Source organism: Cnephaeus nilssonii (genome assembly GCF_951640355.1).
Source record: "Cnephaeus nilssonii genome assembly, chromosome: 5".
Lineage (NCBI taxonomy): Eukaryota > Metazoa > Chordata > Mammalia > Chiroptera > Vespertilionidae > Cnephaeus > Cnephaeus nilssonii.
Genome location: NC_137076.1, coordinates 18579642 through 18699226, shown reverse-complemented (window position 1 = coordinate 18699226; position 119585 = coordinate 18579642). Strand labels below are relative to the sequence as shown.

Here is a 119585-nt window from a genome sequence, read left to right as displayed (position 1 = left end):
TGGGAGAGAGGACTCTTCACTTACCGAAGACAAATAAGCCAGAGCCTCCGGTGTAGGAAACACACCAAGAACCTTGACAGGGATTTCTTACTTTTTTGTTTACCAGCTACCACTCAGAACGAGGCCTGGCATATAGCAGGTGATCATTAAATGAATAAATAACTCATTTCCTCTTCCCCTAGCTCTGGGGCCAGACCTGGCCCAGCTTAGCGCAGGTGCTGTCCTGCGCAGGTTTGAAACTCTAAACTCGAGAGGCCCAGCTAAAGCCTATACTGTCCAAGGTGCTGAACCCTCCGTCTCTCCGCTGCCCCTCAACCCCCGCGCCCCCCCCCAACCCGAACCCCCGCTGTTCACTGCGTTGAACTCGCCCGCCACGCACTGTCCATGGTGCTGAACTCACAGTCCAGGCCCGTGTACTTTCAAAGAACTCGGCACCTCTTTTGCCACCTGTGTACTCCTGAGCCCTCTTCAGGCCTGAGAACGCAGTGAGCGCTCAGGAAATGTCCTACACCTATGGATCCCCTTCAAGAAAGATTTTAAGCCCCATTAATAAAAACACCATCATTGATTTTTTTTTTTCTGTCTTTGGCTCACACTTATTAAAACTTTCCACAGGGTAAGCATTGTGTCAGTGGCTCTGTGTGCCTCATCTCATTGGAGAGTTCCAGCAAACCTAGGCAGTGGGCACTATTAGTGTGCCTATTCTACAGATGGGCACATTGAGGAATGAAGAGGGTATGGGACTTGCTAGGGATTCAAACCCAGACCTGCTGGACTCAGGATGTCCTGGTTGGCACCTTACAGAGCAAGCCCATTCTGTGTGGGTGGAGAATGAGGTCCAGGTATGGAATCAGCTAAGACTGAAGCCCTGAAGATGAATCAGAGCCAACCTTGAAGGGCATCCTTTGAGAATGGTGACAGCAAAGACCCAGATGCACACACCTCCTGGGTGGGTGGTATCAGAAACAGGGCAGCCAGGAGCAGAGGGATTTGGGAATGCTTCTTTGGAGAGGGGCAGGGGAACAGCCGTGATGAATGAGGAGATCATGACATCTCTGTTTACTGAGTGAATGAAGGAAGGCAATCCCAGCACAGATTCTCACCCCATGGAAAGGACTTGGGTGTCTCCAGGTCCTGGAGGCTGAGAGAAGGCTGATCTTTTAACCTCCTCCCACTTCCAGTAGGCTGTGGAGTCAGGCAGCTACACCTCTGACTAGGCAAGTTGTGGTACGAGGCAAGTTGTATGAGCCTCAGTTTTCCCCATCTGTAAAACGACTTACTATGAGGATTAAAGAGGCCAATGAGCATAAAAGTCCTCAACATTGCTTGTAGAACGCTGGATAAATGGTGCTTCTTGTTAATATTATTAGTTGTGAGGCAAACTCATCCTTATATGAGTTTGCTAATTTGTACACAAAATTCATTCATCAAATATTTATAGCGCATTTAAAACATTGAGTGGCCTGGCAAAACGCCATGAGGCACACAGGAAAATCTAGCACTGAATCTACACTACCATGCTTTTCCATGTGTTGTTCCCTCCACCTAGGGCAACACCTTCCTTCTTCTTAGCTTCCCCTCATCTTCGGAGACCAAACAATTGGTGGTGGGGATATCAGGGCAAGCTTTCCAGAGGAAAGGAACACTGGATGGCCCCTCCCAGACTCCCTCAGCCCTTCCATGCCTTCCCACTCCGACCCCACCAATATGAGGCCGGAAGTAGGGCTGGGTCTTTGGAGCCAGGAACAGTGTCTGTCACGTAGTAGGTGCTCAATGAATGCTTCCTGAGTAAATATATGAATGACTGCATGAAGGAACCAGGTGGTCCTTGGGATTTGCAGCCTCGGGACTCTGCAAAGACCTAGCAAGTGAATTGGTGGTGGTGGGAACAATGGGACTCCACATAAAGAAAGAAATGAGAGGAGGCAGAGGCAAGGCTTATACAGGGTGGTCTCCCATGCATTGGTGCGAGGTAAGCTTGCAGTTATGTAAGCTTGCATGTATATTTGCTTGTGTTACCAGGGAAGGCAAGGGTGTATGCATGCATGAAGGGACATGTGCTCATGTGCAGTATCTGAATGCAGGTGAGGGTCTGCATGTATGTGCTAGAGAGTAGGATGTGACTGCATGTGGAACATGCTAATATGTGTGAGCTTGGGTACATGTGGGCTTGTAGGTGAGGTGTCAGGTAGAAACACACGTTGGTGTGTATGTGTGATGCAGTTTTTTTCAGTGTGCAGATGATGTTTTATTGAGTCATATACTTGAAACCTGTATGTTTTTGTGAACCAATGTCACCCCAATAAGTTCAATAAAAATAAAAAGGGGAAAATCTGTTTCAATTTCTGGGTTCAAATGTTAACACATAGAAGCATTTTAGTATGATGAGAAGTCTGGGTTTTTAAACTATTACTTTTAAATTTATTGTTGGCAGTATTACAGATTGTGTGATGCAGTTTTGTGGCATGTGTATTTGTTTACTTGCATGCATGTACACACTCCTGTGAAGCTATATACATAAGCATGTTTCTGTATGCGTCATCATTCACCTGTTCAAAGGGGCTGCTTTGAGTGTCCAGGCAAGTGCTGTCATGTTTATACACATATAACTTGGCATGTACTTATGTGTATACATATGTGTTTCTTAGAGATTTGGGATCCTAGCATGTATGTATGAGTACATACCTGTATTTCAGGGCATAGCAGATTTTTATGAAACAGGGATACTGTGAACACACATCAAACACATGTAGATATGTGTGTGTACATACACAGACACACACTCATATTGCAGGGACCATGTCTGTGAAGTCAGACTGTGTCCTGTATACATACCTTTGGGCATGTTAACATGGGCATGTGAATGTGTACATTTGTCTATGTGTGCAGTCACAGGCACGTGGTTTTCATAGAGCTTTGCTGGATCCTGAGCCTTTCTGTCCACACAGGGCAAGTCTGGGTATGAGGGTGCCAGCTCATGTGTGTACAGGTATGGGTGCATGTGGGTGTGCCCCTGGGTGGGTGGTCAGGTATATCCTCAGCTCCAAGGATGAGCTCAGACCCATGGAAAGCCCTCCCAGCCCAGCCCCCCTGTGTCCTCTTTCTTCCCATTCTCCCCTTCCACTATGGGCCAGGTCAACCCCAGTGCTCCTGGCATGTCCGTCACTTCCCACTTCTCCCGGTTTCTCCCTCAGCTCCTCCCAGCACCATACTGCTCCCCTTACACCTCAGGACTGTACCCAGCCTTGCCCCTCCCAGCGACCCCCCTCCACTCTGCTAGGGACTCCCTCCCAGTAAGTTCCACAGTATCATCCAACACAATTCTTCCCCCAGACATCCATTTCAGGAAGCCTCGCCCTTCTTACTGCTTACTGCCCCCCTTCACACCACCCCCGCATCCCAGCCTCCTGTTTGCGTCAGAGTTAAGGATGAGATTCTCCCCCTCCCTAACTAGGCAAACCTTCCAGAAGAACCCAACTCGGAGGATGTGAGGCAGAGGTGGGAAGAGCAGAAAGTCAGCCAGGAACAACCACATAGGCTCCCTCCTCCAGTGCCAACCCACCCAACCGCCTCTCCCCACTCCACCTCCCCTAAGTGCAAGGCAACTTAGAAGAGGGAGGGGCCAGTAGGGGCCTCTTAGGCCTCGTCTGTGGAAGTTGCATGGAGGAGGGGTGGGGGTCCCCTCCACCTCTCCACTCCCCTAACTCCATAAGCCAAGAGCTGGATGAGTAGACTTTTGATCTTGTGGGCCGTTCTGCCACCAGCCCCGCCTTCGGGAACGAGCTCAGGGAAAGGAGGCCCGTGTCTCTTTAAGAACACCAGCGTCCATGCCAGCCCAGCCCCGCGCGATCTGCACTCGGAAAGCACCGCGGCGGGGAGCAGGAGGGCGGGGCTGGGTTTGTGAATGGAAAGGCCGAGGGGGAGGTGTAGGAGGGGGAGGGGCGGCGGGGACCATTCCGGGCTCCCGGGCCTGCCCACCGGGATCTGGGCTGAGGCCGCCACACACACACACACACACACACACACACTCCCCGCTGCCTAAGGTCTCCGGAAGCCTGGCATCTCAGACTTGGCTGACAAACCTCTTCCCCCACCCCAGCCTTCTTGAAGGGAGTAGGGGTTGGGGAGGGGGACCCCCGACCCTAATACCCCAGGTTGAGACCTCTAGAAGCCTGGAGGCCCCGTTCGCCACCACCCTGCCGCCCAAGGCCCTCCCAAAGACCGAGTTCTCAGCAGGAGTGCCCAGGACGCCTGGGTCCTGGAGGGCTGGCTTCTCCCCCACCCCAGCCTTCTGAGGTGGGGACCGCCTGGCCCCTCCCGCGTCTCTCTCCCTCCTCCAACCCAATGCAGAGCATAGCCTGGGCGTGGGCCTTGGTATACAGATGGCGTTCTGGCCCCAAAATAGCTTCACCCCACCTCTCTTTCCCTCCCTTATGCACAAAATGGATGAGGTGAGGATGGGCCGGGAGGGGTTCAGGGGGGCACTGTACCTCCAAGAGATCGGCTCCCTGCAGAGAAGGCCCTACACGCGTTTTGAAGTGCTAGAGGGGTCGGGGAGCCGGGAGGCCCTCAGCCACTTCCCCCAGCCCCCAGTTCGGGAAGCCAGAGTTAACTGAAAAAGCGCCCCAAGATCCCAATCACAGACCTCTCAGGACGTGGGGAGGGGTCTCCCCAACCCCTTCCCAGTCCTCTCCGCAGCCAGAGCTGGGGGATTACTAGAGCTCGCGGTTGTCCTAAGGACTGAACCCTCTTACCCAAATCTTACACGCCCAGGGGTTGGAGACCCTCCTCCTGCACTCCTCTTCCAGTTCGGAACTCAGTCCGCGTGGGTCTGGACCCGCCGCCCACAGCATAGGACTCCTTCCTAGTACCCCGCAGGGTTCATTCCAACTACCCAGGTCAGCCCCTTCCACAGGGCCCCCTAGTAACCCGTTCTGCACAGGTGCCCCGGTCTAGACTGTTCCAGATAGAGCCCCACATCCCTGCTGGCGTGCACACCGGCCTCCGCGTGCAGCCGCGACCACACGACCCCCAGCAGCTGGGTCTGCACGGATCAGGCGCCCCGACGCGCCTACGGGGGCTACCTCTGCAGAAGCCCAGCCCCGTGCATCCCGTTCAGCGCCCCTCCCCGCCGGCGTCCAGCCGCATCCACACGGACCCCGAAGCCAATGGGGTCCCCACTGGCCACCGCCCCGCAGCCTGGCCTCCTACCTCCAACGCAAAGTAGCGACATGTCTGCGGGGTCGCCGGCGGACCGGCTCCGTCAGGTCGGGCTCAGCGGCCGCTGGGCTGGTGCATGGCGGGGCTGCCGCCCGCGCTCGGCTCACGCCGGGGCCCGGCCTCCGCCGCCGGCCATCTTGCTTCAGCACCGGGGGCGCGGACAGCGCCTGACGTGCCGCTGACGCGAGGCGGTGGGCGGGGCCGGGGACGCCTGATCACCGCGGCGGGGGTGGGAGGAGGGGGGAGGGGGGCTTTAAAGGGCCCGAGCCGGGCAGGGGCTCCCCAAACGGAGTGATTGAGGGCAGCCGCCTCCACGCGGGTTCCCTTCTGGTTCTCGTGTCTCCCTGAGTCGTTCTGTGGGTTTGCTGTCTCTATTCTCCCTGAGAATCTCTATTCCTCCGTCCACGTCTCTGTCCCTGCCTCTGTTTTTCTATTTCTTGGTCTCTCTGGGTCTCTCTGTTGCTCTGAATCTTTGTCTCCATGTCTTTCTCCATCGTGTGTCTCCCTCTGAGCCTTTCTGTCTAGTCTCTGTGTCTCTGCCATGGCCTAAGTCTCTCTCTGTGCGTCTGTTTCACTCTCTTGAAGCCACTCACCCCGTGGATCTGCGCATACGCTCAGGCTGGATCCCATCTTCACTCCCTTGTATAACTGGAAAACTCCTATTCATCCATCAGTGGTGAGTTCGAACACACCCTCCACCAGGAAGCCTTCCCTGATTCGCCCAAACGGAGCCTTTACTTGCGGGATGACCCCAGCCCCCAGTTTCTTCTGGTTGGGCCCTGTCCCTGGCACAGCTCTGATCAGCACCCCTCCCTACACATCTAGCTGGGCAGTGCCATGTTGGTCAGTGTCCCTGAAAAACTGTTTACTGTGTATTTCCAGTGCCTAGAACAGTGCCACAGGTCGTGGGTGTAACATGCATTTTTCACTGCCACATAGTACTCATTCGAATAAGTACACCATTGATTACTCACCTATTCTTCAGTTGGTGGACATTAAAATTTCACTTTGGGTTTATTACAACCAAAGATTTTAGGACCATTCTCAGAAACATAGGCTGGTAAACATGGGTAAGGCTGGCTGATCATAGAACACCCACATGCTCAGCTTCACAAGATAACATCAAATTGCTTTTCCATGTTGCTCCAGCAGTTTACATTGAACCACCACCATGTAAGCATTCAGTTGCTACACATTCTTGCTAACACTTTGAATTGTCCAGGTTTTTTAATTGTGTCAAAGTGGAGGGGGTGAAGTGGTACTTCTTTTTGGTTTTGATTTGCTCTTTGATTGTTCATGAAGTGGAACTTTATACGTAACTAGAGGCCCGGTGCATGAAATTCATGCACTTGGGGGTGGTGTCCCTCAGCCCTCTCACAGTCTGGGAGCTCTCGGGGGATGTCCTTCTGCCAGCGGGGAGCAGACCTAAGCTGGCAGTTGGACATCCTAGCGCTGCCGCGGAAGTGGGAGAGGGTCCCGCCACTGCCGCTGCACTCGCCAGCCGTGAGCCTGGCTTCTGGCTGAGTGGCACTCCCCCTGTGGGAGTGCACTGACCACCAGGGGGCAGCTCCTGCATTGAGCGTCTGCCCCCTGGTGGTCAGTGCACATCATAGCGACCGGCTGTTCTGTTGATTTGCATATTAGCCTTTTATTATATAGGATTATTGGTTTCTTCTTAGGGTGAAATGTCTATTCAAGTATTTTATCCATTTTTAAACTTTGACCCCTTTTCTATTTTTTTTTTTTTTTGGTAATTCTTTATACAAATTAGATACAAATCCTTTGTTGGTTTCATGTGTTGTAAAAAATCTTCAACTTTGGGGCTTTTTTTTCATTCTATTAATGGTGTCATTTTCTGAACAGAAGCTCTTAATTTTTTTTAAATCCTCACCCAAGGATATGTTTTCTTTTTTGTTTTTAGAGAGTGAGGAAGGGAGAGAGAGAGAAACATCTATGTGAAAGAGAAACATTGATTGGTTGCCTCCCATTGGTGTTCCCACCAGGGGATCATACCTCCAACCTAGGTATGTGCCCTGACCAGGAGTTGAACCTGCAATTTTTTTGGTGTGTGGGACAATGCTCCAACCAACTGAGCCACCTGGCCAGGGCAGAAGCTCTTCATTTTTTAAAAAAAGTGATTTTATTGCCCAGCTGGTGTGGCTCAGTGGTTAAGGGTTGACCTATGAACCAGGTTCGATTCCCGGTCAGGGCACGTGCCCGGGTTGCAGACTCAATCCTCAGTGTGGGACATGCCGGAGGCAGCTTATCAATGATACTCTCTCATCATTGATGGTTCTACCTCTCTCTTCCCTCTCCCTTCCTCTCTGAAATCAATAAAAACATATTTTAAAATGTTTTTATTCATTTTTAGAGAGAGAGGAAGGGAGTGGGATAGAGAGATAGAAACATCAATGACAGAGAAACGTCATTGATTGGCTACCTCCTGCACACTCGCCACGAGGAATCGAGCCCGCAATCCAGGTATGTGCCCTGACTGGATTAAACCAGTGATCTCTTGGTTCCTGGGGTGAAGCTCAACCACTGTGCCACACCAGCTGGGCAGAAGCTCTTAATTTTTAAAATGACTTTTTTATTGTGGGAAAATTTTAGTTACACAGGGAAAGTACAGAGTTGCAGAACTGTAAAGGGATAGAACACTCCTATAAACCTGTCACCAGCTTCCCCTAATGTCAACATCTTACATGGGGGTTATATGTATCCATGTAAAAATGAAAACATTAGCATAGGCACTTGTTATTAACTAAATAGCAGCTTTTACATTTCACCAGTGTTTTATCTCTCTAGTCCAGGATCCAGTCCAGATCCTTCATTGCATTTAATCATTTTATCTCCTTGTCCCCACCTTGTGTGATTTTCTGTGTTTCCTTCTTTTTCATCCCCTTGACACTTTGAAGAGTACTGGTCAGGTATTTTGTGAGAAGTTCCTTAATTTGGGTTTATCTGTTATCTTTTCATTATTAGACTGAGGTTATGAGGTTTGAGGGAAAGATCACAGAGATGGGGGTCCCTCCTTGTCACATCAAACCAGAGGTCCCTGATGCCCACAGGTGATGTTAATTTTGATCACCTGGGTAAAGTGCTGCCTGTCAGGTTTATCTAATGTAAGTTACTATTTTTTCCCTTGCCTTACCCTGTTCCTTGTTAGCAAATTGCTACACTCAAGGAGAAGGAATTGTGCTCCACCTCCTAGAGTGGGAGTTTCTACAAAGCTCTTAATTTAATTTTTATTGCTGTAAAATGCACACAACAAAATTGACCATTTTAACGATTTTATTACTTTTTAAATCCTCACCTCTGAGGACATTTTTTCCATTGATTTTTAGAGAGAGCAGAAGGGAGAGAGGAGGTGAGAGAGAGAGAGAGAGAAACATTGTTGTATATCACACTTGCCCCAGCTGGGCCTGGGAATGAACTTGCAACCCACGTACATGTCCGGGAATAGAACCCGCGTCCTTTCAGTGCTCAGGCCAATGCTCGACCACTGAGCCACACTGACCAGGGCCATTTTAACCATTTTAAAGTATACAGTTCAGTGGCATTTTGTTCATTTACAATATTGTGCAACCACCACTTGTATGTAGTACTAAAACATTTCCATCACCCAGAAGGAAAACCTGTCCCCATCCCTTCTCCCCCAGTCCCTGGACATTGCTACTCTGCTTTCTGTCTCTGGATTTATGATAAATCTTTTCCTTTGCAGTACTCACACTGTGTCTTGTTTAATGAATTCTTGTTTGCCCCAATTTCATAAAGATATTCTCTTTTTAGAGTTTTGTTATTTACAGTCAAATCTTGGCCTCTTTGGGGGCTGATTAGGGAGTGTAAAGTGTGATAAAGTCAAATTGCATATTTTTTCCACGTGGACAACCCATCATCCCAATATCTTTAAAGGAAACTGTCACAAAGCAAGTTTTAGTACATGCATACTTAATAATGAACAGACCAACTGTTAAGTCCACAGGCCAATGCTCTATCCACTGAGCCAAACCAGCTAGGGCAAGATTGCATTTTTTAATTGGTAAATTGCAGAAGCATAGAATGCAATTGGCTTCAGCATCTAAGAAGCTTTCTCAATTTTTGTAAATCTAGTACATAATTATATTTGCAGATCCTTTGGGGTTTGCATTGTATCCAGTGATAGCATCTGTAAATAAAAAAACACTTCCTTCTTTTTTTCCCCCAGTCTTTGAACTACGCATTGTTTTTTTTTTCCTGTCTTCTTGCACCAGCCAGGGCCATCAATACAATCTCAGATACCATGACAACAGGCATCCTTGCTTTGTTCCCCATCTTAAAAAGAACATTTCAATATTCACCATTACATATGATATCTGGTGTAGGTTTTAATAGAAAATCAAGTTAAGGAGGTCCACTTCTATTTCCAGTTTGCTAAGATTTTTTTCTCTTTTTATCAAACATAAGTGGTGAATTTTAGCAAATGCATTTTCTGCATCATTGGGACACCTCGATAACATTTCATCTTTAATCTGTTAAGGTGAATTACATCTCTCACTATGCTTAATACACATTGGTCTCTGTTATTCTCTGTCTCTCTTATCCACACCTCATCTCCCTCCTGCCAAAGCCCTTGATAAATTGATCACTCGGATCCAATTAATTTTAAAGTGCCAGTGCCCCATTTTACTCCCATCAACAGCTCACCTTATTTCAAAACTATTTATTTGAGCTATCTTATCTCTCCACTTGATTATGCCATGCTGTCTCGATCGTTCCCTTCCAGTCCCTTCTCCGTGGATCTCTCTTTCCCTTGCTCTCCTCACTATGCATCTACATTCACAGCTTTAGCAAACTCTCTCAGACTCTCTGACTTTCCATCTCATTTCTCTCTTGGCTTCTGATGTCTTGCTCCCTCGACACCATCTTATAAAATCCACAGAGAAAACATCATTGAAAGATAAGTGATGGGAAATGGTGCACAGCTGACGCAAAGTACAACACACATGCAGAGAGATAGAAATACCACCCCCACCCCCCACCATCAGATGCACAAACTCTCCTCCCGGATGTCTGAGCTCCTGGCCATCCCCAGGGACCGCACTCTTATCAAAATTTGCCCATCCCTTGTTCGAGAGCAGCTATGGAGACATCTGGGCTTCAGACAAGAAGGTTCCTTCCCCCAGCATCTGCTGAGCTCAGCTTTGTAATGGAGAATGAGCAGCGCTTATTCTAGAAGCCTCAACCCAGGGCAATACTGCTTGGTCTTCAAATAAGTTCCTAATCTTTCCTGGGTATGTTTGATGTTTCTGGCACTGTGCAAGGCTCCACAGAAGGGACAGATACGAATCAGATGTCAATCAATTTGTTCAGCAAACGTTTGTTGGGGTCAGAGTGTAGACAGAGGTAAAGGGCCACCTGGCTTCCAGGGCCCAAACTAAGACATCAAACCCAGGGGTCCACCCTCCACATGTTTGTTCACCCCCCTACTCTAGTTGCTGTTATCCAGCAGCAAGTGATGGTGAGTACAGGGAACATAGAATTCAGAGCCCTTGGGAGTGCCGTATGCTCTCCTCTTCTTCTGGAAGTTCTATTGTCCATGGCCTTGCCCTGGCTGCTGGGTAGGGTGGGGGTGGGGGAGTACTGAGAGGAACTAGGACATGAGGATCTCTTGACTGGAGAGGGGATTGGGATAGGCCTACTGTGTGCTTGGCAATGTGTGGAGTGACTGACATATGCTATCTCCTTGAAACTCAAATCTCTAAGGTCAGGGCTGGGACAAAGAAAAGGAGAGGGACTGGGAGGTGGTGGAGGAGGCTCTGATTGGGATGTTGGGAAAGGATTCCAGGAAGAAGGAAGCTGGAGAGTGAGGAGGTTTGGTAAGCATGGCGGGGCTTGGAGGAAGGGCATTTCTGGCAGAAGGCATGGCAAGGGCAAATGCCATGCTGGACGTCCTGATCAACCTAATTGTTGCCCTCAGGCCCACCGTGACAAAGAGAAATCAATGAAGACGACCTTGGTTAGTCACCTATAAAATGGGGATACCAAAAAAATAATTGTTTCCTGGAGAACTACTGGTATGAGGGCAGTGCTGACCCCTTTCAAATTTTGGGACCTGACCTGCAAGGCTGGAGAAAGTAAAGAAGTTGGATTGGCCTGGGGAGGGCTGATAATCAAAGAGAGCAATTGGATTGGCCAGGAGGATGAGATGGGGCGAGATATGGAAGGGGGGGCAGGGGAGAGATGGGATAGGTCCAGAATGATTGGGATAGGAGCTCCAGGCTCGAAGGTGGAGTCTCAGCTCAAAGTTCCCAGAGTGACCAGCAGGGACAGCACTGGGCCAGTGGGTGATCCCATGGCTGGGGATGGCCTGGAGGCAGGGATCCTCTGGAAGCAAATTAACACATTTTAAAAATGTCTGTCATGTGCCAGACCCTGGGCAGAACTCTACAAATATTCACTTGTTTAATCCCCATAATCAATTTTACCCTGGGTGGGATTATTCTTGTATTTTTATTTATTAACTGTTGTATTCAAAAGTGGATACAACTATAAATCTACTTTTGCACCCACCCTATAGATAGGGAAATTGAGAATAAAAACATTAAGTCAGGCACCCTAGGTCACACAGTAGGCAAATGTCAGAGCTGAGATTCAAACCCAAGCAGCACAGCTGGGCCCCTTAACCCCTACATTCTACTGGTTCTCATTCTCCCAAATCTCCTAAAATGATAGTTTTAAAAAAACAAAAAAGCAAGGCCTCCCTCTCAGTTATTGAGATCTTGCTATGTACCTTTCGTGTGCCATCTCTCCAGGCATGTACAATCATTTCCATTTTACAAATGAAGGAACGAAGGCACAGAGAAGTGACACTGGGAGCCAAGGTGGTGCTCTATCCCACGTGAGAATCCCAGGAGCACGTGAGGCTCATCTACCATTGAGCCCGAGTTTGCCTCAGGAGAGTGGCCAGTGGGAACCCCAAGCCTCTGCTCTCTCCGACCTCCAGGCCCTTGATGCCACCACTGCCCCTAGCCACGCTCCTCAATGTGCCCCAACTCAGGGCTGCACCTTCATTCATGCCACCCCTCTGAGTCCTCCTTTATCACCCTAGCCCAGTGGTCGGCAAACTCATTAGTCAACAGAGCCAAATAGCAACAGTACAACGATTGAAATTTCTTTTGAGAGCCCAATTTTTTAAACTTAAACTTCTTCTAACGCCACTTCTTCAAAATAGACTCGCCCAGGCCGTGGTATGTTGTGGAAGAGCCACACTCAAGGGGCCAAAGAGCCGCATGTGGCTCGCGAGCCGCAGTTTGCCGACCACAGCCCTAGACTGACTGGAGATAACCGTGGACTCACACCCAGCCTGATGAGAGGGCTGAGAACCTTCACACAAGGCCCTCGATGATGTTATCTTTGACAGGAGGGAAACCGTCAGATCAGAGAAGCCAAGGCATTTGCCCAGACTGAGCAGGCAGTAAGAGGCACAGCTACACTTGAACTAGCCTCTCATGCCTCCAGGAATACCATTAAGTCACTGACAAGCAAGGCTGTGTGAGCCCATTGGTGTCTGGGGATCCCAAGCACCCCAGGGTCTTATAAAAAACGTTTGAATCCTGATTGGTGTGGTTCAGTTGGTTGAACATCATCCTGTGCTCCGAAAGGTCACTGGTTCAATTCCTGGTCAGGGCACATACCCAACTTTCAGGTTCAATCCCAGTCGTGTTTCTCTCCCCCCCCCCCCCTTCCTCTCTTTCTAAAATCAATAAAACGTTTTAAAAAAACACACAAACATTTGAGATCCCAAGATACATACACACGTTGGCTCCAGAATGCAAAAGGAGAACAACCATGTCCAGGTGAATCCATGTTTAATCACATTCAGGAACAGGATGTCAACTTTGGTGGGATTAACATCCCTGCATCTAGAAACGGGCCTGGAGGTGGATATGCTCTTCCAGCCAGACCGCAGCCAGCCATCACCCCGAGAGAGTTCCCTGTGGCCAGTTTATTTCTAAAACAAAATTATAAATTACAATAATACCTAACTGGTGAGCAGTTAGTGTTAGGGGCAGAAATAGAATTGTGGGGACTAGCCATAATTATAAGAAACTAGAGGCCCAGTGCACAAATTCGTGCATGGGTGGGGTCTAGCAGGCCCACCCTAATGGGGGCCTATGAGGGCAGGCCGGTGAGGGGGGCGGACACAGGAGGTTGGACAGCCAGCCCTGCCCCCAATGGGGGGGGGGCGAACGGGGGTGGGGGAGGGGCCGTGGGCAGTTGAGGGTGCCGACCCATCAATTGTGTCATAGCGACCGGTTGTTCAGGTCGCCTGGCTTTTATATATATATATATAGATATTAATCATGCTCTGTTAACCGTGATTTCTGTTCTGATTAGAGGAAGCACATTCTAACCTGCCTGAGAGTTGTATGCCCCAGGACATGGGAGTTAACGCCGGAATGCAGTCCATCCTCCTTTTCTGAGAACTGACTGTACAATCTGGTCCCAGAGGTACCCGCTCTTTGCAACACGCCTCCCCCCCCCCCAAGCTCCAATTGCCTGTAACCTATAACCGTTATACCTTGCCTACTTCCCCATGCCTGTAAGTCCTGCCTTCCCATGTAATCTTTGTCCTTCTACCCAATACAAGCAGCTGGTTTATGGGGAGGAGTTGAGCCGATTTTTGTGGATGGCCTGCTGGTCTCTCATACTGCTGGCACTATTGGAATAAATGCTCAAATATGAGTCAACCTGTCTCTGCTTAATTGGCTCAAGTTGTGACAGGCAGCCCGGACCCAGTGGTTGTCTGGTTTCATTAGCTTGTACAGGGACTGGTTCATGCTCAGCGTGCTTTTAATTCGGGTAAACCCCACAGCAACCCTAAGTGGAGGTTGTTCAAGCGATGGAGAAACTGAGGCACTGGGAGATTGCACAGCTGGAGAGAGATCCCTGCTGGTGTTTGAACCCCACCACTCTTGGCTTCTGCGTTCTTGACCCCTGTGTAGTCCTTAACCTTGTGTTTTAGGGCCGGGACATCAGTGCGACGGGATGTGCGGGTACAGTGGTGACTTCAGGCTTGCTTTTCCAGTTTGGATGTCGGGAAATGGCACTCCCTAAGGGTACAAGTCTGGACAAGGGTGAGAAGACGGGTCGGGATCCTTCTCTGTCTCCTCCAATCTCCACCATAGGCAGGTCGTCTAAAGCTCAGGACCTGGAAGCTCAGGGCGGGATGCAACTCCGCCTCTGACCACGCCCCCGTGTCCGCCTCTGATTGGACCAGCTGGCGGCCAATGAGAGGGCGCCTATCGAAAGCTCTGCCCCCAAGGCCCTTCTCGCGCTGTGATTGCGCCCTCCCGCTCCGCCCCCCTCCTGTCTCGCATCCCTCTCCAGACTAGGCCTCCCTGTCTTTAACTGCCCCATCCTCCTCTCCAGCTGGCCTTTGCACGCGCTATGCCCACTGCCAGAAACACTCCTTCCTCTCTCTTCTGGATAAAGCTGCTTTCTCTCCTGCTTTCAGCTGAAATGCCCCCTCCTCTGCCCTGGCCGGGTGGTCAGTTGGTTAGAGCGTGGTCCCACTATGCCGAGGCTGCGGGTTCATACCCTGTCGGGGACATACTAGTACAAGAACCAACAATGAATGCATGAATAATTGGAACAAATCAATGTTTCTTTCTCACTTCTTCTCTCAAAAAAATTTTTAAATTACATCTTTATTGTTTAAAGTATTCCATATGTCCCCTCCCCCCCCATTGACCCTTTCTAGCCTGCCCCCCCCCCCCCCAGGCCTTCACTACCTTAATGTATGTGACCATGGGTTATGCATATTTTCATACAAGTTCTTTGGTTGATCACTTCCCACCCACCCACTCTCCCTCTGAGATTCCGAAATCTATGTCTCTGGATCTATTTTTGCTCATCAGTTCATTTTGTTCATTAGATTCCACATATGAGTGAGATTATGTGATACTTGTCTTTCTCTAACTGGCTTATTTTGCTTAGCATAATACTCTCCAGGTCCCTCCATGCTGTCTCAAAGGGTAAGATATCCTTTTTTACAGCTGCATAGTATTCCATGGTGTAACTGTACCACAGCTTTTTTATCCACTCATCTACTGATGGGCACTTGGGCTGTTTCTAGATCTTAGCTATAGTAAATTGTGTTGCTAAGAACATAGGGGTGCATACATTCTTTCTGATTGGTGTTTCAGGTTTCTTAGGATATATTCCTAGAAGTGAGATCACTGGGTCAAATGGCAGTTCCATATTTAATTTTTTGAGGAAACTCCATACTGTTTTCCATAATGGCTGCACCAGTCTGCATTCCCACCAGCAGTGTACTAGGGTTACATTTTCTCCACATCCTCACCAGCACTTGTCATGTGTTGATGGTATCCATTCTGACAGGTGTGAGGTCGTTTTAATTTACATCTCTCTGATGATCAGTGACTTTGAGAATTTTTTCATATGTCTCTTGGCCACCTGCATGTCCTCTTTGGAAAACTGTCTATTTAGGTCCTTTGCCCATTTTTAAATTGGATTGTTTGTCTTCCTTTTGTTAAGTTGTATGAATTCCTTATATATTTTGGATATTAACCCTTTATCAGATGTATCATTGCCAAGTATGTTTTCCCATACAGTAGCTCCCTTTTCTTTTTGTTGATGGTTTCTTTTGCTGTGCAGAAGCTTTTTATTTTTATTTTGTTTATTTTCTCCTTAGTTTCCTTTGCCCTAGGTAGGAGATGTATCTGTAAACATATTGCTATGAGAGATGTCTGAGATTTTGCTGCCTATAGTTTCTTCTAGGATTTTTATGGTTCACAACTTACTAAAAAAAAAAAATAAATTTTTTAATGGTCCCTCCTCCTGCAAACCTTCCCTGACCTCCCAGGTTGGGTGGAGACCTCCCTCTGGGCCTCAGCACCCCATATCCACCTCCTCCTCCTCCTCCTCCTCCTCCTCCTCCTCCTCCTCCTCCTCCTCCTCCTCCTCCTCCTCCAAAGAGAAAGTTTATTTAGAAAGTCACAGAGGTAGAAGTGTGCTATATAAATAATGGGCAAATTTTCTGAGAAAACAAGAAAAGAAATGGGTTCAGGAAACAAGTTACAGAAGCAAAAGAAGGGCCGTTGGAGCTTAGGAGAGAGGAAGGTAAAGGACACACGCCTGGGGGAAGAAGAGGCGGAAGGGAAAGGCACGGGCTTGCTCCCGGGAGGGAGCAGCATCCGGTGTCCTTTTCATACCCGTTTTCTTGTCTGTCTCCCAATCGGGCAGCAAGCTCCTTAGAAGCCCTGACGGGGTCTCAGAAAACATTGTCTTCCCTATGCCTGACACATAGTAGGTGCTCAAGAAATATGTGTCGAGTGGAATAATTAATGACTTAACCTGGTGTCAAAGATTAGAGAACCCTCAGCCCTCTGGAGAGAACTGAGGGCGGGACCGACTCGCCTGCAGCCGGCCCAGCACAGGGTCTGCCACACAATGGCTGCTCCACACACGTACGTAGAAAGGAGGAGGGAAGGGACGCGCGTCATTTCTGGGAATGGGGCGCTCAATGGTGGCTCGTGGTACCACTTAATGGTCCTATGCAGCCCCCAAGGACAGAAACGGTCTAGCCGGCCACCTCCCTCCCGGCTCGCTGCCCAAAGGCGGGGTTGGGGCGTGGCCTAAAGAAGAAAAAGGGGCGGGACTTGTGTCCGGAGCCACTATTGGGTGTCCACGGTGCTCTTGTCCTATCCTCCCCAGTGGGTGGAGCTTGACGGGACTCTGAGCCAGCGGGGGAAGAGGGGCGGGAATCGCCGTTTCAGTGGATGTCTTTGCGCTATTTGGGGGAGTACGGGAGAGCTGAGGGCCTCCGAAGAGGACTGCATTTTTAACTAAACAAATATAGCCTCGCTCCACTCACCCCTCGCACCACATCCTGACGATTTTACAGAATGAACTGATTGCAAGCGGGTGCCCACCCGGGCCAGGCCTCTCCCTCCGCCCTTAGAGGGATGTCTAAGAGCCCAAACCCTAACACTGAGAGCATCTGGATTCAAACCCAGAGTCTGTCTTGTGCTGTCTGTGTGATCCTGGGCGCATGGCTTACCCTCTCTAGTCCTCAGTTAGCCCACCTGTGCAATAGGATGGGAACTTACAGGCGTTAATCTTGTAAAATGCTTGAAACCAGCTCATACTGGTTTTTACAGTTCAGTGTTCATGTCCTCGCTGCTCCCACCCCACCCCCCCATGGCTCCCCATGACCCTCAAAGCAAAATCCACACTTTCTCCTGTGACCCAGGTGGCCCTGCATGGTCCAGCTCCAACCTCCCTGCATTTTCCCGTCACAGGGTTTGTGAAAGAGGTGAGGGAAGGAGGAAAGACAGGTGAATATTTAAAAGGCTGAAACCTGCCCGGCTGGTGTGGCTCAGTGGTTGAGCATTGACCTATGAACCAAGAGGTCACAGTTTGATTCCTGGTTAGGGTAGGTGCTGAGGTTACTGGCTCCATCCCAAATAGGGGATGTACAGGACACAGCCAACCGATGATTCTCTCTCATCATTGATGTTTCTATCTCTCTCTACCTCTCTCTTCCTCTCTGAAATCAATAAAAATCCTATATAATAAAAGCTTAATATGCAAATTGTCCCCTCTGGTGGTTGTTTGACCGAGAGTTTGACCACTTGCTATGATGTGTGCTGACCACTAGGGGGTGGCGCGGACCATGGCGGGTGTTGGCGACACAGCGCTGGCAGCAGTGAAGGCGCTGCCGGCTCCGATGGGCCCCAGTGACAGCGGGACTATGGCAGGATGGTGGAGCAGGTAAGCGGGCAGCGCCAAGCCAAGGTGGGTGCGAGTGGGGGTCTGATCGCCCCACCAATCACCCCACAGACAGTGACTAGTAGTGGCGGCAGGGAGTGGGGCCACCTCCCAGTGCCCAGGTGCTGAGGGAGCCAGGCGGGGGGGCCGGCCCCGATCGATTGCCCTGTGGGTGGGATGGTAGAACAGGTGAGGGGGTGGCACCAGGCCTTGGCAGGGTGCCAGGTGAGGCTGCAAACCTGGGGGTGCAAACTGGGGCCCGATACCCCCAGGTCCCTGAGGGACCCCACCATGCACGAATTTGTGCACCGGGCATCTAGTAATAATAATAAAAGGCTGAAACCTTAGTACTGGTAATAGGCCACTTGGGGATAGCCTGGTCATTTCTCACCCCATAACCCAGCCATTCCACCCATGAGCATTTACTGGGTGGAAAGGGGATATACTCATTAAATGACATGGGCAGAAAGACTCAAAAAAGCTTTATCCATGATAGTAAAAAACTGGAAATAACCCAAATGTCCACCAACAGGTGAAATGGACAAATAGTGAATAATTGGTACCCAGGTGTTACAATAAGAAAAATCATACCCAAGTATTTACAAGGATGTGGAGAGATTGGAACCCTCATACACTGCTGATGGGAATGTAAAATGGTACAGCTGCTGTGGAGGCAGTCTAGCAGTTCTTCAAAAAGCTAAACATGAGCCCTGACAGATGTGACTCAGTTTGTTGAGCATCGTCCTATCCCATGCACCAAAACATTGCAGGTTTGATTCCCAGTCGGGGCACATGCCCAGGTTTCGGGCTCCATCCCCATAGGGCAGTGGTCGGCAAACTGCGGCTCTGTTGACTAATGAGTTTGCCAACCACTGCCATAGGGGGTGTGCAGGAGGCAGTCGATTGATGTTTCTCTCTCACATGTATGTTTCTCTAAAAAAAGAAAAATCAATGAAAACATTTTTTTAAAGCTAAACATGTAATTACCACAAGACCCAGCAATTCCAGTGCTAAGTGGAGAATGGAGAGCTGATACTCAACAAAAACTTGTTCAGAGCAGCTCTCTATTCACAATAGCCAAATGGTGGAAACAACCCAAATATTCACTAATGGATGAGTGGATAAACATAATGTGTGGATAACCATCCATACAAAGGAATGAAGTATGCTACAACATGGATGAACCTTGAAAATATTATGCTACCTGGAGAGCATGATGCTTAGCGAAATAAGCCAACTAGCATGACTAACTCACAGCCTTGAGCAAAAGGAAGAATAGAGATTTCAGTCAGAAAGTCCTGCATTTGTGTCCTGACCCAATCAATAAATACACATGAAGGAATAAATGAATGAATGATGAATGGTGGGCCAATGGGCTTTTCATCCCTGTTTCACAAGCCTTTCTCATACACTTCCTAGATGCCCAGCCTTGTCCTGCAAAAGACCAGGGCCCCAGAGAGGCCTCTGCCTACTCTGGCCTCCAACAAGCTCTCATCCTGGTGAAGAAGGCAGAGCCTGACACAGAAAATCCCACTTTCATCATGATTGCTCAGAGCAATAATGATAATAATAATAAGTCATAAGGGAGGTATCGGAATAGAGGAAGTATGCCAGGGCCAAAAAGAAAGAGAGGAAGTAGAGTGCCAGGACGTTATACGGTATGTGGCCAGTGACTGTTATCCGCTGACCAGGGAGGAAGTTGGGCTGAAAACTCAGATAATGAAGAGTAAAGGCTGGCTGATCCTGCTTCCCAGACCTTCTCACTTGTCTTGATTTCTTTTGTATTCCTCCAGAGATGGGAGCTCACTCCCAAGGTAGATAGCATGGGCATGGACAACTGTCAAATGTTTAGTGCAATGTGATTTTTCAAGTAGTGACTGCCATAGGTAAAAGGGCTGAATGAGATTGTTTGGGGTTGGGGGATGCCTTATGAGCTAGGCAGTCAGTCCCTGCCACAGGCTGTATCTGGAATCAGACCCACCTGAGTTCGAATCTCTGCCACTTATTGGCCTGATGACTTCATTTCTCCAAGTCTCAGTTTTCCTTTTCCTCTGAAATGACCCTAACAACAGCATCTACCTCATAGGTTCGTGCATGTATTCAATGACTAATGGGACAAAATGCAGGGCACACAGCAGGTGCACAAGTATTTTGCTCAGCTCCAGGCCCAGAATGCTCTGGGATGTGTCCCAAACACAATGTGCTTTGCTAACTCTAAAACGTTGCACGTTCTCACCTCTGCACGTGCTCTTGCCCCACCACCCACACCTGGCAAATTCTGATACATCCCTCAAAACCCTAGCTACAAGATACCTTTCTTTCTTTCTTTTTTTTTTTAAAAAATTGTTAACACTATTACCGATGTCCCCCGTTTTACAAAATACCTTTCTTTTCTCAGTTCAAGCCCTGACCTAGGGAGCTGGGAGCATCGGGGCCTGGTTCTGATTGGGCCTGCGGTGATGTGACTCCCCGAGGGCAGGGATTCTGATTGGCACGTGGTAGGCACGGGTGGATAGATTGATGGATCAATGCGGACCCAAAAGTCGGCACCACCTCCCATGACTTCCAAGGGCCAGTAGGGGGCAGACAATGGACCGGAGGGGGACTTCCGGGCGGGTGGTCAGCATTTCCGGGAAAGCCCCTTTAAGGGGCGGGGCCGGCGGGGCGGGCTCTCGGCGCCAGGGCGGTGCGAAGATGGCGGAGGCGGCAGCGGCTGCGGCCGGGCCCCGGGTGGCTGAGGCGCCGAGCTCGCTGCTGCTCGTGGTGGGCGGCGAGTGCAGCTGCCCGGGGCTGCTCAACTACGTGCTGGAGGAGCTCGAACGAGGTGGGGCCGGGGTGGCGTGGCGGGGTGGGAGCGGCCAGGCCGGGGGATGGAGGCCCGTGGGGTGGGGCGGCTGGGGGCGGAGAAGGGTTGCATCCAGGGATTGGGGGCCGAGAGCTCGGGGCGGGCGGCGGCAGAATCCAGGGGGCCGGGTGGATGGGCGGCCGGTGGCCTGTGCGGCGAGATCCTTGGGCCGGGGGCTCAGATCCCCTCGGGGTTAGGCGGACGGCACGGCTGCTCCGCCCAGACCCGGGTGCAGCCTGCGGAGGGGACGTGGCCTGGCTTTGGTAACCGCGCGATTGGGCAACCCCGGTGACGGCTCCGCTTCCCGCCCGCCGGGCCTGCCAAGGGGAGGGCGGTGTCGCCTCGAATCCCGGGTCTTAGCAGCCTGGATGAGGCCGAGCCGGGAGCCAGGGCCCACTTTCCGTAGCTCCAGGGGGAGCTAATTGGGGTGTGGGCGGTGGCGGCTGCCAATGGGATTTGGCACCAGGGGAGGTGAGTCATAGGTGCACCTGCAAGGTTCAGTTCACCTGCAGCTACTTGGCACCCTGGCTGGCGTGGTGCACCCCACCTGTCGTTGGAGGGCGTTCATCTCCAATCCTCAGGGCCTGGGCTCCATCGCCTGTAAAATGGGGCGGTTCTCATGCTTGGAGAATGTTCCCCTGCAGGGCACAAGGTGGGGAAGACTGGAGGCTCAGCTCTGCTGTCACAGGGTTAACGGTGTGTGTGTGGGGGGGGGGGGGGGGGGCGGGGAAGGGGCGTGGACCCAACGTGAGTGAGGAGATGGAACCAGTTTTAAGCTTGCATGGAGTCAGGACGGTGCAGAAGGATGCAGTGGGCATAGAGGACCTGAAAGGGGGTGGTGTCCAGACAATGGGAACAGCTGGTGCCAAGGCCCAGAGGTGAAAATGTGCCTGGTAGTGGGAAGGAGCAATGAGACAGGTGGTGGGGGTGGGGCAAATGCTGGAGGGGAGGAGATGACTGAGGTGAACAAGAAGCAGGGGCAGTTGAGGGGAGGGGGCTGACTTCCCACCTCCATTCCCCTCCCCTTCTCCCCTCTCTCCCCCCCACTAGGCCTCCAATCTTGGGACATTGACCCTGGCATCTGCAGCCTGGATGAGCAGCTCAAGATCTTTGTGTCCCGGCACTCGGCCACCTTCTCCAGCCTCGTGAAAGGTGAGGCTGGGGGCCCTGTGTGCCCCAGCTGCTCCCCTTTTCTGTTCATTGGGCAAGTGTTCTCTGAATGCCTCAACAGCAGTTACAATACACCTGACCTCTGCGGAGTGTGGAGCGGGGTGGGTCCTGAGCCAGAGGTTTCTATACCTTGGTCATCAACAGCCCACGAGGCAGGTCCTCGTGCCTTTGTCCCCATTTGACAGATGAGGCAGCTGAGGAGTGGGGGGCAGGGAGACCTCTGGCAAGGGGGCTTTAGCGGAGAAGCATCTGGGGCTGCTGTGGCAGGTGGAGGGAGGGGCCCAGGCAAAGGGACAAGACATTTGGAAAGTGAGGGGCTGCTGGGCAGGCCTGGAGGATGGTTTGTGGGCTTCATGTTGCAGAAAACGTGTCTGGTTCATGCCTGTGACCTCTGCACAGGGTCGGGTACATAGTAGGTACTCAGTAGATGCGGAGCTGATAACGGAGCAGGGTCTAGGAGGGAGCTGAGATGCCTGCGCAAGCCCCACATAGCCGGTGGCTCCTTGAAGAGCCTGTGGTGATTCCAGGTTAACGGAGCAGCTGCTGGTCGGGCATGGTGTTGCCTGTAGCTTCTCCACCTCAGCCTGCCCTGCAGCCAGCCCCTTGAGTCACCTCCAGGCTGCTATGGGAGGGGAAGGAAGTGACTCGTAGTCTCATTGTCCCGGCAGTTCTGGTGGCTTCCTGACCCCTCATGGGATGGGGGTACTGGAAATCCTGTTGGCCCTGTGTGACCTCAGGGGCCACTTCCCCTCTCTGTGCCTTGGTTTCCCCACCTGAATGAGGCAATATCCAAGTGTGTGACCTTGGAGGGTCCTTGCCTCTCTATCCTCCGGGCCTGATGCTCCATATTGGAAGCACATCCGGACTCCATGGGACAGTTTGGGGTTGGATCCCAGAATTAACCCCATTCCTCTCTCTTGGCTCAGGAGGCTTCCCTGTCCTCAGCTCCCTCCTGCTGCCCCTCATCCAGCCCCACATGCCACTTCCCCATCCTCCTATAGTCCTGCCTCAGGGTCCGTGTTGTTCCCTCATGGCCCTCCCTGGGCTCGGCTCCTTGTCTATAAAATGGGGTGACGATGGCATCCCCCACAGAGCTGCCGGCTGTGAATTGGGCCTCATAAGCAGCGGTGGCCTTGTTGTCCCTGCTGTTTCCAGTGGGAGGCCTGCTGAGTAGGCTTCCTGTTCTTGCCTCATCCTGACCTGCGGCACTACCATGTAGGCCAGCTCTGCTGGGCTGGGATTCCCCGGAAACAGATCCTGGAGGGACTTGTGGCTGCCTGGGGTCACACAGGGAGGCAGGGTTTGACCCCGGACAGCCCGACTCTGCGCACATGGCCCAGCTCCAAACTCACAGGGTCCCAATTCCCACACAGGCCAGCGCAGCCTGCACCTCCGAGGAGACGCTCTGGATATCCTGGTCCTCCTGAACCCATCAGACAAGTCCCTATGTGATGAGGTAGGACCAGCCAGCTCCTGGGGGGCGTGGGCTGCGGAGACGGACACCATCCCCCATCCTGACCCCCTGTGTCCTTGACTTAGTGCTGCCTGAAATCCTCTTCTCAGCACCCAGCAGCAGGGCCCTTGCCCCTCGGAAGCCTTCCCCACCCCCATGGCTCCAGCTATAATTTATTCTGTCTGCATGGGGGATGATGGGAGCAGGTGGGATCAGAAAGGCTAGAGTTTGGGAGGAAGGAATGGGATAGGGAAGGTCTGCAGGTGGGGAGTGGGAAGGCAGGCCTGATGGATGTTTGCATTTTGTGTTCCCTCTGGCTGGGTCCTAGTAGTTGTCTGAATTGATTTCTTAATACTTCTAGCTTGTGGATGTCTGTATCCTTCTCCCCAATATCTATGAGAAGATGTACAAGATAGAGCCCAGGGCACTCCTGTAGAGACCCTTGCACAGGTTGACTCCTCTCATCAAAATGCTCCCTCTAGGAACAGCTAGCCCCATGGCTCTGGGGCTGGACCGTAGGGAGAGGTGGGCTTGAGGGAGCCCTCAAAGGGTATGGAGGGCTTTTAGGAGGAGGTGGCACTGGAGCCAGGCTTTGTAGGATGAGCAGGAGTCTGGGGGGTAAGGAGGACATAGATTTAGGGTTGGGGGTCACCCAAGGGGAGTGCTGGTTATGTCACTGTGCAGAATAGGGTCTTAACAGTCTCCCCCTCCCTCAGCTCCGGAACCTTCTCCTAGACCCTGCCCCTCACAAGCTTCTGGTGCTGGCTGGGCCCTGCCTGGAGGAGACAGGAGAGCTGCTGCTCCAGACTGGGGGCTTCTCACCCCGCCACTTCCTCCAGGTTCTGAGGGACAAAGAGGTAAGCTGCCTCCTCCCCATCTTGCCTCCCCCAGCTCTGCATCCTGGCTTGTTCCCGTTGGGCTGTGTGGCCCCCGTGACTTGCTGTCTGGAGCCCCATCCCCTCCTCTGGAAGAATGATGGTGACAAGTATCCCTCCTGTTGTCAGGGTGTAGTCCCATCACCCACTACAGTGAATGGTTCAAGAGGGTACCTGTGGATTAACAGGCATCCCGGGGGCCTCAAGTGGCACCCCAGATTCCCTTCTGGAATCCTTAGTCTGGGTGGGGCATATGAGCAAAATAAAATAAAAAAACCTCTGAAAACTGTATGTTCACATTTGTAGTGAGAGATGTAACCATGATAAGAGAAGAACCAGTGAGAGGGCAGGGAAGGCCTCCCTGGAGGGAACAGCAAGTGCAAAGGCCCTGAGGCAAGGAGAGTGAGAGAGTGAGAGAGGCAGGAGGGAGGGAGGGAGGGGGCAAGGGGTGAGAAAGACTGGGGGAGGCCTGGACTTTGTCTTGAGGGTGACAGGTGACCCTCGCAGCCCCAGGGGGCAGGACAGTGGTGTCCTTGCTCAGTTTTCCCAAGGTACTGGGCGTTAACCATTTCCCCCTCTGCAGATCCGGGATCTCCTGGCTTCTGCACCCCCATCTGCAGACCCGCCCAAGCTCACCATCACCTGCCCAACCTTTGGCGACTGGGCCCAGCTGGCACCCGAAGTGCCTGGCCTCCAGGGCGGGCTCCGGCTGCGGCTGAACCCCCCGGTGCAGCGGCCGGCCTCCGAGGGCCTGCGTGAGTTCCTGGAGTATGTGGCCGAGTCACTGGAGTTGCCGTCCCCCTTTGAGCTGCTTGAGCCACCAGCATCCGTGGGCTTCCTCAGGCTCGCCCGGCCTTGCTGCTACATCTTCCCTGGTGGCCTCGGGGACGCTGCCTTCTTCGCCGTTAATGGCTTCACTATGTTGGTCAACGGCGGCTCGAACCCCAAGTCGAGCTTCTGGAAGCTGGTGCGGCACCTGGACCGGGTGGACGCTGTGCTGGTGACGCATGCGGGCGCCGACAGCCTTCCGGGCCTCAACAGCCTGCTGCGGCGCAAGCTGGCGGAGCAGGAGGAGGCGGCAACCGGTGGGGGCTCTGGGGAGGACAGGCTGCGCAGACTCGTCTCCCCCAGCCTGGGCGTTGTGTTCCTCAACGCCCGCGGGGCCACCTCCCGTCTAGTGCGTGGTGAGGATGAGGCGGAGTTGGCCCGAAGCCTTCTGGCTCGGCTGGGCATAGAGCCTCTGCCCCTGAGCCGTGGGCTGACGCCGACCGAGCCCACTGTACTCTTCCAGAAGATGGGTGTCGGCAGGCTGGACATGTACGTGCTGCACCCGCCCTCAGCTGGTGCTGAGCGCACACTGGCCTCCGTGTGTGCCCTGCTGGTGTGGCATCCCACGGGCCCCACTGAGAAGGTAGTGCGCGTGCTATTCCCTGGCTGCACGCCCCCTGCTCGCCTCCTAGACGGCCTAGTCCGCCTGCAACACTTGGGCTTTTTGCGGGAGCCCGTGGTGACCCCCCAAGACCTGACAGGGCCTAGGCGCACTGAGAGCAAGGAAAGTGTGGGCTCCCGGGACAGCTTGAGGAGAGAGGGCCGGACTTCGGTGCCTGCCAGGCCTGCCCAGGAGCGCTCTGGCGTGGCCCGGAAGGAGCCGCCACGATCTGAGGCCTCTCGCAGGGCTGAGAAGGAAGCTAGACACCCCGGGGAGGTGAAGAAGGACCCCAAACCAAGTGCCCCTCGGACCCAGCCCAGGGAGTTGTCCCGGGCATCCTCTACTGTGGTCGGTGGCAAGAAGGCAGGTGCCCAGGCAGCCGCCAAGCCCCGAAGAGCACCCAACAATCACCGCCCGGGTGCCCCATTGGTGGGGAATGGGCCCCACAGCCCCCCCAGCTTCCGGTGTGGAGAGGCCAGTCCCTCCATAGAGGCCTGCAGCTCTCCTGTCCCCCAGCTGGTGGCCACCCCCAGCCAAGGGAGCAGCCTGGAGCTGGGGCTGAGCCCCACAGGGGAGGACAGTAGCAGCCTAAAGACTCAGGAGCAGCTGGTAGCCAGTTGCACCCCCCCTCCCTGCACCCCCTCGCCAGCTGGAGCTCCCCAGGGCCCAGCTGAGGGTAGTAGGCAGCTGTCACTGAGCCCACTGCGGGGTGGGGAGGCTGGGCCAGACGGCTCCCCCACGGTGACCACACCTTCCCTGCCGGCTGAGGTGGGCTCTCCGCACTCCACAGAGGTGGACGAGTCCCTGTCCGTCTCCTTTGAGCAGGTGCTGCCACCGCCCCCCGTTCCCATGAGTGAGGCAGGGCTGAGCCTCCCGCTTCGAGGCCCCCGGGTGCGGCGCTCGGCCTCCCCACATGACGTGGACCTGTGCTTAGTGTCGCCCTGTGAGTTTGAGCACCGCAAGATGGTGCCCGTGGCACCGGCCCCCACGTCCCCTGGTAGCTCCAATGACAGCAGCGCCCGGTCCCAGGAGCGGGCAGGTGCTCTGGGGGCTGAGGAAACGCCGCCCACGTCTGTCAGCGAGTCCCTTCCCACGCTGTCTGACTCAGACCCCCTGCCTGCTGCCCCTGGCACTGCCGACTCAGATGAGGACATGGAGGGCTTTGGGGTCCCTCATCGGAACCAGCTGCCCAACCCCCTCAAGGTTCCCCCACCACTGCCAACCCCACCCAACATCTGCATGGTGGACCCAGAGCTGCTGCCTCCCGAACAGGCCCGGCTGACAGAGAGCCTCAGCCGTACCCGGAAGTCCCTGGCTCGCCCCACCTCCAGCACTGCCACCTCCAAATCCACTCCAGCGATCGCTGCCAAGACCAAGGGACTGGCTGTTAGGGACCGGGCCAGTCGGCCACTCAGCGCCCGGAGCGAGCCCAGTGACAAGGGAGGTCGAGCACCCCTGTCCAGAAAGCCCTCAGTCCCCAAGATGACCCTTCGGGGCCCATCTGGTAAGTACCTGGGAGCTGGAAACCTGCATTGTTCTGTTCCTAATGCTGTGTGGCCTTAGTCACACTGGCCACCCTCTCTGAGCCTGTTTCCTCTATAAAATGGGGGCTCACTAGTGATCCCAGTTGCTCAATGGAAACATACAGTGAGCACGTCTATCATGGATTTGCTAGTAGCCACAGTGCCACAGTGCGGGAAAAGAAACAGGTGAAGTTAATAGTGTATTTTACATAAACATTTGTGTTGAAGGTCTTAAGACCAGGCCCAGGTTGATTGGCTAGGAGGACACAACTCGGCTGGCTACAATATGTGAGAGTACACAGCACACAGAGCAGGAGCTGCAGAGGGCAAGGACGGGTTGGGGGCTGCTCCCCGCTCCCCACTCCATCCGCGACCCTGTCCACAGGCTTTCTAGAGTCCTCACCCAGTGGGGTCCTGTACCATATGCTTCACTCCTGAGAAGCAAGCTGTGATGACGGGGGAGATGTGGCCTCCACTGGGAAGGCCCATTAGAGACTCAGCTGTGAGGTTTCAGTGGGGGCTCATCACATCAGTATCTTTGCCTGGCTTGTACCGTAGTTCCAGACTCCTCAGCGAGGGGGAAGCCAGTGTTCATCTTCAGCCACGTTGCTATATGAACGGTGTTCGTTTACGGAATGTTAGAGCTCTTCGGAAATCTGTTCCCAGGTGCCAGCCCAGGCCTTCCTAAGGATAGCAGTCTCGAGCCTGCTGTGCTAACCTTTTCCAGTTTTCTTTCTTTGTGATGAGATACAGAACATGAAACTTACCATCTTAACCATTTTGAAGTGTCCAGTTCAGTGGCAGTAAGTACATTCACATTGCTGTGCAGCCAGCGCCATCGTACATTTCCAGAACTTCATCTTGCAAAACTGAGACTGTCCCCATTAAACACTAACTCCCCATTCCCCGCCCCCAGCCCCTGGCATCCACCATCCTTTCTGTCTCTGGATCTGGCTCCATTAGGGGTCTCATAGACGTGGAATCAGTGTTTATCCTGTTGGTGACTGGCTTATTTCACTTAGCATAATGCCCTCATGGCTCATCCATATTGTAGTATGTGTCAGGATTTCCTTTTTTGTGTTAATCTTCATCCAACAACATTTTTCCCATTGCCTTTTAAAAAAATATATTTTATCGATTTTTCACAGAGGAAGGGAGAAGGATAGAGAGTTAGAACATCGATGAGAGAGAAACATTGATCAGCTGCCTCCTGCACACCTCCTACTGGGGATGTGCCCACAACCCAGGTACATGCCCTTGACCGGAATCGAACTTGGGACCTTTCAGTCCACAGGCCAATGCTTTATCCACTGAGCCAAACCAGTTAGGGCTCCATTGCTTTTTTAGAGAGAGTGGAAGGGAAGGATGGAGGGGGAGGGGGAGAGAAAGAGAAACGGGATTGAACCTGCGACCTAGGTATGTGCCCTTAACCAGGAATCAAACCCACAACCCTGTGGTGTGCGGGCCAACGTTCTAACCACCGAGAGACATGGGCCAAGGCAGAATTTCCTTTTTAAGGCTGAATAATATTCCATTGTCCAGATGGACTGACCACATTTTGTTTATTCGTTCATGGACACTTGGGTTGCTTCCACCTTTTGGCTGCTATAAATAATGCCGCTATGAACATAGATAAACATCTCTTCGAAGACCCTGCTTTAAATTCTTTGAGATAAATACAGAAGTGGAATTGCTGGATCATGTGATGATTCTGTTTAATTTTTTGAGGAACCTCCATCTTGTTTTCCATAGAAGCGCCACCATTGTACATTTCCACTAACAGTATACAAGGTCTCCAACTTCTTTCTTTGTTTTTGAGCATATTTGTGAAGGGCCCAGCACAGTTCTGGGCAGCTAGCACTCCACGAAAATGCCCTCTTATTTTTTTAGACAGAGAAGCATTGATTTGTTGTTATACTTATTTATGCATTCATTGGTTGCTTCTTGTATGTGCCCTGACCAGTGGTCGAACCCCTAACCTTGGTTTATTGGGATGACACCCCAACCATGGACACAAGGGTTCCAGTTTTTCCACATCCTTATCAACACTTATTTTCTGCATTTAAGAAAAAAATTTTTTTTAACTTGGATTGGACACAGCTCCAAATTGCCCACTGGGCAGGCTCCCTCCCCACAGGCCACTCTTTATATATTTTTTATGACAATTTATTGTAGGAAGATTGGGTCAGAACGGAAATAACCCCAGTCTGCACAGATAATCGCTGCTAGACCATTGTTACAGTAAATGGTTTGTAGTATGGCTGAGCTAATGATGGACAAGACAAAAGGACCAGACCTTCCGGTGGTCTTATGATGGATACTTACAGTTAACACCAGTTTGATATTTACCTCAGTTGCTGTGCCATTCTGGCATTTTACTGCTAGGAATCTTTATGGTTACATTATATAAGCTTATCAAACACAGCTGGTCATTAATTATGAGGCTTTGGTGCTGGCTGAGACTAGTTTGGTCAGGTTCAAAACATGGAAATTTTAAAGAAATCAGGGGCGCACACAAAAATGAAGTCAGCTTTGTTTACATCTATAAAGAGAAAGCTTTGGAAGCTGCCTTAGTCACCAAATAGAGGATTTTAAACTCATGATGAAATTAATACAGAATCAGAACAGTTTACAGTCTGTACAATTAATACTTTATCACTTCAAGTAAAATGGAGAAGCTCTACAACTGTATAGGTCCTTTTATCCTCCTCCTTTTATACTATAGTTGTTATATGAACTATGTCTGTATGGTACATTGGAAACCTGACCAGGTACTGTTACAATTTTTGCTCTCAATAACATATATTTAAAAGAACTTAATGCTTCTCTTCATTCCTTAAGTTTTCCTCTGCTGTTACTTCCCTTCAGCCTGAAACACTTTCTGAGCATTTCTCATAGCACAGGTGTGCTCACAGTGCTCTTCGTTTTCCTTCATCTGAGAATAGACTTTACTTGGCCTTCATCCCTGTGTATATTTTCTCTAGATGTAGTTATTTTCTTTTGGCACTTTGCTGTTTTTTGTTTGTTTGTTTTTATAGTAGCCATCCTGATGGGTGTGAAGTGGCATCTCGTGGTTTTGATTTGCTCTTCCCTGATGATTAGCAGTGTTGAACATCTTTTCATCTCTTGTTGGCTGTTTATATATTTTTAGAGAAATGTCTACAAAGTCCTTTGCCCATTTTTTAATAGGGTTGTTTGTATTTTTTTTATTGGGCTCTGCAAATTCTTTCTGTATTCTTGATATGAATCCCTTATGAGATATTATTTGCAATATTTTCTCCCATTCTGTGGGTTACCTTTTGATATCAGAGAGGAAGGGAAAGGGAGAGAGAGACAGAAACATAAATGATGAGAGAGAATCATTGATTGGCTGCCTTCTGCATGTCCTCTACTGGGGTGCAAGCCCGCAACCTGGGCTCGTGCCCTGACCGGGATCTGAACTGTGACCTCCTGGTTCATAGATCGATGCTCAACCACTGAGCGACCATGGCCAGGCCTGTGGGTTGCCTTTTTACTCTGTTGATAGTGTCCTTTGATGCACAAAAGTTTTTACTTTTTTTTCCCTAACATAAAGTACAGTTTGTCTTTTTGTTTGTTGCCTATGTTTTTGGTGTCATATCTAAGAACTCATTGCCAAATCCAGTGTCGGGAAGCTTTTGCCTTACGTTTTCTTCTAAGAGTTTTATAGTCTTAGCTCTTAAATTATCTCTTTGATCAATTTTGAGTTAATTTATTAATTGGTTTGAGAGAGAGAGAGAGAAAGACATCGATTTTGTTCTTCCACTTATTTATGCATTCATTGGTTGATTCTTGTATGTTCCCTGACTGGACAATTATCCACCAGGAGGTATGGTCCTTTGTCTTATCCATCATTAGTAGTTCAGCTGTACTATAAAACCAGCTGAGCTACCTGGCCAGGACTGAGTTAATTTTTAAATACTAGAGGCCCGGCGCATGAAATTCGTGCACGGGTGTAGTCCCTAGGCCTGGCCTGCGATCAGGGCCATCTTCCCTGGCTGCCGGCAGCTGGCCTCACCCCCTACTGCCACCCACCCCTGGTTCCCGTTCGCCTTCAGGCAATTGGAGCCTGCTGGCTGGGGGTAGGGACCAAGAGGTTGGCCGTTCCTGCCCATTTGCCAGCCCTGCCCCCCACCGCCGGTCACCCTCTGTGTGTGGGGTGACCGGTGGGGCGGGGGCCTTGGCCTGGTGCAGCCCACATCTGCTGCCACCCACCCCCAGTTCCCTGTTCCCCATCTGGCGATTGGAGCCTGCCAGCCAGTAGCAGCTCATGCATCGAGTGTCTGCCCCCTGGTGGTCAGTGCATGTCATAGTGATTGGTTATTCCACTGTTCGGTCGATTTGCATATTGGCCTTTTATTATATAGGATGGTCTAAACAAGGGTTCAGCTTCATTCTTTTGCATGTGGCTATCCATGTTTTCCAACACCATTTGTTGAAAAGCCTATTCTGTCCGCCACTGAATAGTCTTGGCACCCTTATCAAAAATCATTTGATCATGCCCATCCCGTGTGACTCAGTAGTTGAATGTCAACCTGTGAACCAAGAGGTCGCTGTTTGGTTCCCAGTCAGGGCACATGCTCAGTTGCAGGCTTGATCCCCAGTGGGGGTCATGCAGGAGGCAGCAGATTAATGATTCTCTCTCATCATTGATGTTTCTATCTCTCCCTCTCCCTTCCTTTCTGAAATCAATAAAAAAAATATATATATATTTTTAAAATCATTTGGCCATATACATGAGGGTTCATTTTGGGCTCTTTATTCTAGTTCACTGATTTTTTAAAAAAATATGTTTTTATTGATTTGAGAAAGAGAGGGAGTGAGGGAGGAGGGGAGAGAGAGTGAAACAGTGTGAGAGAGAAACATCAATTGGTTGCTTTCTGTATGCACCCCAACCGGGAATTGAACCCACAGCCTGGGTATGTTCAAACCAGTGACTTTTTGGTGCATGGGACAACACCCAACCAACTGAGCCACACTGGCCAGGGCTCCATTGATTATTTCTTACCTTACTCACTCGAGTCTTCGCTCTTTTGTTCTAAGCCCATCTAAAGATTTGTCAATTTTGGTCCTGGCTGGTGTGCTCAGTGGTTAGAGTGCTGGCCCATAATCTTGGTTTCAGTTCCTTGCTTATTATTACCTTGAATATTTCATGCCATTCCTTCTGACTTGTAGAGTTTCTGATGAAAAAAATCAGCTGATAGCCTTATGGGAGTTCCTTTGTAGGTAACATTGCTTTTCTCTTGCTGCCTTTAAGATTCTTTTTTTGTTTTTAATTTTTGGCATTTTAATTATGATGTGTCTGGGTATGGGCCTGTTTGGGTTCTTCTTGCTTGGGACTCTCTGTGTCTCCTGGACTTGTGTGACTTTTTCCTTCATCAGGTTAGGCAAGTTTTTTGCCATTATTTCTTCAAACATATTTTCTATCCCTTGCTAACTTTCTTCACCTTCTGGTACTCCTATGATGTGAATATAGTTACATTTCATATTGTCCCACAGCTCCCTTAAGCCAGTGGTCGGCAAATTGCGGCTCGCGACCCACATGCGGCTCTTTGGCCCCTTGAGTGTGGCTCTTCCACAAAATATCACGTGCGGGCGCGCACGTACAGTGTGATCGAAACTTCGTGGCCCATGCGCAGAAGTCGGTTTTCAGCCTGGGCGAGTCTATTTTGAAGAAGTGGTTCTAACGCCGAGCCACACTCAAGGGGTCAAAGAGCTGCATGTGGCTCGCGAGCCGCGGTTTGCTACTACTGTCTTAAGCGGTCCTCCTGTTTTTTTAATTTTTTTTTTTTTTTGGTTCTCTGATTGATTTTTTTCTACCCTGTCTTCTTATTCACTGATCTGATCCTTAGCTTCTCCTAATCTGCTGTGTATTACTTCCAATGTGTTCTTTATTAGTGCTATGTCATACTTCATTTCCAACTGGTCCTTTTTCATAGTTACTATATCTTTTCTCATGCTGTTGAGCATCCTTGCCATCATTAGTCTGAACTCTATATCTGATAAATTTCTTATCTCCATTTCATTTAGTTCATCTTCTGGAGAATTCTGTTCTTTCACTTGGGGGTTGTTTTTTTGTCTTCCCATTTTGGCTGCCTGTTTGGATTTGTGTCTATGTAGTAGGTAGATCTGTGACAACTCCCAATCTCTAGTGCAGGACAATGTCAGATGCTCTTTGTGACTGGCCCCAAGTACCCTATTTGGAGCTATCAGCAATCCACAGTTTGTGGCTCTCTCTGCTGGAGCTGGGTGCCTTTGGAAAGGACCAAGATATGCACCAAGGTCTGCTTTTCCTAGCCCCAGGTCCAGAATTAGATTAGGCAAAGACTCAAAGACTCCAGAAACCCACCTCTGCCTGCATTCTGATTATTATCGGTCTTGATTAGCCTCAGGCTATCGACCACAGGGTAGGGCGAGAGGTTTTTCAACATTGTGGGGCAATTGCTCCCTCCCCACCGGGAAAAAGCTACCTGGATGATAAAGGTCTGCTGGAGAAAAGTGTCCTCTGCAGTCTGAGGGAATGACTCAGCACAGGAAACTGGGGCAGCTGCCTTCTGAGCTCAAATCCCAGAGCCCACAACCCTGGATTCTGCTCACACAGCTCTAGTCCACTCTGCCCGCCCTCTGTCGGAGCCCAGTGTGAGTGGCTGCACACAAAATTTTGTGTTGGCCCTTTAAGAAAGTACCTGCATTTCCAGCCATCTCTCCTAGGCAGACAACCATCCAGCTTTTCACAGCCAGATGTTGTGTAGGCACCTTTCTCCGTTCTCATGCTCTGGGCTAGTGGGCCCAGCTTGGGGTTTGGATGCCAGAGTTCTCAATGGGAATCACCCACGGCTGAGATTTACCTCTGGAACTTCAGGTGCTGTCTGTGGGAGCTCAGGCAGCCCTTTGCACCTCTGCACTTCCTACCCGTCTCTATGTGGTCACCACTTTCCATCCTTAGTTATCAGGGTTCTCTCCAGCAAGTCTTCAGTTGATTATTCAGGATGGTTTTCTGTATTTTAGTTGTTATTCCATTTTGGTCCTGGGAGCATGTCAGTATAGCTTCCACTTACTCTGCTGCCATTTTCGAAGCTCAGAAATATTACTTTTCAGTATAAGCTTTTGAAATTTAAGATTATAGCTATAAAATTCCCTTTTAACACCACTTTCTCTCAGATTCTCTCCTTGTCTTTGTTTTCAAGAGTTTATGTGTCTCAGTGTGGGTCTCTGAGTTCATTGTACTTGGAGTTCATTAAGCTTCTTGGATGTTTATGTTTGTGTCTTTCATCAAATATGGGAAATTTAGGGCTATTTCTCCTCCCCCCTCCCCCCCCAATATAATCTTTCTGCCCCTCTCTTCTCTCTCTTTCTGGGAATTCCATCATATATATGTTGTTCCTCTTTTTACTTTTTTTTTTTTAATGTTTTTATTTTTAGAGAGGAAGGAAGAGGGAGAAAGAGAGATAGAAACATCAATGATGAGAGAGAATCATTGATCGGCTGCCTCCTGCATACCCCACACTGGGAATCGAGCCCAAAACCTTGCATTTGCCCTGACTGTGAATCAAACGGTGACTTCCTGGTTCATAGGTCGATGCTCAACCACTGAACCATGCCGGCCAGACTATGTTGGCCCTCTTGATGGGGTTCCAGAGGTTTCTTACACTCTATTCACTTTCTTTAATCTTTTTTCTTTCTGTTCCTCAGATTCAGTAATTTCCATTATTCTATCATCAACATCACTGGTTTTTTGTTTTGGTTTGAGTTTTTTTGTTTGTTTGTTTGTTTTTTTGCCTGTTCAAATCTTGAACAGAATCCCTCTAATGAAATTTTCATTTAAGCTATTATACTTTTTTTTTCAGCTGCAAAATTTCTTTTTGGTTTATTTTTTGTTTTCTATCTCCTTATTGATTTTCTATTTTGTTCATACACTATGTTCTTGATTTTCTCCATGTCTTTAGTTCTTTGAGGATCTTTCACACAGTTGTTTTGAAGCCTTTGTCAGTGTTGATTTTTGTTGATTTATTGTTTTTCCTTTGAATGGTCCATACTTTCCTCTTTCTTTGTGTGCCCTTTGACTTTTTTTTTTTTTAACTGGACATTTGAACATAATAATGTGATAACTCTAGAAATCCAAATTTTCTCCTTTCCTGGGGTTTGCTGTGGCTTTTTGTGTGTTTCATTATTGTGGGCTCTCTGTGATGGGGACCAGTCTGAGGTGTAAACGTAGTGTTGTCAGGTCTTTTCTCAGCCTCTGCCTTTCTCTGGGCTTGTGTGGTGGCGTTCTGGGTTCTCCTGTGTATGTAGTTGCTTAAATATCTGGCTCCTAGAACTGGGGGTGGAGGGGATGTGCAGTCCTTTAAATCCCATGGAAGTCGCTTCAACTTGAGGCTACAATTCGGTTGTCCTCTGGGTGCGAAGAGGAATTCCTGGTGCTTCCTACTGCCCTATCTTCCTAGAATCCTCCAACTGTGTTAACACTCTTTCCTGCATAGCACTGTATAAAGGTGATGCTTCCACATGTAAACAATGAAGTAGGTTATTTGATAGTTCCTCTTCTCTGTTCTGCTCTGAAGTTTTGGGAGCCTGGCATACATTTGGCACTCCCAGCTCATGTTGGCTCACACCCACCGCTTTGCAGTTCTCGGTATCCACTGCATTGGTTAGCACGGGGCTAGATTACCTAGGGCGGGCTGGTGAGAAAGCAGTGATATGACAACAGTAATAACTGTAGCTTGTGTTTACTGAGCACTTGCTTGTGGGCTGGGCCCCATTTCAGGTACCTGGGGTCGTCCTTCCCTCCAGGAGCTGAGGGGTGTCCCTGGCTTCTCTCCCCTCATGGCCTGTCCTTGGCTGCTGGGCACCCTGGTCTCTTGAGTCCCTTCAAGCCTCAGCACCCACCTGAGCAATCATCTCTTGTCTTTGGGCAGAGTCCAAGGGAGGCACCTGATGGGCCCCTGTGACGTTTGGCAGGTCAGGGGTTCCCAGCACAGGGAGAGGATGGCCCCTTCGGGTCCGTGGGCGCCTAGAGGCTAGGGGTCATCTGAGGCACTGTCTGCCAAGGCATTTGGCCTCTTTGAGAGGCCACACAGTCTTGGCCACTCAGGGTTCTGCCCCTGCATGCTATATCAGCAAACGTGTCTTAAAGGGCCAGAGGGTAAACTTCAGCTTTGCAGACCAGACCATCTCTCTCTCAAACTCAGAGCATCTCAGTAAGTACCTGAACAGATATTCCAGTAAAACCATCTTTATAAAAGCAGATGGTTGCCATATTTAACCTATAGGTCATCGCTTGCCTGATCCCTCCTCTACCCCTATCCTCCTGCCTATGATCCTCCTCGTCTCCTCTGCCCTCCAGTTCTCCTGCTCCTCTCTCCCTTGCACTTGCCATAGCCACAGTAGCTTTCTCTTCCTAAGGCTCCATGCAGCATCCTCACCACCACAATCCCAGTTCCGAGTGACAGATGCCATTTGCCCAAAGCCAGGAGTTTCATTTATTTGCAACTGCCCTGCAGCCCTTTGGGCCCACACCCTGAGCGGCGCAACATTTATGTTCCTAAGACATCGAGCATCTGGTAGGCTTCCTGTGCCCAAGACCTCAACCAAGTGTTAGAATTCACTCATCCCAAAGTGGCAGCCCTGTCCCCCTTGCACAGGCTCTGGGTTCAGGGCTGTGGACGAGGCTCCAAGCACAGCTGCCCCAGTTCCATCCAGGCCTCCCTGTCCTGGGTCTCCTTCTTGCAACTCGATCCCTCCCACACCAGCTCTTGCTCTCTGTTGATCCTGTGGACAGGGATTTTTGTCTGTCTTGCTCACTACCATGTCTCCAGGACGTGGTGCCCAGGAGGGCTTGATAAATGTCCCTTGAGTAACTGAACAGATGGATGCTGCAGTAGCAGCGAACCTTCCAGGCATCAACTGCTTTTAGGGCTCAAGTGCCAAAAAACCCCTCTTCCAGGAAGCCCTCTATAGTTTCCCCCTCCTTCTGGCCTGAAGGATGTCTGTGTCTGGGGACTGGCAAGGGAGGGTCCAGGCCCTGAGGAGGCAGCCAGGGATGTTTACAGAGTTCATTGAGTAACCGTCCATGCCAGGGAGGGCTTGTCAACCAACCATAAAACAGTGAGATCAGGCCTATCGAGGAGAAGCACTCAGAGAGGTGCACATAGAGCTGGAAGCCTTGTCCCAAGCCCTGAGACTCGGCTCATGACTGACCCCATCCTTCCTGCCCACAGGGTCAGCCAGCAGCCGGCCAGGTGGGTTGGAGGCCTCACCTGGCTCCCCTGTCTACCTTGACCTGGCCTACTTGCCCAGCGGGGGCAGCGTCTGCCTGTTAAATGAGGAGTTCTTTCGGCGGGTGCGCTCACTCTGCTATGTCATCAGCGGCCAGGACCAGCACAAGGAAGAGGGCATGCGGGCCGTCCTGGACGCACTGCTGGCCGGCAAGCAGCAGTGGGACCGTGACCTACAGGTGAGTGACCACCCTACGGCCTTAGGCAGTCTTGACACAGGGCGGGGTCAATGCCTCCCAGTATGTTCCTGTTGAACCCACACAGAGGTGGCACTGGGGCTCGGAAATTCAACTGCATCCCCAAGGTCACGAGGAAAGGAGGGCAGGAGCCCTCCCCCTCTCTCAGGTTGCTGTTCCATTTTCTCATTCCTCTGCTGCAACCTGATTGGGGACGCAGGGCAGGGCTGGTTTGATCACCTCTCCTGACCCCCAGTTCTTAGCCACCCCACTGTCATGAGAATCGGCCGGGAGGAACAGGTGGGTGTGGCATCTACACAGTTGATAAAGAGGACTGGGGCCATTGAAAGGAAGCCTTGAAACAGAGCATTGAAGGGTGGGGCAAGTTTGTGGAGAGCTTAGGTACCTGGCTGCCCACTCAGTATGTGAGTGTGAGACCCTGACCCTGCACACAGCTTACAAAGCAGCCAGGAGGGAGAGTCTGGGTGAAGGGCACAACATGGGCAAAGGCCTGGAGGTGGGAGTGAGCCTGTTGTGTTCAAGGAGCTGCAGAGAGGCCCGGGTGAGCCTAGATTGGGAGGCACAGAGAGGGGTTCACAGAGCCATGGCCCGGTCTCCTGGGGTGTCAGAGGGTCCTTTGGGTGCTGTGGGATCAGAGGGACTTCAGGCTGGCCGCTAGGGAGGCGGGGCACATGTGGTCAGAGAAGGGTGCCTCGGCTGCCCAGGGGCTGGGTCACGAGAGCAGAGTGTTCTCCCCTTCACTGCTCATTCATTTTTATTGCCCACAGGTGACCCTGATCCCCACCTTCGACTCAATGGCCATGCATGAGTGGTATGAGGAGACGCATGCCCAGCACCAGGCACTAGGCATCACGGTGCTGGGCAGTAACAGCACAGTGTCCATGCAGGACGAGGCCTTCCCTGCTTGCAAGGTGGAGTTCTAGTCCTGCCTCACCCCTACACCTACCCCACCCCTCAGCCCAAATCTGCCACCATCCTGAGAATCACTGCATCAGAAATAAACCAAGTGCCCCACTCCACTGTGGCCTCAGTTCCTTCTGCCGACAGGAGACTTGGTGGCACCTGGGACAGTCATCGCTACCATGTGGGTCACCAGGTCAGGCATGGAAGAGGGCATGCCTCTCCAGTACTGATTGCTGGCAGCGGCACTCGCTGTTAACTGCAGCCTCCAGGCCTCCCTGACCCCTGGTGAGGGTCCCATTTTACAGACAAGGGAGGCAGCTGCTGGAGCCCTGCCATGTAGACCAATCAGTGGCTGAGGTGAGGTTTGTGCCCCAGTCTCTGCTCCAAAGTCTCTGCCCTCTGTTCCTGGAGAAAATCGGTGCTTAAAGGAGAATCTGAATCCAAAAGTGCAAATAGCAGCTTCTTGATGAGCCCCTGCCCTTGTCACTGCATGTACAGAAGCTCCTAGATAAAATTCTATATAATAAAAAGCTAATATGCAAATTGTCCCCTTGACCAGGAGTTCGACCAGGGGGCAGGGCCAGCCGGCCAACCTCCCACAGACCCTCCCCCTGGCTGACCCTGCCCCCGATCACCCCCCCGCATCAGGGTGGGGCCGGCTGGACCCAATCTGTGCATGAATTCGTGCACCGGCCTCTAGTTTTAGATGAGACATCATCTGTAATGGGTTGAATGGTGACAAAAAAACAAGTCAGAATCCTGGCTCCTGATATCTGAATGTGACTGGGTGTGGAAAACGGACTTTGCAGATGTAATTAAGTAAAGGGTCTTGAGATGAGATCATCCTAGATTAGGGTAGTTCTAAAGCCAATGACAAGTGTCCTCACAAAGGACAGAGGGGAGACCCAGACCCAGAGGAGAAACAGTGCAGATGGAAGCCGAGACTGGAGTGATGCAGCCATGAGCTGAGGAACACCAGAGCCCCCAGGAGCTGGAAGAGGTGAGGAAGACGCCTCCCCTAGAACCTCCTGAAGAAACCAGCCTACTCACATCGGTTTCTTTAAGCCCCCCAGTTGGTGATAGTTTGTAACAGCAGCCCACGCTAGTCTGCCTGAATCGCTGTGTGTGGTTGTATCTCATGTACAGATTCCTTCTTCGGGCTGTCTCAGTGTCTCAGTTTGTTCAGGCTTCTATAAGATACCATGGATTGAGCAGTTTAAACAACAGACACGTAATTCTCACGGTCTGGAGGCTGGAAGTCAGATCAGGGTGCCAGCATAATGGGGTCCTGGCTGGCAGACAGTTGCCTCCTTGCTGTGTCCTCATGTGGTAGGGGAGAGAGTAAGTGCTCCTGGGTCCCTTATAAAGGCACTAATCCCATTGCAAGGGCTCCATCCTCATGGCCTCATCGAACCCTAATGCCCTCTCAAAGGCCCTCCCTCTTAACCATGTCATTGGGGATTTGGGCTTCAACATAGGAATTTAGGGGGCACATCAGTCTACACTGAGTGGCAAGATTATTATGATCTCTGAACACATAACAATCTGGCCATTCAGTGTATCCTATATAATAAAGAGGTAATATGCAAATTGGCCATCATTCCAACTTACAAGATGGCTGCCCCCATGTGGTCAAAGATGGCCGCCACAAGATGGCCAGCAGGGGAGGACAGTTGGGGGTGACCAGGCATGCAGGGGAGGGCAGTTGGGGGCAACCAGGCCTGCAGGGGAGGGCAGTTGGGGGCGACCAGGCCTGCAGGGGAGGGCAGTTGAGGGCAACCAGGCCTGCAGGGGAGGACAGTTGGGGGCGACCAGGCCAGCAGGGGAAGGTAGTTGGGGGGGACCAGGCCTGCAGGGGAGGGCAGTTGGGGGGAACCAGGCCTGCAGGGGAGGGCAGTTAGGGGCAACCAGGCTGGCAAGGGAGGGCAGTTAGGGGTGATCTGGCTGGCAGGGGAGGGCAGTTGGGGCAACCAGGCCTGCAGGGGAGGACAGTTAGGGTTGACCAGGCTGGCAGGGGAGGGCAGTTAGGCGTCCATCAGGCTGGCAGGGAAATGGTTAGGGGCTATCAGGCAGGCAGGCAGGCAAGCTGTTGGGAGCCAGCAGTCCTGGATTGTGAGAGGGATGTCTCTCGAGGAGTCCCAGATTGGAGAGGGTACAGGCTGGACTGAGGGACACCCCCCCACACACACTAGAGGCATGGGTGGGGTCCAGCCAGCCTGGTCAGGGGGAGGGGACATGGGCAGTTGGCCAGCCTGCCTACTGGTCGAACTCCTGGTCGAGGGGACAATTTGCATATTAGCCTTTTATTATATAGGATATACACTGAGTGGCCAGATTGTTATGCATTCAGAGATCATAATAATCTGGCCACTTAGTGTATAGCAATTAGGTATCAGAGTCACAGGGCAAGTGGCAGGTGTTGAAATCTCTGCTTTGATTCTATTTTTATTTTAATAAGCTAGGGGCCAGGAGGCATTTCGGCTTTGGCCCTGGATACTTGGTGGGTCTTTCCCTCCTTCCACATTTCTGATGTTGCTGTGTTTCTCATCACCCTCACTCAGCATCCCAACTTGACAACTTCCACCACCTCCAACATCAGGTGGCGAGTCAGGAAGGGTCACATGGCGGTGAGTCGGGACCATCTCCTAAAGGCTTGCCCAAGAAGCATTTCACTGACTAAGGCAAGTCACATGACTGCCTAATTCTGGAGCTGAGCGACACTATGCTCCTCCCTTGTACCTGGAAGGAAGAGAATCAGAAATCTTGGTGAAAATCATCTAGTAACCACTACCAAGTCCCCCCTGCCCCCTCAAAGAGAGTTTTGCCCTGGCAAACTTTCTGTAAAAAGAAGCCAGGTAGATTTTTTGGCATCATGGGCCGTACAGTCTGTCCACACCACCCAACTCTGCTGTTGTGACTGAACAGATGGAAATGGCTGCATTCCAATAAAACTTTATTTACACAAGGCTGAGGCTGAGAGGTCGAGGGCATAACTGACCCTTTCCCATCTACATGCTAGAACAGCTTGCACCCTTCTGTCTCCTGTCTCCCAGTCTCCTGACAGCTGTCTGGCTCAGCCTCTGCAGGAGCAGCCACTAAAAATATCCCTGCAGCAGGGAAGCACCTGAGGGTGCTGGGCCTGCGCAGGAGCCAGAGGTGTGCTCTTGGCCCAGGCACCCACTGCGCCGCCTGCAAACCGGCAGCCCCTCCCTGATACCCTACCCCGGAGCTGCCTGAGCCAAAACCACCCTCCTGGGATTTCTCCTGTTGCTTCAACATCCAGATCCCGCCTCCAGGCCTGTGCACTTCCGCTGTCCTCTGCTTGGAATGCCACCATGCAGCCAGTCCTCATTCAGCAGATGCTGCCCTCACAAGCCAAACAGTATTGAGAGGGGGAGCCAGACACTGGAGATCACAACCCACAGGGCTCGGGTGGAGGGGCGGCATGCTGTGCCCAGAGGAGGCCCCCATGCCACCCCAGGATAAGGATGCAAAGGATCAAGCCACATTAGGGGAAGGACCCACAGAGGCAGAGGAACTGAGAGGAGACGTAACACTGAAGGCCCCAGAACCAGGGGCAGCTGCCTGCATGCCCCACTGAGCAGTTGCAAGTTCCCCTTCTTGGGGCTGAGGGCGGGCCAAGCTGGGGAGCAGTGAGGAGACCAGGTCTGGGGCTCACAGATTTGGAGGCACTGAGGAGGCGAGGGCGTGGGGCTGGAGACCCAGGTCCCTGGTGGGGTGGGATTGAAGCAGTTTTCTGGGAAGATGTGAGCTCTTGGGAGGCAGTGAGGGAGAAGGGAGGAGAGGATTCTCCTGGGAAAAGCAGCACAATAACCTCTCATCTTCCAAGCCCCACCTGCTAGGGCCCCTCTTCCAGGAAGCCCTCCCTGCGCTCTCATCCCACCTCCACCTCCACCTCCACCCCCAGCCCAGGCACTCCTTTGGCTCCACCTGACCTACTCCTGTTTAAACACCACCCTGTCCACCCTCTTGTGTTTCCTTCTAGTCCGTAGCCTGGATTGCTGCTGGGACAGGCACCTGCCTACACACAGTATGTAGCTTTACCGGCCTGGCACGTAGGTGCTCAGGAAGTGTTGGTTATATCCAGCTTGGCAACACGGCTGGGTGATCTTGTGAACGTTATTTAACCTCTCTGGGCACCCCGCCCCCATCTCAGAAATAAAAACCTCGGCCTGTGAGCCTCCGGCTGCGGTGGTCTTGGGCTGTGTGGGTGTTGACTGGACCTGAGTCTCTTTCTCTGGCCTGCTTAGCTCCAGGCCCCCCGATGGGCCTGTTCTGCATCCTGCCCTCCTCCTCACCACAGAACCTTCTGGGACCCAGGATCAGGGTGGGCGAGAGCTCTGCCTCTAGTGCACCTGGATCGAGTCAAGCTTCTGACGTGTCTTCACTCTGTGACTTCAGAGGGTATCCTCTTGCCCACGAGCCAAGGTCTTGCCTGTAAAACAAGAGTTCTCTCCCTCTTCCCTACCTTGCCCCTGGCCCAGGCTTCAGGGAGGCAAGTGTGGGGAGTAGAATGCGGTTCAGACCCCACCTGACTGGTGTGGATGGTGCCAGGGCCCCCAAGGAGCGCCCCAGCATGTCGGGGGAGAGGGCTGAGCCTGACACAGCACCCCAGTTGGTCCTGGAGTGGGAGGGGCCGTCAGCTCCCAGATAGGATTTAAGAGCTAAGGTACCAGTCAGATGTGGAGCTGGAGGAAGGCAGAGGGAGCAGCAGGAGCAAAGGTCCTGGGGTGGGGCTGCTTTTGTTCAGTCTGCAAAGAGGGGGCAGAGCTAGACTGCACAGGCACACAGGGCTATGGGGAGGGGCTGGAGTCTTGGCTGAGGGTCCTGGGCAGTCAGGGGAGGTTTTGGGGCTGGAGAAGCAGGTAAAGGATTTCTATTAAAAAAAACAAGTCCTAGCTGGTTTGGCTCAGTGGATAGAGCATTGGCCTGTGGACTGCAGGGTCCCGGGTTCGATTCCAGTCAAGGGCACACGCCTGGGTTGCGGGCTTGATCCCCAGCTGGGTGCATGCAGGAAGCAGCTGATCAATGATTCTCTCTCATCATTGATGTTTCTATCTCTCCCTCTCCTCTCCCTTCCTCTCTGAAATCAATAAAAATATATTTAAAACAACAACAACAACAAAACCCTGTGTCTTGGGGTTAACCTCCTAAAGCCACACACTGTGCACCTAGAATGGAACAATGAAGCAAATGGTGGGTGGGTGGGGGAGGCAGGTTTTTCATTGGAGACATCTACACGAACTCATGTTTAACTTTAAATAGATACAGGCAGTTACACATGGAAATATTTATAGATTTGTGTACATACACAGGCTGGTATACACACATATATGTCCTTGCTCTGTCAGCTGAGGGCCTAGAAGCAGTGCAATCTCAGGCGCAGTGAGCACCCTTACTGCCCCAGTCTCGGCTCTGACAGCATTCTCCCGGGAGAGACACCAAGGCTGGTCCCGGAGAAAAGGCTGACTCTGGGCCCGGGGCAGGAAATAGAGATGAGCTTGGAGCATCCTGTAGTGACAGGGTAAGGAAGGGCTAAGAGAACAATACCAAGGATACATGCGACAGGGACATGAGAGCCAACCGAACAAGCACCCGTGGCCAAAGCTGGGACAGTTTGAGCAAGAAAGTCAGTAAAGTAGTATTAGGTTATAACCCAAAGTGTAAACTAAATATCCACGAGTCCATGGATACGCTGCATGAATAATTGAAGAGATAAATAAAGGGGGGAGACGAGACATTTCCCAAGCAGAGGAATCCCAAATGATTTATGCAGATGCTCTGCCCTCCAGGGGGAGCAGGACTCCCCACCCTTAGGTGTGGGCTGGAAATAATCACTTCCTCCAGAGGATACAGCACGGTAAGTGGGGAGAGAGAAGCTTTGCAGAGGAGACACCTAACAGGCACCACCTCCACAAGGTGGTTAAGGTCAGCATCACAGTGATGCTGACCTTATTGATGGCATGCACCCTGGTCTCAGTGTGATGAGACAAGCACTTCATCTCTTCACACCCGTTCTCCTCCCCACACCCATCACCCCAGTCCAACCATGAGAAAAACCCACAAATCCCAATGGTGGCAATCATATAGTAATACATATAAATATCAAGTCAACATGTACACCTTAAATTTGCTCAATATTATATGTCAAGTATATTTCAACATACATTTAAATATGTTTTTATTTTAGAGAGCGAGGAAAGGGGGGTGGGAGAGAGAGAGAGAGAAACATCAATGTAAGAGCAACATCCATCAATTACCTCTTGTATGCACCCTGACCAGAGATCAAACCCACAACCTGGACATGTGCCCTAACTGGGAATTGAACCAGCAACTGGTACATGGGATGATGCTCTACCAACTGAGCCACACCAGCCAGGGCCAATCCTATATAATAAAATTCTAATATGCAAATCGACCGAACAGCAGAATGACCGGTCACTATGATGCGCACTGGCCTCCAGGGGACAGACGCTCAATCAGGAGCTGCCCCCTGGTAGTCAGTGCACTCCCACAGGGGGAGCGCCGCTCAGCCAGAAGCCAGGCTCACGGCTGGCGAGGGAAGTGGCAGTGGCGGGAGTCTCTCCCACCTCAGCAGCAGTGCTAAGGAGCAGCGAGCAGACGAGCGGTAAGGAGCAAGGGGTCCCAGACTGCGAGAGAGGGATCAGGCCTAAGCCAGCAGTCGGACTTCCCCCAGGGGGTCTCAGACTGTAAGAGGGTGCAGGCCGGGCTGAGGGGACCCCCCCCCCAGTGCACAAATTTCATGCACCGGGCCTCTAATATATATATATATATATATATATATATATATATATATATATATACACATATATATAAATTATTTTACATTAATTTTTAGAGAGAGTGGGAGGGAGGAAGGGAGATGGAGAGAAAGAAAGAGAAACATCCGTGTGAGAGACATTGATTTGGTTGCCTCGCACACACGCTCTCTTATGTTTCCCGGGATTAAACTTGCAATCCAGGTACTAAACATGAAACCCAGACACGTGCCCTTGACCAGGAATCAAACCTGTGACCCTTCAGTTTTTGGACCTATGCGCTAACCACGGAGAACACCGGCCAGGACCCAATATATACGTTTTTAAATCAAAACTCCTGGCCAGTTCTCAAAACTGTAAAGATCATCAAAGCCAAGAAAGTATGAGAAACTGTCTCAGCCCAGAGGAGCCTCAGGAGCCGCGGCAGCTAAATGTCACACAGGATCCTGGGACAGCAGAAGGACATTAGTGAGAACAGGAAATCGGAATAAACTATGGACTTTGGTTAACGTCTCAACATTGGGTCAGTGATCGTGACAAATGTACTATATTAATGTAAGATGTTAATAACAGGGAGACTGGGTGTGGGATACACAGGAACTTTCTATACCATCTTCACAATAATACTGTAAATTGAAAACTGCTCAAAACAAAACATGTAATTGTTTAAAAAGACAGTTGCTATGGGGAACAGAGGTTGTCTGAGGCAGGGGTGGAGGCAACAAGAGGCCCAAGTAGAAATGGAGGCAGCATCCAGCCTGGAGAATACGGGGTACAGGAAAAGGCGCAAATCCAGTGTTTCAGAGACACAGGCCGGCAGGACCAATATGGATGATGAAGGGAGAAGACTCTCAGGGACTCCCAGGCCTCTGGGGCTGGTGGAGGAGCAGGCTGGGATGGTACCAGGTGTGTGTGTGTGTGGGGGGGGGGGGGGGGCGATCAGCAGGGTATTGAAGTGGAGGGTTGAATGGGGTACAGGGAGGCACTCAGTCTCATTTTTGGAGGACCCAGATGAGAGGGGCAGGAGCTTTTCAGATCTGTGACATGACAGCATTCTTGGAGATAGTTTTCCCCACCCCTGGGGCCCGTTCAGGGCCAGCCCTCCTAATGAGGATCAATAATGTCCGCTCACAGCTCACAGGCTGGTGGGGGCATCACATGAGCCCTGCTCAGTGCCCGGTACACAGTGGGCGCTCAAATAAATTGGTCATCCTTTCCCCCTCCCACCGGGTCTCGGGTGCAGCGACGCCTGTGGCTTTAAATTATGCAGATGACCTGCAGGTGGTGGAAGGTGGGGGAGAGTAAAAGGAGCCTGACTCGTCCAATCAGTGCGCGGGCTGGCGGAGCTGGATGCCCACACGGCCCAATGGCTGGCTGCGTCGAGAGTCCGCCCTGCCTCCGGGTGCCGTCGCGGCCTTGGGGTACTCTCTTGGCCACGCCCCGGAGGCGGAGCCACCCGGCGGCCCCGCTGCAGCCGCGGAGGGAGGGGCGGGGCGGGCTCGGGTGTCAGAGACCGAGCCGCAGGTGGCGGCGGGCGCGAGGCTCGGCCCGAGCTCGGGAGGTGAGTGGATTCCCACCAGTCCCCCTGGCCCGCGCAGCCCCGCGAGCGCACGCACCGTGCCCCGCAATCCTGGAGGCCACAGGGGAGGAGGGCGGCAAAGGTGCAGCGGGACTTGGAGGGATGGCGAACAGGGATGCGGGGGGGGGGGGGGGGGGGGGGGCTGCAGGGTGGGCGCCCTGCCTCCCCCAGGTGATAATCAGGGGTCCGCGGAGGGAGACATAGACCCCTGTCCTAATGCCCCGTCTCCTGGCTTAGAACCGGGGCGTACAGGGGAACAGCTATGATGGGAGACCCCTCCTCAAATCCCTTTATTCTAAGCCTGTATCTGGGTCTAGGTCCTGGGGCTGCAAAGATGAGGGCGCCGCCCCCGCCCTCCAGCCTGGGACCCAGGATAGATGAAGTGGAAACCACCCCCAATTTCCCTCTTCCCAGCTGTCACCTGCAGACCCTCTGGGGACCGAGATAAAGAACCTCCTTCCCTTTTTCTCCACTGGGAATCCCGATCCAGTCCTAGTAGAGGAACTGGGGGTCCTCTGGGCCCCTCCTGTAGACTGTCCTATAGCAGCCCCCTATCACAAGGATGGGGTGGGGGACCTTTCATTGGCATCCTCTTCATGGACCCCAAGGTTGGAGTTCTGGGGAGTGGGTTAGTGTGGGGTCCCTTGCCTGGCGGTCAGGCCAGGCCGGGAAGGGCCTGGAGTAGACTTGGGAGTGGTCCCTGCCTTGGTGGGGGTTGGGCAGTGAGCATCTGTTCCTGGGTATTAAAATAAATCGAGGTAAATTAGGATCTTGCTAGAGGCTGGCTGTGCGTGGGGTGTGGAGGAGGGGTGGGTGGCCCCTCCATCTGCCTCGGATCTTAGGAGTCATCTGCCCGAGGCGCAGTGGGGACCAGGAGGCGGCTCTGGACGGACCTGTCTCTGGTGACCTTGGGCAAGTGGCAGCCCTTTCCTGAGCCCTAGTTTTCTCCTTCGGAGATGGGCTGGGGGCTTCAGAGCCTGCATTCTGTACATTCTGAAGCACCCCGCCCCCCATCTTTGGCCAGATCTTGATCCCACCCTTTTGCTTAAGATGTTGGTGGTTTGGGAGTGAGAGAGCAATGGGTTTGAAGACACACATACCCCCACCCCTGACATGCCTTGCTGGCCTCTGAACCTCAGTTTACTTCACTGCAAAATGGGTTGATGGTCACACTGTGGCCTTGCTGGAAGGGCTGCTCTGCCATACAGTAAATTATATCACCAGGCAGCAATCACTGGAACAGGCGTTCCACCACCCAGGTTTCACCAGCAGGACCGCCCAGGGCACACCCTGACCCACATACCATCACCCACACCAGGGGCAAGGCAGTGCCTGGGCAGGATCCTGGGCAGGAGGAGGTGCGGGCCTGCCTGTCCCCTTTCCCCGGAAGCTCTGTCTCTGTGGTGGACATAGGGGCGAGCACTGGGCTGGGAGTCTGATGCCCCCAGGGTCACATCTGGTTCTTGTGTGCATGGCTTTGGCCCTACTGCACGTTGGTGTGTTTTTCTGTGAAATGGGCTGAATCCCTCTCGGAAGATCAAAGGAGACTGTGGGAGGATGGGAGTGCTGTAAGTATAGACATGGTCATTATAATACTAATGGCAATATGACTGCTCGTAAATGGGGTCACAGCTGCCCAGGAGTGGAGAGAAGAGAAGGGAGTCTGCAAGGGTGTGGCCTGCTGTGTCTCCAGCCTGGAGTCGGGCAGAGCTGGGTGCTCAGTACGTGTTTGCCCAAAAAGGGGATGAAGGGGGGCCATCAATGGGGAGGATTGAAAAAGTCCTGTGTGAGCTCAGGTGCTCAATGGCCTCATCGCTGTGTAACCTGGGGCCCATGCCTCAGTTTCCCCATTTGGGGTGATGGCCCAGATGAGATACTGTCTCTGCGATTGTGGGAATCAAGCCGGAGCGTGTAAACGGCCACAACTCTGGTGGCTGAGCCTGCAGGGAGGAAGCCCGGGACAGCTGGCCATTGATACAGCGTGGCCGAGAGGCTGGACACCGAAAAGAAGAGAAAACCCCTCACCTGGCCCTACTGTGAGCAAACGAATTGAGGGGGAGCAAACTGTCACATCCTGTTTCACAAAACTCAGGAAACCCGGAGCGGTCAGGGGCATCCCAAGGTCACCCAGCAGGAGGCCAGGAGCCAACGTCCGACCTTCTTTGCTGACTGGGCTCCTCTCCTGGGCCTGGTCTCACACTAGACCGGGCAGAGAGCCCCGGGTTTGGGGGAGCTGGTGCTGGGGAGGCAGGATTCATCTCTGGGAGGTGCCAGGGCTCATGTCAGACTTCCCCAGGGAGGACTCTGCTCCCTGCTTCTAGCAGCCAGAAGATGGGGGGCATCCTGGTCAGCTGACAACCTGCTGTTTGACCTTGGGCGAGTCCCTGTCTGTCTCTGGGCTTTGCGCTGGCCTTACAGAGGCCAGGAGACCGGGGTTGCAGCAGGACTGGCTACGCCATCAGATGCAGTGACCACCGTGTCTCTGGTGTATTACTTTTAGGGGTCCCTGAAGATGTTTTAACTTCTCTTAAAATCAGAAGGGGAAAAAATGAGCTGTGGCATCAAAGGAAACATTTAAATATATGATATTAATATCTTTGTCTTTATGCCAACGTAGCTGTAAAGTATAGTATAAATTATTGTCTTGCTTTAAAAAAAATTTTTTTTTAATTTCAGAGAGGAAAGGAAAGGGAGAGAGAGATAGAAACATCAATGATGAGTGATAATCATTGATTGGCCGCCTCCTGCGTGACCCCTATGGGTTGAGCCCACAACCTGGGCATGTGCCCTGACCAGGAATCGAACCGTGATCACCTGGTTCATAGGTGGATGCTCAACCACCGAGCCACGCTGACTGGGCTAAATTATTTTCTGAAGGGGGCATGGGGCCCAGGAAGGCAAAATAGCCTCAAGCCTGTGAAAGTCCTAATGCGACCCTGGGTTGAGTGTCACTCAGCACTGCCATTCATTAGCTGTGCACCTTTGCACATGCGGCCTCCCCTCTCTGAGCCTCGGTTTCTCCATCTACGAGCAGGCATCATTGGCCCACCTCGGGATGGTGTGCTGTGGAATGCTGAGCCCAGGATTGGTACTCAATTTGCGGGTTCTATTATTTCACAGTTGTCATGGTTATGAGTTGTTGGGTAATAGCCCTCGGCTGAGGGCTGTAGACCCAGGGGCCTCAGTTTACCTGTCTATGGCCTGCTGCAGTCCAGAGGTCCCAAGGGTGCCGCTCCGGGAGGGGAAGGTGAGGTGGCAGTTGGGCGGTGGGCGGGGCGGGTGTGCTTCCTGTCCCCCACACCCACGGCCGCGGCTTGGCGGAAGTGGCAGGGGCTGCGTGTCTCTGGGGCCTGCCCTGTCGGACTGGAGCCAAGCCCCGCTTGCTGCGCTGTTGGTGAGTTTGAGTCCTGCCGGAGGCCCCCATTGCCCCTCTGTGCCCCCCTCGGGAACAGGAAGGGTACCCCTCTGCCCCCTGGGTTTCAGAAACAGCAGGTGTCACTTCCCGGGCCTGGCCACGCCTGCGGGGCTGCCTCCTATCACCGTTCTGAGTGGTGTGGTGGGTCGCCAGGCGGTAGAGTGGACGTGGAGGCCCAGAGCCACCCAGGACGGTTCTGAACTGGAGTCCTTTGGCAGACAGGCCACGGGCAAAATCACAGCGGCCTGGGGACAGTGAGTGACCTCTCTGTGCCTCACTGTCCTCACTGTCCTCACATGTCGTGTTGGGGTTGCTCCCCCTGGTGTGGTTGTGAAGGTTAAGCGAACTGGGACCTGTGAGGAGTTGAGCACAGCGCCACACGCATACTGGCACTCGCCACCTGGGGGGAGGAATCTAGTCGGAGTTGTGAAAACAGGATCGCGATTTTTGGTTTCGGTGGAACTTGGGCCTGGTGGCTCCTGGGATCCTCTAAAACAGCACTCACGGAAGTCTCTATCTGTGCCATCCTACGTGGCAGCTGCAAGGCTGGCACAAATGAGGAGATTAATTTAAATGTTGCTTAGTTTAAAGTTAACTGGCTAGCCCTGGCCGGTGTGCTCAGTGGTTAGAGCATTGGCCTGCCCACCAAAGGGCCTTGGGTTTGCTCCTGGTCAGGAGCATATACCTAGGTTGTAGGTTCTATCCCAGCCCCTGTTGGGGCAGGTGCTAGAGGCAACCAATTCCTCGGGTAAGGATTAACAACAACAACAAAAGTAAAAGTAAGTGGCTACAGCCCTGGCTGGTATGGCTCAGTTGGTTAGAGCATTGTCCTGTACACCAAAAGGTCGTAGGTTCGATTCCTGGTCAGGGCACACACCCAAGTTGGTCAGGGCACATCATGCACGGGAGGCAACTGATCAATGTTTCTCTCTCACATCGGTGTTTCGCTCTCTCTCCCTCTCCATTCCTCTCTCTCTAGAATCAATGAAAAGCATATCCTCTGGTAAGGATTAAAAAAAAAAAAAAAGAAAGAAAGCTGCTACATGAGGCTAGTGGTTCCTATGTCGGTCAGCCTAGCTCTAAGGGATTTAGAGATGCTCAGAGACTAGATCATGGCCAGAAACTAAGAAATGAGATAGAAATTTAAGGCTTTTCCTTTTTGGGATGTCAGCCTAGCCTGACAGGCTGGGTTCCTCCTGGGCTGCACTGGCCACTGAAGTTTCTCACAAGCCCCAGCATCACCAGGGTGGAGGTTGGGAATATTTGTTGAATCAATTGTGTGTGTGTGTGTGTGTGTGTGTGTGTGTGTGTGTGTGTGCCTGGACTACTATTCATACTTTAAAACCCCAGCACCTGCCTGGCTGATGTGACTCAGTGGTTGAGCATCCTACCTAATAAAAGAGTAATATGCAAATTGACCCTAACTCTGCTACACCCACAAGCCACGCCCACAAGCCACACCCACCAGCCAATCAGGAGCAGATATGCAAATAAACCCAACCAAGATGGCTACAGCCACAGAGAGCAAGGTTTCCCAGGCAACGGAGGAAGCCAAGCTTTCCGCCTGCCCTTGCAGGCCTAAGCCTCCACTCAAGCTACAAAGTTTCAATTATAGAAGGTAAACAAATCCAAACAGAAATGGAGGCAGCCACGGAGCTGGGGTGAGCAGGCCAGGGTTGCCCCCGGCAACAGAGGAAGCCAAGCTTTCCACCTGCCCTGGCTGGCCTAGGCCTCCACTCTAGGCTACAAAGTTTCAATTATAGAAGGTAAATAAATTCCAAATACCAGGGCCTCCGCTTGGGTCGCCAGGGGGCGTGGCTGGCCTGCAAACCACCACAGGCCCCTTGCTCAGGCCTCCCTATGCCCCAAGGGAACCCACATCCTGATCCAGGACACCGTTCAGGGCAAACCAGCTGGCCCCCACCCCTGCACCAGGCCTCTATCCTATCTAATAAAAGAGTAATATGCAGATTGACCATCACTCCAACACACAATATGCCTGCCCCCATGTGGACACAAGATGGCCAGCAGGGGAGGGCAGTTGGGAGGCACCAGGCCTGCAAGGGAGGGCAGTTGAGAGGGACCAGGCCTGCAAGGGAGGGCAGTTAAGGGTGACCAGGCTGGCAGAGGAGGGAAGTTGGGGGCAAACAGAGTGGCAGGGGAGCAGTTAGGCATCAATCAGGCTGGCAGCGGAGTGGTTAGGGGGTGATCAGGCTGGCAGGCAGAAGCGGTTAGGGGCAATCAGGAAGGCAGGCAGGCAAGCAGTTGGGAGCCAGCAGTCCTGGATTGTGAGAGGGATGTCCGACTGCCCGTTGGTGGGATCGGGCTTAAACAGGCAGTCGGACATCCCTCGAGGGGTCCCAGATTGGAGAGGGTACAGGCTGGGCTGAGGGACACCCCCCCTCCGTGCACGAATTTTGTGCACCGGGCCTCTAGTTGACCTATAAAACAGAAGGTCATAGTTGGATTCTGGTCAAGGGCCTATGCCCTGGTGGCGGGCTCGGTCCCCAGTAAGGGGTGCGCAAGAGGCAGCCAATTAATGATGCTTGCTCATCATTGTTGTTTCTATCTCTCTCTCCCTCTTCCTTCCTCTCTGAAATGAATAAAAATACGTATGTTTTAGAAAACCTAACACCCATGCCTCCCTTCTTCAGTCCAGGCTTCCCCAGTTCTGGTTCCTCCATTTGGCCCAGCCCTGGCCCTGCAGGACCAGGGTGTCTGTATCCAGTTCTGTTCCCCTAGACTTGGGGGCTCCTCAGGGAGCAGGCCCAGGGCTGAATCATCTCACAGATCCTGGTATTGTCCTGGCCATGTGGCCACATGGTGGGTGCTGGGTGAAGTCAAGGAACTGGGGCTAGATTATAATGGATCAAGTTAAACACACTTTCCAGATTAGGTAAACTGAGGTTCAGCAATGGGCAGCCTTGTCCAAGGTCCTTAGTCCTTTCCTGGTGAGGCCCAGGGGGCTTTCCAATCCTGCGGCCACCAGCTCGGTCCCTGCTGCCACAGTAGGTCCTGGGCTCCCAGCTGCTGCTGAGCTGCCTTCGGAGTCATGAATTATGAATGGGGCCACAGGCTCCAGTGACAGCCCGGCCTCGAGAACATGCCAAGGACACCAAGGTCCCTCCGTCGCCAGGTGGCTTGACCCACCCCCTCTTTGGGGAGTCCTGGGGTCCCCCGAGCAAGACCCCGTCTAGGCATTCTCTCTTGTTTTGCAGATGGGGAAACTGAGGCATAGAGCTGGACAGTGACTCAGATACCAGGTGAACACTGGCTTCCGGGGGTAGGGTTAGGACTCATGGAGGCACCGGTAGCACCTGGGTGAGGGGTGAGCACCACGTTCCAAGAGTATGCATGACGTGGGGACTGTCGTAGAGGGATTCAGGAGACCCCAAGGGACCCACACACCCAGGTTGCTAGTCACAGCCCCAGTGTCCCTTTCTCACCAAACCCTTTTCCCACAGGAGCTGCCCAGTGTGGAGCTGAGTGCTCAGAGTGCAAATCTACTGTCAATTCCTGAGTGTGCGACCTGGGCAAGTGGTTTCCCCTCAGGGATGGGGGCCTGTTTTCCCATCTATACAATGGCCAAAAGCCCAGCCAGTGTGGCTCAGTGGTTGAACAGCGACCCAGGAACCAAGAGGTCACTGGTTCAATTCCCGGTCAGGGCACATGTCCAGGTTGTAGACTCGATCCCCGGTAGGGATGCATGCAGGAGGCAGCTGATCAATATTTCTCTCTCTCTCTTTTCCCTTCCTCTTTCTCTAAAAATCTATTTAAAAACATATTTAAAAATAAAATGGCCAAGAACTTTTCTCCCCACTCTAGGGCTCATCCAATAACCTTCACAACAGTGAACTCCTATTTGTGCTCAAGAACCCCAATTCCCTTGCCCCTTCCTCTAGTCTAGGCTCCCCTAGCCCCTAGCCCTCTATCTAACCCCACAGAACTTGGGGCATCTGTATCCAGCTTTGTCCTCCTAGATTGGGGCTACTTGGCCTAGGACTGAATCATCTCAGGAGCCCTGGCATGCTCCCAGCTTTGGGTTCCTCCACTGTCCTCTCTCTCTCCTCCACAGGGAGGACAGTTGTAATGTCCCCTCCTTGGGCCCAAGACAGCCATGACTTTGCAGCTCAAACTTGCCTCTCTCTTCAGACAGGCACTAGACAGGAGTCTGCAGGGGTCTCCACAGAAGGCATCAGGATGTCGTATTTTGGGGAGCATTTTTGGGTAAGTAAGACCCACTCTTAGTTTGGTGAGTGCTCCTAAAAGGGCTTTTATGGAGGTGGGGGGACCTGGCAACTTGTGGGCAGAATTTGGGCAAGTGGAGAGTCTGTAAGGAATAGAAGTTAAAGGAACAGGCAGGCTGGGCTTGAATCTACACCCCCAGACCAAATGGGCCTTGTGACCTTGGGCAAGCACAGCTTGAAAAACAAACTGAGGCTCAGAGTCGGACTCTTTTACCTGAGGTTGCCCAGTGAGAAAGTGCAGGATCAGGGCTCAAACCCAGGGCCAGACAGAACTTCCAGGATCCAGCATTATTCCAGCCAGAGGATTTCCCTGTCTTTCCCATCCTGGAGAGTTGGGGGAGGCGGGGCGGGGGGCAGTTCATGGCTTGACCCCTAGGGGCCACCTCACCCATTTGCCCTCCAAGCTGGGGACTACATACTGTGACCCAAGGGGGCCACGTGAGATGGACTTGTTTTCATTTATTCATTCATTCACACTCTCCATCCCAGCCACCAACATTGCACACCCAGCCAATTCGGGGAATACTTCCCCCCAAGAGACTCCACCCCAGCTCTGACCCCAAGGAGCCCCCAGTCTGGAGGGCACAGAGCGAGCCTGACACTCCCAGCCCTATAGCACCTTGGAGGCACCCAGAGGAGGAGCCAGGACACACAGCCATGTGTGCTGTGGGCTTTGAAGGCTGAGATTTTCCAGGCATTCCAGGCACGGGAACAGCCTGGACAGAAGCCCAGAGGTGTGACACTGGCTGGCTAGGAGAGGGCACGGGGCTCCTCCTGCAGGGCCAGGCTAATGGGGAGCAACAGAGGACTCGTGAACAGGAGAGTCTAGCAAGGACCTGGGCCGAAAGCCCCTTCCCCAGTTGCTGGCCCTGAGCTAGCAGAGAGGAAGTCTGTTGCTAGGCAACTGGTTGCCCCTAGCAACTGGCCCTGCTCCCTTCCTTTCTCCCTCCCCAGTTGGGGCTCTTCTTACTGGCCTTGCTTTCTTAAAGGGGCCACACCCCCTTGCCACCTGTGGGGACCTGACCTATACCCCTTCCCAAAGGTCAGTCTCCAGATTTGCCTCTGAATAGCTGTGTGGCCCCATAGGGGCTGCCTCTCTCTCTGAGACCCTGTCGGTGACTCTGTGTAAGGGTATTGCCCGGTTGAGGCTCAGTCATGTTGCCCATGCATTGGAACCCTAACAGCGGCACCTACATTTATTTAAAATTTATTTTTAATTGTGTGAGGCATGCAGGCTCACTGGAGAGAACTCAGATCAGCAAAGAGAAAATAGAAGCCACCCCCGTCCCCTCCCCCACCACCAAAAGCTAGTCTAAAGCACAGTGAATAAGACTTGAATTGGGCTCGGCTGGGAGTTCTTGGAAAGGTGACTTGGCCTCTTGAAGACTCAGTTTCCCAAACTTGGAAAGGGGGATAAAATTTCCCCCTTCCCCGGGACCCAGGACGTGCTTCTGGGTTGTCTGTTTTGTTTAACCTGTCGTTTGTATTGGTGGCTCTTTGCTGGATGACACTGGGGCCCTGGCTGGCTTGAAGGAGGCTCCCGTCAAGGGGGAGATCAAGCCAGACAGGGGTGCTCTAGCCCCACTGGGCCAGAGCAGGGCTGGAGGCCTAGAGGGCACTAGGGAGCCATGGAGGGAGTGTGAGCAGGAAAGGGACACGAGTAAGCTGTGTTAGAAATACCCTCGGGGACAGCCCCTCCTCGGACCCTCAGCTGCCAGCCCCGCCTGAGGGAGGCAGACACTGCTGGGGGCTTTGCCAGGTCCGGGAAATGGGCCAGCAGTTGGCTCCGAGTCAGCCCCAGATGCTGGCCTGGTCAGCGGTGCCTGGTGCAGCCTCACCCGAGGATCCCCTGGCCGGTGCTGGTGGGGGCTGTTTGGGCTGTTTGCTGAGCACCCCCACCGTGCAGGGAGCCCTGTGTCCAGCTCGATACCAACCTCATGTCACCGAAACTCTTGGCAGGTAGGTGCTGTCATTGTCCCCATTTGTCAGATGAGGAAACTGAGGCCCAGGGAGGGGAAGTCACTGGCCCAAAGTGGATCAGTGCCTAGAAGGAGGATTTGACTCTTGAACCTCGAAAGTACAACCGTAGATGTGGAAGGAAAGGAAACAGATTCCTGGGGAGCTGGAGGGATCAACCGTGAGCCCCAGGGAAGTGAGAGTTTGAGGAGGGTCTGAGAAGGTTCTGGAAGGAGGGAGGTCTGGCAGTGATCCTGGAGAGGTGGAAGTATTGGATGGGTGGAAAGAAATGTAGGCTGGTAGCCGGGTGGTGGAGCTGTGCGATGGCGGGACGGTGTAGCCTGTCATCGCATTGTCTGCTGTTTTGAGGGCGAGGCCGGGAGGAAGCTGAGAGATGAGTTTGCAAAGGCAGGTCCAGGCCCAGGGCTTTGGACACAGCAGCTGGTGGGTCGCAGGGAGCCACCACTGAGTCTAGAATGAGCAGCGATTGAGAGTTGGGCTTGAGCCTGTCCTGGGTCTGCCCCAGTCTTGGCTTCAGCGTCTCCATTTGTGCAGCAAGAGGGATCATCGGATAGTGACTTCTGGCCTTCAAGCGTCCAGGTGACTAGGAAGGTGAACCCCACAAATTGGAGGAGGATGGAGGGAACCATTTACGAAGGGCCTGCAAAACGCTGCCAAAGGGGTTGCTTCGGGGATCGGTATTGGCTCCTCCTGCAGGGCCAGGCTAATGGGGAGCAACAGAGGACGCGTGAACAGGAGAGTCTAGGAAGGACCAGGGCCGAAAGCCCCTTCCCCAGTTGCTGGCCCTGAGCTAGCAGAGAGGAAGTGGGATCCCTCCACGAGCCTCTTCTTTCCGTCGGGATTATAAGGCCCCATTTGGTGCTAAAATGTCTCCAGTTCCCTCGGACCCCAGCTGGTCTCCCATTTTTACGGGCGGCTCGGTGTTCAGACACGATGCACTTCCATGTGCAGAAAAACATAGCTGTTGCCTTATTTCCTCCCCCGTTCCCTTCCTGATGGCATGGGGTCCTGGTTGTCCACTTAGAATAGTGGTAAAAGTTGCCCTTTTACATAAAAATGTGTTTGGAAAAGAAACATGAGCAAAATTAAAGCAAACATGAACGGATGCCTCGAGTTAGCAAAACCTAGGGTTGCCTTGGGGCGCTGGGGGACCCTGGTCGTCTTGGTGTTTATTCGTCCTCAAATGAGAGGTTGATGACTCCCTGCCCCCATCTTACTGAGGGTCCACTACAGAGGGACAGTGATTTTCCGGACCACACGGCACAGCCCTGGCCGTCCCCACCGGGTGACCCCAGGACTTGGGCGAAAGGGGTTTTGTTCAACGCACCAGCAGGCACCGGGTGGGAGCTCTGTTCCCACCAGCACCGGGTAACAGAAGAACAGCTCTAGGTTTTGCTAATTCGAGGCATTGGTCGATGTTTGCTTTAATTTTGCTCATTTGTTCATTTATTTAACAAACTCAAGTGCCCTTTCTGTGTCCCGTCCTTAACTGGACTCTGCTAGGTGCTGAGAGAGCTGTCAGACCCAGACCTCTCTGGGGGCTCAGACAAGGAGTTTCCATGATAAAGAGGAAGAAAGCTAACTACGGTGACTTACAGGACAGTGGTCACATTCAGCTTCACAAAATGAAATGCTGTGGGGCAGGGAGGCCTTCAGAACTGGTTTGATCCCGCAACTCGACTCAATACGCTTGTTATGGGATTCTCTCAGATTCAGCTTTTTCCCAAAGTTCGTGGCTTCCACTCGGCTTCCAATGTTTCCCGTGCCCACATAATTCCCCATTTACCAAAAAATACAGACAGAAAAGCAGGGGGAGAAGAGACTGGTGGAGGCAGAGAGACTCAGAGAGAAAAGGAGAGAGAGGGAGAAACAACCACAGAAAGGTCTTATATAATAAAAGCCTAATATGCAAATCGACCAAAGGGCAGAACGACCAGACGCTATGACATGCACGGACCACCAGGGGGCAGATGCTCAATGCAGGAGCTGCCCCTGGTGGTCAGTGCACTCCCTCAGGGGGAGCGCTGCTCAGCCAAAAGCCGAGCAGCAGTGCTAAGGAGCAGCAAGCCAAGCAGTAAGGAGCAGCGAGCAGGCGGGGGGTAAGGAGCAAGGGGTCCTGGACTACGAGAGGGATGTCTGCCTGCCGGGTTAGGCCTGCTCCCTGGGGGTGGGGGTGGGGGGGTGGGGAAGGCCTAACCCGGCAGGCGGACATTCCAGGAGGTCTCCTGGACTGCAAGAGGGTGCAGGCCGGACTGAGGGACGCCACCCTCCCCCCTGCTCCTGTGCACGAATTTTGTGCACCAGGCCTCTAGTAGAAATAGAGAGAGGCAACTAATGAATGAGAATGTATCTTTTTCAACTATGGGACACAACTCCCAGCTTCTCTCTGTTTAGGCAAATTTAAGGCCCATGCACCAATGCGTGTGTGTGTGTGTGTGTGTGTGTGTGTGTGTGTGTGTGTGTGGAGGGCGGGGGAGTGGAGAATGAACCAATCCCTGGAGCCAAGGGGATGGACTTCTGCTGGTTGGGTTCTCTGTTTAAGCCCCGGTTGCTGGACAGCACTGATTTTTTTCTGCATCCTTTTCTCAGTCTCCACTTCCATTGTTTTGCAGGGCGAGAAAAACCACGGCTTTGAGGTTCTGTACCACAACATGAAGCAGGGACCCGTCTCCACCAAGGAGCTGGCAGAATTCATCCGGGAGAGGTGAGGTTCCCACGCCCCACCACTACATGGCCGTGCCCCACAGTCCACCCAGCCGTGCCTACCTCGTGGCCCCGCCCATCTCGTCTCACAGCCACCCCATGCCTCGCCCCATCAGGTCCAGACCCCTGTGGGCTTCAGGGACCATACTTGCTTGAAGACCCTCGAAACTAGTCTTCTCAACACTCTCAGCCCCATGAGCTCCTATAAACAACCTTTCCCATGTTTCTCATGCCTCCTGAAAAGACATATGACCTACCTGAAGGGGAATTTGAAAACCCAATCTTGTGCCCTAAGCATGATAAAAGAAAACGCATGTGATAAAATAGTCCACATTTCAGCATGCAAGTGTTCTGCTGTTAATATCCCAGAAAACACAGTAAAATCAGATTGCAAAGCAGCTCCCTGGTCCCTCAGTAGTAAGTGCCTGTGACATCGGGCAGAGAGTCCAAAGGATTAGAACCACGTATTTCTGTTTATGGCGGGCAAGTGGCACTTGCCATACAGGACAGAGGCCACTGTTTCTTTTGTGGGTCTTCCACCCCTGTGGTACTCCACGGGTGCCTCCATCACAAGATGCCCCCATGGGCAATTGGTTTTAACTGGGCTCATTGCTGCCCCAAACAAAATGAAGGCTCTATTCGTCCAGATGAAAATGTGAGTGGATATGAGGTAGGCATTTAGCAGTGTCTGTCCAAAGGGAAGAAGGAGATATGAGTTTGCCTGCTGCAATTAAATGAGAAAAACCATCTAAACTTTATATGGTTTTTCTCATTTGTATTATAAAGCATTTACAGTATGTGCTCAAGAATTGTTTGACCTGCTGCTGCTACTGTTGCTACTACTACTACTATGGTTGTAAAATGTATTATTTAAGGATAAAAACCTCTCCCATGAATTTCCTGGTTCTGTCCTCACTAAGAGCCACTGCTCAGATGTTTGAGGTGGGGAAACTGAGGCCCAGGGGCGCAGGGTATCTCCCAGGGGTGCCCAGAACCTCCCCTAGCTTTTCCCTGTCCTCCTATCCAGGGCCACGATCGAGGAGACCTACTCGAAAGCGATGGCAAAACTTTCCAAGCTGGCCAGCAACGGGACCCCCGTGGGGTGAGTGGGCCATAGGTGGGGTAGGGGTCCCCGAGGTTGTGGGGCCCTGGGGTCATCCGGAGCCTTCCCTTGGGTGGACATCTTTTCGCAGGTGTGTTGTGTAGGGTAGGGAGTCATCCCCCCACTTACAGGGCTAATCAGACAGAGGAAGGTGTATCATTCATTCACTCACTATCTCATTCACTCATTTAACACATGTTTACTGTGTACCTACTGTGTGCCAGGTACTGTTGTAGGCACTAGTAACCCAGTGGCCACCAAGACGGATAAAATCCTCAATTACCTTCAGGCTGTGTTCATGCCATGTACATCCAGGATGTGTGACAAGACACATGTTAACCACAAACATGAACAGGTCCTCTCCCGGGGCCAAGAGCGCTAGGAAGGCAATGAAGTAAGAGTGTGAGAGGTTGGGCGCCTCCTCCGGGGTGGCCTCCGGTTCTATGAGCTGAGACCTTAATCATGGGAAGGAGTCAGCCCTGGGAGAGTCTGGGGGACAGAGACCCAGGCCGGCAGCTCGACCAGGGTAGAGGCCCTGACGCAGCCACGCACTGTATGTTCAAGGAGGAGCAGAGAGGCGGGCATGCTGCAGGGCCTGGGTGAGGGGGAGATGAGATGGGGGGTTGGACGCACAGGTGACTTTTAAACAAGGATGTGATGTGGTCCCACCGACATTTGCAAAGTTCCCTGTGGCTGCTGTGGGGCAAACGTTCTGTCAGGGGCAGACATGGAGGCAGAGGGAGGGAAGGCAGGGGGAGCTGGAGGGGGGTTCTGTTGAGGTAGGGAGGCCCCATGAACTTGGTTGGGGCTGGTTGGGTCTTAGCTGCCTTTGGCTATCAGGTGGGGCCTGGAGTGAGGACTCTGGGCCTCAGGACCTGAATGTCAATTCCAGCTCTGATGGTCGTTCGCTGTGGGGCCTTGGATGAGTTACGGAGCCTCCTATGCCTCAGTTTCCCCATCTGTCACAAGCCTGCCTTATAGGGTTGCAGTGGGGATTAAATGAGTTAATATGTGTTGATGCTTAGCAGGGCCTGGCACACAGCAGGTGCCTGAGCCAATGCCAGATATGCTGTCTGAGGGGACCCAGGGGTGTTGGGCCTGCGGGCCCTGCGTGTGACCCTGCCATCTCCAGGACATTTGCCCCGCTCTGGGAAGTCTTCCGCGTCTCCTCGGACAAGCTGGCCCTCTGCCACCTGGAGCTGACCCGGAAGCTGCAGGACCTCATCAAGGACGTGCTCCGTTACAGCGAGGAGCAGCTCAAGACGCACAAGAAGGTGTGTGCCGGGCGGGCACTGCCCGGAGGGCTGGGCGGGGGGCGCCGGCGGCTGGAAGGAGCCCAGGCCTCCTGAGGCCTACAAACCTCCAGCCTCCTCTTGTGCCTCTGAGGATTCTGGTCATTCTGAAATTTCGAACCCAGAACCCTGCAGACCAGGGAACGGTCAGACATTTCAGACTCAAAATCCTCGAGCAGAGGTCTGCGCGCTGCAGCCTGGGGGCCCGGTCCAGCCGCCACCTGGTTCTGTCCAGCCCACGAGCTCAGAATGGTTATTACATTTCTAAATGGTGGTGGCGGGATCCGGAGAGGAAGAATACTTTGTGAAACGTGAACATGAAATGGCACTCAGTTGCAGTGCCAGTAAGTCGGGTTTTATTGGCACACACCCAGGCCCACGTGTGTACAATAGTCTGTGACTTTTTTTGAGTTAAGAGTCCATGACAGGCAAACCCATTTACTGTCTGTCCCTTCACAGAGAGAGCTTGCTAACCTCTCATCTAGACGGCCAGAACCTACAGATGTTATTATCTGACATGTCTAGACGCTTTCAAACCTAGAATCTTGAAAGCGTCAAGCCTTAGACTCTCAGGATCCCAAAATAGTAGCATCTGATAATTCCTAGGTGCTCGGCATTGACAGGGCCCACATCTGCATTTTTAACTCTGTTAAAAAGGGGAGTTGGTAGTAGTACTCAATGCTGTATACTTATAAATGGTTAATATAGTAAATCTTATATTATGTGTATTTTACCACAATTTTAAAAAAAATGGGGACAAGGAAGTTCCCTATGGGCTGATGTGGAACAATCTTGGGAATGGACTATGATGTGGAACCATCAGTGGGATAAACAGCACAGACTGCTGCAATCTGTCATTAAAAAATGGGTGAAAGCAAGCATACTTACCTGTCCATGTGCTGATGAATTCTGGAGATCTATGATGGCGATAATGGGGACCCCTGGCAGAGGCCTGGGAGGCTGGCCATCAGGGAATGGAAGGTTTTTTGTTTTATTATTGATTTTTATTTTTTTTAAATATATATTTTATTTTTATTGATTTCAGAGAGGAAGAGAGAGGGAGTTAGAGACAAGAACATCAATGATGAGAGAGAATCATAGATCTCTCCCCGCTGCCTCCTGGAGGCCCCACACTGGGGATGGAGCCTATAATCCAGGCATGTGCCCTGACCAGGAATTGAACCCTGACCTCCTGGTTCATAGGTCAATGCTCAACCACTGAGCCACACGAGTCAGGCTATTATTGATTTTTTAGAGACAGAGTAGAAAGGAGAGAGAGAGAGAGAGAAAGAGAGAGAGAGAGAGGGAGAGAGAGAGGAGAAATATCGATTTGTTTTCCACTTATTTATATATTCATTAGTTCTTGTAGGTGCCCTGACCTGGGGTCAAACCCACAGCCTTGCTGAATCAGGACGATGCTCTCACCAACTGAGCTAATTAGCCAGGGCGGGGTATGGGAGGTTTTAGGGAGCTCACCTCTTAAAACTTTTTGAATGATGTGCAAATATTACCTATTTTAAACATTACAATTTTTATATTAAAATAAAACTCAGAGAACCCCACGATGTTTGGGAAGCCGGGAGCTTCATGGGCTGCACCTGAGGTCCGCTCGGGTCCTGCACCCATGGGTTTCGGGTGGCACCCATGCTCCCCCTTCCCCTCCCTCGCAGTTGAAAGAGGAAGCAGGGGGCACCCTGGACGCTGTGCAGGTCCTCGCAGGCGTCAGCCAGCTCCTGCCCAAGTCCCGAGAGAACTACCTGAGCCGGTGCATGGACCAGGAGCGGCTGCGGAGGGAGAGCACCAGCCAGAAGGAGATGGACAAGGTGAGCCCACGCCGGCCCATGGCCGCAGGTCCGAGGCGGTTGCTGAGGCGTGGGGGCTGCCTGACGGGAGAGGGAGAACATAGCACAGAACCTGAGTGTGGTCACCAGACCCTGGGCACCCCGAGAAGTCTACCTGCTGCAGGAGCGGTGGGGGGAGCTCCCTGCGTGACCTCGCCCAGCCCTGTCCCCTCTCTGTGCCTCCTAGGCAGAGACCAAGACCAAGAAGGCGGCAGAGAGCCTGCGGCGCTCCGTGGAGAAGTACAACTCGGCCCGCGCGGACTTCGAGCAGAAGATGCTGGACTCCGCTCTGGTAAGAACCGGAGGTCTGTACCTTAGAGACCTACACATCCCCGGCCCTGGGCCTCAGAAGTCCAGAACCTCCCACACCCTCAGCTCCCAGGAGCCTCGGTCACAGGGAGAAGCCATCAAATGCTACAGCCAGTTAGCTGTTATTATTGTTGCTGACATTATTATCATTTCAAAAGTCAAATACTTTTTATTTTATCTTATTTTATTGTAAATCCTCACCCGAGGATATTTTTCATTGATTTTTAAAGAGAGTGGAAGGGAGGGGTAGAGATAGAGAGAGAGAGAAACATAGATATGAAAGCTACACATCGATGGTTGCCCCCCATACGTGCCCTGACAAGGGCCGGGGATCGAGTCTGCAACCGAAGTACGTGCCCTTGACAAGAACCCAGGACCCTTCAGTCTAAGGGCTGTTGGTCTATCCACTGAGCCAAACCGGCTAGGGCTCAAATCATTTTTTTTAAAATATATTTTATTGGTTTTTCACAGAGAGGAAGGGAGAGGGATAGAGAGCTAGAAACATCGATGAGCGAGAAACATCGACCAGCTGCCTCCTGCACGCCCCCTACCGGGGATGTGCCCGCAACCAATGTACATGCCCTCAACCGGAATCGAACCTGGGACCTTCCAGTCCGCAGACCGACGCTCTATCCACTGAGCCAAACCGGTTTCGGCGAGGGCTCAAATCATTTTTGTGCCTTGGTTTTCCTACCTGTAAAATGGGAACAGTAATAGTACCTGCCTCATAGAGTTGTTGTGAAGATTAAATGAGTCACTATATGTGAAGTTTTCAGACTAGTACCAGGTGCATAGAAACCACTCTATGAGGTGTCATTTTTATTTGTATTATTATTGACTAGAGGCCCAGTGCACGAAAATTCACACACTGGAGGGGTCCCTCAACCTGGCCTGTGCCCTCTCGCAGTCCGGGACCCCTCGGGGGATGTCCACCTGATGGCTTAGGCCTAGCCCTGCGTCCCCACCACCCAGGTGGTCATGATGTGACCTGTCCCTGTCCAGCTCACTAGTCATGCTCCACCTGCCTAGAGGCCGCTTTTATAACCCTCAAACAAAGCAAAGTCGACCAGATGACCGGGTCAGTTCATTGTCATCACAGGATGGAGGCAAATGGTAATCTCAGGAATAGAGCACATGCACCCAGCAGAGGGGAGTGAATGGCGGCCTAAGCTGCAGTCGGACATCCTTAGCCCTGCCGAGGAGGCGGGAGGGGCTCCCTCCGCCGCTGCGCTCGGCCAGCCTGGCCTGTGGCTGAGTGGAGCTCCCCCTGTGGGAGTGCACTGACCACCAGGGGGCAGCTCCTGCGTTGAGGGTCTGCCCTCTGGTGGTCAGTGCACTTCATAGTACCCGGTCGTTCCTGATCATTCCTCAGTTAGGGTCAATTTGCATATTACCCTTTTATTATATAGGATAAGGTGTGTTTTTTTTTGTGTGTGTGTGTGTGTGTTTTGTTTGTTTGTTTTTAAACAAAATAGGGCAGGATTTAGATTCTCAGATTCTCCTGACATTTCATAGTGGCTGAAAGGCCCAGGCTCTAGTCCAGCCTCCATTCCTCACCAGCTAAGTCACTTTTTTTTATATATATATATTTTTTTATTGATTTCAGAGAGGAAGGGAGAGGGAGAGAGAGATAGAAACATCAGTGATGAGAGAGAATCATTGATCAGCTGCCTCCTGCACACCCTCTACTGAGGATCAAGCCTGCAACCTGGGCATATGCCCTGACCGGGAATCGAACCAGTGACCTCTTGGTTCCTGGGTCGACACTCAACCGCCAAGCTACACCCGGCTGAGCCTAAGTCACTTTTTACAAGCTACTGTACCTCTCTGGGTCTCTGTCCATCCATATGTAAGAGAAGCAGATTGGAATCTCAGGATTAGGAATCAGATTTTTTCCCACTGATTTTCCAAGTGATAGAGAGTTACAAAGGATAGAGACCTTCATTCAAACTGACAACGAAGGTTTATAGGCTCACGGGACAGAAAAGCTGGAGGGGCGGGCTCCAGGCATGGCTGGATCCAGGTGCTCGCAGGGTGTTGGCAGGAAGTTGTGCCTCTCTCCTTTTCAAGCCTGTTTTTCTCTCTGGGGCTTCATTCTCAAGCAAACACGCCCATGTGTGTGTGTGTGTGTGTGTGTGTGTGTGTATGTGTATGTGTGTGTGTGTGTGTGTGTGTGTTTATGTGTGTGTCCAATAAAGGGGCCACCAGCAGCTTCCACATGCATCCCACCAATTCATTGACTCAGGATGTGAAAATGTCCTTTTCCTAAAGTTCCAGCAAAAGACCTAGGGCAGGCTCTCCTTGGCTCCTCCCCAAACCAATCACTGAGCCCAGGGGGTTGAAATACCCTGACTGGTCAGGCTGAGTCACATGGCAATCCTGGTGGCCTCCACCTTTCTGTCCGCACCCCCTCCCCCCCCCCCCCCCCCCCGCTGCCTCAGCACTTCCAGACCATGGAGGAGACCCACCTGCGGCACATGAAGACACTGCTGGGCTCCTATGCCCACTCGGTGGAGGACACCCATGTGCAGATCGGGCAGGTGAGTGGGGCCACGGGTGGGGAAGGAGGGTGGAGGTGCCGAACAGGAGGTCCCGGGCCTTGCCCCGTTACACACCCCACCCGCTCTGCCCAGGTTCACGAGGAGTTTAAGCAAAATATAGAGAACATCAGCGTGGAAATGCTGCTGAGAAAGTTCGCAGAAAGCAAGGGCACGGGCCGGGAGAAGCCTGGTGAGTCGGGGCACCTGGGGGTCCGGCTGCATGGGAAGAACAGGGCTCAGGAGGCAGGAGACTTCCCTGGGCCTCAGTTTCCTCATCAGAAAAATGGGCTGATGACAGATCTAACTCTACAGCCCACAGAGGAAGAGGATTGGATGCCTGATCTTATGTGTCAATCTAATACAGCCAGGTACCGGAGGGGCCATGAGTGCCAGACTCCGTTGTTCAAACTTGACCCCAAGGGCCGAGGGAGCCTTTACGAGCTGTTGAGCAAAAGACGAATCTGAAACTGCCCGGAGGCAGGGTCGGGGAAATGTGGAGAGCAGGAGTTTGGGGTCAGACCTGGGTCTGAGTCTTTTCTTCCCTGCTTGCTGTGAGAACTTGGATGTGGGTCTTGACGTCTGTAAGCCTCAGTTTCTTCATCTGTGAAGTGAGAATGATACTGATCCCCGACCGATGGTGTGTGAATGCTCAGTGGTTTGATGCAGGGAACAGGCGAAGGGTAAGCCAGGCACCCAGGAGGCGTTCACTCAATGCTGGTGCACAGTCGGTCCCTAAGTCTGGTCAAGCACCAAGGCCGTCCTCTCTCCCTCTTAGCTTCACAGCTCAGCCCGCCCCCCCTTGTGGAGGCCTTCGCTCTAGCCCTTCCCTGGCCCCAGATCCATCACGCCCCGCTCCTGCTCACACCCTCTCCCTGGCTCCCCATCTCCCTGAGGAGCGTCCCAGCTCCTCTGCCTGGCACCTCCAGCCCAGCCCCTTGCATAGACTGGTGGTCCATCCCTGACCCACCCAAGTTCCGTCCAGAAAAGCTGGAAGCAGAAATAACTCAGGCGTCTCCCCTCCCCCAGCCCGTCCCAAGGTGGGAGCAGAGCCCTTGGCCCGTCCCACCCATGACCAGCACTGGGACTGGTTCACGTGTGGCCACGGGTGTCCTGCTACCCCCCTCGGGCCCGGGCTCCCTCTCTGCTGAGTGTCTCACTCCCTTCTGTCTCAGGGCCTTTGGACTTTGAGGCGTACAGCGCAGCCGCCCTGCAGGAAGGCAAGTACGTCTGGACCTGGACGCCCAGGCTGGACTGTGGGGAAAAGGGAGGCAGAGCTGAATGGGAAGGGGGCGCCCCCAGGGCTCAGCTGCACCCCTCATCCATCCTCAGCAATGAAACGTCTGCGGGGAGCCAAGGCCTTTCGCCTCCCGGGACTGAGCCGGCGGGAGCGGGAGCCACCTGCAGCTGTGTGAGCGAGCACCCCCCACCCTCACCCCCAGCCCTGGCCCGGGCTAGCCCGGGACACCTCCTCCTGCCAGGATGTCCCCTGTTTAGGGTAGCTCAGGAGCATTCTTACTCCAGGCTAGGCACGGAGTACCTGACCCAGGCCAGCTCAGTATTTCCTGCCCAACCTAGTGCAGAAGTCTTCCTTCTGCCAAGGCTAGGCCAGGGGCTGCCTGCCCAGGGTGGTCCAGGATTCCTCCCTCGATCAAGGTTAGTCCTGCTGTTTCCTCACTTAACCTGTCCCAGCAGCTCTTACTCTGCCAAGATGAGCCTGGGAGTCTCCCTGCCCACACCAGTACCCACTCCTTCCCTGGCCGTAGTTCCCCTGACTAGCCCGGTCTACCCCTGCCCAGGCTGGGCCAGGATCCTTTCTTTTCCAAGACTAGCCCCTACGTTCCATGTTTCCAGGCAAACCCTTCAAACTAGCCGAGATCGGTTTGGCTCAGTGGATAGAGCGTCGGCCTGTGGACTCAAGGGTCCCAGGTTCGATTCCGGTCAAGGGCATGTACCTTGGTTGCGGGCACATCCCCAGTAGGGGGTGTGCAAGAGGCAGCTGATCGATGTTTCTCTCTCATTGATGTTTCTAACTCTCTATCCCTCTCTCTTCCTCTCTGTAAAAAATCAATAAAATATATTTAAAAAAAAAACAAAAAACCTTCAAACTAGCTCCAGGGCTCCTCCCCTTCCACGCTGTTTGACACCCCTTGCTTTGCCAACCCCAGATTCACTGTCCCTCACCCCAGGCAAGCCCCGGGATTCCCCCACCTGCAGGGCCAGCTCAGGACATTATGGCAATCCTGGCCCACCCCCTCAGTTGCCATTTCCAGTGTTGGGGGCCAAGGGCAGGGCAGATGCGGGGAGGGGGGGGCGGGGGCTGATACCAATGTCTCTTTTTCTACCTGCAGAGATTCTCTGGAGCCTGATCCACGGGTGAGTGCCATCAGGGTTGTTTTAGGTCTGGGGGTGGGGGTGGGGGTAGTGAGGGGGAGCAGGGTGAAAGTCGAGGTTTAGAAGGGAAGAGCCTGACTCACCGCTTGTCCTCCAGGCATGTGCAGAAGTGGATGAAGAAGGTTTCACGGTCCGGCCTGATGTGACCCAGAACAATATCCTCCTGGCGCCCTCTGGGGGCAGTTGTTGGCACAGCAATGAGAAAGCTCTGCCCACAGTGATTTCGCCGCCATTAGCAACCTTCTTGGCGTACACCCTGTGGGGATCCTCTAGTGAGGACCAAGCAAAGACACCCGCCCTGTGGGGTCAGGGATGGTCAAGAGGGAGACAGGAGGGGCTGGGTTACAATAGAGGGGAATCCAAGAGGGCTTCCTGAAAGAGGGGGTACCAGTGTTGGGGCTTAACCGTTGAATAGGCGAGGCGTTCGTTAGTTAGGCCAGGACACGCTTGTGCACAGGCTGGGATCGGGGGAAGGGTAGGAGGTAAAACCTGGTGTCAGGGCCCAGGGCGGCAGGGGTGCGGAATGCTGCAGGGCCTCCGGGGGTGTGAGCAGGAAGGGGGTGTCAGTGGGAGGGCTGGCTGCTCTGGCGTCTACTTGGCCCCTTGACGGAGGCGCACGCACAGCCGAGCCCTCCCGCTTCTCATCCAGCGACTCTGACTTTGACGACGAAGAACCCCGCAAGTTCTACGTGCACATCAAGCCCGCCCCGGCCCGGGCCCCGGCCTGCAGCCCCGAGGCCGCGGCCGCGCAGCTCCGGGCCACGGCCGGCAGCCTCATCCTCCCTCCAGGCCCCGGGGTGAGGCTCGGAGCGGTGCTCCCGGTGGGGGGGGTGGTGGCCGTGTGGCTGGCTGAGGCACCGGCCTGACACCACCCCCTTTGTCCGCAGGGCACCATGAAACGCCACTCCTCACGTGAGTCGCCTGCTCGGGAGCCTCTTTTTTAAGTTTGTTTTTTAATTGATTGTTTAGAGACGGAGAGAGAGAGAGAAACATCAGCGATGACAGAGGATCATTGATCAGCTGCCTCCTGCGTGCCCCGTACTGGGGATGGAGCCCGTAAGCCGGGCAGGTGCCCTGACCAGGAGTCAAACCAGTGACCTCTGAGCCACGCGGGCCGGCATTCAGGGGTCTTTGGTTTGGGGTGGGCGGGGGGAGAACATGGAGCGAAGACTAGGCCTGAAGTGTTGGGTGGTTTGAATCCCAGCTCTGCCGTGTGGACTTGGGGCAGGCTGCTTACCCACTCTGACACTCAGTCTCTGCTTCTGTGAAATGAGGTCATTATGAGGATTAACTGAGACCCCAAAGGGGTTTCTGGGAAAGAAGCCAAAAGCTGAGACAGCATGGCTCAGGTCCAAATCCCTCTCTGCCCGATTTGGTCAGTCTGGCCAGCTGGCTGGGCAGCCCCGAGCCTTGGTCTCCTGGCCTGTGGAGGGGGGCACCCCGCAGGCAGGGTACAGGAAGGCTCAGAGAGAGAGGCCCATCTCTTGTAGGGGATGCTGCTGGGAAGCCACAGAGGCCTCGATCTGCCCCGAGGGCCAGCAGGTGAGTTCCACAGGGTGGGACATCGGGTCAACACAGTGGGCAGGTGGGGGCCACCCCCATCATGTCTCTCCACCACCCCACCCCACCCCCGCCTTCCTCCCTGTGTCTCTGTGTCCCCTTCTCTCATCCGGGCAGGGAGTTGAGGCTGTGCTGTATTTTGAGAGACCACTTAGTGATTCGTTTGGTAGACATGTATTGAGTGCCTACTGTGTACTCATGCCATTCTGGGTGCTGAGGATATATGAGCAAGATAGGTCCTCCTTCTCAGCGTTACATCCTAGCGGCTCAGGTCTTAGGAATAACAAGTAAGTTTTAGAGCATAGTCACTACTTCTAAGTGTTCTGACGAAACCAAAGCAGGTGACGCGATGGAAGAGAGAAGTGGCGACTTCCGCTGGGCTGGTAGTGGGGGGCCTCTGGGGTTGCGGGGAGGACGACCCTGAGCTGAGCCCTGAGGAGAAGCAGGAGTGGCCCCCGGGGGAACTGGGAGGACGGAGGCCAAACTAAGCAGCATGTGCAAAGGCCCTGGGGTGAAAGGAGGCACGGAAACAGCAGAACAGCCCCTCTTGTCCGCTTGGTCCCCAGCTGTACAGAGAAGCTGCAATCAGATGAGCAGGGCTCCAAGAACCTCTTCGGGCCGCCCCTAGAGTCAGCCTTTGACCACGAAGATTTTACAGGTAATGGGGGTGAGGGCTTCCTTCCCGGAGCGTGGGTGGGCCAGCGGGTGGATGGCTGGAGCCATTGCAAGCGTAGGTGGCTCGGTGGGCAGGAGGGCGGATGCCGGGGTCCTTTGTGGGCCCAGGGGAAGTGCAGTGGGGCCAGGTCAGTGTGAGGTGGGCGGGGCCCCAGCATGCGTAGGAAGAGCAGAGAGAAGGGGAAGCCTCTTGGTAGTGGGGGGGGGGGGGCAGTGGAGAGCGCAGTGACCCGCGGCATGGCCTGGGTGGGGTGTGAGCGCCGGCTGTGAATGGCCCAGCCCCCCGCGTGGGCCGGGCCTGGAGCTAGTCGCCCTGTTTCTCCCCAGGCTCCAGCAGTCTCGGCTTCACCTCCAGCCCCTCGCCTTTCTCCTCCTCGTCGCCGGAGAACGTGGAAGACTCCGGCCTGGACTCGCCATCCCACGCAGCACCTGGCCCCTTCCCAGATTCCTGGGTCCTCCGCCCAGGCACCCCGCAGAGCCCACCTACCTGCAGGCCGCAGCCACCCGAGTCCAGGGGGACACGGTCCCTGCTGTCCTCAGACTCGCCACAGCCCCTGGCGGCTTCCCCGGGCCCCTGGGGGCTGGAGGCTGGGGCTGGAGGCGGTAAGTCCCGCAGCAGGAGCTGTGAGGGGAGCTGTGGGGAGGGTGCTGGGGACAGAGCGGAGAGGAGGCTGGGAAACCTCACCCTTGCAAGGGCAACGATGAGATGGGTCATTAACCAGGCAGGAGGTGGCAGCTGAGGGCTCCCAAGGGGAGGGGCCTCTCTGAGGAGGGACACCTGACATGATGGAGGTGAGGTGAAGCCATATGGGTGTGGGGGAAGGGTTCCCAGCAGAGGGTTATAGGGGTGAGAGTGGGCTAGGCCCCTTGAGGAACAGTGGGGAGGCTGGTGTGGCCAGAACAGAGTGATGGCAGGGAGCGGGGAGGGAGGGAAGATGTCAGCAAGGAGATGGGCCCAGGCACGGGGGAGGCGCCCGGGGCAGGAGAGGAACGGAGAGGGTCCGAGGCTGAGCTGAGGCAGGGCTAGGGGAGGGAGGAGGAGAGCAGGCAGGAGTGGGTGCCTGCAGGTCGCACGAGGAGAGCGGAGTCCCCTTGGCATTTAGAGAAACGGCTGTGACCACGTGAGGTCCCCAGCGGGGTGCCAGGCAGAGGCCGTGGTTAGAGAAAGACCCTGATTGGAGCCGCTTCAAGGGAGGGCCTCGGGAGTGAGTGCAGATGGGGAGTGTAGACGAGCTGTTGTCAGAGCTTCACTGTAGAACAGGGATTCTCAGCCAGCCAGCTGTGCGGCCCGGGCACACTCAGCATCGTCACCACTGATGTGGGATTGTCACCGCTGGGGGCTGGGTACGACCAAGGCCAGGGGTGCTGTCCAACACCCTGCAGCACAGAGGATGGCACCACCTCAGGAAACCGCCCCCAGTGTCAGGAAACTGCTGAGGAGCCTGGAGGGAGAGGAGCAGGGCCTGGGCGGGTGGGAGGGGAGGTGCGTGGCCAAGCGTTTGCAGCTGGAGCCGAGCAGGGGCTGCTGGGAGGCAGGAGAGCGAGGGGACCCTGGGTGGGACACCACGACTAGTTAACTTAGAAGGTGAGACTCGGACGTGGGCCAGGGGAGGAGGCCACTGCTGTCTTCTCAGAGGATGACAGCCATGGAATTGCTGGAAGGTAGAGAAAAGCCCTCTTCCAAACCCCCCCGCACCGTGCCTGCCTCCGAGCATCCAGGGCCCGTGGCAGGGAGCTCCCCTCTGACAGGCCACGGTCTGGTGTCAGGGCTGTGGATGGCGGCTGCAGTCCTATCTGGCACCTTCTCCGAAGCCCCAGGGCTTCAGACCATCCGGGGGTCTCCCCACAATCAGTCTGACTCCCAGTTTTTGACTGAGTTCCTCCCCTGGGGAGGCCCGGGAGGCCCAGCGCAGCCTCTCAGCCATGTCTTTCTCACACTCGCTCCCCAGACCCAATGCCCGGACCTGCTGACCTCCCGGCCACGGAGGGCCTGGCCGCCCCACCCCGGAGGCCCCGCTCCCGGAAGGTGTCCTGCCCCCTCATGAGCAGCAACGGGGACCTGGTAGGCCGAGGGGGCTTGGCCGGCGCTGGGCTGGGGCGCCTCCCGGGTCAGCATCAGGACACTGCTCCTGGCGCGTCCACAGCCCAGCCTGTCTCCTTCCCTTCCAGGCTCACTCTCTGAGCTCCTCCCCGCTGGGCTCCTCCGTCCCCGCCGCCCCAGAGCGCTCCAGCGTCTCCTCCCAGACGGGACACGGTACCTGTGGGCTTGTGGGCCTCACCTTCTCGGGCCTGGGTGGGGGGCTGTGATACCATAGAGACCCTACTGACAGAGGGCAGGTTCTGGAGCCTGAACCTGTCCGTCCTCATGCTCTCTGTCTGCCCTTCATTCTCTCCCCACCACCCCCAGGAATCTCCCGGGGCCCAAGCCCTGTGGTCCTGGGCTCCCAGGATGCCCTGCCTGTGGCCACTGTCTTCACCGAGTATGTCCACGCCTCTTTCCGCAGCCACAGCCCCAGGTATGCAGTGCCGGGGGGAGTGGGGACAGTGAGGGGCAAACGGGGCCCCCGGGGGCTGTGTGTCCGGGTTCTAGCAGGGACAGCCTCCAGGTGTGTTTCGTGGCCCGCTTTACCACGGAGGGGCCTTAACCACGGAGCTGAGCCTCAGGCCCCTCCTTAAGGGCAGTGCGAGCGACAGGGGGCGTTGGATCAGGGCGAGGCATTATTGCCGCCACTGTGCAGGGGGCCTCCTCTGAGGCTGCTGAGGGAGGAACACTGAGGCCAGGCCCGTGGAGGAGGTGGGAAAAGGGTGAATTGAGGGACCAGGGATCCTCGGGGGGAGGGGGAGGGCGGTGCCCAGAAGAAAAGAACTTCAAGTCAAACCAAAGAGAGGAAGAGAGCATTAGACCCAAAACCCAGCATGCAGACAATTATAAAACGCAATTTTAGCTGTGAGCTTCCTGGTGGCCGAGGGGAAAAGAGAACGAGGGAAAGAGGTGTTCCTGCCTCCTCAGCCCAGTGTGGATTCTTCCTGGTGCCTGGGCTGCTGTGCAGGCAGCGACACCACGGGAGGAGGTTGGGGGGTAAGGATGCCGGGTGTGGTCAGGGCCTGGCTGCTTCTGCAGACCCAGGGAGCCAGCCCCAGGAGAGAGGGGAGGATGAGGGGCCGGCAGAGCCCTGAGCCGCCCAAGCTCAGTCCCTTCACCTCTCACCCAGCTGCCTGGCTCGAGTAACTGGGGAGCTGACCATGACCTTCCCAGCTGGCATTGTGCGTGTGTTCAGCGGGACCCCACCCCCACCGGTCCTCAGCTTCCGTCTTGTACACACAGCCCCCATCGAGCACTTCCAGCCCAATGCCGACCTGCTCTTCAGGTACTGTTGGGAGGAGGGAGGCAGGAACAGGGGGTCCCGGAGGCTAGTGGGGGCCAGGAGCTCCCAGCCGTAAATCCCTCCTCTGCCTCCCAGAATTTGCCGTGTGTCCCTGGGCAAGTCCCTCCCTCTCTCTGGACCTCACGTTCCTGTCCTCCTTTGATTCCCGCCCCCCCCCCCCGTCCTCCTCACCCCCTCACCCCCCACCCCCACTCCCACCCCCATAAATGCACTTTGCTGGGCCAAGGTGACCTGGGAAATCAGCATCTTTAGGAAGCCCTTGGGGTGGGTGGGGTGCTGGGAACCCTGAGAAGCCTTCTTCCGAGGGTGGGGGTGATTGTTCCGGGTCTCTGCAGTGACCCCTCCCAGAGCGACCCTGAGACCAAAGACTTCTGGCTCAACATGACAGCCCTGACCGAGGCCCTGCAGCGCCAGGCAGAGCAGAACCCAGCCGCCTCCTACTACAACGTGGTGCTGCTGCGGTACCAGGTGGACTAGGCGGATGGGATGGGCAGAGGGAGGGGATGGGGGATATGGAGGGGATGGGGGGTACAGAAGGGATGGGGAGGGCCGAGGGAGCAGGGAAGGGATGGTGGGAGTATAGAGAGGGCAGAGGGTAAATGGGGGCCAGATGGGCATTGTAGGGAGCCAGGCCTCAGCAGTGCAGACGCTATCATCATGCGAATTAGAAGTGCCCCTCCCAGGCCTCTGCTCTGGTGCCTGTCCACAGACTTTATTGGAATGAGGCCCTCTCGTGCCCTCTGCTGGACGTGTGGTGTAATGCAGACTCCTATCTGCAAAGTCTCCAGGAAAGGGTCTCTCTCCGGGCGGCCTGTGCAATGCAGACCGAAGCTGATTGTAGTGCCCAGTGTGGTGGGACAGGATGGCCCACGCTCGGTCCTCTCTCTTTCTAGTTCTCCCGCCCGGGTCCCCAGTCTGTGCCTCTGCAGCTGCGCGCCCACTGGCAGTGTGAGGCGACCCTCACTCAGGTCTCGGTGGAGTACAGCTACCGGCCCGGCGCCACGGCTGTGCCCACGCCGCTCACCAATGTCCAGATCCTGCTGCCTGTGGGGGAGCCGGTGACCAATGTCTGCCTGCAGCCAGCTGCCACCTGGTGAGGGCGTGTGGAAGGCCGAGAGAGGCTCAGCGGTGCCCCTGAACCCCCCAACCTTCCCCTTGATGAAGCAACTAAAGGGCCCACCCTGGCCCTGACTGGTCAGTGTGAGCTCGGACTGCTTACCGCGGAGGGTGCTGTTATCAAACAGGGATGATATCTGACACGGAGAGCTTCCTCCGTGTCAGGTGTGTTCCATGGGCTCAGCACGCACTGATTGGCTTAAGGCTCTTAGCAATCCCTCCGGGTGTAGACTGCCATCATCCCTATTTATGGATGGGGAAACTGAGGCAAAGGGAGGCTAAATTGCTTATCTAAGATCACATCAGGATTTGAATCCAGCTCCAATGCTGCCTTAGTTTTGTATAAAGGATAGAACCTGTCACGAAGAAGCCAGACTTACAGGACCAAATGCATCCTCTAAAAATGCTGCAAGGCTGTGGGGCCCTCGGGACCAGCTGCTCCACACCCCACCCCTGCTTCACAGATGGGGAAATGGAGGCAAGGGAGGGGACCTGGCTTGCTCCGGTCATATAGCTGAGAGGAAGCTGAGCTGGGACCCTGGGCTCTAAGTGTTCTCTCGGGGGCTGACCTGACCCAGCTTCTCCTGATGCCAGGAACTTGGAGGAGAAGCGGTTCCTATGGAAGCTTCCGGATGTGTCCGAGGCAGGGGGTGAGTAGTGGTTGTACATCAGGACTCAGGGGTCTCGGGTGGGAGGACTTATTTAAACTGGGGGAGAATTGGGGATGTGCTTGGGGTAGGCCAGGCTGGAAGGGCTTTGACAAAGCTGAAGGAGAGGCATCCTGGGAGTGGGCACAGCAGGTACAAAGGCCCTGAGGCAGGACCGCTTTACAAACCACACACAGTCTCGTGGAGCCAAAGAAAGTGGGTACAGCCTAACCGGTTTGGCTCAGTGGATAGAGCGTCGGCCTGTAGACTCAAGAGTCCCAGGTTCAATCCCGGTCAAGGGCATGTACCTTGGTTGCGGGCACATCCCCAGTAGGGAGTGTGCAGGAGGCAGCTGATGGATGTTTCTCTCTTCATCGATGTTTCTAACTCTCTATCCCTCTCCCTTCCTCTTTGTAAAAAAAATCAATAAAATATGTTTATTTTTTAAAAAGTGGGTGCAGGGGCACAAGAGGAGGTCAGAAGGGTAGAGAGGCCACAACTCAAAGCAGGGCGAAGGAAGAGTCTGAGTCACAGTGGGGCTGGGGCCAGGGATGGGGCACAGCTGACCTCAGGCCTCCCCAGGATCTGGCCGCCTGTCTGCCAGCTGGGAGCCCTGCTCAGGGCCCAGCACGCCCAGCCCCGTGGCCGCTCAGTTCACCAGCGAAGGGGCCACTCTGTCCGGCGTGGACCTGGAGCTGGTGGGCAGTGGCTACCGCATGTCGCTGGTAAAGAGAAGGTTCGCCACAGGTACGTACCGCCCCCACCTTCCTGGCAGCCAGGCCTCTGCTGTGGCCAGCCCCTCCCCCTGCTTCTACCAGGATGCAGGGGTGGGGGAGGCATTTTAGGTATTTGGGAAGGATAGGTGGGTGTCAGGTCTGGAAACCCAGTGTGGGGTGGCCACGGACAGGGAGGGGTGGCCAGGGTCCCAGTGGGAGGGGCCAAGAAGGAGGATGGATGTGTCTGGGCCATCCCCTGGAGGGTGGGTGTTCTTGCAAGGATCCACGGCTCGCAGCCAGAAACACCACGGCACCAGCACCCTCACCCTGTTCTCCTGCCCCCACAGGGGACTGCTGGGGTCCATGGGGCAGTGAGTTAAGGGGTATTTTGAGAAGGATTGGGGGATCCCAGGGTAGGGACAAGCGACCCTCCTCCCATTCACGGCCCCACCCCCACAGGGATGTACCTGGTGAACTGCTGAGTCCGGGAGGCTGACGGGCCCATTGGCCCCAGCTCTGCAGAGTCCTGGTGCTTGATGACTGCTCCCTGCCTGCCTGCCGGATCCTGGGGTCCCAACCTGGCCTCCTCCGAGGCCCTGACTCTGGGGAGAGGAGCCCCACGCCCAGCCTGGCTGAGCCTGAGATTCACTTCCGCTCATACCAGCTCCCACACAGGTCCTTGGACTTTTAATGTTCTTTGAATAAACACTTTATTTTCTAATTAAATAATTTTCCCGCTCCTGGAAGTTTCCTTTCCATCACCAGAGAGGAGAGGAAGAGGAGACGGATGCGTGGGGGAGATCTAACATCCCTAATGTTCCCCATCACCCACCCACCCGCTTGCTCCCACTTAGCCTGTGTTGAGTGATACTAGGGCAGAAAAAGCCAAACATGGACACCCCAGGCCCATGGTCACCGCCAGTTCCATTGGACTCGGGGCTGGGCTGGTGGAAGGAATGAGGACGAGAGGAACACAGACTAGAGCGGGGGTGTCAGGAAGACTTCCTTAGGAGGGGATATTCTAAATAGGGTTTTGAGGTATGAGTAGGAGTTTGCAAGATGGGGATGGACACCCCAGGCAGAGAGACACAGAGTTGTGAGTTCCATGAGAAAGCAATCAGTCAATCTATGGATATCACCTGAGTACCTACTGTATGTCAGGCCGTAAGGACCCAACCGTGTGCAGGAGAAAGCTCTCGGAAGCCGTGCAGCTATGAGCCTAGGTTTAGAGTGTGCAAGTGACTTGACCTCCCTGGGCCTCAGTTTCCCCATCTGGGTGGCTGAGGGGAGGTCGCACACTTTGACAAGACCCTGGCGCAGAGGAAGCACCCCAGCGGTGCCAGCAGGTGGGCAAGAAGCAGCCTGATGGGGGCCAGGCCAGGCATGGTAACCAGCACACTTTGGTGGGGGGCAGATCTGAGCTCAGCGGAAAGTCCTGGGTCCGGATGGACATGTGAGGACCCAGTGTACCTGACCTTGAGGCTGTGCAGGGACCAAGCCGGGCCAGGTGGAGCTCAGGGAGCAGGAAGTGGGGTTTGGCCTGTGGTCTCTGACCCTCGCACCCTGTCTTCCAAAGAGAGAAGGGTTTGGCTGTGCCTCAGCTTCCTCCTCTGGGAAGTGGGGGAAATCCTCTACTTGGGAGCGATGTGTGTACTCTCGGTTGCCTCCGTCCCTACAAAATGGTCTCTTTGCTGGTCTCCTGGCCACAGCCCCCTGCGTGAGGGGACACTGTTCATCATCGCCCCCTGGTGGCTGTAATTACTTTCTTTGGGTCACAAGTGAGGTTGAAACATAAGGCAGCCCTATGTTTTGGCGCAGTGGTTAGAGCGTTGGCCTGCAGTCTTTGCACACACACATGTGCACACACGTGTGTGCAAAGACTTGGGATGGAGGGGAAACACCCATAGGATCAGATGTTTGACTCTGGCTTCTTCTTTTTTTTTTTTAATAAAAAATATATTTTATTGATTTTAGAGAGGAAAGGAGAGGGCGAGAGAGAGAAACATCAATGATGAGAGAGAATCATTGATTGGCTGCCTCCTGCACACCCTCTACTGGGGATCAAGCCCGAAACCCGGGCACGTGCCCTTGGCCGGAATCGAACCTGGGACCCCTCAGTCCGCAGGCTGACGCTCTATCCATTGAGCCAAACCAGCTAGGGCATGACTCTGGCTCCTTAATGGGGCTCAGGCCTCAAAAGGGGGAGAGCCCACCTCAACTGGCTCCAAAGTCCTGTTCTAGGGTCACAGGTTCAATTCCGGTCAAGGGCACGTACCTTGGTTGCAGGCTCTATTGGGGCCCCGGTTGGGGCGTGTGAGGGAGGCAACCAGTCTGTGTGAGACATCAATGTTTCTCTCTCTGTGTCTCTCCCCCTCCTTTCCATTCTCTCTCTAAAAAAAAAATCAATGGAAGAAATGTCCTCTGGTGAGGATTAACAACAACAACAAAAAAAGAAATTTATCCCAGCCGGCATGGCTCAGTGGTTGAGCGTTGACCTATGAACCAGGAGGTCACGGTTCGATTCTGATCAGGGTACATGCCTGGGCTGCAGACTCGATCCCCTGTGTGAGGTGTGCAGGAGGCAGCTGACCAATGATTCTCTCATCATTGATGTTTCTACCTCTCTCCCTCCCTCTCCCTTCCTCTCTGAAATCAATAAAAATTAAATAAATAAATAAATAAAACAGAAGGCATTTCCCAAGTGTGGCCTTTCAACTGCCTGGCCATCAGAACTGGTGTGACATGTGCCAGGAAGGAGGGTGGGACGCCTGTTTAACTTGCCAACCCAGGGCGGGTAGGTTGGCACTGTATGATACCCCGGTGTCCCCTGCCTGGGAAGCACAAAACCTCTCACGGGGCGGGGGGGGGGGGGGGGGGGGACAAAGTGGCTAGGTCACTTGCCAGAGGCCACCCCAGTTGGTGAGTGTGGCCTAGTTGGGGCTTTTTTTTTTTTTTTAATTAAGGTGAAATTCACATAATAAAATTAATCATTTACAGTGAACAATTCAGTAGCATTTAGCACATTCACAATGTTTGGCAACCACCACCTTGATAAAGACTAACTAGAACTTTTTTTTTAATTGATTTCAGAGAGGAAGGGCGAGGAAGAGAGAGATGATAAACTTTACGGCTCTAACTCCCTTCCCTTACATACGCACTCCTCCACCTTGGCGCACAGGCCAGAGCGTGCACTTGGCTGGCCGTCCCTGCATGCACTTTGTAGCCCTTTCTTTTTCCCGAACGAATCCTTTGGTGACAAAACAACTATTCGATATTATTTTTTCAGTAGACAACCTCTAGTTCCAGAACATTCCATCGCCCTCAAAGAAGACTCCAAGCCCAGGAGCAGACACTCCCTATTGACCGCCCCCCCCCCCCCCATCCCTGGCACCCACTCATCTGGCTTTCTATCTCCATGGAGTTGCCCGTCCTGGGCATTTCATAGGAACGGAGTCATACATGTGGCCTCACTCAGCATGTTTCTGAGGTTCATCCACCTTGTAGCCTGTGTCCCTGCTTCAGTCCTCCTGACGACTGAGCAGTAGCCACTGTGTGTGTGAGCTGCGTTTTGTCCATCCTTCACCAGCTGATGGACATGGGGGTTGTTTTCACCTTTTGGTGATCATGACTAGTGCTGCTATGAACATGCATGTGCTAGGGTTGGTGTGAATACCTGTGTTGGGTGGCTACCTAGGAGTGTAATTGCTGATATGATAACACTATCACTATGATAACAACAGCCCAGATTTGAACCGGCGCCCTTCAGTGTCAGAAACTGCTTTGGGATCTTTGGAGCCACTCTAGATGGGGGGGGGGGGGGGGGGGGGGGAGGGCGTGGGGGGGACAGGGAGGCGTCTCCTTTCCTCAATCCCTGACAAGGCAAGCCTCCGTTTCCTGGGGCGGGCAGGGCTGGCTGTGCACAGAACCCACTTCCTGCACCCTGAAGGCAGCCTTAGATCTGTGGACCCAGATCTCCCGACCTCAACGCGTCAAGATTAGAAACGTGTAGAGACTCGGACAGACACAGCACCGGGTTGGGGTGAGGGGGTTTCGAATCTTCACTAGCCCCAACCCCAAGAAGCTTCCAATCCGGCTTGCAACTTCCAGAATCTGTCCGAATGCTGTCTGGGGGGTCTCAGTTTTTAGGGGTCACAACTTTCCAACCTCTTACAAAGACCTGAAGAACCACGGGGTTCCAACCGCCTCCTGGCCCCTTTTCAATCCTTGCTTCACTGAACACACGCTGGACCAGCGCTGGGCGGCCCGGGGCCAAGACCTGGGAAGGCGCGGCTTGCACACCGCCAGCGGCGGGGAGCTCACTACCCGGTGTGGGTCGGACTCAAGCAGGACTGGGGGGGGGGGGGGGGCAGAGAAGGTCCGCGGGAAACAGCGGCCGCAGGAGGGAAGGGAAGGGGCGGGGCCGGGGAGGGAAGAAGGAGGGGCGGCAGGGCAACCTCGACGGGGGGGGGGGCCACCAGGAAACTCGGCCCAGCTGGGGGCGAGGGGTGGGGGCGAGGGGTGGGGCAGGGGTGGGAGGGGTGCGGGGAGGGATGAGCTGGCGGGAGGCGAGGCCCGGAGGGAGGCGGGAAGCAGCGAGGCCCCGGAGCGCACGCCCAGGTGAAACTCTACCTCCCGGACGCCAGCGAAGAGGAGCGGGGATCGGAGGCTGGTCCGGGTCTGGGGGTGAGTGCTGGGGTTTCCCGGGGAGCTGGGGGTCCCCGTGGTGGAAGGGAGGACGTGGGACACCAGAGGAACTCGGGCAGGTGCGTGGGTCAGATCTCCGCGCGCGTTGACCGGGAACCTGCGAGGAGATCCGGGAGCCCACCCCCTGACCCCGTCTCAACCCCCCGCCCCCCTCGTCCTCACTCATCCCCAATATAACCCGCTTTTCCAAGGCTTACTCAGGCCGGCCGGGCAGGGAGTCTCCCCCACGCCAGGGGGAGCGGGGAGACCGAGGCCACCTGGGACTCTGGCATCCCTGAGCCCTGCACGGCCCCATGGACAAGTGGGGTGGCCCCGGACCCCTGCCCCACGCTGCCCTCCTCCCCGGATAGGGCGGGATCTGGAGGGGGAGTGGAGGGCTCTGTGTGCTCTGGCCGTTACTATTACTGTTGTCTCGTTGTTGAGATTGTTAGGGGCCCTGATTGGGAGGGTTTGGGCAGGAAGAGCACCTGGGCCCCAGGTGGGGTTTATTACTGTTACTGGAAGGAATTGCTGCCCACCCCCAGCCTCTCCCATTGCCCCCAGCCATGCCAGGCTCTGGGCCACATTTAGACCTGAGGACCCCAGCGCCCGACTTCCCCTGGGGTTCAGATCTCTGCTCAGCCAGTGCCTCGCTGTGTGGTTTGAGCAGGTTGCTCCTGGCGTCTAGATGTGACTCAGTTTCTCCTCCTGCGGCCCAGCTCCCAGGAGGATGTACAGGTGTTCAGCAGGCAGAGGCTTTAGGATTAGGGTACTTCTGACCACGGGGACTTCCTGCCGCCGCATCTAAGGTCCCGATTGGAGCAGCGAGCAACATGCACCCACTCCCCCCCGCCCCCCCCCCCCCCCCCTGAACCAGGAAGGATGCCCATTGTCACCCCTCCGGGTGGGAGTCCGGCTGGGCTTGATTGCTCCCCGTGATGAGGAGCTCACCACCAACACAACAAACTAAAGGAGGTCCCATCAGGGGGTGGTTAAGGCAGGATTGACCTTTCCTGAATGAGTTCTTCGACCTCTCTGGCCTCCGTTTCCCTATCCCCATGGTCGGCAAACTGCGGCTCGCGAGCCACACGCAGCTCTTTGGCCCCTTGAGTGTGGCTCTTCCACAAAATACCACGGCCTGGGCGAGTCTGTTTTGAAGAAGTGGCGTTAGAAGAAGTTGAAGTTTAAAAAATTTGGCTCTCAAAAGAAACTTCAGTCGTTGTCCTGTTGATATTTGGCTCTGTTGACTGATGAGTTTGCCGACCACTGCTCTATCCTTGCCTTCCCGTGTAGGTGTGAGGCTGTGTGAGCACATGGCGGAGAGGCCGCACGCAGGACCCGGCGTGTTACCTCTAATCCTGATTAGGCCGCTCACTGTGCTCTCGCTCGTGACACGGATCTCTGGGTGACAACAGACAATGTGAAGACTGCAGGGCTCTAAGCACCAGGCCGAGCGGAGGGTCCTGACCCACACGGAGGTGTGGGGGCCCTTCCGGAGCCTCCCACAGGAAGGCACCGTGAGATCGCAGTTTCCCCAACTGGGAAAGAAGCCCCGAGAAGCCCTTTGAGGCTCAGCTGGGGCAGGGCTGGCATTTAATCACACGCCTCAGTCCCGCCTCTGATTCCTTCCCGGCCTCCTCCCCGGAAGGTTAGTTTGCGGTAGGGGAGGACCAGCTCGCGCAGTGAGTCACTCGTGTTCAGCCTTGGGACTAGAAACAGAGAATACGAAGGTCTAAAGGGCACGTGTCACCTTCTTCCTCACCCAGGTGTTCATCCGTGCGGAAGGGTGTGTTTGCACAAATCCACCTGCACACGTGGTTTCACTAAATCAGAGTCTGCGTAACACACCTTTCTAAAGAATCATCTTTACTGGGTTTTTTTCTCCTTTTCTTTTTTCTTTTTTTTTTTCCTTTTCTGTTTACAAAAGCCACTCATGCTCCTTGTAAATAGGGACCAGCCCATCGCTGCTAGAGGCCAAGCCGATAAAAAAAACGGTGAGGGGTCACCCTCAGGTTCACAGGCCAGAGTCCAAATCCCACCCACCCCACTCAGCCTCGGTTGGCTGTGTGACCTCTGGTAGGTGGGCGCCCACTCTGTGCCCAGTTCACTCACCTGGGAACTGGAACCCAGGGGCCCCGTAGATGGCTCAGGGAGAGTCACAGGGACTCATCCACAGGCACACAAGTAGGGTTCTTCCAGATGCTTCTGTCACCCCCACCCTTCACCTCTCCTCTCAGCAGCCCAGAAATGTCCCATGCCCCCCATCCAAACCCCAAGGGGCTGTTGGTGAAAGTGCAGGAGCGATGACCCCCACAGCGAGGCTGATACTGAGCACCTGTTGGGGGCTAATCAGGAGTTGGCAGCTGACACCATCCAACTTTGCAGGCAAGGATTCCAAAGCCCAGGGGTCCCAGGATGTCCTTCCCCAGGGGGCCCCGGGGCTGCTTCAGGGGCATCAGCCCTCTCCGTCTTCCCAGCGGCTGGACAAGGAGGGCGGGAGCTGTTGTTTTCCTGGTTTGGAAGCTGGAGGCACTCAGGCCTGTGGGTCCCTGGAGCTGGAGCCAGGGTGGGGAGGGGGACGCGCACGTGTCTGATGGGCCTGGAGAGGGACCCCAGACGCACCTCCGAGCCTTGGTTTCCTCATTTGGAAAGTGGGAGCATCTTGTGGGGGTCACCTTGAGGCCTCCAAGTCAGTGTCAGGCCGGTCCCCATGGTCTTGAGTAGCACAGGGTCAGGAGGGAGCAGGTCCAGGCCCCGAGGTGTGAGCACTGGGGTCCTTGCCACCTGGTGTCTTTCGCACACACCCCATGTATCCTCGCCACCCTGCCTTTCTGGCCTCCCCCAGGACAGTGACAGCGACAAGGTGAGGAGCCCTAGCTGGTTTGTCTCAGTGGATGGAGCGTGGGCCTTTGGACTGAAGGGTCCCGGGTTCGATTCCAGTCAAGGGCACGTACCTCAGTTGCAGGCTCCATCCCGGGCCCTGGTCGGGGCGTGTGCAGGAGGCAACCAATTGATGTGTCTCGCTCACCTTGGTGTTTCTCTCTGGCTCTCCCTCTCCCTTCTATACTCTCTAAGAATCAATGGAAAAATATCCTCGGGTGAGGATTGACCAAAGAAAGAAATAACAAGGTGAGGATAGAGTTGCCTGGAGCCTCACGTGCCGGAAGCCTTACCAGGCCGTGGCTGTTTTCTGAGGGTGTACACAGAAGATGTGTGGCCACAGCACTGTCACCAATAGGGACCCTCATGTCAGTCCTTTCTCTATACCTAGTGCATGATTAATATTCAACAACTCATTAATACTTAGTACGGTGTATATGCAAAGAGTCATGAATATTTAGTGACTGTCTGTATTGGTGCCTCAGGACTGTTCAGTGGCTTGTCCCGATGCACTGTGACAGTATGAATATTTATTGGTGCATCATGAATGTGCCTTGCAACTATTAATCGTTGCTTTAATACTGTGTCGTGTATTGTACATCCTGGGTGCCTCCTGCATACTTAGCGAGGCATTCATACTCAGCACTTCCCTAACAATCAGCACTTCTTGCTCCTTAAAAACATCCTGAACATTTCCATGTGGTGAATATGGGGCTCATCAGCACATCAGGGATATTTAGAGTGGGGAAGACTCAGTGCCTCTTGGTCCTGCCCCCTGAATCCAACGCATTCTTCAAGGCCACCCCCCTCCCACCCCCCATGGCAGCTGTCCCCTTCGGTGGAATTAGGCGGAAGTGAAGCCCATGGGAATGGCTAACCTGTGGGTCATTCGTATCTTTACCTCTGGCAACAAACACCAGTGAGGAGAGATCAACCAAAGGACTTGTATGCATGCATATAAGCCTAATCAGTGGTCACGGACAACAGGGGGGAGGGGACATACGTGGGGAGGGGTTTGGGATGGGAATGGGGGGATGAGGACAAATATGTGATACCTTAATCAATAAAGAAATTAAAAAAAAAAAAAACACCAGTGAGCATCAGGTGGGGGCACAGCTGTTGGGATAAGACCCCAGGCCCACCTCTGGGGTCCAGACTGGTTGGGGAGATGGACAGGAGAGAAGTGAGTAGATTTCAGAGCGCGGTGTTTTAGCTGGGTCAGCCTCCCGGGAGGTGACGTTGGGCTGAGTCCGAAGATCATGGGGAAGAGCAGGAGGGCAGGGCCTCCCAGGAATGACAGTGCAGAGGGCTGAGCCTGGGTGGTTAGGGAACGGTGAAGAGGTTAGTGTGGCTGGACCAAGTGAGAGGCAGCAGAGTTCCTGGTGGTGGGGGGTTCAGGAGAGGCGGGTGCCTGAGGGGACCCACCCCTGGCAGATGCGGCCCAAGAGGTTCTTGGCCAATGAAAACATGGCTGTTTTGTGGGAGGAAGTGGGTTCTGGGTGATGGTAAAATCCTACCAGTGCATTGAGGGCAAACAGCCCAGAACAGGATGGCCTGTTCCAGCCACGCCCTTTGATACACAATGGCAAGTGACTGGTGTCCCGAACTCCCAAGTCCTCGTGGGGAAACAGACTCCCAAGGCGAAGCAACTTGCCAAGGTCAACTCAGAGCAAAGAGGCGCCACACAATGAATCTAAATCTGACTTTCCTGCTCGCACACCCTCCATGGGTTCCCCTCACCCCCCAGGAGACAGTCCCGCTTCTCAGCATGGCATTCAAGGTCTAATAGGGTCTGGCCACACATCCCCTGGCCTCAGAAATCACCCCCTCTCCAAATCCTACTTTTCAGCAAAATATACTGTTTGCAACTCCTTGAATATGCCTTATTTTCTATGCCCTTAGTGAACTCCTATTCACCCTTCAAAGCCTCAGCTTCAATATCCTGGTACCTTCTTCTGGCCCAGCCCTGATCCCACGGGTGTCTGGATTTATCTCCCCTAAATTAGGGGTTTCCAAGGGGCCAGGCTCAGGGTTGAGGCTGCTTGGGTTCCTCGCATCCTATTTGTTAAGCAAATGAACAAATGAACGATTTTCGTATGTGTTGATTGGGGATAAGAGCTGCTGAGACTCTTAGGGCTGAAGTACCCGGAGACAAAATGGGTTGCTTCTGTGGTCATGTGAAGCATGCACGTGGGACAACCCCCAGAGTCCATTTCCCCATTTATAAAGTGGGGGCGAAGGCTCCCCCAGAGTTGTTCAGACCCTGTGAAGCTCAGACTAAACAGCTATTTGGGCTTCAACAATGCTAGTCGTTTTGTTTTACAATGAGACCTGGAGAGGATGGACAGCGGGATCTTGGGTGGGGGTCAGGGACTCGAACCCAAGCCTGAGAGGAGCTTCTTGTGGCCCCAGAGTTGCTGCCCAGCCACCAAGAGTCATCCCTTCCTTGGAGAAGCCAAGCCTCGAACCCCAAGGTCTCCCACGGCAGGTGTGGGGTCCCAGCCCCTTCAGACAGTGAGACCCTCAAGGACAGGTTAGTGACTACCTGGGGCACAGCCCACAGAGGCACCCAGCAAGGTTCACTGGGCCAGCGGATCCTCAGCGCTCTCAGGCCTCCTGAGGGGGAGTCCCCGGGGTTCTTTCTCAAGCCAACCTAGGTGTGCGATAGTGTGAGGTTGGCAACATTTCTTGATTGATGATTTAAGAGACCATGAGTTAGCAGAGGCCCTTGGTGGGTGGAAGAGGAAAGCAGATCTTGGATGCATTAATGGAGGTCTAGTGCAGGGTGAGGAGAAGCAAGCCTCTGACAAGTTCTTAACTCCATCATGAACCTCCTGGGGGCCTGCAGGGTGGAATAGCCCTGGGATCCCTCCATTTAGAGAAGGGATAGGTAGACAAGGTGAGAAAAAGTTGAGAATGCAGATAGCCAACAAAGGGTGTTCCATATGCAAAGAGTTCTGACAGAGAAAGAAAAAAAGAATGCAAGGAAAGGAACAGGCATTAATGGAATTAATGAACTCAATGGCCACCCCAAGAGGTTCTATTTTGCCCTAACCCTCTGATCCCAGTCATATGAGCCATTACATAATTGTTCTGCCTCCCCTCAGGCCTTTCCCCTCCCTAGCCCTCAGGTTTGGCTGAGTTGTAACTATTTGTGTTTGCAGAGGTGTCTTCCTTTGTGTAAGGAGCCTTTGTTTAGAACTTACAGAATGCATTCCCAGTGAACTGATCCTTGATTTTTTTATTTAATAAATATATAAGGAATATATAAATAAGCAGTAGTAAATCTCATAAATATTCCCTATGGTGAATTTACATAAAACCTATATTTAGATTCTTTGCTCACTCCCTAATTCTCCTTTTCTGACCATCCTTCATCTGGAGTTCTCTATTCTGGTTTCTGTTGGTTTAGACCAGGGCTTCTCAATGCTGCCAGTGTTGACAGTTGGGGCTTTTATGTAGTGGGGCCACATAAAGTTAAGCAGCATCCCTGGCCTCCCACACCTCCACCCCACCCACGCCATGATAACCAAAAATGTCTCCAGACATTGCCAAGCGTCCCTGAGGGCAAACTCTCCTCCAGTGGCTTGGGAGGTGGGTTTGTAGGCGCATCCTTGTCTCCCAGCATTTGGGGTCTCCAGCCACCCATGTGGCCAGGAGAATGCTGTGGCATCTCTAGCCTGATGTACCATGTGGCGGCTCCATCTCTCTGCTATAGCTCACGAGGGCTTTCCCATCCTTGGCGCTCAGGGATCCGCCACGTCTGCCCTCTGAGAGGGCTCCTTTGTCATTGCCTACCTGGCTCAGGCCACTCTTCGGCAGGAAGATGTCCTTCTAGGGATTCCGTTCATTCTTGTGTCACATTCACCCGTTCTCAGTCTCATCCCGAGAGGGTTTGCCTTTTTGGATCTCCCACGTCTGCCCGCCAGAAGCTGAACCCCGGGGACTGGCAGCCGCTCCAGGGATGCCACGGCAACAAGACCGGCTCTGCGCCACCTGCAGGCAGGCTCGCCCAGCTTGTTCCCACCTCAGGGCCTTTGCACCTGCTGTTCCCTCCCCTGGGACACCTTCCCCCAAACCTCAGTCATGCTGGCTCCTCCACACCCTCACCTCCCAGCTTCGGTGTCATCCCGACCTCAAAATCCAGCCCTGCCACCAGACCCCATTTCCTCCCTTGCCTTTGTCACCTTGTATCATTTCTTTTCTTTTTTTTTTAAATACTTTTTTATATAATTTCTTTTTTAAATATATTTTTATTGATTTCAGAGGGGAAGGGAGAGGGAGAGAGAGATAGAAACATCAATGAGAGAATCATTGATTGGGTGCCTCCTGCACGCCCCCCTACTAGGGATCAAGCCCACAACCTGGGCATGTGCCCTTGACGGGGATTGAACCCGTGGCCTTTTAGTCCACAGGCTGATGCTCTATCCACTGAGCCAAACCACCTAGGGCTTTGCTTTTTTAAAAAATATTTTTTTTATTGATTTCAGAGAGAAAGGGATAGGGAGAGAGAGATAGAAATGTCAATGATGAGAGAGAATCATTGATTGGCTGCCTCCTGCACCCCCCACACTGGGGATCGAGCCCGCAACCCAGGCATGTGCCCTGACCAGAAATCAAACCCTGACCTCCTGGATCATAGGTCAATGCTCAACCATTGAGCCACACCAGCAGGACAGTTCATTGTTATTTTTAACACATTTAGCAAATAGGCCATATGTTGGGAAAAAAACACTATAGTAGTTTCTCCAACATAAATAACTATTACATATCTACAACTATAATTATACACACACACACACACACACACACACACACACACACACACACACACACTAGAGGCCTGATGCACGAAATTCATGCAAGAGTAGGCCTTCCTTCCCCCAGCTGCCAGCACCAGCTTCCCTCTGGCACCCGGGACCCGGGCTTCCCTTGCAGCCCCGGCTTTGTCCAGAAGGTCATCTGGAAGGATGTCCAGAAGGATGTCTGGTCTAATTAGAATATTATGCTTTTGTTATTATAGATATACATATATATATTCTTTTAATCCTCACTCGAGGATATTTTTTCCACTGATTTCTAGAGAGAGTGGAAGGGAGGGAAGAGGAGGGGAGAGAGAGACAGAGAGAAACATCAGTGTGAGAGACACATGGATTGGTTGCCTTCTGCATGTGCTCCTACCAGGGCTGGGGAACCTGTAACCAAGGTACATACTCCTCACCAGGAATCGAACCCAAGACCCTTCGGTCTGCAGTTGGATGCTCCAACCACAGAGCAAACCGGCCAGGGCAGTCTACATATTTAAATCCAAGAGTCACCGCTCGTAAACAATGTCCCAGGCATGATTAGCATCACACCACATTGCGCGGTAATTGGTTCTTTTGTCCACGAATGACTTTCTGCAGCAGTTTTAATGCCAACTGGCTCAGCTTCCACGTGCGCTTCTGTTTACTTGCAGTGACCGGTGTGTGCACGCATTTGCTAGACCTATTTAGTATACATTTAAAATTACAGCCGTAACCGGTTTGGCTCAGTGGACAGAGCGTCGGCCTGCGGACTGAAGGGTCCCGGGTTCGATTCCGGTCAAGGGCATGTACGTTGGTTGCGGGCACATCCCCAATAGGGGGTGTGCAGGAGGCAGCTGATCAATGTTTCTCTCTCATCAATGTTTCTAACTCTCTATCCCTCTCCCTTCCTCTCTGTAAAAAATCAATTTAAAAAAATTAAAATTACAGCAGTACATATAAAAACCTTCCTGTGAAATTAAACTTTCATACATAATTTTTTTTTAAATCCTCACCCGAGAACATTTTTTCCATTGGTTTCTAGAGAGAGTGGAAGGGAGGGAGGCAGAAGAGAGAGAGGGAAACATCGACATGCATCAATTGGCTGCCTCCAGATGAGCCCCTACCCGGGCTGGGGAACCGGCAACCGAGGCACATGCCCTTGACCAGGAATCCAACCTGCAACCCTTAGGTCCACAGGTCAATGCTCTAACCACTGAGCAACCGGCCAGGGCCATACATACTTAATTACACAAACGTGTCTACATAAGTAAAAACAGGTAAACTAACTAATCTATTAATTTTTTAACATATGCATTTGGAAAACCTACTTTATTAATATAATAGGCTTTCAGCTTTAACAGACACTGCTGGCCCGAATTGGTCCGTTATACAGAGGTCTTCTAGTCAAGAAGAATGGGATGGTTGTATCAGAATCCCAGAGCTCAGAGCTTCCTAGAGGGGCAGGTGAAAGGGAAGCAAGAAGGACCCCAGCAGCTCTCAACGGATAGAAAGGGAGTTCTCTGCCCCCCCAGCCCCCCATCTGGGAGGCTCCTGGGCCATCCCTGAGGCAGGGACATGAGGAGGACCAGGTTGGCTATGGAGGGCGGATCCTGGGCAGGCTGAGTCTGGTGGTCTCTCCTTGCATCCCTGTGCCTCGGTTTTCTGTGTAAATATAGAATCCCCCGGCGACTGTCAGAGTCCACCTGGGTTGGGGTGCTAGGGGAGATGAGTTGTGGGGGACTAGATGGGGGTGGATTTCAATATTTTACTAACCTGAGCAACTGTACACTGCAACCAGGTGTTGGGGCCCGCAGGTGTCTCAGGAAAAGCGCTTGGCCCATCCGGGATCTTCAGTGAATGGTATTCTCCCCCGGAGCCACCCCGTGGGTCCCCTTGGACCAATCCCAAACCTGGAGACCATGAGGAGGTGTTTCCGGCCCCTGCGGACGGAGATGGTCCTGGCTGTGGTCCTCGGCACCTTCTCGCTCCTCTTCCTCCTCCTCAGTCTGCACACGGCGCCGGCGCCGTGCCCCTGCAGGGGCCTGGCAGAGCCGCTGGGCACCCCTGGGGCCGTGACCTGGCCCCCTCCGCCCGCCCGGCCCCCGCCCGCGCCCTGCCGGGCCAACACTTCGGTGGCCAAGCTGCCGGACTTCCCGGGGCAGCCACCGCACGTGCGTGACTTCCTGCTGCACAGACACTGCCGCGCCTTCCCGCTGCTGCAGGACGCCCCGCCGAGCAAGTGCGCGCCGCCCGTCTTCCTGCTGCTGGTCGTCAAGTCCTCGCCCAGCAACTACGAGCGCCGCGAGCTGGTGCGCCGCACGTGGGGCCGCGAGCGGGAGGTGCAGGGCGCCCTGCTGCGCCGTCTCTTCCTGGTGGGCACAGCCCCGGACCCGAAGGAAGCCCGCAAGGTCAACCAGCTGCTGGCGATGGAGGCCAGGGTGCATGGGGACATCCTGCAGTGGGACTTCCACGACTCCTTCTTCAACCTCACGCTCAAGCAGGTAGGCTGGCGGGGAGTCACCTGTCCTTCCTGCCCAGATCACCAGCATCTCCTCCGAGGGCGCCAAGGGGACCCGCAGACCCATCCCTGACCCGACGCCCTCTACTGTTTACGTGGCGCCTGAAGTCCATTTCCTCTCCGGGAGGCAGGGAGGAAGCGCAGGCTGGCCAGAGGTTGCAAGCCTGGCTATAGGGGCCTGATGACCCAGGCTTAAACTCAGGCTCTGTGTTGCCCTTAGTGATGGTTCGCCTCTCCGTGCCTCAGTTTCCTCATCAGGGAAATTGGGATATTAATTGGACTCATCCACCTCTGAGGACTGCTGTAAGGATTACATGAGATGAGATTAGGCACCTGGACCAATGCCAGGCTCTCAAATAATATTGGCAGGGGTGTGGGGGGAGGCGGGTACTGGACAAAACGCGTCTTGTTTATTCCGTCTGGTTCAGTCTCCCCATGAGGTCTAGTCTGTGCAGTGAGTACTCAATAAAGACTTTTTCTTTAAATTAATTTATTTTTTTTACAGAGAGGAAGGGAGAGGGATAGAGAGTTAGAAACATCGATGAGAGAGAAACATCGATCAGCTGCCTCCAGCACACCCCCTACTGGGGATGTGCCCGCAACCAAGGTACATGCCCTTGACCGGAATCGAACCTGGGACCTTTCAGTCCGCAGGCCAACACTCTATCCACTGAGCCAAACCGGTCAGGGCAATAAAGACTTTTTTTAAAAATCCTCATCCAAGGACATGCTTAGAGAGAAGAAGGGAGGGAGAGAGAGAGAGAGAAACATTAATTGGTTGCCTTTTGTATACTCCCCAACTGGGGATAAACCCACAACCCAAGTATGTGCCCTGACCAGGAATTGAACAGTCAACCTTTGGGTGCATGGGACAATGCTCAACCAACTGAGCCACTCTGGCCGGGCAATAAAGACATTTTTGATGGACAAGAACCCATGGCAGGCCCTAGCTGGTTTGGCTCACTTGACAGAGCGTTGGCCTGGGGACTGGAGGGTCCCAGGTTCGATTCCAGTCAAGGGCATGTACCTTTGTTGCGGGCACATCCCCGATAGGGGGTGTGCAGGAGGCAGCTGATCGATGTTTCTCTCTCATCGATGTTTCTAGCTCTCTGTCCCTCTCCCTTCCTCTCTGTAAAAAATCAATAAAAATATATTTAAAAAAAAAAACAAACCCCATGGCAGGGAGAGAGAATCCGTGTACAAAGGAGAAGTTGGAGGCTCCAAGGATGGAGCCAGGTTGGGGGTGGGGTGGAGCAAGCTGAGTGGAGATCCAGCTCAGGTTCCTGCTCCTCGTAGGTACAGACAGGTCTGGATTCAAGATCTGGAGGAGCTACTTCTGTGTTATGTGACCTTGCTCCAGGCCCCGTCTCTGGACAGCTTCTATTTCCTCCTTTGTAAATGGGATTGAAGACCACATTTACGCTTGTGGCTGCATTAGGGATTCAAAGCAGGGCAGGCCCTGAGGACATCAGTTGGCAGGCAGCAAAGGTTACGATGGAGGAAACGGAAGCCAAAGTAAGCAGAAGGCCAGAACCCCTCGACACCCCGCGTTCTTAACACAAAACGCCGAAGGGCATGGTAAACATGAACTTAAACATGTATTTAGCCCCTATGGGACATTGAGCCCACAATGGGTGCTGGGAACATGGCCCAGATAGGAGACACAGCCCCCACCCAGGGGGAACCCAGAGTCCGGTAGGGGAGGTAGATGCTCCATGACAACCACACAAGTAATTATATAACAGCGGCACTCAACCAGGCAGAGTGGGAAGGAATAGCAATAAACATAAATGTGACAGTTTTCTTGGCGCTTTCACAAACATCATCTCCCTGGATCCCCAACCATCCTGCAGGCAGGTCCTGAGATGAGGCCTGAATGGAAAGTTGGAAACTGAGGCACAGAGTAGAGCCGTTGGTTGTTGAGGTCACCCCACAGGGTGGGGGGGGGGCCTTGAACCCACGCTGGGTTGACTGGGGACACATCCTCACCTGGTCTCAATGGGCTGGGGGGGCCAACCGGGACCTGAGGCCGGTTGTCCCAGCCCTTAAGCCCACACGCCCTGTCCACCCACCGGCAGGTGCTCTTCCTACAGTGGCAGGAGACTCGGTGCACCAACGCCAGCTTCATCCTCAACGGGGACGATGATGTCTTTGCACACACAGACAACATGGTCTCCTACCTGCAGGGCCACGACCCTGACCGCCACCTCTTTGTGGGGCAACTGATCCAATTCGTGGGCCCCATCCGGGTCTCCTGGAGCAAGTATTATGTGCCGAAGATAGTGACACGGGAGGAGCGTTACCCCCCCTACTGTGGAGGTGGTGGCTTCCTGCTGTCCCGCTTTACAGCCGCTGCCCTGCGCCGGGCCGCCCCCGCCCTGGACCTCTTCCCCATCGATGACGTCTTCCTGGGCATGTGCCTGAAGCACGCGGGCCTGAGGCCCGCCTCACACAGCGGCATCCGCACGGCCGGCATCTGGGCCCCCTCTGCACGTCTGTCCTCCTTTGACCCCTGCTTCTACCGGGAGCTGCTGCTGGTGCACCGCTTCTTGCCGTACGAGATGCGGCTCATGTGGGATGCGCTGAGCCAGCCCAACCTCACCTGTGGCAGGCGCACGCAGATCTACTGAGGGGGTGTCAGGGCCCTGGCCCCTGGGCTCCCGTCTCCACCCCCCAAGAGGGGGTAACATTTTCTTCCCAGGAAGAGACCTTTGTCCTCCTAGGCCATAGAGAAGTGCCAGTGAGGGTTTGATGAGTGAATAGTTTTGTTTGTTTGCTTTTTTTTATATATATATACATTTTTATTTATTTTAGGGAGAGAGAGAAAAAGGGAGAGGGAGAGAGAGAGAAACATTGATTAGCTGGCTCCTGCGTGCCCCCACTGGGGATTGAGCCCGAAACCCAGCATGTGCCCTGACCAGGAATCAAACCGGCGACCTCTTGGTGCATGGGACAGTGCTCAACTCACTGAGCCACACTGGCCAGGGCTGATTAGTGAGGAGGTTAGTGGCAAATTCCTACACATCCTTCAAAACTCACCCACGACTGCTTAGACCAGCTTCATCATCCTTCCTAGACTCTCAGCTGGAGGGACCGTCTCTTTCTTTTTTTTTCTTTTTCTTTTTTTTAAAATATGTTTTATTGATTTTTTACAGAGAGGAAGGGAGAGGGATAGAGAGTTAGAAACATCGATGAGAGAGAAACATCGATCAGCTGCCTTCTGCGCACCGCCTACTGGGGATGTGCCCACAACCAAGGCACATGCCCCTGACCGGAATCGAACCTGGGACCTCTCAGTCCGCAGGCCGACGCTCTATCCACTGAGCCAAACCGGTTTCGGCGGGACCGTCTCTTTCCATGGCAGCTACTGGCAGAAGCACTTGGGCCAGGGTTCCAGCTGCTGCTGCTGCTTCCAGCCCATTTGAGTCCAAGTCCCACATCCCAGCCCCAAGCTTGATCATGGACTGGCCCCTAAATAGTGTCCAGCCTCTCCTTGGTAGTGAATCTGCAGTGGTTAATCGTGGGTGAGTTCTGGCCATGGATCACGGCCAATTGGGAATTCCCAAGGTCACATGCAGCTGAAGGGAGAAGCATTTTCCAGCTAGGGGGAGGGCCTTGGACCCTCAGATGGTAGGAGGGGTCAGAGAGGCCACGAATGGGACCGCCCCCTCCCTGCCTGTGGTATTAAGTGCTCTGGTGGCGGAAATATTGGCCAGAGGAGGGAGGCAGCCGTCTGTCTCAGGCTATGACGACTCGGTCTGGAGTACCTGGCAGGACCCAGGCCCCACACCTGGGATCCCCAAGAACTCAGGAAACAGTACTGGGACCAGAGGGGTCTTCACTGGGCCCAAGGCCACACAGACACTCACCCCAGTGCCCTGAGAAGGAGGAGGTTCAGATCCTTGAGTGGCCCTGAGCTCTTGGGACCCAGGACTGGCCCCCCAACCCAGAGTGTCCTTCTGATTAGGGAGATCTAAGCGAACTGGTGAACCCCAATCCTGCTGGCCTTGACAAGTGTCTGGGACTTGGGCCTCACAGGCATTGGGGTGGTGGCGGGGCACCTCAGGCAGCAGAGTACAGACTGGGGAGTGGGTCCTCAGGGAATAAAATGTTTGGTGAAGACCTGGGGTCTTTTTTTTTTTTTTTTTAGTTATTTATAAGTTTTAGCTCAGGTCAATCTACATTTATTTATAAAAATCTCATTTCCAGTAGAAAATATACACCTGCAGGAGTCTCAATCATGCTGATCTGACCTTACCTCATCCCTGATCACATACCCACCATGGCTCCCAATAGTCCTAAGCTTATATGGCCCAAGTCTGACTCTCACTACCAGCTTGGTGACAGTCTCAGGAGAGAAAGGCACGGCTTGAGTCTGCTCCTGTCTGCAAGGGACACTGGGCCCACCTCCGGCTCCTGCTTCTGGCAAGGCCCCTTCCCAATCCCACCCGACCTCCTCTTTCCTCCCGTGAGGACTGTGCCTCTGCTGTCCTCCATCCTGCCTCCTTCTCTCCCTTCTTTAAGTATTTATCGTGCACCTATTGTGTGTTGCACACCTTGCCCTGTACTCTCTCCCAGACCCACCTTATAGCAAGGAGGTCATATCATAGGATCCCCACCTCAGAATGAAGGGAGGATGCAAGTGAGAAGAATGGTTAGAGTTCGATCAATAAATATCCACTGTGACTAACTTAGATGTGTGTGTGTGTGTGTGTGTGTGTGTGTGTGTGTGTGTGTGCGCGCGTGCGCGCATACCATTAAGCGGGCATTAAATGACATTAAGGCCCTCCCAGGATTTGAATCCTGCACCTGGCCATTCCCACCTTGTCTGATCTTGGCAAGCAATCATCTCCCAGGGCCTTAATTTCCCCATTTTTTACTGTGATGACTCAAGTTGTTGTCAAACTCCTAGAAGTGTTGCTGGGCCTATGGCTGCCAGGGGCCAAGCCCATGTGAGGGCCGACCTAGGCTGATCCCTTTTTCTTGAGAAAATGCAAAAAAGCCACTTTGAATTCTGCAGTTTTATTATTGGGGAGACAGCAAGATGGGGTGTCACAAGTGCAGAGAGGGTGGTGCCTGGGGCTCCTCGGAGGTGAGGACATTTGGCCCTCGGTGTCTGACATCACTGTAAAATCAAGGATTCTCCAAGCCAGGGTGGTGGGGTGCCCCCCCCCCCCGAGTTGACCCCATAGAAGATGGGTGACCTAGGGTAGGTGGTGAGTTCCTTGTCCCAGGATGTAATCAACAATGCCCCCCCCCCCCCCCCCCAGATATGGGGCTGTATGGTGTTGTATGGCTTCAGGAAGTCACCAAACCAGAACTTCTGGGTCTCCGACTCCCCCGAGGCCATGCCCTAGGAGGGCTCAGTGGGGACAGAGGGTCAGTAGGTCTTGCCAGGTGCAGCCGCTAAGGCAGCAGTGGCGGGCAGGGTTGGTGGCAGTTGCCCGGCGATGGTGGTGGTGGTGGTGGTGGTGGTGGTGGTGGTGGTGATGGTGAGAGGCCTGGGGCAGTACCAGCATTTGGTCCTCGGCCACCAGGCCATGGAGGAGGTGTCGTCCTTCCAGCCATTGCAGCAGCTCACCTGGGGACAGGGTAGAGTTCAGCATAGATAGGGGGCCCCAGAAGACACCCCATTCTCTGTGCACACCCCTGTGTGCTCACATCCTGCTAAGTGCCCCACCAAACACTCATCATGCACACGAATAGTGAGCACTTATTAAATAACTACTGTATACCCGGCACAGATGTAATCAACCATCCAGGTGTGTGCACGCTTGACCCACACTCAAGCCCCTTGCAGTGCACACACACATGCGCCACCTATCACATGGGCGCACAGACACTTCCCAGAGTAGAAGACAGCAGAGGTGGCATGTGACACACTTATGTGCATGGGTGTGCCGTCAGTGGGTACAGATGGACACAAGCACACCCCTGGATGAGCACACACAGTAACATGCCCTCAAACCCCCTCCCACTGCCCCCACCTGCCCTGTGTAATTCTACACACCTATCTGCACCCATATCACACACACACACACACAGAACACACGTGTGTGACACACGTGCACACAAACCTGTGTTATGCCCCCTGCACCAGGGCTAGGGGAGGAGAGTGAGCACTGGTAGTGCCAAAACAATCAAAATAAATCATATTTTAATGCAGTATTTTTTAAAAATCAAAATTAATACAAAAATGCATGAAGATCAAAACACTGAAATCGTAGAGGATCTGACTGCACTTGCAAGACTCTCCCGCTAGGCCTCGCGCCGGTTCCCGCCCAGCGGGGAGAGCATCCTCTGCGGACTTGCACTCGCCAGCAGCCGGCAGGTGGATCCCGGTCCGCCGCGCGCGCGTACAAACCCGCCCGCGCCCCGAAGCCCACAGGCGCCCCGTGCCCACTTAGAAACCCAGGAACACAGCCCCTGCCGGCCCCACTTACGGTCTCCGCCAGCCACTGGCCGCCCGGTCTCGGGGGACCAGCGCGGGCCCCCACACACTCGCACCAGCGCGCGAACGAAATGGTGGCCACACAGCTTCTCTGGCCCCTCCGGGGTGGGCGCGCGGCCCAGCGTCCCGACCAGGGCCGAGCTCAGCAGCACCAGCGCCCAGGGCAGCGGGCGGGGGTCCATCGCGGCGGAAAGCGCCTGAGCCCAGCGGGCACCCCCCTTATAGGCTCCCCGCCGGCCCCAGCTGGGGGCCTTGGAGGAAGGAGGAGGCGTGTGAGAGGGCCATGGGAGAGGGTCAGGGTCAGGGTCAGGGTGAATTCAACGGGAGCCCTGACGCTGCGTTCTTTGTGGTAATGCTAGTGCCTGACTTCATGGAGCTTTGATTATGGAGGTAACCGCCCCCGATGATGGCCATCTCCAAGAAACGCGTGCCTGCCCAGCAGCTAGATGAAGCGCCAGGCGCCCTTCCGCGCCCAGGCTCCTGTTTGGTTCTGATAACTGACCATTGGGGCCACTTGCCTGTTCTCTTTCACGCTTTAAATGACCACTCTCATGTTTTAAAGTCGCCAATAAAGGCCCTAACCGGTTTGGCTCAGTGGATAGAGCGTCGGCCTGCGGACTGAAGGGTCCCAGGTTCAATTCCGGTCAAGGGCATGTACCTTGGTTGCAGGCACATCCCCAGTGGGAGGTGTGCAGGAGGCAGCTGACCGATGTTTCTCTCTCATCGATGTTTCTAACTCTATCCCTCTCCCTTCCTCTCTGTAAAAAAAATCAATAAAAAATATATATTTTTTTAAAGTCACCAATAAAGGATGAGAGTGCAAAACCCTAGGCCCCCAATCCTCAATGCCAGTAAAAGCAGAACCCCGACCTGGCCATGCTCTCTCTCTACCTGCCACTTGGCTGTGTGGCCCCAAGTGTGTTGTGTCATTTCCAGGTTCTAAATAAATAATAACCCTTTATTTTTTCAGAGTTCCCGGATGGTTACTGATGGCATCTTGTACTCGCAATAAGCTCAGGGGCTGGTCCAGCCACAGAGCTGGATATTGATAGGCTGAGGGGGACACAAAACGGCAAGGGTCTCTCCCCCTGGGCAGGGCCTTGGGTGTTCCCACCTCTAGTGGACTGCTGGCTGAGGAGTCTTTATTATTATCTTTAACTATTTGAAAGAAGTGAAATAGATAAACTGAGAAATAATGTCATGGGGTGGGGGGTGGCGCTCAGCCAGCTGAGACCAGGGCTATCTAGAATCTTATTAGGGTACACATAAGGAAACTGGCCCAGAGAGCAGACCACACTTGCCCAAGGTCGCAGCAGGCGGGCCCTGGAATGGGGGTGCTGGCTGGCTCTGCCTCTCTCACATTAGGGTCCCCTTGGGCTGGGCAGAGACGGAAGGGCCCAGAACAAATGTGGCTGCATTTGCTCAGCACCTACTGGGTGGCACCCTGGTGCCCAGGAGGCCTTGGGACCCCGTTTCACCAAGAACGGAAGCTAAGGCACAGAGAGCTTAGAGCAGCCCAGCAGCCCCCTGACTCACTCCGCACCTTTCACCAAAGCAGGTGGCTTTTCCTGGGCTGAGAGGTCTCTGTCTTTGTCTCTCTCCCCTGCTCTCTCTGTGTCATTCTCCATGTCTTCCCAGCAGTCCTGAGGAGCACACAGGGGACTAGCTTGGCCCTCCTGATGACGAACCCCTCCCCACAGCCTAGCTCTTCCAGCCGGGCCTTACCCTCTGACCCACGCAGAACAGCCTGTTCCCTCCACCCTCCAAAAGCCTGTAATCAGCTCCCCGGGACAGAGCCGAGGCCAGCAGCTGGGGCTGGGGGAGGGCTTCTGTCCTCCAGGGCCCCAGCCAATGCCCTACCCTGCTGTCCTCCTCCCGCAGCCTCTCCCACTGTGCCTCCACTGTGCCCTTCAGGGGTCTCTATCCCCCCAGCCCTAACCACACTTCTCCCCTGACAGTACCCTCCTCAAGGTTCCCCATCACCCAAGTCCAGCAACAAACCATCCCTTCCACTGGACTCCTTTATTCATTCAACAAACACCCCAGAGTCCCCTCTGTGCCCACCCTACCCAGCCCCCATGGAGCCTCCAGGTCAGAAGAGACAGCTGGACAGTCAGCACCCCAGCCCTATGGTCAGTAGGAAGCACAGGCCTTGCGGGGTGTGGTGGGAGCACACCAAGGAAGGCTACAGGGAGGTGATTGATAGCTGGGGTTTGAGAGATGAATGCAAGTTTTCCAGGGAGGCTAAGTGGCAGGAAAGCCTTGCAGGCAGGTGAGAAGGTTTGGTGGGGCTTAACCTGCACACGCCTCCACAAGTTGACTCTGCACAGCTGAGGAGCCAGCATATGGAACTGGGGCCCAGAGAGGGGAAGCAACTTGCCCACTGTCACACAGCAAACAAGTGGCTCCAACAAACTCTGTACTCTGAGCTTCCTCACTGTCACCATGATGTTCCCTCTGCCAAGAATGCCTTTCCCTCCCTCAGCTGCTGAAAAGCTCCCGTCAGGCTTCAGAGTCGTCAATGTGTAACCCTCTGATCAAGAGAGAAAGGCCCCAGTGTACAGGCGGGGAAACAAGCCCTGGGGTACAGTTAGGGTAGACTGGGACCCCAGCGTCTCCTGGCCCTTCACATAGTCCCAGTCACACTTGCTCTTCCAAAAAGTGAATTTCCAACCAGAGCAGCTGCTCTTGTCCTTGGCTCCCTCCAGTGAGAGCAGGATGGGCGAACAGAAGCCTGCGCTCGTATATTTAAAGCTACACAAGGTCCCTGCTGGAAACTAGTCTGGGAAGACATTCTCTGAGAGGATGGGAAAGTGGGAGGAGCTTAAATGTGGCCCCGCCCCTCTGGGAGCAGGGCTCAAAGGGGCCCATAGAGCCGTCTGTCTTGAATTTTTACAAGTTCCAAAGGCCACGAAGCTGCTGTTGCTTCACAAGCCAGGGACGCCCCCAAACGCAATGTCATTTGACTCCTGGGGGTCTCCGTGAAGCAGGTGGCAGCACCCTGCCCAAACTCGCGAGGCCCGTCCATTGCGACAAGAACCCAGAGGTGCGGGAGGTATAAAAACGACAGTGAGTGAGGTTCTCCCTCCAGACAAGCAGGGAAGGTGTGCATCTCAGGCTCCTGGACGCTACCCCCGACTTCCACTCCACAGCGCCTCCAGCTGGGGGCCCAGGGTGCTGAAGGATGGTCGGTCTTGTGGGCTAGGAGCCCAGCACAGCTTCATGAGCTCATGAACCTGGAAGGCAGGGGGGGGGGGGGGGGGGGGGGAAGGAGACAACAGGGTCACATGGGAGTGGTAGGAAGGACATGACTCTTGTTTTAAAATATACTTAGACTCCATCCCTCCCCTGCTCCAAAGCCTCCCATGGCTCCCTAAGGGTCTTAGAACAAAATCTCACCCCTCTCTGCCTCCTTCCCTCCATTCCCTCCTTCCTGCTTCCATGCAGCCACATCGTTATTTAAACGCACCAAGCTCCTTCCTACCTCAGGGCCTTCACAGCGGCTGTGTCTTCCACGGAGAAGGCCCTCGGCCAGCTCTCCCCACGGAGGGCTCCTCCTCTAGGTATCCCCTCCTCTAAGAGGCCCTCCCTGGCCGTCCCTCCCTGATCACTTCCCCGTTCATCTCTTTCCCGCCAGCATGGTTTTCTTTTTTTCTTCTTTTTTTAAATATTTGTATTGATTTTTAGATTGAGAGGAAGGGAGAGGAAGAAACATCAATTGGCTACCTCCTGCACACTCCCTGCTAGGGATCAAGCCTGCAACCTGGGCATGTGCCCTGACCCCAAAATGGAAGCAGCAACCTTTCTATGCGCAGGATCATGCCCAACCAACTGAGCCACACAGGCCAGGGACCCACCAGAATGTTTTTGCTGGTTTCTGCTGGTTACTGGGAGGGCCCTGCTGAGTCCCCAGCATCAGAACACAGTCGGAGCTCCATATTTGTGGCCCAAACGAATTAATTTGTGAATGACCAACTGCCTGGCAGAAACTCTCACAAAAGTTGTGATGATAGCCCTGGCTGGTGTGCTCAATAGTTAGAGCGTTGAGCCATGCACCACAGGGGCGTGGGTTCAATTCCTGGTCAAGGGAGTGTACCAGGTTTGATTCCTGCCCCATTGGGGTGCAAGCATGGGAGGCAACCAATTGATGTGACTCTTTCACCTCTCTCTCTCTCTCTCTCTCTCTCTCTCTCTCTCTCTCCCCCTCCCTCCCTTCCACTCTCTCTAGAAATCAATGGAAAAAAATTCCTCTGGTGAGGACTAACAAACGTGAGTCCCCACGATTTTATTGAGTGCCAGCTGTGTGCTGGGCGTCCCCGTCCTGTAAGGCAGCGTTATTTCCGTTTTGGATATGGGTCAGCTGTGGCTCTGAAAACGCTCAGCCTCACGCCCCGGCGGGAGCTCTCCACCAAGAGACAAGGTGGTGGAGACTCAGAGGGGCCGGCTGGCTTGCCCAAGACCCTAGTGTGGGAAACTGAGTCAGTTCCTCCAGCACTCACCTCACCAGGGCAGGCTGGAGGCGCAGGCAGCCTCTGGCCCTCGGCCAGCAGGTCCAGGAGGCGGCAGAGAGCCGGGACATCTCGCTCACATCCCATCATCCGCAGGAACTCCTGGGGCCAGAGGGAACCCAGGTGGTGAGGGGAAGAGGGGAGCAGGTGAGCAGGGGGTAAGCCATCCTGAAGGGAGGAAGGGCTCACTCCGGGTGGGGGTAGGGGCGGGGTCCTCTGATGGAGGGGCTGCCTGAGGGGAGGCGGTCAGCCATAGCGAGGGGGTGCGAGAAGGAGGGTGTAGGGGCTCAGGACGCTGACTCACAGCGGAGGGGCTGCAGCTCTTGTCGCTGTAGGTGAACAGCTCGTACAGAACAACCCCAAAGCTCCAGACATCTGACTGGCGCGAGAAGATGTTGTCGGAGAGGGACTCCGGGGCGTACCTGGAGGGGACAGGGCGGCCTTGGGGTGCGAGTGCGGGGCAGAGGACAGGAAAGGAGCAGCACTGGGCTGGAGCAGCTGGCCAGGGCAGGTGGGCGACAGGAAGGTCAGACTCCAGCTCCAGGGCTCAGTTCCCCTGACTGTGGGATGGAGCTGAATCTGTGGCCAGCCAGGGCGGGACCTGGGGGCGGGGGTGGGGGGGTGGGGGGTGGGGACGGGTGTCAACTCTGTGGCCTGCAGTTGTGGGGACGGGAGGGGCCAGTGCTGAGGGGGAGGGGCGCAGCCAGTACACTGGGAAGGGCTAGCCGGAAGGGGCCAGGGCTGTGGGCGGGCGGGGCTAGGGTGGGCCCAGGACAGTAAGGAGAAGGGGCCGGATCCGAACAGGGGGAGCAAGGGAGGGGCCCGGATAGTGGAGCGGAGAAGCAGGGGACCAGGGCGGGGCTCAGGGTGCAGCTGCAGCTGTGGGCGGGGCCAGCACACTGGGAGGAGGGGCGTGGCCAGGGAGGGAAAGCCTGTGGGGAAGAGGGGCGGGTTGAAGCGGGTTTCCCACCAGAAGATGGGGCTTTGGCCCGGTTCCCGGACAACGTAATAGTCTTTGTCCAGGGGTAGCAGCTTGGCAAGGCCGAAGTCAGCGATCTTGACGTGCGTCTCACTCTCCACCAGGATGTTCCGCGCTGCCAGGTCGCGGTGCACACAGCGGCGGGAGCCCAGGTACTCCATGCCCTGCAGCCGGACATGGGGTACAGAGAATGACTCATCAGGGGCCCCGAGCCTGACCTGGATCCAGCCCCAATCCCAACCCAGATCCAAGCCTAACCCCACTTCTGCCTCATCCTGACGTTAGCCCGAACTCAACCTCACCTCCAACCAGACCTGGACCCCAAGTCAGCTTTCGCCAGGCTCCTCCCAGACTCCCACCCAAGGCTGGCCAGCGCAGCCCGCCCGCAGGTCCCGGGGCTTCCCCGCACCTTGCAGATCTGTGAGGCGTAGAGGAGCAGGCGGCCAGCGTCAAGGCGGGCACGGTGCCGCTGCAGGAAGTCTCGCAGACAGCCACTGGGCAGGTATTCCATGACCAGCCGCAGGCTCTGGCGGCCTAGGAGGCAGGGAGGCGGGAGGGGTCACCATGGGCCCAACTCTTGTCTCCTCCCTTCCCCATTCTTCCTCCTGTTCAGAGTGGGACCTTGGGTTCTTCCTGGACTCAGTATTGCTTTCTATAAAGCTAGAGGCCCGAAATGCGGCGGCTGCCTCGGCCCTCGCAGCTCGAGCTTAGTCAGGAAGGACATCCGGTCTAATTAGCATATTATAGACTAGAGGCCTGGTGCACAAAATTCATGCGGGGTGGGGGGGTGTCCCTCTGCCTGGCTTGCACTCTCTCCAATCTGGGACCCCTTGGGGGATGTCTGACTTCCAGTTTAGGCCAGACCAGCAGTCAGACATCCCTCTTGCAATCTGGGACCACTGACTCCTAACCGCTCACCTGCCTGCCTGCCTGATTGCCCCTAACCACTCTGCATGCTGGCCTGCTCGCCCCCAACTGCCCTCCCCCACTGGCCTTCTCACCCCCAACTGCCCCCCCTTGCCAGCCTGCTCACCCACAACTGCCCCCCACCCACCGACCTGATCGCCCCCAACTGCCCTCCCCTCCTGGCCTGATCACCCCTAACCACCACTGCCTTGGCCCCAGCACCATGGCTTTGTCTGGAAGGACGTCTGGAAGGTCTCCCGGAAGATCTCCTGGTCTAATTAGCATATTACCCTTTTATTAGTATAGATAGATGGGAAGGCAACAACACTTATTGCTGATGTCTCTTGAGTACTTTCTACCACATATACTGATTCATTGACACCTCATAATGACCCATTTTTCAGGTGGGAATATTGAAACTCAGAAAAGGTCAGCCCTGGGGACAGGGTTGGAAGTGATAGCGCGGAATAAATAACAGTGTCCACGGCACCTGCTGGGGTTCGCAGACTACCCCAAAGTGGAACTGTAGGGTGATGAGGAAGTGGGATTTAGAGTGCCCATTGGGGCGGGGGTGCACCTGGGCCGTAGCTGACCCCGCGGTACTTGACAATGAAGTCGCTGTGCAGGGCTTTGAGGATCTGGATCTCCCGCTGGAAGTCCTTCTGCTGGTCCGGCCCGCTGTGCTGCAGCTGCTTCACAGCCACCAGGGCCCCTGTGTTGTCTCCCAGCGGGTCATAGCGGCACAGCTCCACGCTGCCAAAGTTGCCCTGAGGGAGAGCAGGGCTGGTGTCCACGTGCCGGGGTGCCACCCTGCCCACCCCAGCCCAGCCCACCTCACCTTGCCTAGCTGTGAAATGTACTTGAGGTGTCTCTCCTCAAAGATGGTAGGGTCCTGGCAGGCATAGAGCTGGGCGCCATTCCACAGACCATCATGGGGCGCCAGGGCACCAGGTGTGGGGTCCGAAAGGAGCTCATAATCTGGGGGTCACAGACAGTGATTTGCTATGTGACCTCAATCTGCATGCATCCCCTTTCTGTGCACTTGGCCACCGCGAGCCCAAGGGTACTTTGTGGGGCTGAGGTAGTGCCCTCTGGGCCCAGGCAGGTCCCTCAGGCAGTGCACACCCTGTGCAACGACACGTGGCCGTGGGTATTGAAGGGCCTTTCCAGACTCCACTGCCGTGAGCTGTGGTCACATGACTGAGCTCAGACTGATGGGGAGATGCACTCTGTACCCCTTCAGGCCTGGCACATGGAAACCTAGAATGGGACCCTCCACACTCTTAACTACAGAGGATCCAACAGAGACCTGAGGCCCGGGGATGGGTGGAGCCACAAAGAGGTGCCTGTTGACCTGGACACCCACCCTCACTGAATGAGAGCTAAACACCCGTCATGTTCAGCCTTGAGCTCAGGTGCCTGTTTGTTACAGCTGCTATCAAACGGACCATTACAGCTGACTGTTACAGGACCGACACTCCAATCTTTCTAGGCATACAGATTGGGCCCTGCTCCCACTGGGCCCTGCTCCCCCTGGGCCCAATCCCACATGCAGGTCCTGCCCACCCCGCGGCCCAGGCAGCACCTGACGTAATGAGGTTGTTCAGGTCACGGATGACAGCGCGAAAGGAGGGCCTGTGGCCTGGCTCATAGGCCATGCACTGCTGGATCAGCAGGGCCAGCTCCATCCACTTAGGGGCAGGCAGCTGCTGCCGCTCCTCGTAAAACTGGAGCTTCTGAGGACGGGAGGAGGAGCCGGTCACCCTGGTGCCCCCTCAGGAGGCCTTCCCAGACCCACTCCTCCTCCCCAAGCTGTCAAAGGGGAAGGCTGACCTTGGCGGGCTCCAGGGTACTGATGGGCACTGTGACACCGCTGAACACCTCCCAGACTGTGGCCCCGAAGCCCCACTTGTCAGCTTCCAAGCTAAGAGTCCGGGCCTCCTGGAGACACTCAGGGGCCACCCAGGGGATCCGGTCAGTGAGCACTGTGGGGGCGGAGATGGCAGCAAGGATCACTTCCTTGCCCCACGAGGCCCCTCCCTCCTCCAGCCCTCTGCACTTACTCTCCAGGCTGAGCACAGTGGGACTGACTCCGGGATCACTCAGCTTGATGAAGGGCGGGCTCCCATCAGTGCCCTCCCGAGCCAGAAGCACCTTCCGGGCTGAGACATTGCCATGCGGGAGGCCTTTGTCCTCCTGAGGGGGCCGGGCATAACGAAAAGCCAGGGAGAGTTTGATGAGTGAATATGCTGGCTGCTGACTGCTACACACCCTGCAAAGCCCACCTGGGGCTGCTCAGACCATACTCTGGAATCTTCCCTAGAATACTGGCAGCCTGACTGGCCTCCTCTAGCCCACCCCCTATTCCCTGACTACGGCACTCCCCTTCTCAAATACTGCTCTCCCACCCTGTGGCTCCCCAGTGGCTTCAGGATAAAGTCAAAGGCCCTCAGCCTGGCATTCAAGGCCTTTGAAGCCCAGCCCTTGTGCATTCTTCCCACAAGCTCTGACACCCCCACCCTGGTCTCCTGCCAAGTGAACGAAATGATGCACCCAGACATGGAACATACCCTCTTCGCTGTAAGGCCTTTGCCCAGGCTGTTCTCTCAGCCGGACACGCCCTCCTTGCTTTCTCCTCATGATGAACGCCAACTCAACCTTCCAGGCCCCGGCCCTTTGGGAAGGCTTCCCCCGACCCAGCCTCATTGCTCACTGCTCCCCGATATCCGCAGATGACCAGCTGTTCCCTCCCTCTGCTCTCACATCGCTAAGCCTGTGCATATGCTTTGTCCTCCGTCTAAAATGCCTCCCCTTGCACCCTCGCCAAACTGCTATCCATACAACAGAGCCCACCCTCCACTCCCCCTCCTCTCTGAGAACGGAGGATGGAGCAGGCAGAGGAGCGCTCACCAGATAGTTGAGAGCGTAGGCCAGCTGTTTGATCACCTGCAGCTTCCAGCTGGCTGGCACCAAATGGCCACACTTGCGAAGGTATGTGTCCAGTGCTCCCAGGTGGACAAATTCCTGCACCATGATGCCTGGTGGCCGCACAGGGAAGGGCAGGACTGCATCGTGGGCGACAGGCTCCGCCTCCGCTCCGCCTCAGGAGTCACTGCACTCTGCTCTGACTGTTCCCTCCCCTGCTCCTCCATCCTTACCCTACTCCCCTCTCCACCTCCCCTCCTCCCTTCTCAGAGCTCTCTGCCTGAAATGCCTGGCAGGCTCTGAGCTCTCTCTGTATCTCACATCCAGCCCTTTGCGTATTTGGTGTCTTCTGCCTAGATCACCCCTCTTCTCTCCCTTCCCTAATTCCTACTTATCCTCACCGCCCACAACCATTGCCTGATCTCCAAGCCATGTCGGTGGTCTCTGGCCACCCCGGGTGCCCTGCGCTGTCCCCATCGCACACGATCATATGTCACCTTGCCGGCCTGTCACCCAGCTCCTGGGATGAGCTAAATGGGTGGGATGGAGGCTTGGAGAGGCAATGTGGCCCTGACCAAGTCGCAGAAGGGCAGACAGTGAAGTGACATTGGAACCCAGGTCTGGCTTGAGATGGTTCTGGGGCTGGGTATCGGTGGGAGCCTGGAGTGGCGATTGAGGGGCCTATGTGCAGCGAGGGGCCCTGGATGTGTATTTCTAATGCTGCCATGGAGAGGCTCAGTGAGGCGGTGGGGATGAGGTGGGGTGGGGGTGGGGCACAGCGTGTCTCTTACTGTCTCCGGCCATGCACACGCCATGAAGCAACACGAGATGCTGATACGACACTTGGCTCATCAAACTCGCTGCTTCCAGGAATGACTGGGGAGATCAGGAGGGAGAGAAGATGCATGGGTTCCTCTCACTCCAGGATCCAACCAGCGACCCCAAACTTACAGCTCACACACCTGCCTTAGGAGGAGGCCTGGCCCCAACTTTTTCTGGGCCTGGGTCCCACTGTGAGTGGACACCGCACTCTACATCATAATTTTCTGATGGCAGCTACAAGTGGGCACTGTAGCCTACCTCAAATCTCTCACAGATAAGTGGGAGATTTGGGGTTAAGCAAGGCCTAGCCTCTCTGATGCCTTCATTGACACCACTCCCTGTCCTTTGCACACTCCTCTCTAGCCCACTGGCCTCCTCACTGGTCCTCAAATGTGCCCTGCTCAGTCCTGCCTCAGGACCCTTGCACTGGCTAGTGCACTCTTTCCATTTGCATCGGCGTTCCCCGACTCTTCTGTACTTCATCATGTGGAGATGCTGTGGCTACATTTCTATGTTAAAATGCCTCTGATTCCATGACCCTCTCTGCAGCCAGCCCTGACCCCAAAGGCCTGGTCCCTACCGCTCACCTCCATGCAGTGCTTATGTTTAGCATCCAGCACTTTGAGCAGCACCTCCGTCTTCCGAGGATCCCCATCCACGGTCTCGTGGCGACAGCCCCGGTAGATCTTGGTGAAGGATCCATGGCCCAGGTTCTCACACTGGAGGGTGAGGGAACCACAGGAGAGGCTAGTAAGGGCATTCCTGTGGGGTCCCGACCCCCCTCTCTGGCCTGAGCAAGGCACAGGCCCTGGTCCCATTTTACAGATGATGAAGCAGAAGCACAGAGAGGTTACATCACATGCCTGAGGCCACACAGCAGAGAAGGATGCAGACCAGGTCTCTGGACTCCAGCGGAGGGGTCCCCATCCACCCCTGTTTCCTGAGGCTCCTTACCCACTCCAGGCTGTCAGCGGCGATCTTGTGAAAGGTCATCTGACTCAGCTGGCATCCCGAGTGGGGCTGAACAGGGGATGATGTGGGTGGACTGCAACCTCTCCGGACCACGATCAGGTTGGACTTTTCTACGAGGCGGGGGTGGAGGGAGAAAACCAGAGGGCAGAGGTAAAAGGCCCTCAAAGGTTTGCTCACTTCCTGTCTTAGTTTGGAGTCACCCCAGGAAGCCGGCCCTGCGATGAGGACACAGGGACACACTCCAGGGCACATGGTTCACTGGAAAGGGGACTCCTGGTCGCCCCTAGGTGAGGGGTTGGGGAGTGAAACAGAGAGGGAAAGAACCCTGCCGGGGGGGCGGGGAGGAGTGGGGGGAGGAGTGGGGGGTGCCAATGAGCAACCAGCACTAAGGTCAACTTGGTCTCCGTATTGCCCAGGGCTCTGGGAGAGGCAGCGCTCACACCACAGAGCTGCCCCAACCCAGGGGTTTGTCTGAGAGTGAATTCAACCAGAGGGAAGGGCAAAGGATGGAGAGAGATTAAGTGCTAGTGACCTCCCTCCCTCAGATTCTGGATTCAGCTGTGCCTGAGACAGTAATCCATCCCACAAGCCAATACATCAACCTTTCTTCCCTAAACCACTTTGCATTTTCTGCCACTTGCCACACAAGAGCCGTGACAAGCGGAAGAGCAGGGCCCCACATAGACTCCTCAGCTCAAGGGAGAGTGCGGGCTCACCTTTGGGTCTAGGGGTGCAGCAGAAGGTGAGGTTCAGAGCAACCCCGTCTACGTGCAGACCACCATCCCAGCAGGCCGCCAGGAGCTCTCGGAGACTGCTATGGGGCCGGCCAAGGCCAGCCAGGGAGAAGGTTCCGGTGGGGTCACACCGGATGAGGCAGCCCTTGTAATTGGGGCCCAGCGGGGTCTGCAAGGAGGAGTGGTCCCTGAGTGGGAGTAGGCAGCACGCTCCTCGCTCTCTCCCTCTTTCTTGAGCACTACGGGCTCATCTTGATCTCCAAGCCTTTGCACATGCTGTTTCCCTCCACTGGGAATGTCTTTTCCCTTCCCTTCTTCAGGAAGCAAATGCTCACACATCTTTCAGGACGCAACTCAAATCTCTCCTCCTCCAGGAAGCCCTCCCTGACCTCCTGGCTCCTAGTGGTGGACTAACCTGGACGCACACAGTGAGGAGGAAGCTGTCGAAATCCTGGGGGCTGCGGCGGAGAACGTAGGAGCCAGGGAGGGAGCCTCCAGTCTTGAGCTTGTTGATGGCAAAATCCAGGCTTGGGGGAAGGTGGAAGGGAGCCAAGATTGCAAGACAAAGAGATGGAGGCAGAGGAACCAAGCACTATGGTCAACCTGGGCTCTAATTCTGGTCTCTCTGAGGCCCTGGGATCCTCACCAGGTAATATTCCCTCCCTCCCCCCTATGTAAAATGGGCCAAATGATGGGTTTCTGCCTAGGAGATTAAGCAAGAGGAAATGGCCTGGGACCCCAGGCGTCAGAGGGAGGGACATGGTTGGTTGCCTGGGCAGCAGAAAGGAGACCCAGCCTCTTTGAGTGCTGACTATACACCAGTGGCGATCCAGCACTTGACCCCTTGTCCAGGGCTCCTGGAAGGCGAGGACATTGAGGCACCAAGAAGGGGAGTGACCAGGGTTTGGACTCGGGTGGAACAGGCTGCCGAGGGCGGGTATGGAAGGCCGGTCCTTACGTGATGGGGCCGTGGCACTGCTGAGCCAGCTCCTCCAGCAGCCGCGGCGGCGCCACCTCCTTGCAGAAGTAGTGCTGGGAGTCCGTGGTCAGCCGGAAGTAGCCGTCCACGAGCGCCACGAAGGACAAGGAGGCTGGCAGCCCCGGGAACTCGGCCTCCTGCGCGGGGCCGAGCGGGGGCCGCGTTAGCGCCTGCTGTGGTCCCCGCTCTCGGGTAAGTCGGAAGAGGAGGGGCGCCCAGCACCCACCAGGATCTGGTTGTCTGTCCTGGTGATGGTGACCAGGCGATGCTCCCCAGCTGGGCCAACGCGCGGGGCCTGCTTGATGCTGATGTCCACGATTTCCGGAAAGTCGCAGAAGGGCTGGAAGACCTGGGAGGGAGGGAGGCGGAGGCCTGGAGTCCGCTTTGTCGGAGCCCCCAAACGCTCTTGGAAGCCTGAACCCCACCAACCCACACAATGAACCCCGCAGCTCTCGGCCTGGCCCAGTCCATTCCTTTCCCACCTCGCCCCTGCCAAGCCCTCCTCTTCTATTAATCACACCCCTCTCGACCCTTCCCCTGCCCATCCCCAAATTTCCCCCACCCTACCCCCGCCAAAACCCTCCTCCATCTCTCAGTGGGAACCTTCCCTGAGCCCCTCCCTTGCTTAGCTCCACTTTATTTTCCCGCCTCTCTTAGTCCAGTCGGAAGCCCCACCCTTAGCCCCGCCTCCTCCCTGTACCATCGGTTAGCTCCGCCCAACCAGCTCCCTCCCTCTCAGCCCCGCCCATTTTTCGTTCCCGCCTCCTCACTCAGCCCCACCCCTCACTCTGCTAGCCACTACCTGAGGCCGCCCAGTCTCTCCCCCAGCTTGGGCCCCGCCCCCAAGAGCCCTGCCCATTTCCTGCCCCTCCCTCCTAGGCCCCGCCCCCAAGAGCCCGGCCCATTTTCTGCCCCTCCCTCCTAGGCCCCGCCCCCGCCGTCGGCCCCGCCCAGATTCTGCGGGCACCTCCTGTGTTCCTGGACTCCAGGCAATGCCGCTACCACCAGCTACGCGGAGCAGCCCCTTCGCATCTTGACCACCAGCAGACCCGGGGAGGCCCACGAGGAAGGTCTCCGAGGCCCTAGCCAGGTCCAGTCTCTCCAGGTCCATGATGTACTTGGCCATGAGTGAGTGTCTGTCAGCCTGGCAGGTGGCCACGCGGAGCAGGGCCTGGCGCACCCTCCTCCGGATGCGCCTCCGGGTAACGAAGCTCAGGCCCTGGATCAGGTCTCGCAGGCCAGGGGGCAGGCAGGTCTTGTAGCTGTGAGTGGGGGGCGTGGACTCTCAGTGTGGAAACGAGTCCCGGCAGGGACTGTCAGGGACACACCCCAACCCAGGCTTTAGTTGAGGGGCTGTAGTGTGGCCTGTCCGTAGGCATGGGGACACACTCAGGGGCATGCACGGGAGCAGGGCCTCAGTGTGGTGAAGGCCATTGGGGCCCACAGGACAGACAGGGACACAGGCAGGCCTTTGCGGGCAGGAGGCAGGGCCCTGGAGCCTCAGTGGGGCCTGGGCCTGGGCTGAGGCCTGGGTCATCACATGGACACGCCGCAGGCTTGTAGGTAGGGAGCCTTATGGGGTTTCTGAGCTCTGGGATGCCCTGGTGGAGCCATGTTTGCGCACTCCCAGCTGGCAGCTGGGCACCACAGCCCGGAGGCCCTCACCTGACGGTCTTCAGCAGCTCCTCCGGCCGCTGGGCCTGCTCACAGGCCATCCGAGCCAAGTCCAGCACAGCCAGGCTGAGACATTCGCCCTGCTCCTTGAGGCTGAGGCCCACCGGAAGGCGGCCACTCACCAGGTCATTGCGGTGCTGGGAGCCGGTCACAGCCCAACTGTGAGCCCTGAGGTTGCCCTGTGGACCCCCACCCCTGGGCTGACCCCCACCCCTGGGTTGCCACAGGGAGGATCAGCCAAGGCCACCCCTGAGGTTGCTCTGCCGGCCCCCAACCCTGGGCCAGGCCCCACACAGACCCCTACCTGAGCAAACAGGTATTCCAGGACTGGCAGGTCAAGGATGGCGCTGGCCAAGTCCTTTCGAAGCCCGAAGCGGTGACACGTCTCTAGCCCAAACCAGTTGGGGAAGTAAAAGCTGTGTAGGGGAGGGGAGAACCCTAGAGTGTGGGGTATGGGGGGCGGGGGGAAGGGAGTAGAGGACTGTGCCAAGACCTCACAGAGCCCAGGGTGTGCCAGTGAATTGCTGTGTGACCTTGGGCAAGCCATCTACCCTCTCTGGCCTCAGTTTCCCTGTCTGTGAAACCTACAGTGATCACACCCTCCCTGGAGCACTCATTGTGAGGTACAGGGAAATGATACATTGTAGGATCACTGTTTAAACTCCCATTTCCTAAGCCCTCAGCAAAAGGCATCCTGCAGGGAGGGCAGGGAGGGGGGGGGGGGTGCTTCCTACCGGAGCCTGTAGACAAGGACCTGGGTGCCCTCGTCCTCCACGGAGAAGATGTGGCTCGGGGGGAACCAGCAGGACAGGTCCTCCAGAGCCAGAGCAAACAGGGAGTGGTACACGGGCAGGATGCCTGAGGGGATGCCCCCGTCAGCTCCCTCCTGGTCTCCATCTGTCCCCTGCAGCCCCCAAACAGTGCCACAGGGCTCTCTGGCACCTTTAGCTGTGACACTGTTCCACCCCTGCTCACACACACTCCAGGGCTCCCACTGCCCTCTCACCATCTTCTCAGGGCTCTCTCCCCCTCCCCCCAGAGTCTCTCTCCCCGCTGTACTCTTTACCTGGAGGATGATCAGCCGTTTTCCCTCCTGTGCTATCACATGCCATTCCCTCCTCCCCCCTTACCAAACTCCTACGCATCCCTCAAAGCCCCAGTTCCAATGCTGACTCAGGCTGGCAGCTATTCTAGCTCCCAATCCGGGCCCCTCACTCCTACCCATCCCTCTGGCCCCGCATTTTTAAGGGCCCACTCACCACTGGCCTTAGCAGCCCGAACACACAGCTCTTCAGCCGAGTGGTCCCCAAAGGAAAAGGATAGGCGCTGAGGGGGCCCAGGACCCCGAGAGGGCAGCAGCACGTGCAAGGCTCCAGCCTCGGAAGACGAGAGGCTGTAAGAGCGCGCAGGGATCAGGGGTGTCTCCTCACCGGGAGGCGCCATGAGTGCAGCTGCCTGGACAGAGAGAGGCAGGCCCTGAGTTCTGGGCAGAGGGGCAAGACTGCATAGAGTAAAACTTGAGAGAACGGACTAATTTGGGCGAGGCGGGGGTCCGTTAAAGCCAAAAGTCCATTAGGTAATAGTGGGTTTTCTGAATGTGTATGTTAAAAATTTGACAAATTAGCCGAAACCGGTTTGGCTCAGTGGATAGAGCGTCGGCCTGCGGACTCAAGGGTCCCAGGTTCGATTCCGGTCAAGGGCATGTACCTTGGTTGCGGGCACATCCCCAGTAGGGGGTGTGCAAGAGGCAGCTGATCGATGTTTCTCTCTCATCGATGTTTCTAACTCTCTATCCCTCTCTCTTCCTCTCTGTAAAAAAATCAATAAAATATATTTAAAAAAAAAATTGACAAATTAGTTAGTTTACCTGCTTTTACTTATGTAGACACATTTGTGTAATTACAATTAAGTCTGTATGGCCCTGGCCGGTGTGGCTCAGTGGTTGAGCATGGATCTATGAACCAGAGGTCAGGGCAAATGCCTGGGTTATGGGCTGGATCCCAGTAGGGGTGCGTGCAGGAGGCAGCCGGTCAATGATTCTCTCTCAGCATTGATGTTTTTATCTCTCTCTCCCTCTTCCTTCCTCTCTGAAATCAATACAAATATATATTTTAAAAATTAAGTAGGTAGGAACAGTTTAATTTCACAGAAAAGTTTTCTACATCTATTACCGTAATTTTAAATTTATACTGAATAGGTCTAGTCAATGCACGCATTCACCAGTCACAGAGAGTAAACAAATGCACAGGGGTGGGGTGTGGCTCAGTGCACATTGGAACCCTGGCCTCTGCAGAAAGTCACACCAACAGACAACAGAACCAACTGCGTGATGTGGTGTGACCACGTGTGCTAATCATTCCCCGCACATCATTTAGGAGCGGTGACTCTTGGATTTAAACATGTAAACTATAGTTGTAGATCTGTAATATTTATTTATGTCAGCGAAATTATTAGTTTTTTTTTTCCAACATATGGTCTATACGCTAAAAATTGTTAAAAATAACAATGAATTGCCCTAGCTGGTTTGGTTCAGTGGATAGAGCATTGGCCTGTGGACTAAAGGGTCTCGGGTTTGATTCCGGTCAAGGGTATGTACCGTGATTGCCGGCTTGATTCCGGCCCTGGTCGGGTGCTCGTGTGTCTCTCTCACATCGATGTTTCTCTCTCTGTGTCTCTTCCCATCCCTTCCACTCTCTCTAAAAATCAATAGAAAAATATTTTTGGGTGAGAATTAAGCAAAAATAATAATAAAATAACAGTGAGTTAATAACAAAAAAAATGTTAATTTAATTATAAGCAAATCTTAGTTACCGTATTTTCCAGCGTATAATACAACTTTTTAACCCAGGAAAATCTCAAAAGTCGGGGGTCTTATACGCCGGAAAATACGGTATTTGGGTTTTAAGCAATCTGATATACATTGTCAGAGATTTTTCTAACCTAGTAAAAGCATTTTAAAATTAACAGGGTATTAATTTTCACATACAGACCGGAAATTTTGTCCATTATATCCCAAATCTGTTCAAGTAAGCTCCACAAAATGGTTTACTGTACAAACCTCCTAGATTGGGAAGGGGCGGGGGGGGGGGGGGGGCCGGGGAGGAATAGAGATACTGCTGGGTGAGGTAGGGATTCGGCTGGAAAAAGAAAGAAGAGAGGGACAGAAATACACAGAGAGAACGAGAAAGAGATGGGGAAAGCAAGAGGGGGTTCTGAGTATGCAAGGTGGGTGAGGAGCCACAAGCCCCCAGGCAAGGTCTGTGCTGGGGGCTGGAAGATACTCTGCACCCAGATTTGTGTGAACTCACACCAAACGCTCTTGTTAGTGCCCAAGGCAGACATCTCCAGTCAATCTGCAGCCTCTCTTACCCCCTCGTCCAGCCCCCGCCCCAGGAAGGCAGGAGCAATTGATCACAGATGTACAGATTTGCCAACCAGGAAGCAGATGGGTGCTGGCTTTTGCACTCAAGGGTTTACAGGCGTAAGGGTGTCCGTCACTCCCTGTTGGGAGTGGAACTCAAGCACTTCTGGCTGGAAGCTTCTGCATCGGATGTGATTCGAGCCCAGGGGGCAGACCCAGTCTGATGACTCTGCCCACAGGGGTCTCTGTCTCCATCACTCCTATCATTGAGCTCCTCGGCATCTCAGGCCCCAGGGCAGGAAGCCCAGGAGGAAAATACCCCCTTTATTCACAGACAACCCCCAGCACGCGCGCGCTCTCTCTCGCGCGCGCGCTATCTCTCTCTCTCACCACTGGGGATCCCCAGAGCTCAGGGCCCCTGGCTGGGCTGGGCAAGGGGTTGGTCTTTGAACCCAATGAGAAAAATCGGGGAGGTGGTCAAGATCCACTTAAACTGCCCTGAGTTAAGAAGATACAAAGAGAATGTTGGGTAAAACAAAATAATAGTTACAAAATATGTTACAAAATAATAGTAGGGAATGGGGGTAAGCGGGGACAGCAATAATGTGTTTGTCACGCACTTAGAATATCAGCCTGGGGCTGGGATAGATGAAGACCCCAGGCTCTGGGTTCAAATCCCAGCCCCCCCCCCCATGTGACCCTAGCAGGGCTCCCACCACTGGGTCTCTCTGTCGATTGTGAAATGGGCTGACTCCTCAGCCACCTCAGTGAGGTGGTCCCCTTAGCCACCCAGAGGTGTCAACCCGTTTAATCTGCAGTAACTGACCCAATCCTTAGCGAGTGAGCCAGCCAAACAGACAGGAAAGTCCCCTGACAAGGTGGCTTAGTGGTTCCTGTCAGGGAGGGAGGGTGTGTGGTAGGGACAGGACTTGGCCCTAGGAACCCCTCAGTGCCACCAGCTCCCAGACCAGCAATGGGAACATTCACGGCCCCGGGAGCCTGGGGACCCCTGTCACCCCACAGAGGGGACCACTGTCCTGTTTCTAACAGCCACCCTGATCTTGCCCGACTCTGCACTTTCATAAAAACAGACTCACACAGCATGTCTTCTCTTTAAAATAAATCTTTTTTTAAAAAAAGCAACAACCCACACGATTGTTTAAATATCGAAAGTAAAAATAAAGGAAAACTCGGAGGTGAAAACCCAGGGTTTGGGGACGAGAAAAATGCCCCTGTTTTGACACCAAAATTCCCACATGCTGGGTCACCCCAGGCTCTGGCGGGGGCTGCGAGGGTCTGGGCTGGATCTGGTCCCCGAAGCAAGAACAGTGATGGACGCAGGCCCCCAGAGCTGCACTGTGAAGCCTATTTTATGCCTGACAAAGCGAAGGCCCCCCGAGCCAGTGCTTCGCCAGCATCCGAGCTCACATCGGTCTCGCAGCTTTCCTCGCAGGCCTGGAAGGCAAACTTGCCCTTGCTGTCACAGTACCCTCCACGCGCCCTGACATCCCCAGACACAACCGTGCACCCCCGCCCCCGCCCCCCCCCCGCCCCGGGCCTGGCCAGAGCCCTGTGGCACCACCAGATCTTACCTGGCAGGTGGGGCCCCTGGGCCAAGGATGGGAAGGCAGGGCCGGGTGGCAGTGGAAGGAAAGTCCCGCTGGGCTCTTTCCTGTGTGGGCCCCTCGGCTTCCTGAGCGGCTGTCACTTACCGAAAGTCACGGCCCTGTGGGGGACGGGGGCGGGGAGGTGAGAGGGCCCAGCTGGGGAGGGGCAGAAATTTCCAGAAGCCTGCACAGCAGCGGGTCACGTCGGGGTCTCAGTACGTTAACGGCAGAAATAGAGGAACAGGGACTAGCTATAATTCTAAGAAATACTAATCCTGTTCGGTTAACCGCGACTGTGCTGTGCCGATTAGAGGAAGCACATTCTAACTTGGCGGAGAGTTGTTCGCCCTGGGACAGGAGGGCTTAGGTTGGAATGCAGTCCGTCTCCTTTCCCGAGAACTGCGTGTGCAATCTCCCCCCAGGGATGCCCAGAGGCACCGCCCTCTGCCACCCCGCAGCCCGCATGGCCTATAGCCTGTGGCCATTGTGCCTTACCTGCTTCCCCAGGCCTGTGGTTCTTACTTTCCCAGTAATCTCTACCTCCTACCAATGGCTTATGGGGAGGGATAGCGCAGATTCTCATGGATGAGCTGCTGCTCCCCCATATGCCGGCATTATTGGAATAAACACACATATCTGATTCAACCCTGTGTCTGCTTAACTGGCTCAGGAAGTGACAGGCAGCCGGGACCCACTGGTTGTCTGGTTACGAGCAGGCTCCAGACCCACTCTCTGTGGGGACCTAGCAACACCCCAGGCCTCAGTTTACCCATCTGTGGCATGTGTGGATTGGGCACCCAGAGGAACTCATTTTATGCCCAGGGAAGGGAACTGGGCTGGCTCTTCCCAGAAAGGAGGCCAGGAAGTGGTCTCAGACAAAGGTCAAGTTCTGCTTCCAGGTGTATCTCCCAGGAGACCCTGGAGGGGGCCGAGCCCCCTCCGCCCAGTACACGGTGCCCTGTGCCCAGCCCCCAGCTGCATCTGCCCGAGGGCACACCTCACCATCTGTCTGGCAGGGTGGCAATGAATCTTTATGGACAGCAAAGAAAATTAGCTGACAGGCCGGGGCTCAGTGGGACTGGGCAAAGGCCAGGATCCATCCCGCTGAGAGGGAGGCAGGACAAAGAGCTCTCCTGGCGGAGGGCACCGCCAGGACAAAAGCGTGGAAATGAGTTACGCAGTTTAAAGAGCAGAGGAGGCCCCTGGGGCAGGAGGAAGTGAGGAGGGAGAGGGACAAAGGGAGGGGTCTGATGGATGGTTTGTTTGTGCCTTTAACTCTCCTGAAGGCGTCTTCAGTGAAGGAAGCTGGGCCGCATCCAGGGGAGACTTGGGCCAGTGTCCTTAATAGGATTTGAACCACGGAAAGAAATTTGGGGAGAGGTTTTAGAGGACTCTTTTGTCGTGGTAATCCCATCACAAGTCCTGGCCCAAAAATGACTGGTTGACTTTAATGCAGTCTTCCGGATACTTATCTGGCACCTCCTGTGTGAAGAGTACGAGGACACAGCGAGGACACAGCGGAGAACACAGCAGACACACCCTCTCACTGGGGAGGCGACCGTAAGGAAATCTGTTCCCTGTGAGCTGTTGCAGTGGCCCTTGAGCCCAGGCTGCTAGGAGAGACCCCCGAGTCTGGGAGGGCTTTCTGGAGGAAGCAACTTTGATACTAAAATCCAAGGACAGGTAGGCTTAGCCAGAGGGTGATGTGGAGGTGTGGAGGCAAGCCTGGGAGGCTGGATAAGGTCAGAGTGCTCCTGAGAAGGGCAGGGTGCTCCTGAGGAGGGCAGGGTGCTCCTGAGGAGGGCAGGGTGCTCCTGAGGAG

General features: G+C 54.4%; 5 protein-coding genes across 7 annotated transcripts; 3 read left to right on the top strand and 2 right to left on the bottom strand.

Moving 5' to 3' along the window:
- Nucleotides 1–20656: 20656 nt before the first annotated feature.
- MAP1S (microtubule associated protein 1S) lies at nucleotides 20657–39319 on the top strand. Its single transcript, XM_079772467.1, has 7 exons — nucleotides 20657–20818; nucleotides 21890–21991; nucleotides 23383–23465; nucleotides 24179–24319; nucleotides 24921–27270; nucleotides 37525–37760; nucleotides 38546–39319. The coding sequence occupies exons 1-7, from the start codon at nucleotides 20689–20691 to the stop codon at nucleotides 38699–38701; spliced, it is 3198 nt and encodes a 1065-aa protein (XP_079628593.1). The 5' UTR covers nucleotides 20657–20688; the 3' UTR covers nucleotides 38702–39319.
- A 15356-nt stretch (nucleotides 39320–54675) lies between these two features.
- Nucleotides 54676–77621, top strand: FCHO1 (FCH and mu domain containing endocytic adaptor 1; the record flags this gene model as incomplete). 2 transcript variants are annotated; one of them, XM_079772468.1, is made up of 26 exons in its annotated part: nucleotides 54676–54702; nucleotides 59312–59403; nucleotides 60430–60504; nucleotides 61637–61778; nucleotides 63467–63619; nucleotides 63825–63929; nucleotides 66388–66486; nucleotides 66580–66676; nucleotides 67659–67703; nucleotides 67816–67894; nucleotides 68835–68859; nucleotides 68975–69062; nucleotides 69502–69674; nucleotides 69765–69789; nucleotides 70368–70419; nucleotides 71004–71095; nucleotides 71440–71715; nucleotides 73062–73174; nucleotides 73282–73366; nucleotides 73520–73628; nucleotides 74325–74480; nucleotides 74834–74966; nucleotides 75392–75591; nucleotides 76209–76264; nucleotides 76844–77008; nucleotides 77437–77621. In XM_079772468.1, 26 exons carry the CDS (start codon nucleotides 54676–54678, stop codon nucleotides 77457–77459), a joined length of 2685 nt encoding a protein of 894 aa, XP_079628594.1. In that variant the 3' UTR covers nucleotides 77460–77621. The 2 variants fall into 2 exon arrangements, with proteins under 2 accessions (XP_079628594.1, XP_079628595.1); XM_079772469.1 differs by lacking the exons at nucleotides 71440–71715; nucleotides 75392–75591.
- Nucleotides 77622–80601: 2980 nt separating this feature from the next.
- B3GNT3 (UDP-GlcNAc:betaGal beta-1,3-N-acetylglucosaminyltransferase 3) lies at nucleotides 80602–96524 on the top strand (the record flags this gene model as incomplete). The annotated part of the gene is made up of 4 exons (XM_079772740.1): nucleotides 80602–80628; nucleotides 81595–81660; nucleotides 91142–91828; nucleotides 93924–96524. The coding sequence occupies 4 exons, from the start codon at nucleotides 80602–80604 to the stop codon at nucleotides 94473–94475; spliced, it is 1332 nt and encodes a 443-aa protein (XP_079628866.1). The 3' UTR covers nucleotides 94476–96524.
- Nucleotides 96525–96709: 185 nt separating this feature from the next.
- Nucleotides 96710–98478, bottom strand: INSL3 (insulin like 3; the record flags this gene model as incomplete). Its single annotated transcript, XM_079772974.1, has 2 exons — nucleotides 96710–97426; nucleotides 98289–98478. 2 exons carry the CDS (start codon nucleotides 98476–98478, stop codon nucleotides 97209–97211), a joined length of 408 nt encoding a protein of 135 aa, XP_079629100.1. The 3' UTR covers nucleotides 96710–97208.
- A 1904-nt stretch (nucleotides 98479–100382) lies between these two features.
- Nucleotides 100383–118057, bottom strand: JAK3 (Janus kinase 3). Of its 2 annotated transcripts, XM_079773286.1 has the most exons (25): nucleotides 117749–118057; nucleotides 115392–115491; nucleotides 114055–114250; nucleotides 113530–113653; nucleotides 113100–113211; nucleotides 112787–112932; nucleotides 112089–112383; nucleotides 111348–111470; nucleotides 111101–111258; nucleotides 110558–110669; nucleotides 110125–110311; nucleotides 109391–109518; nucleotides 109024–109155; nucleotides 108406–108490; nucleotides 107600–107727; nucleotides 106753–106885; nucleotides 106523–106674; nucleotides 106275–106425; nucleotides 105528–105667; nucleotides 105267–105456; nucleotides 104193–104317; nucleotides 103775–103947; nucleotides 103109–103226; nucleotides 102796–102906; nucleotides 100383–101532 (listed from the first exon to the last, which is right to left on the bottom strand). In XM_079773286.1, exons 3-25 carry the CDS (start codon nucleotides 114236–114238, stop codon nucleotides 101425–101427), a joined length of 3315 nt encoding a protein of 1104 aa, XP_079629412.1. In that variant the 5' UTR covers nucleotides 114239–114250; nucleotides 115392–115491; nucleotides 117749–118057; the 3' UTR covers nucleotides 100383–101424. The 2 variants fall into 2 exon arrangements, with proteins under 2 accessions (XP_079629412.1, XP_079629413.1); XM_079773287.1 differs by lacking the exon at nucleotides 115392–115491.
- Between the last annotated feature and the right edge of the window lie 1528 nt (nucleotides 118058–119585).

Coding starts and splice junctions, on each gene's coding strand:
- MAP1S (XM_079772467.1), top strand. CDS start 20,689: ATGGCGGAGGCGGCAGCGGCTGCGGCCGGGCCCCGGGTGGCTGAGGCG. Junction 23,466..24,178: donor ACAAGTCCCTATGTGATGAG/GTAGGACCAGCC, acceptor CCCCTCCCTCAG/CTCCGGAACCTTCTCCTAGA. Junction 24,320..24,920: donor AGGTTCTGAGGGACAAAGAG/GTAAGCTGCCTC, acceptor CCCCCTCTGCAG/ATCCGGGATCTCCTGGCTTC.
- JAK3 (XM_079773286.1), bottom strand. CDS start 114,238: ATGGCGCCTCCCGGTGAGGAGACACCCCTGATCCCTGCGCGCTCTTAC. Junction 109,519..110,124: donor CTGCACCCCTAGACCCAAAG/GTGAGCCCGCAC, acceptor CCCGCCTCGTAG/AAAAGTCCAACCTGATCGTG. Junction 106,426..106,522: donor GTACCCTGGAGCCCGCCAAG/GTCAGCCTTCCC, acceptor TCCCGTCCTCAG/AAGCTCCAGTTTTACGAGGA.